Consider the following 124,994-nt stretch of genomic DNA (forward strand, 5'->3'; position numbering starts at 1 on the left):
TCATGGATGATCGGAAGAGCGTCAACTTAAAATTTCAGGCACTATCGGTCGACAAATGAAGGGTTTGACTGTTTGGTCTAATTCCTGTCAATCGACAAATGAAGGGCTTCAGTCTCATCCCTCACACTACTCGTTAACAAATGAAGGATTTGATCATTCAAATTAATTCCTGACACTGTTAATTAACAAATGAAGAACTTGATCATTTAGTTCAATTATTGACATCGTCAACGATCTCAAAAGACGTAAAATCGACCTATGTGGTGGTCGCAAAAGCTAAAAGACATAAGATCAATCTATGTGATGGTCACAAAAATGTAAAAAACGTAAGACCGCAGCAGTCACAAAAATATAAAAAGTGTAAAACCAACATGACGACGACAAATATTTTAAAAGAAAAAAAAATTATTATATACATGATAAAATACAAAAATTGTTCAAATAAATTTAAAAGAGTTTATTATTTGTAACGAAGTTTATTAAAATAAAAGGTTAAAACAATACCACTAAAATCAAAGTGGATATTGTTTAAGTTTAGCCCTAGAATTCAAAATTTGAGTGTATAAATGATAGAAGAGAAGTTTTCATTTATTTTTTTACTTGTAATGATTTGTAATACATTTGGAGAGAAGACCTTCAACTTTTTTCACCTAAATCAGAAAAAAAAATTATTTATTTTTATTTCTAATGTAACTTTAAGTGAGATATATATTATATACTTCATTCAGTCATCTTATTTCATTGTATATTATTTTATTTTCTCATTTATGATCATAATAACTAGCTTTTTTCTCGACATATTAATTAAAATTAAATATATAATTGAAAAAAAAAATATTTCCTTAAAATTTTAAAAATGATAGATGAAAAGGAGAAATGCTTTATTTAAAATTGACAATTAAGTAAAAGTTAGAGAAAGTATCTTACTCACATGCATGGTATTCCTTTCAAATATCTCCCAAATGCAAAAGTTCTTTAGGAAGGAATGAAAATCAGAACTACAATTTCACTATATAAGAAAAAAAAAAGAATAGAATTAATGTAAAGTGTTCTTGAGCATAATTGGCAACATTTTTTTAACTGTGTAGTTGATCCTCAAATTTACTTTTCCAAATTTCATCATTCAAAGAAAAAGTGATACGTGCATATCCACATAATAATGATATGTAGGTTCCTTGGGACAGTTATTGGGTTTGAGTTAAACTTGACAGATGAGAGGGTGTCCTAAACTTCTCACATTGGGAGACATTTCAACAGCATAATGGCACATGCCAGTAACATTCAAGAAGTTAGTGAGGAGGACAATGTCAACTACTTCTTTATGACCAACCCTACAAATAAATACTCAATGGTCTAATAAAGTGAATTTTTAAACCATTCTATATTCATACAAATTATTTATGGTGGTAATGACGTCTCAAAGTGGAATTTACTAAAGGGTTCGGATTTTTTTTTCTTTTTTTAGTAATAGAAAAAAAGTATTTCATATCACTTTTTACTCTCTTTTTTCTTCTGTAATAGCATCTTTATTCAAATAATCAAACACATTTATGCACACCAAGATTCAAGGTTCACTCAAGTTTGAAAACTAACCCCAACCTAACTGCTTTGACTAGACTAACATATCCAATAAAAACAACAGAAAGAAACAAGACAAATTAGAAAGAAGCATGGGAAAAGAGATTAATGAAAATATATGTAAGTTTATGGATATATACATAATCATATGATTTCTTACACTATTTTGCTTTACTATTTTTTTTTAATATGATTCTTAATATACATTTGAAATTTATAAATGGTTTCACTACATTGTTCTAACTTAAGTTCATTGAAATAACATCACAAAAATTAATCACCGCATCGAAATATTGTCCGCTTTAAAATTTGGAGTTTCATCACAATTTTTTTCTTTAAAAGGTACATCATATTCTTTCAAGTTCACATCTAAAGAACTGTTTGAAGAACTAGTTTCTTCATTTATGATATGTTCTAATAACCTTTATGAGTTTATTGTTATTGGGATGTGCAATATCAAAGATAGGGTATGCACGAAACCTAACATGAATGGTGAAGATTTTATTTTTGTGTATGGGTTCTTTATCAAAGAGTACAATGTTTTCTTTCCTTTATCTCTTTTTGAGTGTAGGATGTTGACAACTATGAATGTGGCACCCAATCAACATCACACAAACAACTGGACTTTTCTCAAAGTTTTTCAAATTTTGTGCAAATATTTCCAAATTGTTTCGTCCATAAATAAATTTATGTACTTTTATTAGTTAAAACATAGTTCAGAGGTCAATTGAGTATCTTTGAATGGTGCTCAACATGGTCCCTTTTTTTCTATTCATACTTCCTCCTTTAAAAGCAAATTTTTTTACCCTGATCATACTCCTCGCTTCCCACCACTTTATTGGCAAAGATCTAATAAATTTAAATTAAGGGTCAAGTACCTTATGAGGAGTGAGTAGACATTGAGATCCTTAAACTATTACCTAGCCCACTAAGCAACAAAACTCTTCTCAACATGTCTTTTGCTAAGGAGGCCAAATCTTTCATTTTGAGTAATATGTTCTTTTATTCATTATTGGTTTGTGTAATCCCTTGGTTGAACTAACTCGGTTTTCACGTGCAAATATTATGGAGAAGGATTTTGATTAAAAAAAACTTTGCGGTAAGATTGGGGCTCCTGCTATCACAAAAAATATATTGGCCGATTCTAAAAGCCAACAAAAAAGAAAAAGGTTGAGACGGCTACAACTAGAGAGGGGTCATCAATTGGTTCCGCCGACAACACAGTGTATCGACCAATGTTCTGATTGTTCCAATATCGGTCAAACACCATCTCTTTTTTCTCTGCGAGGTTTTCATACCTTGTCGTCCTCCTCCTCCCAAAAATAAGCAAATATTGTTGAACTTGCTAATCCGAAGCAAGGAATGTCCACTAACCTGAGTAAACCATGTATCCACCTCAATGTCGAACTCAAATTTGCTATGACATATTAACATTAACGTGAACCAAGTTCGAATTGATGGTGCGACGCTTCTTAAGGTTGTAGGTCTAGTAGGGTGTTTTGACTCTGCCAAGATTATGATGGCAATATGTATGGTCATACTGCACTATTGGAAGGTGGAAAATGCCGATCTTGCTATGGTCGGGCTTAAAGGTTATGCTGAAGGCTTTAAAAAGGTGATATGTCAGGCTTTATTCTTCACTCCCTTTATTGGAGTATAAAATTTGACTTAGGAAAGGATGTCATCTATCAAAAAATTTACTTGCTCTTTCGCTAGTGAGAATGGATCGGAAATGTTCATTCCCCATGTGGTAAATGGCCAGGAAGTGACTATTGAATAAAACTATTATGGAGGGAAAGAAGAAGGTCAATCTTCTAACATTTTCAATAAATAAATAAGAACCCCTTTAATGAATGAGCCAGTAGTACTCAACTTTCAAAACCCTCGTTGCCATGCATTCGGCTCCCAAGTGCATCCTGCGTATTCCTCGATGCAACTCCACCAAGACGTATTAGGCCTAATCTTCATCTAAGTATTTGAGCAATGGGGAAGAAAATCCCGCTGGAAGAGTTTTCCATTGTACATTATGTAGGATGAGGCTTATCGTACTTTCTTGGCTGATGTTGAATCATCAGGGAAGGCATTGTTGGTCAGATAGTTGATGATCAGGGTCATCCAACTAACATTCCCCAAGTCAATTGGTAACATATCGTCATGATCCCAACTTGGAGTAGTTAATGTTCCTTTTATGAGAGTGTAATGTTGCCCCATTGTCTTAGTACTGTCGAGCTTTGAGAGTACATGTGATGGCATTTTCATGTGTTCTTCTTGAATCAAAGTAGTGAAAGTGATGCGGAAGCAATGGGTGAGTGAAACAAAGCCCTCCTAGGAGTTGTGTTGGCTTTGAAGGTGCATGATGAGTATGGGTTTGAGAGGTTTGGCCAGCTCAAGGGAGAAAGGTGAAAGGATTGAAGTTTATAGCCTAGATTTCTAGGAGAAGTAAAGCTAGTGCACAAAATTGGCAGCATAACAATACTCAATTAAACTTGAAAATACAAGGTGTAGGCTCCTCCTTTTATAGGCTAAGGAGGACCATAATGCAACCCTAATGCTAGCCAAATGAAATGTAAATGTGAAGCACATGGGTGCACATGGCACATGGGTGCACAAATGAGCACATGGGGAGGGGTGTGTCTAGTTTTTATGCTCACCCCCTCCATGGTCTTTCTAGAATGTTCACACAAATATGCTTTCTACACCACTCTAATTACTAAGCACCCCTAATGGGCCTTTTATGTAACAATTACAAAGGTCTTCTCTTCCCAAAACCGTAGCTTTGACCCATGTGTATGTGAAGCTAGACGGTCTAGAAGGAATCCTCATCATGGCCTAGACGCTCCTTATGTAGCCGCTCCTCATCATGGCATAGACGCTCCTCTTCATGGGATAAACGCTCCTTTTTTAGTCTAGACGCTCCTCATCATAGGCTAGACCGTCTAGTCTTGGAGGCTTGGCTTTCATCGTGTGGTGAGCTTGGGCCCTCCTCCATCAACATGAGCACAATCATGGTAGCTTTTGGTACATGAGTGATGTTGAACTTGTCAAAATCTTCGATCAGGTTCTTGGCAATATGATACTATTTTGCAACAAAAGCTCTTTTGCTTGATATTCATCATTTATTTGTTTTGTAACTAACTGAAAATCACTTTAGCACTTACACCTAATTTCCATGCAAGTCTTAGTTCGACGATTAGTCTTTCGTATTCAACTTGGTTATTGGATGTTTCAAAGTTGAACCTAACTATTTGCTCGAGAGTAATGTCATCAAGTTCTTTAGGATCACCACATATTTGCTTCTTCTATTGTTGGAAAACCCATTCATAGTGAGGACCACCATTCGTGTCTTTCTCAAGGTATGAAAGCTTAATGAGAAAATTTGCTAAGAATTGAGTCTTTATTAGTCATCTGCTTTTGTATTTTAGTTCGAACTTAGATAATTTCAGTGACCATGCAATCATTCTTCCAACAAACTCTAATCTTTGTGATACTTGCTTGATAAGATAATTCGTGCGTAGAATAATGTTGAGAAGATAAGAAATAGTATATATTAAATCAAAGAAGTCTACATTATTTTATTTATAAAAAAATAAAATATTAGTTTTTGAAATGTAGTTGTTTGTTTTAGTTTTTATATTTTTATATCTATAAAATGATTATTTCAGTTTTTGTTATATTAATTTATTCCTGATAAACATTTTTTTTTAATTTTATATTTTTTTCCCATTTTGAATTAGTCGTTTGGAAAATATTTGATAAGAAATAAAGATTAATAATAAAATACATTTTAAAGGATTAAAATTAAATAAAAATATTAAAATTAAAAATGTAAAAGTAAATTATAGGGACAGAAAGTCAAAATAAAAATTACTCGGACCAAAAGCAAAATATAATCATATTTCAAAGGCAAAAAACATTTTAAACAAAATCAGATAACGTCGTTTTATTTGTAAACTTGCTAGACTTTGTGCCGTTTTGGATGTCAAACAAACGGCACGTCGTTGCATAGCACCTTAAATTCTTCCTTTTCAATTATTCCCTTTCCACATTCTCTGTTCAGTGCTTCAGAGTTTCACTAAGAAGAAGAATCATGGTGTGGGGACTCTTCCCCGTTGATCCTCTTTCAGGTACCCATTGTCATTGAATGATTAGAAGAAACTTTTATTTTTCTTTCTGCTTCTTTTTTCTAGGATTTATAGGTCTGTGACTGTTTCTGTTAACATACTATTGGTGTGCCAAGACAGTTATTGTATTTTTTATTTTTGAAAATTTGTGTGGCAGGTGAAGATAACTACTATATTTTCAAAACTGGAATTTACAAAGTTGGTCGAAAAGGTACTGTAATTTGTGGTTCCTTGTGATTTATTCCAGAACTGAAGGCTTATGCACATATTTGATGGTTAAACAATTATCTAGACATCTGTGGCTGAAGTGTTTGATTGATTTTCATTGCTAATGCTGAAAAGATATCCTCGAGGGACTCTTTTCTGGCATGGTGAAGTAGCCTACCTTTGATAGAGTGAAGATATTGAAATTGGGTATGAGTGTTTTTTTCAAAGACTGATATGGAAGATGGGCTTACGCTATTAAGATGAGGGCTTGCCTGTGAGTGAATGTTACCTCTAACATGCACACAATAACAAAAAGCTTATCCCACTAGGGTTTCTAATACGCACGCTCATGAAAACCCTTTACAGTTTGATGGGTGGTTATCTGCATGTTTACTTTGGATTATTTTTTAGGAAACAATTACTCTTCTATGTAGACCCTCGAATTTCTATCGTGGTGCTGCAAGAACAAAATTTGCTGAATTTACAATTTGTTTATAGTAACAACGAGGGTGGTAAAGGTCAAATTCCTGGCAACATGATCACATAGACTCTTATACCAAGTCAACCCCCATTTAACCCCAGATTAAATGTTATGCTGATGCCTTTTAATAGTTTTGATCTCCAGTCTGTATCATAAACTATAGCAATACCTGTCGTTGTCCAGATTCAGGAACTATAACAGAACTGTTAGCAAAGGACTGGTGAAGTTGAAGGTAATTAACTGTAATAAAAGCAAGTATAACAACGGAACAATAACAACAAAATCTTATTCCAATAAGTGAGGAGGTCTGTTGTCATTCGGCTCAATTAAAGACCAAGGTTTTAGAGATGTTATTTATCATAAGATCCTTCCTGACAACATCTTCAAATGTTCATCTTGCTCTCCCTCTCCTCTTCACAGGACTAAAATTCATGCAACTGAAATAAAGTAAACTAAATTTTAAAGCTAAAACTGTTTTGTCCATATAGAGCAAAGTGAGATGCTGGTGGCTTTTCAGAATGGATTGTTATGACAATTTGCTTCCTTTTATTTTTCATTCACAATTTTTAAGTTTCTCTTCTAATGATTTTTATGTTTTATTGAATTTTTGGATATCATAATGATGCTTTGTATGAACTTGCTACTAACTTCTTACAGGTTGTGATGTGATAATCACTAAAGATAAAGGTGTTTCTCGGGTTCATGCAGAAATAATTGTTAATAAAATGAACCTGGTAAATCCTTTACCAAATGAATGTTCTCATTTGTCACCCAGTATACATATTAGAGATTGCTCCAAGTATGGGACATTTATTAGCAAGAATGTTGGGCCCAAGAAAAAAGTTCATGAGCTACCAAACAAGCAAACGCCACTAGAGGATGGCGACCTTGTTTCTTTTGGCACTGGTAGTGCTACCTACAAGTATGTCTATCCCTTCAACTTGATTCTATTTCTTTTGTGTCATTCACTTTTAATTTTGAAATGCTATTGCAGTACCTTTCTATATTTGAGTTTGTATGTATATGTACATTCAATCTCATAACATTTGTCTTTCATCTTATGTCTGCTTAAAAGCTTTACAATTTAATTTGACAGGTTTTGCCATGTACCCCTCGTTTTTTTCATCTGTTGCTCAAATAAAGTGGATCTTCAAGAGAAAATTTCATCAATTGGTCAGTGGTGGAAAGAACATCTGAAGGTTCTTCAGTTCTTATAATTCATGAATGCATGCTGTGTAATTGCTTTAAAATACATTTACTTACAATTAGTAACGAAATAAACACCGAGCTGGTGGAAATTTGTGCTAGAAGCAGTATTATTGTGTGATAACTTAAGAGACCATTGGTTTGAAAGGCCACTATTAATGTACCTTTTATTTTATCCCATTCTAATTGTGCAGTTTTGATATTATGAAATGCCTAAATTTTGGTAGTTTCAACTTTCAACTAACATTAGCTATCATTTTGAGAAAAATAGAGTTTGCATATCTTTGATGGTAACCTGGTATTATGTAAATTTAAATTATAACAAGTTCAGAAAAATCTTTATCTTGCTACATAAGCAGTATTAGACTCAATTTGTTCAGAAAAATTTCACACTATGTTGTGACTTGAGTTATAAATTTAATGTTTTTCTCTCCAAACTGGAAGAATAATTATTTTTTGGAAGCACTAGACTGTTGTTTTCATGTGAATGCTGAATATTGACCAACTTATACATTCAATGTAGGTGCTAGTTTTACTCATACCTTAGGTGAAGGGTGCACACATGTGCTGGTAGATCAACTCATGCCGTTGAAGAAGGATCTTGTTGATGCTGTTGTGGCAAAAAAATCTTGTGTTCTCCAAAATTGGCTTGAGGTATATAAGCGTTTAGGTTTGCATATTTGTTCTTAACTTTTCATTAATATTTTACATTCAAGTGATCGTGTGCATTCACAGTTTGATGGCATGAAGGTTAGTTTCTTACATACTTGTCATATTTGAATTTTTTGTTTTATTGTTTTAATATTTCTTAACATGTCCTTTTAAAATCTTTTAAGATTTACATAGCATTGTTCAACAATAGAATAGGTTATGTAAAAGGAGAGCTGATGTAATGGATAATGCTGGAAGATTCTTTTATAGATTACACAGCAATAATATATTTAGATGTCAGTTACCTTCTTAAATTGTCAGGATGATTTACTAAAATTCAATTCAAAATTAAGTTACAACCATAAGTTCATAATCATAATTTTTCATGTAGCTTGTGGACCTTTATCTTGACATAAGAGTCTCATGATCTAGTCTACTTAAAAGGTTAGATTAGTGCACTGAGAGTACATTTTACATGTTCACTAGTTATTGTGTTTGTTAGAAGCATATACCCTGAACTGTATGCCAGAATTTGTATTCCGAGTGCTGGCCTATGATAATGGTATTAATTGTTGCTTATAGGCAAAACCATAGAATTGATCAAATTCATTTATCATAACAAATCATCAAGCATAAACATTAATTATAGTCTTGAAGTGTGAGATTCGATTGAATGATTTAGTCTGCAACCAGTAGAGGAATTTTTCTCGTGTTTGAAGTTTAACCTGTGACTGTTTGTTCCATTCCTTGTAGTTTTTTGCAGAAAAGAATATCAGCACCGAAATTCCTAGCTGTCATTCGTAAGTATTGCTTTGACTTTGGAGTTTGGTTATGCTAGCTTTATATTCCATGTTCTTGACCCCAGATAAGCTAACTAAAGAAGCTTACTTTTTCTTCTCTATTCCCTATTCTTTCTCAAGCAGATATATTCCAACAGTGTCAGTGGACGGAGAATCTATTAAAATTGCTGACCCCAGGTCGCGTGAAGATTGCATGAAAGGATACACATTTTTGTTGGAATCTGAGCATTTGGTACTTGTTATTCAAAGTCTTTTATGCTCACTCTAAACCCAACTTAAGTATTATAGTACTAGCTAGTTTTGAGATTTCCCTTTTTAAATAAATATGCTGATACATTTTCTGCACTTTATTCTTGGAACTTTTTTTAATGTTCATATATAAATATGCAGTGTTTTTGAAACTATAAGATGGAAACATCTTGATATTTTTGAAGCATAGCTCGTCTTGACAATATTATTATCTTAATTCTTCTTCCTGCTTGCAGTATAAATTTCGGGATCAGCTAAAATCTTTATTGGAGGTGGCTGGTGCAAAAGTTGTTTCCGCTGGAGATTTTTGTTCAAATAGTCAAGTATGTATTTCATTTCTTTCTTTTCCATTTATGAATTTTTGTGTGTAAGTGATATAGTTTTGATTAAGGAATTAATGGTAGACATAAAATTAAAATTGAGGTTTTGGTACATGTTGAAATCAAAGGGGTATATGAATAATACGGAGTTGTACTGCAATTTTAGAAAAGAACAGGATAGAATTGATGTAGGGGGGAAAATTGATGTCATTACAGGTTCTGAGTTAACTATATCAGTTCAATATCACAAAATGATGGGTAATTAATGAAGATAACACACATAGAATATAAGCTAGGTGGTTAAAATGCATAAATACATCATGGGTTATTTGTGACTGCAAATTGCATATGAAGCTCAAAGGGAAGTTTTATGGTTTAACTATAATAGTATACAACAAGCTATATTCTATATGGTAGTAAATGTGGAATTTTAAAGGAACAACAAAAGGAAAAAAAAAGTGAAGAGTTGTAAAAATGAGAGTGTTAAGATATAGGGCTACGCAAGAAATACATGAATTGTAGTGAAGATTATAGAAAATCGGTTAAGGTGGTTTAGACACATGAAAAAAAACCCATTATTGGCACTAGTGAGGGGAGTAGTTTGTATGACTTTTACCCTGTGAATAGAGGTAAAAAAACAAAAAGGAAATTTTAGAAAATTATTAAAATGGATTTCATGGTGATTTATATCTGAGAATTTGATTTTTAACCAAGTTTGATGAAATTGTATGATCCACACACTTGACTTCATCTAGTTGAATAAGTCTATTGTTGTTGTGACTATCTCCGCTTCTCTATTATTATCCAGAGTTAGAAAGATAGTCATCGTTGAATAGCAAAAGAGTTCAAGTTCTTAGTCAGCAACTCTGATTTCTCTGTTTTAGACACTAGACTTATTCTCAGGCAGATTATCTCTGGATAAAAGTTATGTACTTCAGTATTGGGATTCTCACTTGTTTCTTGTAGGCTTCAAATTACGGAGAGGATAATCGTGTGGTTTGTGTCATCCCAGAAGGACCAGCATGCAAGACTAATCTTTTTGATAAACTGAGTTCCTTGCTTAGAGTTAGTGAGATGGATATACTTTGTGCTGCTTTCAGTGGACAGCTAGATCTGTCTACCTTTAAATCACCATGCAGTAAGTATTCTCTATATCTCAAGTAATTATTTGCACGGTCCAAAACTTTGTTTTTCTCTCCATAAATAAAGAACCCAAATCAGTAAATATTTCAAAATTACTACTGCTTTTCTTCGCTTTCTTATACCTGTGTTTGCTGCTGCTGAGTGTAAAATTGTGAGACTCGAATTCCACTAAAGGGGGATGAAATTGAAAAAAAGGAGGGTGAAATTGACTACAAGAAAGACATTGCTGTTCAATTGGCTTACAAATTAATTTTGGTTTGGTGGTACTAATAATAAGTTTTGTTATCTGTATGCTGTTTTATGCATACAGAAGATTCAATGTTTCACAGAAGGCAACTTCCATTTATTTATTGCATTATTGTCTAGGGTGAAATGTCTAGATTATCAAACTAATGATTCTGTTATCGCTTCTTCATGATTTATTTATAAGTGTGACTTGGGTCTAAGAAAGGGGGGAGGGGGAGAAATAGCGTTATGGCATTGCCAACTTTTAAAGAAATAGCCCATTTCAATTTGCATCTTCCATCTGGCATCTCTGCTAGGTTTTTTATTAATCAAAGTCTCTTATTCATGAAACCAAGTAACAAAAATTAACACATTTGTAGTATTGACATGGGCACTTGGAAATATAAGAACCATCTTGATTTCTTAATTGGTTGATCACCTCAACATGTGCACACACTTACATATTATTACATTTTATTGAAGAACCATGGCACAATCCGAAATTAAATTTCTAATTACAGGGAATAAATCAACTAACTAAATACGAGATTATACAATATAATCCCTAATTGTAGGGATGTAAATTAGCTTATCAGTAAATCAGCATGTTATCTCAAATAAATTTGTACTTCAGTTTACAATAACAAGCTCTGTGTTGTTGCAGTACTTGTTTCGTCTTCATGCTCTACAGATGAGACAATTGTAGCAGATTCAGATACTGAAGTTGAAACAGCCACATCAGCGCGCTCAACTGAGGCATTAAGCAACGACAATAATGTAAAATGTGGAAAAACAGAAGAAATATATGATGATTCTTGCACTTTGGATAAGAGAAAACATGATAGTATAGAGGCATCCTCAGATGATGTTTTAACCAGATTGCATGACATTAAACGTGCAAAAACAGAAACATCCTTGGATGGTGCTTCTGTCAGATCACATGCTACCAGCTTCAGTAACGATAATGTTGGTGTCAAAGTAAAGAAAGACAAGGTTGATGATAATGAAACTGGAAATTCAGATGTTGTTTATAGCCAACATTTAATTGTTCGAGATACAAACATACGGAGTAGCGTAAGCACTGCACCAGACAGCAGTTTTCCAAATTTTAAATGTTTCAGAAAGGTATGTAGTTTTGATACCATATCTTGCTTAAAAACGTGCTTATAGCAGAAAATTGAAACCAAACATATTTTGGTTTTTGTAATTGAATTTTATCTTGACATCTAAATACCTACAAATCTTGTTGCTTTATGGAATGTCAAATATTAAATTTTAACATATATTATTAATGTCATGGTTCATGAAACCTGTGCCTACCCTGACCAGTTTTCTTTTAAATGGAATTTCAGGCACACACTCAATCTGGTAATAGCTTTGACAATCTTGTTCCATTTGCAAAATATCCATACAAGTGAGAATAATACTAAATCTGATATTATTTTGAACAAAAAATTCGCTAGTCTATGCTTCATTAGGTTATTTAATATTTCATTTTTTTCTTCCACAGGGATTCTGACTGCGGGGATGACGAAATGTCTGAGTTAGTGAAGGAGGAAAAAAGGCGAAAGAAAATGGAAGCTGTCGCAGATGACCTATTTAATAATGAGAAGGTGAGTCTAATACTCTTCCCATACCCCCAAGAGAGAGAGAGAGATATGGTCCATACTTAATCTTATTGAGTAATCTACCTTAATGTTTTACATGTCCTGTTCTAGACAAGGAAACGAGGCACAGGTGGTTCACGAGGCACTGTTGGTTCTCTTCGTAGCATTCTTTCTTCATGAAGGTAATGATGAAACTTTTAACCAGTAATGTGACAAGGGTCTGATGTGATAAATGCTGGAAGTATAACACCACTTGGCATTACACAGATACAAGAATAAAGATATTTATTTTGCATTGCCGAGCAAGAACATAAAAGAAAGATTGGTGCACTATTTAGCTAGGTCATTTATCCATTTTGATTGAGTATTCTATCAGTTGCTTTTAGGCCTTATGCAAGAAATAGATTGAATGTAAATATATGTACGGTTGAATACATGAAATTAAATTAATGATTCATAATTTATTTGGTCTTTTGCTTTTTCCAGATGTGTAGTACTTGGTTAAATAATAATAGAGGATTGTTAGCAATACTCTTTAATACTTTCTTTCTAACACTCCTAATATATTATGTTACTGTGCCTTTTTTTCCTCTGATGTGGGCATGGTGAAATGCTATAGCAGGGATGTACGGTTGAATACATGAAATTAAATTAATGATTCATAATTTATTTGGTCTTTTGCTTTTTCCAGATGTGTAGTACTTGGTTAAATAATAATAGAGGATTGTTAGCAATACTCTTTAATACTTTCTTTCTAACACTCCTAATATATTATGTTACTGTGCCTTTTTTTCCTCTGATGTGGGCATGGTGAAATGCTATAGCAGGGATGTCTCCAAAGAAGTGGCATCAAAGATTCTGCACACTTGATGTTCAATTGTCTGCGTTTTGATTGAGAATAGAGAGAGGTTATTGGCCGTCTATGGTGACACTCTTCCTCTTATCTTTGAGAGGCCTCTTGAAGGATCTATCTAGTTTCCCTTGTTAGCATTATGAAGTAAACCAAGAGTTCATATTTCAGATGAGTGAGATGACCATGTCTTTCTCTTGGATAGTGAATACCTGTGGTGTGTTGATATAAATCACATTTTTCTAATTAAACTTTGTATGGTAATCCTAAACACTGTGTAAATCATATTTATCTCATTGCTGTGTCACAGCATGTTGTTGCACCTTTCCTATTTTTTTTGGTGCCTGCTTATAGGAGAAGTGAGATTAGAAGAACTGCATCTAGTTAAACGTGAAAAAAAAAGTGAGAATAATAATTCTGCGAGTTTAACCATGAGGATTGTATTTGTTGAATTTGATTGAAATTTATTTATGTTGTAAAGCTTTTTCGCAGTTATTCATTCATAAATTATCATATAAGTTATATATATATTTTATTCGTTTTGGTAATCACTACTTTGGTTGATAAAAAAATGCTAATCGAACAATAACGCAATCTATACTAATAAGACTAAATAATAGCATAGGTCTATAATATAAGCGTCTTTTTCATTAATTCCCTTTTGACCAAGTTTTGCAGCCTTAAGCTATTCACTATTAATATTTATAACGCGTTATTGTTTTAGTAGTGCTTTTGGATTAACTAAAGTTTGGATTTTAAAACATAGTGCAGAATTGTGTTAGTCATTGTTCAAAAAAATCTTCTTTGAGCCAAGGAGATGAAAACCATTTGAGTATAAGATTAACTATGCATCCTAAAACTGACCAGACCTTATAAATCAGCGTTATCAATTTACGTTTTATTTTAATTTTACAAAGACAAACAAAAAAAAATATCCAAAAAATTGTAAGCAATCGTGTCATGTGGGTCCAGATTCAATGAATAAAAGTTTAACGATTTTTGGTACTAAAAATATAGAATATCAACGTATACTATAGATATAATGTGTAAGTGAAGTGGGTGAAAACCCAGAATAAAAATACAAGAACAGTATCTCGAAGTGGTGGTGGAAACAAAAATCCACCAAAAGAGAAATCCCAATGAAAGAACACAAAAGAAATAAAACAAATTAAATAGTAATAATAAAAATCACAGCCTAAACCTGAATTTACAACTACTGCTCTGAATTCTAATAGAACTATTAGCAGTAAGGTTGTCCACCACAATGTTGCACCTAATCCTGAACTTGATTGTGAACAGTTTCAACTTCCCAAGCTTGATCCTCACAGGCTGGTTCACCTTCAAATTGAGGGGCACATTTCCAGTTTCCTGCAGCTGCTGCTGAAGGCTACTTTGCAGGCCAGTAGCATCTTGTGTTTGGCCAGTGAGAGGGATGCTAAGCACTGTGGTGTTGCGGTGACCTTGGTAGAACTTTGGTAAAGACCCTTCACATAGTTTTGTGTCCTCGTACCAAGAACTTATGTGGCTGCCACCTTCATAGTATATTCCAATCTTCTTGTTAGGGTTTCTGGCAGTGATTGTCAAGTTGAAAGTGGCAGATAAACTGTTGTTGTCAGAGGTATCAAACTGTGTGACTCTGAGCTCATCCACTGAGTACTTTGGAACCTTTGGTCTGAACACAAGGTATAATATCCCAACTGTGATGGCAATGGCCACAATCAGAATCAGCAATATGCTTATCAACCAACAGAAAAACCTGCAGCAGCAGCTTCTTCTTTTCTTTGGTGGCCTTGAATGCATCACAGGAATGGTGTGCTGTGGAGGATGTTGTTGTTGTTGTTGCACTCCTCTCTCTGGATCACCTGCATCAGATTTAGACATGCTTCTTGGCACCAAGGGTGCTGAAGGCTGGTTTGGTGCCTCAACATCATGGACAGGGTGAATTTTCTGAGGGTCTGCAGCCATCTTGATCTGGTTTAGGACAATCTCACAATGAAGTTGTGCTTGAGGTTGGTTTGGTTGGTTTCTTTTACCTTCTGTTTGGAATAAATATGTATATATATATATATACACACACAAACAGAAGCAAAGGTTGACACAAACACGTTTTGAGCAAGTCATGGATTATAAAGAACAGTTTGAATCCTTGAAGCTTCCCATTGATGACTCCAATGGCCAAAAGTGTGACTTCATATTTATCTTTTAGAGTGAACTTTGTTCTCATTCACATCACACATAAATCAATTTTAACACTGTTCAAACCAATAACTTCTTTCTTATATCATGTTAAGGTTAATGTTCAATGTTTGTGTCCTTATAGAAATAAGAAATAAAGCCGCCGAAGGTTCTTTCTTTAACTTCTTGGTTTCTCATTTGCATGACGTAACCGTGTTATTATGCTTTCTACACCATTTTCCTTTGTAGGTCAATTCTCCGTGACATCAAAATTCTACCAAACACTTCAACCTAAACGGCTACACCAAAAAATTTGAGGGTATAAAGAAAAACAAATATGAAAATGATGCAACAGAAAAAATTATAATAATTATTTGCAATCTATGGATCACATTGTTTTCTCTTACGATCTTTTATATCTTCTACTTAATTTATATGCATTTTATTATTTTGAAATAACAAGGTGCTTATAATATATTATTAAGTGTGATTAGGTTGGTAATTTTAAAAACTACCACACGTCTAATAAATATCTTTTCGTCTTAGAATTTTCTTCTATGGAAAGAGAAAGGGATTAAAGTTCCATTAGAATCTTTTAAAAGTTATTATGTTTTAAGAGATAGCTGTTTGAAAAAATAAATAGCGTGTTAAATCAGGCACATAATAAAAAATTGAACTCTAATAAGAACGTTGATTTACTAAAATATTACATATTATTAGCAATACTGAAATTTTTTCAACAAATTTCAGCTATATGAGAATATTTGTCAAACGAAAGGAAAGTCTCTGGGAATTAGTATGGACAAACACGTGGAGATGCGATATTAAAATATTAATATAACTACTACTAAGTTTTTTTTTTTTAAAAATGTGTTTTTCTAATTTTTTTAATAATATTGACATTTATATAATTAATTTTTAGTTCTACTTTAATCACGTTTGTTTTACAGAATGCTGGTAGTACTTATAATATAATTTGGTTCGTTAATTACAGTATTATGTTTTGTTACGTATTTTTTGTATCTTAAACATTTAAAAACAATGTTTTATGAATAATTAAAAAATAACCAAAAGGATTAGTTAATAGGGTTTTTAGTTATTTTATTGTTTATTCCAGATTTAAAGAAGTGCAAATTTTAAATTGAAGGCACTAAATTATTATGCCAAACCATTCCTTATTTAATTATAAGGCATTTTTTAATTTTATTTTACAGTTTGAAACGGAACATGATAATTAATAATCTTTTATTCCATTACCCAATAATTTGTATCATCTTTCTGTTAAAATATCGCCCAAACAATTCAGCCACCTTAATAGCTTGGTGAGTAGGTTAGCAAACCCACATCAATATAATAAATATTAAATGTCACACAAAATTAGTATTATAATCTTCTTTGATGACTTGTACGATAATAATTCTTTAGCATATAAACTATTTTATCATAACGAATAAATGTCACAACTAATCCACAATAATCTAAATATTTAAATGAAACAAAAATTCATTTACAACATATAAATAGGTTCACCCCTAGGTAGCACAGAACACTCACACGGAGATACTAATATACGTAAAATCTGTAAAATCTCTAAAATGTAGGACACGAATTTATATATTATATAAATTGACAATAAAGATTTATGTGCACAAGTATGTTCCAGAATACTTTTTGGAGCAGAAAGATGTTTTTCATGACTGGTTCACAAAGATTTGTTTCTTATTCTTATAATCATAATAACAATTTATACAATAAAGTTTGAATTTTAGAAAATTAATGTATTTTTTCTTTTTTTAAATTGTGTTAGAACCGTACTAGAATTGTCAGAAATCTAACAAATACTCTTTGAATTGGACACTTCACGGATACATGTCCTACAGGTGTCATACGAGTATCGGACACCGACATGCCATTTAATAAGAGTGTTTGAGCTTCATAGGATTCACCTTATAAATCAATTTTATAAGAAGAAGATGTATTAGAAATCCAACGTAAATTAAGAAAAAATTAGTTTTGTAATATTTAATATTTACAATTAACAAATTATAGTTTTGTTTTAGGGTCTTCCTTGACTTTAACGAAAAGCTAAAAAAAATATCCTTCTAAAAGTCTTAAGTCTCTAGAATATATCTTTTTTTGCTTACAAGTAAAACGTTTCCTTGGGTAATTTTAACAACAAAAGTTGTTTTGCCCTAGATACGCGTCTGTTGAAAAGACCAAGTCAAAGCCATGCCTTTAAATTTTAATTACTATTATTATTAAAAAGTTGATACGAAATCAATGTACATACAGTTCAATATTACATCATTATTATCACTGGAAAGAAAATCTCTGCAACTCTTTGTAATTTACAGAACTCTACTTTTTATTTTTTTGTTAATGAAATAAAATACTTGAAGTTAAATAATTAGTTAATAGTTTGAATTGAAATGTGCAATGGATGATGACATTAGAAGGCAAGGAAAAGCAACACAAAGGGGAAGAAAAGATTTTTTATGAGTAAAATATAGTTTTGTATTATCATTGGTTCAACTAAGTTCTAAATCTTTGAAACATTGATTTAAGTTTATGTAACAAATGAATAGAGTTTGAGCAGTCACTTTTAATTATGGTTGATACACAAATGGTGTTTGTAATCTTCCCTCTGTGTATTTGAAGAAACGAAGAGCATGATATAATGCTGCCATAACACAAGTTCAGGAGCAATCACACAAATTGTTCATAAACAGAAGAGAGATCAACTTGAATTGGCCTTGATGAATCAAGTAAAAATAGTTGCGAGTATGCAACTCAAAACATCAGAAATGTCAACCTCGTTGAACATCTAAGATACAACACAAAAAGGTGGAATTCATGCATTATCATCATCACACACACACACCCTTATCAGAACCAAGCCTGCCACGTCCAATGCCACTGCTGTGTTCGTGATCACAGTCTGTTCTTTTGCTATTCAAATTCTTCTTCTTCTTGATATCAGAGGACACTTTACATTCCAAACTTTTCTGTCCCTCTTCTCTTGAGCTCAATCTTGAAGTCCAGCTATCTGTTGAGTCAGCAGAGTTTGGTTCCCATGAAGAGCAAGAAATGGCCCCCCAGTGATGTTGGCCACTGCTGCTCACAGTGAAGCTGTTGCTTCCTGAAGACTCTTGGTCATCCATGTCAACTACCGCACTACCCCTCTTCACCGTCACATACTTGTGCAAACTCGGTTCCATCACATCATCACCAACATCTACCTCAGATTCCACAAAAGGGTCCTTGGAACCTTGCACTTTCTTTCCGTAGTACCCATTCCTGAAAGATTGTTGAGTGGATGGACTTTTTCTGTCCTCAGAGAAGGCACCGGAGAAATTGGAGCTGGTGGTGTAGCTGAGATCGCCAACAGCTTCAATGATAGAGCAAGCCTTGGTTAGACAAGCTGGGAGAGATGTAGAAGAAGGTTGTTGTGGTGTGTTCTTTTGATGGAAGTTCTGGATGTCCTCAAGCAGTAGGGAGGCATAGGAATGTGTAGGATTCACATTCACCACAGATTCAGGATTGATGTCTAGGTCTCTAGATCTTCTAGAAGATCTGCTTCTTGTTAAACCTTGGGGTTTAAGGTTGTCAACCCCTGATGACGCCACCGTTGTCTTCACCACAGCACTGTCTAAAGACACGTCCTCATGGTGCTCCTTTGTCTTGCAATTCACAGTCACACCCTTCTCCAGTGCAACTCTGCCATTTGGTTTCTGCAGTGGGAATGGCAAAACATCATCTTAATACCATAGTAACTAGAAAATTACCGAAACCAGGCCAATTTTTGAATCTTCCATAGTTAAATTAATAAATAGGAAAGGTAATAATGATTACAATTTACAACTAATCATGAAAACAAATCAACATTCCTCATTTAACCCAATGGCATAAAAGCTCAATCACAACAATAACACAATTCTTTCCAGATACCAAGTGATTACCTGCATGGCTTCTGCTTCAGTTTTGGGCTTGTTTTGTTGTACCTTGCTGTTATTATCAACCTCACTAAGAGGGTTTCTTCTGTAAGGAGATTGTTCTGCTTTCCTTGAGGAGTTATTACGGCTAAGAGAGGGTTGTTGGTGCTGCTGATTCTCACTCAACACTCTAGCACTTGCCACATTCCCATTAACTCTTGCAGGAGACTGAGTACGTGGTGATGCGGCACCCCTTGAGCCAACATCTCCAACATTTCTCTTAACAGTGATCCTCTTGGTGCCAGATTCTCCACCACAATTGTTACTCTTATCCATAGCCAAAGAGGAAACAGTGGGGGGAACGGACACCATTTTCCCAGGCCTAGAACTTGCATTGTTGTTGCTTGCATTTGCAGAAGTGTCAGATGATCTTCTACCAGGAGACCTACTCAATCTTCTTTCTTTGCCAGTGGATTGGTCTCTTTCCCTACTTGGGGTTCTTCTCCTTCCCTGAGAACGCCTGGGGGACTGGCGGTGGCGGCGGCTCTCCGCTGCCACATCGTTCTCCTCACTGCCACTGCCCTTGGCTCTCCTTTGGTCATCCTCAGCAGAAGGTGTGTCATTGTCACAGTTATCAAAATCAAAACTTCTCTTAGAGCCTGAGTACTTTCTACAAGAGCTGCTTCTGCTGAGCCTCCCACACTGGATCAGAATTGCATCCACCTCTTCTTTGGTGCAGCTTGAAGTCCTCACTCCCAAACCAACGTTTGGAGTGGAAGGCGCAAACTTGTTAACCATTGATTCTTCATTGCTGGAGGAGGCCCCATCACCTTGTTGTGGTGCTGGTGACTGAACAACAAAAGGTGGGGATTTGGAGGTTGTTGTTCTTTCCCTATCATCATGGCTCTTCCTGTGTTTGATGATGAATACCTCTTTCCTCACTTCACCTTCATCTTGTGGTGCTGCTTCAGGGTCATGTTTCTCTTGCAGTGTCTTCTTCTTGAGGCTCACCTCCGGGTCAGTGGGTTTGGACAAGGTGACACTGACACAGTTCTCAGAATGAGAAACTGTGTTGGATGAAGTAGAGGAGGACCCATTCTTCTTGCTCAAACATGTACCCATAGGGGCTAGAGAAAGAGTGGTAAATGACAAAGAGAGTGAGATAGAATTCGAAGAAACAAAGGAACAGGGGCACCCCAATAAGAGAGAAAAAGGAGTTTAAGAAGATTTGAATTTCAATTAGAACAACAAAGGTTGTGGCTCGTGGAAAGTGAACGTTCTCCAAGAATCATTTTTTATTAACTTTAATACTAAGGGGAAAATGAAAGATAGAGGAAAAAAATTCAAATTTGTTGTGACCCAGATGACCCCACTGAGACAAAACCTTCAATTTGTTAGCTTTTTCTGAAATAACTAAATAATTTGCAAAACAATTTGGATCTTTGGTACATATGCCAGATGGGTATCTCCAACGTAACATGTTGTGTTTGTCTTCTCTCTCAGGATTCAAATTCGCATGATAACGGATTAATAAAGGAACAGTGTAAACCTAGAAAGTTGCCAGTTTTTTTTGTATTAAACGGTTAAAAAATGAGCAACGGCTATATTCGTTTGGATTATTGTTGGTATTTGGGCCTTCAACAAGAATGTTCACACTCACTCACATGTTCATATGCATCTTCTTCTATTCATTTTATATACCACTGCTGTTTCAAAATACTCTCAATTTTTACCAAATTTTTTTAATTTAGTATACATTTTAATTGAAATGTAGTAACTATGGCTTTAAATAAACGCTTCATCATAATTGTTAGGGATTATTAATGAGTAATTAATAAGCATGTGGAACTTTGTTCACTAACACACGCAAAAGAAAAACTTGATTCAGCATTGGTTTCAACATTATTGAAATGAAGTTAAAGTTTGGAAAAGAAGGTCATAAACTGATATTAGTGGCAGTGGAAAAGTTTGATGAACTATTTTTTCTTGAATTGAGATGTCAAGTACCAATAAAAGGCTATCACATTCCTTTAATAAAAAGTAAAATCTATTATAAATATAATAAATAAATTATTGCTACATAATATACTCATAATTGCAGCTCTCTACTACTTTATCTCCCAGTCTTTCCCAAAGTGATACCACTTATGGTTTGGATATGATTGCAGGATAAAGAAAAGAAAATTTAATTATAAAAAATAAAATTTAAACTGCCCTTTTTTTCCTTATTTTTTATTCAATTTAAATTTCAAAATTAGAATAAATAATATATTTTTACACTGTAACTTATTATAATAGAAATAAAATTATTTATATCACTGTACAAAAAAGGAATATCTTACTTGTTAACTACTTTTTAGATAATTTTACTTTATTTAATAAAATAATTAAAAATTACTATATAATTTTTTATTTGAAAACAATCATCATCATTATTTTAATATTATTTTTTATAAAATTATATACACACATAAATATACAATAATAATTAAATAATAAAATTAAAATTTAATTCTTTAGTTATTAATTTTGTATTTTTATAATATGTTCTTTATATTTTATATATTAATTAAATTAAAAAGTGATCAATTACTTTGTATATAGTTTATTTAAAGTTTATATAAATGCTTTATATACACTTTCTCAAAGGTTTTGGTGACTTTGACAAAAATTGGGTTAAAATTAAAATTTATCATTAGTGGCCTTGGAATTCGAAGTTGTTATTTTTTTTTTCTTCCCTTTTGTGGAAAGTATTGAGTCCCATAAATGGTGTGTAAATTGGAGAATTCAATCAAAGTGAAGAAGACAATAAAAAGTAGCCTCTGACCTCATAAACTAAGTTTCTAGAGGTTTAAATTTTAACACTTCTAGAATTTAGTTGTAAAAAGTGTTAACTTTTTTAGTTTTTTAAAATTAGTTTTTTAACTGTATCATAATACAAGAGAAATTTCTCTGTGGAACATCATTCACATTTCAAAAAACTACAAAAATGGAATAAGTTTAGTGAGCATAAAGGGAAGAGCAAATCAGCTTTTTGTCAGACAAAAATCAACTGGGTTTTGCATTCAGTAACTCATGAATGTTAACCTGTACCCATATAATTTTAAATGACTATTTTACTTCAAATGTGGAGAACAATATTTTTTATTTTGAAGTATTTTTATATTTATACCATTTATGGTGGCTTGCACTGGTCAGAAGTAGTGGTTAGTGTAACTGATGGGTGATGATGATTGGTGAGCATTGTGGTTGTGTAATTTCATATGTACTCATAGTCTTCACTCGGTAGCATAGCCATAAATGCAGTTCCAGCTAGGTAGACCAGACTAAGTTTCATTACAAAGTAAGTCTCAAATAGATGTTAGTATGCATTGATCGTTTTGTTTAGATATATTTTTCTAATGTATATTTTAGTGTGTTTACATTCATATATTATAGATATTTACCCATTGCATTATATGATTAAAACTAGTGAAGGTGAAATTGTAAAATATTGTTTCATACAAACATTAAACGTGGTCTACATATTATTATACATAGAATGAGTTGCCTCAACAACTCTTTACTCATATATTAAGAATTACACGCACATATATTAATCTTGTAAACAATTAACTTTATTTATACTTCTTATTTTCAAAATATAATAATATGTTCTAAATTATTTAAAATATATTTTTAGATAAAAAATGTCTTTCTAAATATGCAAACACTATTACATTCTAAATTAACATTTCAAAGGTATTTTCACATAAAAAAAATACATTACAGATTATAAAATTCAAAATGTGTTTATTACATTTTATATTATCATATTAAAAAATACGTTCTAAAATACACAATGGCAACTTTGCCATTTCATCCCTCAAGAGGGTGGGGTTTAAATTCATGAGGGTGTAAAATGTAAAACCCAATCAACTCCTTTAATTTCTAATGTTTTTTTATTGGGCTTCAGACTAACCCAGTTAAATTTTAAAAGCAATTTAATAGGGAAAAATAAAATGAGTTATGGGCCATGTGTTGGCTTCATCCGATTATTTCTTTATGCATCTTTCTGACGAAAACGATTTTTTATTTTTACAATTTTCCGAAAAGGTTTTCCATGTGTATTAAGAAGCTTTAGCATAAAACGTTCTGAAAACATCCTTGTAAAATATATTTCAAAGTGAGAATTCTGGATATCATCTACAGTACATAATCTAGAATAACGTTTACAAAATATTTGGTCCGAAAACACTAAAATTTGAAACCTTTTAGAATGTCCTTTCTATAAAGTTTTTAGAAACCTTCAAAAATCTTGTTCCGAAATAACCTTACGGAAAAGTTCTTATCAAGCAGTCTTCTGAAAGTGCTGACATAACAGCCCAATTAGTCCCAAAGATGATGTGAAAGAGGAGATTAAAACCGCTTAAGCATCTAATAAGTCAATTAAAGAAACTTCTCCAACTCAATACTCTATCCATGACTTGGACAGAATTGGAACACTAACTAGAAAAAGAACTTGAATACAACTAATAAAAGCTTTAAGAAACTACTAGAATAATAGTGAGGTCTATCATATACAAGATTTCCTTTAGTTTATAGCTCAAAAACTATGAAGGTTAACTCAAATCAATGTCCATATGTTAAATTTATGTTGAGTATTCTCCAAGTTATTAACATATACTCGTCAAAGCAATTCTGCAATCAAGAAATTCGAAAACAAGTTTTCCCAATTCTGAAAACCTTCCCAAAAAAAAAAACTTTGACTGCGTTTAAACCTAGAACTGGCATTTGCAAAATTTCCTCCGAAAATCTTGGTTACGGAATTTTAACTTCTTTTTATAATAACCATGGTTTAGAAGACAGAAAGCATCTACACATATAATGTCTGATAACATCCATAGATAATACCTAAAGAGGAGTTAATCCGTTTCCAGCCCCACCAACCGCTCTACAAAACAACCAACAGAGCATAACAAATCAAACCCCAGTGGATCCAAACCCACCTTCACCTCTCAAAGTTTCGTCCAAATCTTCAACCTCGGTAACACTCGGAGTCACAATCTTCTCAATGATGAGTTGCGCAACCCTGTCTCCAACCTTCACTTCAAAATCAACATCCGAATGGTTGAACAGTATCACACCAACCGGGCCCCTGTAATCCGCGTCAATCACCCCAGCACCCACGTCGATCGAGTGCTTCCATGCCAACCCGGATCGTGGAGCTGTAATCAAACACAGTTTAACTCAAACCGAAAAGATAAAGGCTATAAAAATTGTAAAAGGCCTTAAACGGAGAGAAAGTTACCAACGCGCGCGTAGGTCCCTTCTGGAATCGCGATGCTGATGTCAGTGGCTACCAGAGCCTTTCCTCTGGCCGGCACCTTCGTCTCCACGGCGCTATCAAAATGTCATCTCATAATCTTTCAATGACTAGTTAATTAAAATAGTGAAAGAGAGAGCGTAGTTTAAAGGTATACCTAGAGAGATCGTAACCGGCGGAGAGAGGGGAAGCCCTGGAGGGCAAAACGGCCTTGTCGGAGAGCTTTTTGACGCGTAGAAAGGGAGGGGTCGAGGAAACGTCGTCGTTTTGGTGGAGTTTTGGGATTTTGGGCGATGGCTGGCAGGAGCCGTTGGTGGCGTGAGTCTCTGGTTGAGGTTGAGCCATTATAGAAACAAGGCGATGACTTTGAACGGTTAGAATTGATGAAGGAGGTTGAAATGGAGGGTAGGGTTTATATAGAAGAGGAGGAAGAGGAAGAGGAAGGGAAAAGGCGCCCAATGTTCTAATAACACCAAATTTTCCCGCCATTTTTTTGTTTTTGGTGGGGTTTGAATGGTCAAGAAGCAGAATGTACTTATAGGGCAGTGTCAGATGCACTGAAGAGACCTTTACTCTTCGTTACTATTATTAAATTGCCTTACCTGCATACTTAATTATATTTATATTTATTTTCACCTCCCATTTATTTAATTTATAGATGTAGACTCTCTGTGTGGTCGTCTACAGAGTAACTCGTGTGAACAACTTTACAGAAAAGAAAAGGACTGAAAATAATAAGTTAAATTTCACGTCTTCTTGGGCATCCTCATAAAAGTATCAAAGTTGTGATGGAAGTAGAAATTTGGGATTTAGTTGTTGGTAGTGCAAATTGTAGAAACATCAAGATTATGATAAAGAATGTGAGTTCTGAAAAATCAAACAGTGGTATGTTGTATTTTGTTTGTGAAAGGTGGAGCAACTATCCATAGCCAACACCCTATGCAATTAGTATCCGGAAGGAGGAGCAACCATGGAATCTGGTTGTATGTTTGGATGGATTATGGAAATTGGAAGATGAAGTGCAGAGATTTAATCTCTTGGCTTGTTGTTGTCTGATGGTATTTGTATTTACACTATATAAATATTGGTGTTTAAGAAGTAAACACCAATTGAGGTTTGCCTGTTATGATAGCTGGAGTCAATAATTAAGTATCCAATTAATACTTTTGAGAAATGGAATGGCTTAGGTGATGTTGGTTGAATTTTAAGGTTAGAACAAAATCTAAGACAAACATTGAGTCGACTTCCTAATCAATCAGGAGATGGACTCCAAAGGTGCAATTTTCTTTTTCATTTTTCAGCGAATCAACTAGAAGAATTTTGTAACGAAACAATTCCAATGTTTTGCATTGGTAGTTTCTAATGTGCCAAAAACTTGGGTTAAGCGACTCAAGAATCTCAGATAGCTTCACTATATAAAGTAAATTCAATAACTATGAAAGAATATCCAAGCATTCTAGACATTGATGCAGAGTAAATCCAACAACTATGAGAGAATATCCAACCATTCAAGTCCATAAACAGGATATTGAAATCTAAGATTTAGGTTTCAGACAGTGATTCCAATCTAAGATTGTGGGTTTGTATGTGGTTTTGATCAAAGCTTTAGGGTTCAATCCAACTTTCTTCCAAGAGTTTACAGAATAGGGAGTCAATCTGTGTTGAATATTATGAAATTGACCCATTGGTTGTTTAGTGTATTCTAACCTTTACAAAAACTTGAATAACACCATGAACAGTCGTATCAAACAATGAGATGGCTAAGGTACACAGGCGAAATTACTATAGATCCACATAAGAAGGATACTGAAAGCCTTCTAAATTTGAGGGTACAAGAGAACTTTACTGTGTTGAAGTTAAAAATATATTTGATGATGGCTATGCTGAACCAGATAACTCAACCATGAAAAACCTTAGGAGTACAGTTGATGTGTTATTCAAAACAAAAAGTAAATGAAGTGAAAGGATGCTATATAGCATTTGGCAGCTATGCAAGTGAAATCAATTTTTGTGTTGCATCCTCCCACTCTCTGAACCAGCAAAGGGGTCGATCACAACATTTATTACAGCTGGTTTCCGAGCAGAGAACGATTCTGAAAGAGCAAACTTGAGTTCATCCGGCGTTCCAACAAGATACCCCTTTCCGCCAAAAGCTTCTATCAAAGCATGGTACCCTGCATTAGGGACAAAATCTGTGGGGGCAGGATCACCTTTGTGAGGTCCGTCTATCTCCTCTGGGCGTCTGCGGTCACCACCATATACACCACCATTGTTGAAAACAATCACAACCACAGGAAGCTGGTACCGAACCAATGTCTGGATAAAAGATAAGGCATCACATGGCATTCTTGTATTCCGAAAAATTAATTGCCGCAGTAACAACAAAGAAAGTAAAAACATATGTACATTCATATTAATTGAGAGAACTTGCATATACATATCATAATAACAACAATTTAAAAACTGTAGAAAAAATGGTTGGAACAAAAATTGAGTTTCTTAACTATTTAAACAAGAAATCCATTTAGATAGACTAAAATCCACAAGCATTATCATTTCAAACTTGAAGAAACTTATTTTCCTGGTTCATGATAAAAGATATAAAACTTCTCCAATCTTCGTGAAAAGATAACCAAAAACAGAAAAAATTCAGAATTACAACAAACAAGAACAGCAAAACCTAGTTTAGAAATTCTCCAAAGAAGCCAAAACGTATACCTCACACTTAGAACTCACGTACTTTCTCATCCATTTTGCTTTTTACTCTCTCATCCTCAAAGAAAATGAGCACTTGGATACTATTGTTTAGCCCAATGTAGGCTGAACCACTATTCTAATGACAGGGACAAGAAGGGTAATAAATTCCTCACAAATAACAAATCTAATCACACCTTCAGGAACACCATCCTAAAATCTATTCCAACAGATGGCAAATATGTTATGTCAATTCCAGGACTAGGTTCAGTTTGCATAGGACAGTAAAAGGAATATAAATGACAATGTCTCTCTCACGCACACATACACACTTAGTACACAAGAACAGATAAGTAATTACTATGCTTAACTAACACACAAGGCATGATGAATAAAAAATGTACCTCAACTTCAATGGCACTAAACCCAAATCCAGAATCCCCTTCAACGGCAACCACAAGCCGGTCCGGAGAAGCAACAGCGGCGGCAATGCAGTAACCAAGACCAACCCCCATGGTCCCCCACGTGCCTGCATCCAATCTTGTCCGGGGCTCGGTCTGAACTAACACAGACCTTCCTACATCCATGGTATTTGCCCCTTCAGAAACCACTATAGGAGCAGGACTTCCCAAACCCGCGATAGCATCGCGTATAATCCTCATAGGCGTCAAGAAATTAAACGGCACAACATCCTTTCCCAATTGAACCTCCATCTTTGCCACATTCTCCTTCGCCTTGTTGGAAATCGCTTGCACCCACGGATGCGTGCTCCCCAAGCAAAACGGGTCATCTTTAATCTCCTTATTCAAAACCTCAATCACGTGCTTAGCATCACCCACCAAACCCAAGTGAGGTTTTCTCAGCTCAATCTCCTCCTCACTCACATCAACCAAGATAAACTTCACATCCTTCGACCACTTCGGTGGCTCACCGAAGTGTAGAAGCCAATTCAACCTCGCTCCAACCACAAGCGCCACGTCACACTTCCCAATCGCGAGTGACCTAGCAGCGGTGGCAGCAAGCGAGTGAGTATCCGGCAACAACCCCTTCCCCATCGGAGTGGGGAGAAACGGAATCCCCGTCGCCTCCACCAGCTTCGTAAGGGCGTTCTCTGCACGCGCGTACGCCGCTCCTTTTCCAAACACAATCAACGGCCTCTCTGCACGTCTAAGCAGAGAAACAGCTTCTTCGATCTTCGAATTGGAAATAGAATAAGGTTCGGGTTTCGCGCGGTTTTTTTCTACTTCAGTTAAGAGTTTTTCCGCTTCGGATTCTGATACTTTTTGATGTAAGACATCGGTGGGGAGATCTAAGTAGCACCCACCAGGCCGGCCTGATTGGGCCCATTCCAAAACTTGGGCCACACAGGCCGGGATTTCGGAGATGTGGGAGGCTCTGACGGAGAGTTTGGAGAAGGGTTTGGTAGCTTCAATCTGGTTGAGTTCCTGAAAGTCGCCGCGGCCGACGTCGTTCTGGTTGCAGGAGCCGGAGATCAAGACGGTGGGCCAGGTGTTGACGGAGGCATTAGAGAGGCCGGCGAGTCCGTGAACGCATCCGGGGCCGGAGACGGTGAGGAAAACGCCGGGGCTCGCTGTGAGGTAGCCGTAGGCGGAGGCGGCGTAGCCCGCGGACTGCTCATTGTGGAAGGCGATGAAGCGGACGCCAAGGGCAACGGCGCGGTTGGCCAGCGACGTCACCGGAATTCCCACCACGCCGAACATGTGGCGCACGCCGAAGCGGACCAACGACTTCGCGGCGAGAACGTTGCCGTCGATCTCCATCGGTGGTGAATTGAGTGGTTCTGTTATTGGAGCTGGTCTGTGACTTACGTGGAAAGCAATTCGACTCTGAAATGTTATGCGAATTGCGATTTGGTTAACGTGCGGATCTGAATTTATACACGGTTCGAAATTTGAAACCTTGTTGAATTTCTTACACACTTGCTTTGTCACCACCCAACCATGACTTCATTCAGATAATTGATCACCCAGAGGATGTAATTATAATATAATTATCGGTAAAATAATGGTATTAATTATTTTGAATATATATATATATATATATATATATATTAGTAATAATTATTATTATTATTTCACTTATTTCTTATGCAGATATATAAATTTAGGAGGATAAAAGAAAAAAAAAAATGTGAGGCATAATTGTATTAAGTGAGAAGAAGCTAAAGGTTTTGAAGAAGCAAAATTGTTCTTTGCCAGTTCCAGTTCTCCAATCATTTGGCATGACTGCGGAGATTGGTACAACTGGTGTAACTTCATCTTCTCCTCATTTTGAATTTTATATTTAAGAACCCTAAATAGTATTTTATTTATCAAAATTATGAAATTACTGCCTTTCAAAGCTTGTAGGAATATAATAACAATTTATTTTAATTTAAATTACAATAAAACTAAATTTCATAACATGGTATTGAAAACTATATAGATTATCTGAATTTACACATTTGTAAATCAAAATGATAAGACCATTGAGTCGTTTGTGAGTGTTTTTTAAAATGATAATCAAGTATTCGGTTTTAGAAAGGATATGAGATGAGAGTGAACTTTGAGTGATGCATGTGAAATGTGAAATTCAATAATAATTTGAGTTTGTATATATAACTAGTAGTGTTAATAACTTTTGATAAAGAGTTAATATTAAGATACGTTAAAAATAAGGTTGATAGAAATGAAATAAGAAATTTGATGGCCAATATATTAAGATATTAAAATTTTAAAACTCAACTATTTATTAATTTGTTATTATTTTGTATATATTTTAGGTTTTTTAGTTTATGGTTTAGGTTCAGTGTGTAGGTTTACATTTTATGTTTTATTATTTAGGGTTTGTGTAGAGTTTTTACCTCTGAAATTAGGGTTAGTTGTGATATTTTTTACTAGGGTTTATATTTTACCGGTTTAGGATTTTAATATTATTTTTTAAAATTATTTTTTCAATTAAAAAATAATTTAATCGTTCTCAATTTTATAAAATTTATAAAAGAAATTATTCCATTTAAAAAAAATATCACTAAAGTCATGCTATATATATATATATATATATATATATCATTTAACATAAATTGAAGTTGTGTATAAATATGCCGACTTCTTAAAAAAAATGCACAGAAATCATGTTATATCTCTACTATATCTTCCAAAAAAATTCAAAATCGTATTTTTCATCATAATAAAAATATTTTCTACCCATTATGTGAATTTCAAGAAAAAATTACATCATTTTTGTGCTTTTGCCTTATGATCGCTAAAATAGTGCATATAGTTAGTAATTAATAATTCAGAAAAAAAAATAGAATTAGAATATTACATTTCAAATCCTAGTTACAATGTTAAGTAGGATTAAACAATAATAACTGATATCTTTATCCAGCAAAATCATCTCTGGACTCTTTCTTCCTACACCATAAAGAAATTATATAAACCTATAAGGCCCAATAAGTTTTACCAACAACTATATTTGAGATTTGAGTAATTTTATAAATCATCAAGCCCACAAATGTTTTGCTCTCTTTTATGTGAATATATAAACCAAGAAAATTATATGAATTCAAAATATCATATCAGAAATCTAAAATTTATTATTTAATTTTTTTTATTTATTAATATATAAATTATTTTATATAACACAACGAATGTTTATATTATTAAAATTAAAATTGTCAAATATTACCTTCTGGTCAGCTTTATTCATGGCACCTTTGGAATGTTGTTTGACCATTGAAAGGTACTGAAGCGGTGAGCCACCGCATAGACCCTCCACCAGTTACAACCTCAGCCACCCACTACCTACATGCAACCATAACATGCTTTTTCAACAAAACTCCTATTGTTGAAATTATTATTTTAATACAAACTTTATAAATATAATTTTATTAAAACTAAAGATTTTAAAACTCACATTTACAAGAAACATTATAATATATTATTACTTCCATAATTAGCAGTCTCTCTTTCATTTCCTAAAACTCTTTTATAGCATCTTTTATTATCGTTTCAAAAATATATTTACATATTTAAAGACAAAGACATGACATAACCTTTAGTAAATACTCGTGCTCTCAAATAACACTAAATATTTAATTTAAAATATTTTAGTAAAAAAGGTCAAATCAAATGAAGAAAATAAGTTTAACATCATTTCATAATAGCATGGATGCTTCTCTTTCAAATTGGAGAATATTCAAACTTGTCTAAAATTAAAAACATTTTTTAAATTATCTAAATGTTTAAAAAAACATCAAAATCAAATAATAATTTTGATGAAATATCATCTTATCAACTCACATAACTCACGTAAATTATGAAAATTTCAACATTTCAACTTAGACTTAGAATTTTTGATGACTTAATAAGGTGATGTAGGATAGACCCTTTTGAGTCATATTTAACCATGTGTGAAACCATTTGAATGGTCTAATTGAATATATGTTTTGATTAGTCTAATACTGTTAATTTGAACTTTATACTTTGAATTACACTTTTCTTGTATAACCAAATGTAGTTATTTTGGTACTTTCATGATAATGCCTAAGTTAATTAAATCTAAGCATAGTTTGTTTTATTTCCTTGATCTTGCGAATTGGAATATAAATTTGAGTGAGGTTTATCTTGAACAATAATTATATTGGTTAACTAGGGGATGGTAGTACTTTTGAGCCAAAAGTGTTATATGTAATAATAAGGAATAAGAAATTGTTTTCACTTGTCAATTTTGTAATTTAGAGTAACTCATATTTGTATAATTAACTCATCATAATTTTTTTTTAACGAATTACAATCAAAATGAGATGTTTTATTTCTAATCAATTCCACTAATTGGATAGAATCTCACTAAACAAATTTTCCTAAAATATTATAATAAATATTAAAATTTACAATATTTAATAAAAAAAATTAGAATTAAGCTCAAAAACAAAGAAAGAAAGGTTGAGAAAAAATGTTAGAAAGAGATATTTGTAAGAATAAGAATAAAAATAAGAATTTGATAGAAGGAAAAGAAATAACAAGAAAAAAAATGTAGTCATAGGTTCACAAACTTCACAATTAAGTTTCATTTTATAAAAATTATTTTATTTTTAACTTCATAACTATACAATAAAAAAAAAAAATACAAACTATTTATCCATTATAAACAATAATACATATATTTTTTTATTTAAATAAACGTATAAATATTATTTGTTAACAACACACAGCAGATATGTTCATATTATAGTATATGTTTGCACTAGTATTGTATAAAAGTTATTAAATATTTTATAAAAATGACCAATTATATAAAAGTATATTATCTTTTTCACACAAAAAAAATAAATTATTTAAGTGTCATGATTTTGTTGGTTTTGGGGCAGATGAATAACACCTCAGCGGCATGTGCCAAAAACCCTTCCCCACTAAAAGACAAAAACTCACAAGTTCCCATATCAACCAAACCCAATCGCAGTCACCACATATCCCAAATTATCTACAACTCTATTTTTTTTCAAAGATAAATTAATTAATAGATAATTTTTATATGATTTAATTACTATTTTATTCCTTAATTATATATGTATATTCTAAATTTATTATATAATTTTGACATAAATAGAATCATAGTTTATGTAAAATGAATGAGCTATAATAAATTTAAAAAATAAAAATAAATTATAACAAAAATGATACAAATTTTAAAAATAAAAATTATAATAAATAAAAAATAAACAAATTAATAACATTACAAAAAATTAAAAAACTATGAAACACCACCAACCTTGTGCATGAAGACTGCGGTGGTGGTGAAGAGTGACATGGGACCAACAGCGGCGACAACAATACCGACAGAGCAAGGCAAAGAAAAAACCCAAACAGTGCCAATGAAACAGTGGTGACCTCCTAGCAATGACAGAAAATAAAGAAATAGGATAAACAAAAAAAAATACAAAAACTAATGGTAAAGAAGAAGTAGAGATCTGGAACAACTCACCAATGGCACGAAAACAATGCAGGTTGTGTGGATACAAGAAGAGAGGAAGCACCTAGCAGAAGAACAAAAAAGAAACGAAGTGCCAAGAAAAGTATGAAAGCGTGCGTGACGCACTTTTGTGTTAAGATAAAAAATGATTTAAAAATGCGTCTAAGGGGTAAAGTCACATTTTTAAACAAAGCTTTTTGTTTTAAGAATGTGGCTATTAGGTAAAATCACATTCTTAAATAAAGCGTTTTGTTTAAGAACATGACTTTACCTAATAGCCACATTCTTAAAACAAAGCGTTTTAAATGCGGCTATATCAAATAGTTGAATTCATAAATGAAGTTAATTTCAAAAATACCATCGCGTTTTGAATGGCAATGTGTAAAAACACTTTAAATAAATGGTCATTGTTTTTATATTTTGCACTAGTGGTTGGAACACTCTCCCACAACCTTTTGTGATGGTCATCTCATGTGGCATGAATATCGTCCACTTCATTATCAACATCAAAGATTGAAATATTTGTGAAGAACGATAAAATTTCATTGTTATTAAGTATTGAATTATCGTTCTCATGAATATTGTGTTTGATTTTTTCTTGAAGAACCACTGACATTTTTGTTAACGGGATTTGTGACATTAAACTAGCTTGAGATTCTATTATGAATAACTCTTTATTATATTTGACATTTTCAAGATCAGCTAATGTAAAATCCAAATACTATTATTACTACCAATCCACTTAATAGGTACACTAAAATTTGTGTAATCAATCACACATATTCTTCAATTACACCAAAGTAAGACATTGATGATATAATAGGATGTTTATCTTAGAAAAAAAATATTGATTAAGCCTCCACCATTACTCACTATTTTGCATAGTATTTTCATTCATATTCAAATTTGGTATAAAATGAATATTAGTGTTTATTATGATTTCGTTCATATTTTTCTTTTTTTAATTGACGTTAGACGTTCAATAATTATGTTTTGATTTTAGCTTAATAGTTTTGTACTAAATAAATATATTCAATATAAATAGGACACAACTTTATGTAGCAGTGGAGCTTAATTTAAGCTTACTTTTAAACATTGTATATTAGCAACAAAAGAAATTCAAATTCATTCATTGGTTTGATTCAAATTTAAAATTACAATCTGGTTCGAGTATAAATTCGAAAGTAAGACTCAAATAAATAAAAAAAATATAAAACAACTCAACCTCCCCATTTTTAGAAATAATAATTTTTTATGTTGCATACGTTTATATTATCCAGTTTTATATTATTATCCAGTTTAAATCTGTAATTTTTAGTTTAATATTGCTATTTTTAGTTTTCTTTCATATATATTATTAGATGATTCAATGACTTAATCCAAATCAGTTCCAATATTATCATATTAGTTTGATTCATAATAAGGTTTTAAAAAATTATTTAATTCAAAGAAATCAGTATCAAAGTTAGATCTAACAATGTCTTAAACTTAGACTAATTTGTCCGTAAAAACATCCACAATTTTAGCTTCTTATATTTTTGTATGCATTATTGCATTTTTACTATTTTATAAAATTTACAAGTAAGTATTTTTTTTTTGCTACCAAAGTATGCGTAATTCGAGGACCAAACACTTGTAAGGTGTTTGTCCAAATATACCTTTAAGAAAAATTCTTCAGTTTAGTTTTAGAAGTCAAAACTCATAAAAAAATTAAAGGGAGTTAATTTTTTTTTCCCATTTTTCTTGTTTTCTCTGTTTTTTTTTCCCATGTATAACTAAAACCCTATAATTTAGGTTTAACGAACACGACTCGAATTCCTACATAGTTTGTGTTGTCTTCTAACATAATTTGAATTTTATTAATTTGGGTTTTTACAGTTATGGAAGTTAGGCAAACAAAATGAAAAGTTAGGTACTAATGGTTTGTCGAAGATTCACGTGTAGCCAAAATTATAACATCATATGTATAAGAGTTCTTAACCAAGTGTAAAAAATTTAAATTTTAAATATAATAGCAAATTAAACATATTTAAACCAATTATATAAGTTTTATTTTATAAAAATGATATACAATTCACTCGGTGTCCCATCTTACAGGAGAAATAGAAGAAAATTATGTTTTTGTTTGTACGAGAATAGGAGAAATAGTAAATAAATAAATGTAATAAATTTTTTCTCAAATTAAAAAAAAAAATACTTTACTAACTTAACAAGAAAACCAAGATTCCTTGGAAGTTTTTACGAATGTGGAATATAAGTATTATAGATACGTAACAGAAAAGAAATCTTGTCATAAATAATAATTCCCTCTTTCAGATTCTCTCTTACTTTAAATATGAGAAATCGAGTTTTGAATATTTATTGTTATGAAAACATGTTCAGCCAATAACACAATTGCATGAAAAATAATGAGTGAAATGAAAAGTAGATTACTGTGATAAGAAATATGAAGATTCCCTGAAAAATTGAATAATAGTTTAGCATAATGTAGTAATAGAGATAAGATGGGTTGTCAGAATCACTCACCCAACTAACCTAAATGCAAAATGAAATAAAAATAAAGATGTAAATTAGTAATAATAATTTGGATAATGTCATCATTGTCATGATCCAAAAGTATAGAGAGGGCCCCACTTTCACGGTTATTGTGAGATTTGAGGAACAGGTCAAGTGTTGTCATTGTCTTACGAGGGTAGGGCTCAGCTCAGCCATTCTATCTACACGCCGCTCCATCACACTCTCACTCTCTCTTTCACAACCTTCACCTTACTCTCTGGTATTCTTCTTCTTCTTCTTCTTCATCATCATCATCATCATCGGCATCTCATCTTTCCTTTCGCCATCTCCTTGTCCTGTGATCATGTACCATTCTTCAGTTTGAGTCTTGTGATGTTTGGAAATGAAGGATCTGAAAAGTTTTTGAGTTGTGGTTGATATGTTGTTATTTTGAGTGATTATGAAAGTAAAATCTAAGGGCCCACGTCTCACCCATCTTAATTAAATTCGAAAAGGATGCTAGTTTTTCAGATTTGAAATGAAAAATAAAGGCTTCTTAGTTTTAGTTAATGTTTTGTTGACGTGGGTAGGGTTGTGCTGTGTTGATTGATTTGGTTTCTCGGGTACTGGATTTTGTTTTGGTGAGCTTTTATGTATTGACATCCAATCCATGAGCCTTTGGTGATCTAAAAAAGAAATCTGAAGAAAGGGGGAGGTGAGAGTGTGGTTCAATTTTTGATGTCCATCTGGGGATTGGATCTGTGAATTTTGCATGTTTCACTGTTTCTGTTTTGTTTTTAAACATTTTTGACATACTTATGACTTGTAAGGTGATTTTTTTTTCTCTAACATGTCTCAACTTTCCCGTTTGAGATTCTTCAATGGATATATGAAGATAAGTAAATCAAATGCTTTCTATGATTTGAGCCAACTATTTGTTAATTGGACAAGAGGGTTATTCTGTTCTTGGAAGATGGATCCTGGATCTAATCGAAGTAATGGATTCTGTGACTCCAGAACTAGTTTCTATAGAATCTCCCCATTTGCATGTACTTTGTTCTTGTACAATTCTTTGCAGAGTGCAATTTTCATCACTTATTCTGTCATAAATCTGTGCATAGATAGATTTGAGACTAATTAATTTGCAAAATCGGAAATTCTAAGATGTTCTATCTGGTTATTAGACAGCTAAAATGCAAGGAGGATTGAGATCATTTTTGTCCCACGGGAATGTCATAAAAAATGCTGTTCTGCAACGGGTTCGCATGGTGAACCCCCTGTTACAGCCAATCGCCTCCTCACGGTTTGAATCTGTTACACCTGCTCGCATTGAGGAACATGGTTTTGAGAGCACAACAATTGCAGACATCATGAAAGATAAAGGCAAGGGTGCAGATGGCTCCTGGCTTTGGTGCACCACAGATGATACTGTTTACAATGCTGTTAAATCGGTAATGTGTATTTCATTTTATTACTATTGTTTTTGGAATAAATCTAGGAGTTTACAATGTATTGATGTATGTTCTTACATTGACATCCATTGCAGATGACCCAAAACAATGTTGGAGCTCTGGTTGTGGTGAAACCTGATGAGAATAAGGCAATTGCGGGGATTATAACGGAAAGAGGTACCCAATTAGGATGTAAATTCTTTTTATTTTACTTTTTTGGTGTACTAAGTACTTTATTGGTGTAATGGATAATTTAGTTTTATGTGTGGATGAAATTGTTTGGAAATACAAAGTAGTAAACTTAAATGTTCTATATTATAGAAACAAAGAAAGAGGAGGGGAAACTGCTTCTTTATGCTCTTTCATCTCCTTCTTCTTATCCGTGCCATCTAAGATCTTAAAATTCTATTTAGTTTTGGGGCAAGATTTTTGGTAAGTATAGTTTCTATATTCTACATGTTTTATATGTTAAGCCATTGAGCATCATATACATAATTGCTTAACTGAACAAGAAAAATGAGATTGGCATGCTTGACACACTTGGGGGCGCCCTGTAATTTCGAAAAGGATGACAAGAAAATGGGTTGTATTCACTCGATGGTGCTTTTGGCTTTCAAGATTCTGTATCTTGTGTTGTAAGTAGTAAATACCTGCATGTGTAAGAATGTTATGATTTGTGTTGGAGAAGGAAAATGTCTAATTGGCTGACTAACTAGCTAATGATCCAGTTGCATAATGTAGTGGAGGAAAATAGAATGGTCTTTTTATCAATATATTTTCATGCAGTTAAATGGTCTTAATTATCTACAGCACTGTCTGTTTGTCCCTTGGTCATTTATGTTAACTATTTGGTCTTTTGTTATGCAGATTACCTGAGAAAGATCATCGTGCAGGGAAGATCTTCCAAGTCTACTAAGGTTGGAGATATTATGACTGAGGAGGTATGTATATTATTGTACTTCTTGTGTTCACTATTCTGCCAGCTTGCAGAAAGAGCTTTTGAGAAATAAACAACTATTTTTCCAAAATTAAGCTTTACCAAACGCACAGTTATTCTATAGTGAAACTGCAATTTGTGCTATGCTATGTGTTTAGAGAATTAAAATGTTCCCCTAGTTAGTGGTGCTCCCACTCATGATAACTAAACTAAAATTCTAATGTTGTGACTGCAGAACAAGCTTATCACAGTCACCCCTAATACCAGAGTTCTACAGGCTATGCAACTGATGACTGGTATGTATGAGCTTTGATTTGAAACATTAAAACTTGTGAGATAGTTACTATTATAATCACAGTTTGTAACTGGATATTATAAAAGGAAAAATAAAATAAAAATTCACATTGTTACAATTATCATCATTATGATTTGAAACCAAGTTAGATTACATAAGCTTGTAACTCATGTATGTTTCTGATCTTATTCTGCATTTTGTTACAGATAACAGAATCAGGCACATTCCTGTCATTGATGAAAAGGGGATGATTGGCATGGTGTCCATTGGAGATGTAGTTCGTGCTGTGGTGCGTGAGCACCGTCAAGAGGTTGAACGTTTGAGTGCTTTCATACAAGGGGGTTATTAGATGATGATGAAAATCCCTGAAGAGCACTCAAGCTAATTTGGGTTAAGTAATAAGCCTGAGTGCTTGTAAATATGTTATGGCCACGGTGCCTTCTTGTTTGCTTCCCTGTAATTTCAGTTTTATGAACATTAGCCCCAATGGTGTAGCAGCATGTTAATAATAACAACTGGACGCAGTTTGAATTTGTTTTCAACTTTTGAAAGCATGTTTCACTGCTTACTGCATGGATCTTCTAATCTGCACTATGCAGATGGTAACTTTTGTTGCCTTATCATGGATGCCCCAGTTAAATATGTTACTTTTATACATAATATTATCAAACAAGTGTTTCAAAATGATTAAGAAAAAAAAGAGAGAAATTATTATTTTGTTAGTTTCTTTTCTTTATTTATCTCAGCATTTGCTTTCAAAGACTATTATGTATTGACAGTATAATCTACTCTCGTCTAAGTACATGTTATGTAATATGATAACTTTTTTATCAGTCATTTTAAAAAGTTATTTTTTATGTAAACAAAAAAATAACTTTTTAATTCATAACTATTAAGCTTTTACGAATAAAAAACTATTAATTTTTTTTTAATTTATACATTTAATATTAAATAAAAACGTTTTATGTCGCCATTTATTGATGTGTTGTGTCATTGAGTTTAAATTTGATATAAGATTCCTCTTTCTGGAACCGGTTATGAGATCATAGCTTGAGTGGAATAAATCATCATAAAGTAACATTTATTTGTAATTTCATTTCATTAAATTACATAAACTCACTTATATATGGTCTACTGGGCATGATAAAGGAGATAAGATATGGTAAGATATCATGTATTTTATTAATCAATTATTTGGTAAGTCAATAAGATATGATGAAGACAAATTCTACTTTCATATCTTATTCCAGTACCTATTTATTTTTCTTTCATTAACCTACAACAAATCACTGTCAAAGCTTACATAACACATAAAGTTAGAACCAATAACGTGCGTGGCTTGTAGAATGGTTATAGACAAGTGAAGCTTCTGCGTCAAGAACCCATCACTGCGTGCTCATCTTCACTTCTTGTAGTTTATTATGGTACATAATCGCTTCTCATTGAGTAGGTTTTATTATTTTTAAGATTGGAAAATTTTGTTAAAACCTATTTTTTAATTCTAGAGAAGATCGTTGAATTTTGTTTTAATAATACTATTATAAGTTAGTTGACATTACTATAATTATTTGTGTCAATAACAGTGATAATTTATAAAATTGATTAAGAATGCAAAACTCAATGTATATACATTGCTCCAACTTTAAACAGTAAAGGAAGTGTTCTTTTGCCTTTGTCTCACCCAATACCTATCTCTTTTGGTGGGATTTGTTTGCTTTCCAAGGAATTTTGTGAAGGGGGAAATGGGAAATGGATGGCCATAATGTATTTACGGGTTTTGGCCTTACAAAAATGACACAAAATAATTTACTTACAAATTATTATGGACATGTTTTGTATTTGTTGTGAGAAGAGAGTCCTCCTCCAACACTATTATCATATCCCTTCTTCGTAGTGGAATACACTTTTCCTATCATGTCATGTCTTCGGTGCTGTTTGGTTTGATACAGAAAATTTGAACAAAAGGGCTTCATGGAATCCACTTCTTCTTTTGGTTCATTCTCCTTTTATGAGTATGCTAGTCCAAGCAAAGTAGTCCTATGGCTGGCATCTATCTTCTCTGGCATCATCTTGTGTGTTATTGTAAGTAAACTCAGATTGTTCATTATTTGTGTTGTGTGTGTGAGCTTTATGTTGCCTTTTAAGAGTTGATAAGATGTCTTTGCAAACTGGAAAAAAGGGTATTGGAAACTTATGGGTTTCTTACGTGGACTGCGTGGTTGTGCAATTTTTTTAAGATGAAGCTATTGGGTGAAGGCTTTGTATTGAATGTGGGATAAATCTTTGGAATGTTCTTGGAGTGGAACTGCAGTTGTGTGTACTCTGGTTTCGGAAAAATTATATCTTTTAATTACTCTATTGGCTTCCTCGTTTTGAATTGATATGGTCCATTCTTTACTTATTTTCCTTCAAGAGTAAAAATTCCTTCAAAATGCACAGAAAAGTTCCATGCCTTACTATCTCAGAAAAAAGATGGTATGTCATGATTCATATAGGGTGATTTGGCATTGGATACGCTTTTAGATGTATATTTATGAATGGAGTTTCAGCTTGTTCTATCTTCAATTTGTTCTTTTTCTGAAACATATGTTAAGTTTTATCTGAAGGGGGGTAATTCTAAAAATGACTAGTTGTAGTGAAGAACTTTTTGTTGGCAATTTTAAAGCCTGATCTATTTGTTCCTTCTTGAAGGCTTATACATCAACTGCTATTTTGAGTTCTTTGTTGTTCAAGGGATATGGAAAATTGAGCAGTGCAGAGAAAATTGAATGGAATAACAGGTGAAGTACCTTTGCATAATCTTTCCTCTCTGCATATTAATTAACTATATTTTTTGTGTAAGTATGAACATAATTTGTAATGCAGGGGATTCTCTACGTTTCATGCTCTTTTTGTATCATCTGCATCTTTCTACCTCGTCATCTTATCAGATGTCTTCATTGCGAAATCACACGACGACATAGTTATTAATAAATCATCAAGGTTATCAGATACAGTATTGGGGGTAAGTTGAAGATATAAGCAAAATTTGGTTGTTAGTCTCTTAACAAAATTTGACTTGTTGTCATCCATTTGTATGATTTGTCGGTCTCATGGAAATCTTATTAGCAACATTTTTGTTAAGATTCTGTCTGTCATGCTATTTGTAATTTATTTATTGCTGTTAACTCGTTCTGCTTTGTTTTTCATCATACTTCCCTGCACAGATTTCTATTGGTTATTTTCTAACAGATCTGGCTATGGTTCTTTGGAATTTTCCAGCTTTAGGGGGTCTTGAATATGTAAGTACTTATAGGCTTTCTTGTTATTATTATTAACATTAACAATATTATCAATGCATTATCTGACACAATATTTTACTTTTATCTTTTTATCATCTTTTACTTTCATGTTATGTTGAATTCAATAATATGTAACTGGTAAATCTTCTTCCTCAATCAACATTTAGGTTCTACACCACGGGCTATCCATAGGTTCCATTACACTATCCCTGATAAGTGGTCAAGTTCATATCTACATACTAATGGTTCTTTTCTCTGAGAGCACTACTCCTTTTGTAAATCTTAGATGGTAAATCTGTTGTTCATAATTTCATCAACCTTCATGTACTTTTTCTCAACATTACTTAATAACATTAATTTTATATGTAGGTACTTGGATATTGCTGGCCTTAAGAGTTCCAAACTTTACATTTGGAATGGCATTGCATTGTTCTTCGGGTGGTTGGTACTACTACTGTCTAATATACTCATTATAGTCTTGGTCTAACTATAATTCCTCTGAAATGAAGTTTGGAAAATGGTCTGAAGGATTTACTTATGAACATGTATAGTTTTATTTGGTGCTTTCATTTTTGTAATTTTCTCTCTTATTTTTTACAAAATGAAAAGGTAATATTCCATGTACCATGTATGTGGCTGAAGCTTGCTTTATTTGGAAAAAAAGAATCACAAGTGGATGGATTACTTGAGGTTTAGCAGTCTTGGACCATAGCAAAAATCAGTAAATTAGTAGGTTAATTATACTGTCTTGAACATGGTAATGATAATATATATAGGTACGTCTGTGTCATCCAACTAAAACATGGATCTTAAAATGCTGAAGCTATTTGTTTTTCAACAGCAGATGCAGAAATTTAGTCCTTACAATAAATGTTAGCAGGGGTGTCAAACGTTGTTGTGACTTTCGATGTTTGTTGGTTGCAGTGGTTGTTATGGAACTACTTTTATTGGTAGTTCCAGGTACATACCAGTTAGACCTGAATGAGCTTTTTGTGCAGAGTGATTTCAACCACTTGAAATTTCTATCCTTAACTGTTATCTACTCTGTGGTAGGTTGCAAGGATTTTCCTGTTCATGTTCCTTTTTTACCATATATGGACCCGTTTGGCTGAGGTTAGCATGTGCTGTGACCCTGTTACATAAGTAGTCAAATTTTCCCTCTTTATTGCACTGAATCAAAACTCTCTTTTGTTAATTTCAGGTGAAGGAGGTCTTTCTTTTCGGCTTTTACACCTTGATTATGGTGCCTTCTGTGTTGGCAGTGTTGAACATATTTTGGTTCTGGAAAATTGCAAAGGGCATGGTTAAAACTCTCACTAAAGCAAAGCACAAGGGAGCATGACAAATACTCTTAACATAGCATCTTGGCCAGTAATTGTTTTATAGTACAGTTACAATCAACATTTTTATTTTAACTTGAAATTGTAAGCTTCACTTCAAGTGTATATTTGAAATTTGAAATACTCAATTGAAATTCTTTTAGTGGCAAAACCTGATCTCAATCATTTTCTTAGTATGCTATTATGTATGAAAATTAAGATTCCATTTGAATATGCTATTATGTATGAAAATTAAGAATCTAGATACAAGATATACAAATATTTTTTAAGTTTTAGAGAGTTAAAATGCAAATAAAAATTTATCAAAGTGAATGTTGCATTGAAAGAAAGAAATTTTTTTCAGAAGTTCTTAAGACAAGATCTACACAAAATAAAATGAAAACTTTGTATAGTATGAGTGTGCATTGGAGATAACCTGATATAATTACCAAAGGAATGACATTTTATTATGTTTAGTATTACTCTGTATTTATAATTAGAACTTCACTTAAAAATTCACATTAATTAAATTTTCACTTTTATTATCTATATAACAATAATAGGAGGATGTTCTAATTGCTTCTAAAATTGCCATCAACGGTTACTCTTTTTTTTTTCAAAATTATTCCCAATTATTATATCTTCCACATGTATGAAATAGCTCAACTTTTATTTAAAAAAATTATCCTTTGTTTTATATTTTAACTAAATAAAAGTAACATGATATCAAAATATTTTGTGGACGTGGTTTTAAAAAATTATTAAAATAAAAAATTAATATTAAATCATAATTAATTTAAATAAAATATTACGTAGATAAATGAGAGTGAAAACGTAAATAATTAAAATAAAAATGGGGATATTTTTGACACTCATTAAAAAAATAATCACTTGACAAATTAATATTATTAATATTTTAATCAATTTACTTTTACATTTGAACTTAAAATAATAATACTTATATTATTAAATTAGCTTATTAAAAAAATGTCAACAAATTTTTACCTTTAACGTCTCCAGCACAAAAACAACATTTTGAGATATAAATCACATCAGAAAGCATCACGGAATCTAATTTTGGTTTTGGTACACGGCACTAAGGAGAATTTTAGCATTACTGAGTTTGGAAGAAAAATGATAGTTTTACAAATTATTTGAAGTTCTATACAACTCTTATAAGTTTAGAAATAAATAAATATATATATATATAATAAAAAATAAATTTGTAATTAAATAATATAAAAAAATATTAAGAGTTATAATATAATTTTATAAAAATTTAGAATTGGGAATGTGTACTTACTTTTTAATTATAGATGAGTATCAACTTTGCTTAGGCTCTGATCTCAGCACCTGTCAGAAAATTAATAGAAATGAAAAAAAAAAAACAAAAGAGAATTTTCTATTTCTTTTCTAAGGAGAGGACAAGTGGACACGGCAATGACAGAAAAAAAAACCAGGCACAAATCGTGTTTGTTTGTAACTTCTAAGGACATTTGTGTCTCTGTTAAAGACCCTCAACTACCAATCAAATTTTATGGTGTAAGACTGTTAGGTATTCTAGGAGAATGTTACGGATAACTGATAATTTGTGGTTGTTGCATGCATGTTAGGTTTCACAAACGTGTTTTCTTTCTATATACTGCACAACCTTTGGCCTTGGTTTCCCAAATTAGATTTTTGCTTTCTCTCTTTTTCCTTCTCCGATGCCTTTGCCTCTATTTCCTCCTTTCCTCTTTTACTTTGTATTTTTTTCATTTTATTTTTAGTTGCAGTAAATGCACACGTTCCCTCTTTCTACAAAAGTTGCTATCATGCAAATGAGTCTAGTATGGGTTATGGTGACGCTTGATTTTGAGTATGGTGAGTCGTGATTACTGTGCCAGGTAGTGTTTGTTTAGGGTGGATAAACGTTTGAGGTTTTTGTTTTGGCGTGTTCAAGATGTGGAGTAGATGGTGGTGTGCTGGTGGTGGAGGATCACTTTTGAGGCAAAGGGCGTCTTTTGTTTTCAGTGGAAGCCATGGTTGTGTGGGGAAGCTTCACCCTTTTGATCCTTTGAGCGGTTTTGGAGGGGAATGTGGTGGAAGGAGAGGAGGGGTGGCGTTTGTGTTGAAGCAGATGAAGAGGGGTGTGTGTTCCACAACTTCAGTTTCATGCCTTGCTGGTGATTCATGTGGGAATGGGAGTGCTAATAATAATAATAATAATAGTAATAAAAGTAATGGTGATAATGGGGATGGAACAAAAGGGTCTCCGACTTCCCGTGAGGCTAAGAAGCTTATGAGATGGACGAGTGTGGAATCGTTCAAGGAGAAGCTTGTTATGGAGGGGAAGGAGATTATTCCCTATTCTCAGTTTCTTGAAAAGTGTGAGAAAATGGGAGTTGCAAGTAATGCTGAGGAGGCTGCAGCATTTACCCAGTCTCTTGATGATACTTCACACATTCTCCTCTTCAGAAACAAGGTCTTTCTGCATCCTGATAAGGTGAGTTCTATCTGTCATGATTCTATATCAGTATCATTCGGTGTTTCATAATTGTTTATCAGAAAGAAAAAAAATTGATTTGTTACTGCAGGGCTCTCTTAAAACATGATAAGATCAAGATTTGTTCCCATCTGTTTAATGCCAGGAGATACCATTCATCATGGTCCCCTACTTTTTAGGCTTTGTTTGGAAGTTTAGAATATTTTGCATTGCTACATTAATACCTTGCAATTCCTGTTTCTGGTGGTTCATGGCTTGTGAGTATTGTCGCCTTTGGATTGCAAATTAATAGATTAAATTAATAGATTGTCTAGTATAAAATGGATCGTGATTGCTGTAAGTTTAAAATATGAATAAACGTAAATTGAACTCATAAAATACAATAATGTTCACATATAAATCTTATTATATAATGACTCTCACACAATCATATAATCAAGAAGGAATAGACACTTACCTTGATCCATGAGTGATCCTAATTGAGCAATTACTTTATCTCCTTTTGTCCCAATCCATCTCTTAGCAATTCCGTTCTTGTCACACACTTTCGTGATGGTTAACAGTGAAACAACTATTATTTGCATAGACAGAATCCTATAGCCTTTAGTTCTCAATCTTCATTGGACGTAGGTTTTCATTAGGTATTTCATCAGATATATATTTCTCACGTTAACCAATGAGTCATTTATTCTATTATTATTATTATTATTAAATCATATTTGAGCCCAAAACTCAAACTCTAAGTCATGTGAGTCACTTTATAGAAATTAATTTACATAATTTCTTACAGTTAATCACAAAACTTCACCCTTTCTAGTCCTCCCATTATCCGAATTTGGACCATTATCCGAATTTGGAGAGAAAAGCCATATATGTTGGCCACTAGACAGGGCCAAACATCATAAAACTCAAAATTGAGAAGAAAACTTGCATGGAAGATTTACTGAAATTGAACTCAAATCTTGAAGACTAACTACCTTTTTATTGCATGGTGAATAGCAGGTGCTGGATCCGGTTAAAAGAGCAGTTCCAGTGTCACTAATAGGTGATGATGATGAGGTAAAGAAGGAGGAGGAGCTAAAGAAGCTGGGAGAGAAGAAGAGAGAAATTGACGAGTTGGCACGCATGCAGGTGAGGAAAATCCAGTGGTGTGGACTTGGATTTTTTGTGTTTACTTTTGGACTATTCTTCAGGCTAACATTCTGGGAATTCTCATGGGATGTGATGGAACCTATCACATATTTCACTGCTGCCTCATTCTTCGTGATAGGCTATGGCTACTCCATGTTCACTTCTAGAGACCCCACTTACCAAGACTTGATCAAGAGACTCTTTTACACAAGACAGAAAATCCTTTGCAAGAACTACAATTTTGATGCTGTCAGATTCAAGGAGCTCCAATGCATGTGCCAGAAACCTTTCAATGCCAAAGCCATTTCTAGTAATGGCAGAGGGGGGGAACACGATTTGGAGGATGTTTTGCGCAAAGATTAACCAACTAACATTTCTTTTTATATACCATAACGTTTCTTTCCATTAACCCTTATGAAACAAAATAAGATAAATGTTTCATTCTTCATTTCTATCTTGCATAAACTTTATTTTCAACCCTTACTACTTAATAATAATAATAATAAGTAAATTTAGTTCCTTTCTCAATTATTTTATCCACTTTCAATTTTTTTGTCATCTAAACTCTTGTCCTTTGTTCGGATTATGTAGCAATGAAGAAAGTTAAAAGTGTATGAAAAAATTGATGAAATTTGTGAATGATAGGATGATGAGTGTAATTGAAATAATTTATCTAATTTATTCAATTACAACAATGAAATGACTAATTAAAATTAATTTGTGCATCAATTAAAAGTTATTTTTTTTAAAAAAAACTAAGTGAAAGAGTTTTTATAAATTAGTTTATACAAAATAATTTGAAGCCACGGATATTTATCCTTTTTATAGAAGTGCTTATGATTATAAATTTATTCAAACAAGTTCATTAATTTAAACAAATGTTTCAGTTAATTAACCTTTGTGAATTTACATACGAAAAGGATTACATGATACATACTCTTTCATTTTGTTCACAATACATCCTAATTTATGAGTCGTGTTGTTTTCAAAAGTGAAGCAATTTTTTAAATAATTTAAAACTACAAGTAATTAATTCAGATGAGATTTTGAATATTAGTAATGTCAATTAAAACGAATATATTGTTTTGCCAATGAATTAAGATCCCATTGGAAATGAATGTATTATTATGAATTGGTTTTTTCAAAGCTCACTGAATCTTAATTGATATTAAAAATTACTTGATACTTATTTCAGAAATTTGAAAAATAAACAATGGGTTCGTCAATCTTAATTGATTCGCCAGATAAAAATAAATATGATGTATAGAATGAATATGTAATAATAATATTATCGAAATTCAAAAACTTTAAATTCGTTAATTAAATATCTTAAAATCAAAATGAGAATGAGGAAATAAATATCTTAAAAGCAAAATGATAATGAGAAAAGAAAAAATTAATATTTGCGGTGAACGTGGATCGAACACGTGACCTTCAGATCTTCAGTCTGACGCTCTCCCAACTGAGCTATCCCCGCAATTTAATAATAAACTTTAATACATTTTAACTGTTTTGAGTGTAATGTCAAAAATACGTTTGGTGCTTTTGCTTCTCACACCTTCATGATTACTATCTGCAGTCCATGCTAACAGTTAAACAATTAAAATACTTTTCCTCGTTGAAACATGCTCTGCCATCACACCACTATCATTACATTCACTAATTTATCTTATTTTTCCACTGTACTTATGTTCTTCACTGTACTTTTGAGATGATGAATAGAAGAAGGAGAAAGATAGAATAAAATGTTGGATTTTGTGGAAAATTTGATTTTGTTCTCAAAATGTTTAAACTAAAATAAACTATTGTCTTTTTCTGATAACAATTGTGAAAAAATTATTTTGAAAATTTTGTTTTAAAAAACATGTCATATGTTTGATATGTTTTAGGAAGTTTGTTTAGAAAGATTTGTGGATGAGATAATCCAGAAGAAGTCACAGTTGAAATATACATGAATGGTAAAATAGTCACAGGGCTTTTAAAAACTACAAAGGTGCAATTAGTGATTATAGGGGTGCCAGAAGCAAAAGTCTATTTTGAAAACCAATTAAGATAATTGCTTATGCACTCCATAATTTTTATAATAACTATTTTATTCTTTTTTAAAGTGGCTTTCAACTAACTTATGGATTATTTTTCTAGAACACATTAAGAATTCATGAAATACATAGTTCTTTTTTTAAAAAAAAATAAGATTTTCGGAAAACATAAAACATATTCCAAAATAAGTTTTTTGGAATAGGATTTCTAAAATAAATTTTTTGGAAATGCGTTTTTCAAAATGAATTTCCAGAAAGTTTTTTTTAACAAGATTTTTTTCCATTGTTCTCCTTTTCTTCTTCTTCTACATCATACAACAGTGATGATGCAGAAGTGGCAGAGAGTAGTGGGGTGCAGTGAAGGAGAAGCAATCAAACAAGGAAATTAGGTCATTTCACCCATGGCTGCATCTTCCTGCACCTCTATATCTTCTTGTGCCACCCCATAAATTTTTTATATTCCAAAAATACTCTTTTCAATATTCTGTATTACATAATCCAAAAGTCTTTTTTTAGATTCAGAATTAGCTTCCAAATTAAGTAATCCAGAAGTCTTTTGTGATTAGCTTTCAAATTACATAATCCAAAAATATTTTCTATACATAAGATTAGCTTCTGAATATATAATTCGGAAGCCTTTTTTTTAGATGTGTTATTAGCTTCCAGATTACATAATCTGGAAGTTTTTTCTAAATATGAAATTGACTTCCGAATTATGTAATCCGAAATATATCCAGATTACATAATCCATAGGCTTATTATTTCAAATCCAAGGGGTGAAAAAAAGGATAAAATAGTATTTTCATATTTAGTATGGGGTGGTATAAGAGGTATGGAGGTGTAGGAAGAAAGAGTCTTCACCCATTAGTAGGGTTGCAGTTTAAAAAACAGGGGAGGGGTGCAGGAAGTAATTTCCAAGAAGGGCCTGTTAAGGCAAGACACCGAACGAAGAGCCGAACTGTTTCGTTTTTTGAAATTTGTTTCTTTTCTTTTTCTTTTCGTGGCTGACTTTTGACTTCACATCTAAGCATTAGCAAAGGTAGCAAGCGAAAAACAGGAAAAGCGAAACGCAAAAGCGGTAGTTGAAATTTTGGATGTGGAATTGTCGCGTTCAAATTGGAGGGAGCGGCGAAGGGAGAGAGAGAGAGAGAGGAAAAAAGGATTAGCATAACCGTCTAAGCAGGAGCAGAATCGCGTTCCGATGGAGGCGGTGGCAGAGGGTCTATGGGGGCTCGCGGAGTACCACGAGAAGAGAGGAGAAATTGGGAAAGCAGTGAAGTGCCTCGAAGCCATATGCCAAAGCGAAGTGTCGTTTTTCCCAATTGTTGAGGTCAAGACTCGTCTTCGCATTGCCACACTTCTCCTCCACCATTCTCACAACGTGAACCACGCCAAGTCCCACCTCGAACGTTCCGTTAGTCTTCTTCTTCTTCTTCTTCTTCTCGCTGCTAATAGTTTCCACTACAAATTCTTTGCTTATGGTTTTGTTTTGGTTCTTTTTTGCAGCAATTGCTTTTGAAGTCTATTCCGTCTTGCTTCGAAATAAAGTGCAGAGCGTATAGCTTGCTCAGCCAGTGTTACCATCTCGTCGGAGCTATTCCACCGCAGAAACAGGTCTTGCACAAGGGACTTGAGCTCACTGCATCTGTTGGATACGAGTATGTGTTCCCTTTCTGAGATCTTTCAGCATTTTAATTTTAGGTTTCGGTTTAGGTTATCTGAAACTAGTGGTTTGCGCTTTGGACTTTGGACTTTGGACTTTGGAGAATGAAACGTAGTTGTAGCTTCAATGTTTATTATTAGCTTGCTTGCTTCTGAAAGTCAATGGTTTTTATCACTGCACTTTATTGTCTGATGTTATGCTTCACAATTTGACGATGCCTATCTGTTGTTGCCATTGGATCTGTTTAGACAAACTTCTTCTAGGAGAGAAAAATAGGAAGAAAAAAAAGATGAAATGTGCTTTCTCCATAAACTAAAATTAGCTTTTATGGATATGTATAGTGATGTAGACTATGCTCGGTTTAAATTATGTTGGATTGCATAGGAATGGCAACAGGAAAGGTGCGGGTTTGATTATAACTGTCCCGAAATATAAACTCATCCCCGTCCCCCGAACCGGTATTTAATTTGTGTCTCTATTGGATAACAGTATATCCGAATCCATCCATATATTTATTAAATATTATTTTTACAAAAAATAAGAATCGTAATAAAAAAATCATATTTTGAAGAATTTAATGTGAAAGGACACATATTTTCTTTTTTTCAATGTTAAATAATAAGGAAAAAATTATAATTACATAAATTTCAAGAAAGAGAACCAAATGAACTAATAATGTTCTAGTAATTTAAAAGGAAGACAAGATATATAATATATATACCCATCTCCATTCCCGTATCCCATTTGAAAAGCTGGTTATTTCCCATACTCATACCTATGACCGATCAATTCGGATATTCTCATCAAGATTGAGTTTATTTGTCATCCCTAATATTGCATGTTCTTGGGTGGAAACTTTGTGACTTCAAGAAGTAAAAAAAAAAATGTAGTTGCAAGATCTCCTACCAAGGCAAAATTTCGAGCTATGGCACAAGGGGTGAATGAACTGTTATGGTTGAATTTTTTTTGGATGAAGTGGAATGTGAAGAACTTATGATTCTCTTTTGAGATAATAATAGGCAATTTGTATTGCTCACAATTCAGTCTATGATAATACCAAACACAGAGATAGACTGACACATCATCAAAGAAAAAATGGATAATGGTCTTATAACTGGTTCCTACATCCCATTAGGGCTTCAACTAGCATATTTGTTTCGGAGGGACATTTTACGAAGCGGTTTGATGATCTTAATGCAAGCTGCAAATGATAAATATTTATTTACCAGATTGAGGGGGAGTGTTGAGGAAATACTATTAATTATTGGGACTATTTATATATGGTAGGGATGGGATGAGTTATTATTAATTATCATATTTATTTCAATAATTGATTTCTAGAGTTGGTAGTCTCTTGTATAGTTGACATTAAGAATCCCAATCAGAATTTCTTCCCTATTTTAATCTCTTCCCTTTCCTTTTTCAAGTCTGACTAACACTGCTACTACAATTACTGTCGCAACTACTGCTAAGTATTCATAGTTTCTAGTTTATTTCCTTGAAGGATTTCAATGAAGTTGTGGTCTTGCAACTTCAATTCACAGCTTGCAAATGCTTTATCTATTGAAGGGGATTACCAGGGTTCAATCTCTGCCTTAGAGTGTGGATATGTCTGTGCTACTGAAGTATGCTTGCCGGAGTTGCAGGTATGTTGTCTTACGTGAAGAGACATGTTATTTGATTCCTTCTCTTCATTTGCCATCAATTCATTGGTGAATTTCTACCTCTAATCGATAGAACCTTCCCGAAGCTTGTTGTCTTTCACATCTATTGTGTGTGTCAACAAATAACTCTCTACTATGCTAAAATAAAGGCACTCCATTTGTTGCGAGTTTAATATAATATCGCCCATCAGCTCTGTCTGTAATTTCTTGTTTTATAACAATGGAGCAGATGTTTTTTGCCACTTCAATATTGCATGTCCGACTCATGCAATGGGATGATGATAATTTGGTTGAGCAAGCTGTTAATAAATGCAATGAGATTTGGGAGTCAATTGATCCAGATAAAGTGAGTGCAAATGTTCTTTAGCTTCTGACTTTTCTAGTTTTCTTTGTGTAGACACTGTGTGTTTTTAACTGAAATGTGATTCTTTTTACCTTTGCTCTAATTTATTTTCTCTCTTGCATCCTAACACTTCTCAGCGACGACAATGCCCTGGCTTACTATTTTATAACGAATTACTGCACATATTCTACCGATTGCGACTATGTGATTACAAGAATGCTGCACCCCATGTAGACAATCTGGATGCTGCAATGAAGTTTGATATGCAGCAAACACAGCACATACAGGAGCTAGTGAAGGAGCTTGATGTTCTAGATCAAAGTCTCTCCAGATCTGACCTTCACTACAGGGATAGGACAGCATTATCTAGAAAGCAAACAATGATTAAGGAGCAACTGAGTAGCATGACTGGGTTGAATTTAATTGGGCAGGAAACACTGCAACCAGTGTATTTTGGGAATGTCAGAAGAACCATTGGAGATAAGCTTCAGTTAGCACCTCCTCCCATTGATGGTGAATGGCTTCCTAAAAGTGCTGTTTATGCATTAGTTGATCTAATTGTTGTTGTATTTGGGCGCCCAAAAGGACTTTTTAAGGAATGTGCAAAACGCATACAGTCTGGGATGCATATAATACAAGGTTGTTCACCTGCTTTTTTAGTGAGTTTGTGTGTTTTTTCATCTTCATTTGGGTTTGTTCCAATTTATTGCTTTCCTGAAAGTACAACTGCTACTTATTTTAACTACAAAATAATGATTTCTCATGTGAAATCAATTTGTAGTTTGCTGTCCAAATAGCCCTGTGATAATTGTTGACGTTGTCTGATTTATGCCCTTTTACTTGCAGTTCCACCATCTTCCAGTCTTCAACTATTCTATATGACCAATTACAACCATAAAGTGTTTTTTTTTATAGTTTTCTTTGTTAGGCTTTAATGTGAAATGTATTAGGATGCGTCAACTGATTAGAAGCATTACTCTGTTAAATTATTTGTTCTGATTCCACGATTGATGAGTTAAGTTGTTTCTGTTACTCAAATGGATTTCCATGTTAGTCGCTGCTGTTATGGCCTGCTTTGGAGACTGAAGTTGTAGCCACTTTGGAATTATTTTCGTTATGAAAATAACATTTCTTCTGCTGTAATAGTGTCTCATATTGTAAATAATGTATTTTACAAATTTCTATTGTAATGATTATTAGTTGTCAAACATATTAGGTTTTATTTTGGGGTGATACTGAAGTATTTAGGTTTATATGTTAAAATGGGCATCATATTTAAAATCATTCAATTATATTTAGTTATTCATATTTTGAAGTTCTTCCCTGCAGATGAGTTAGTGAAGCTTGGAATTACGGATGGTGTTCGAGGTGAGATTTGTTATTCCTCCTAGCTTGTCCGCTTTAAGATGCTTATGCTTCCATGCAATCAAGAATTCCTAATGTAATTTTGTTGGACCTTTTTTTACCAGAAGTGGATTTACAACACTCTTCTATTTGGATGGCTGGTGTGTACTTAATGCTACTAGTTCAGTTTCTTGAAAACAAAGTGGCTATAGAGCTCACACGAGCAGAATTTGTTGAAGCACAGGAGGTTGGTTATCTTCCTATGATATATTTTGTCAGCACCAAGGATGAGAAGACATGATAGTTTGCATTTATTCCATACAATTTCAAAATCGCTATTAATAAATAATAATCCACCTTATTAGCTGTCTTGCTTCTGCTGATATTTTTCTTGTTCCTGTAGATTTATAAAGTAGCATTCCATTACATTCCGGAATTGATATAGTTAATTAATACCGCTTCAATTTTTCAGGCTTTGGTACAGATGAAAAATTGGTTCATGCGGTTTCCAACCATATTGCAGGCATGTGAATGCATCATTGAGATGCTTAGAGGTCAATATGCTCATTCAGTTGGCTGTTACAACGAAGCTGCTTTTCATTATATTGAAGCAGTGAAGGTATACATATATATGTATGCATATGACATCTCTATAATATAGATGCGATCTTTTAGTAGTGAACAAGATGTAGTCACTGCAGTTTTGATAATTTTGACACGTTTATGCTGATTTGGCATGCTAGATACATATTTATGTTTTTGTCTGTAGAGCTTGTTATAAATTGTTGGTGGGGTGGGGATAACTTCATGGTATCCAAGCAATGACTACATATTTCTGTGTAGCTTACAGACAGCAAATCAATGCAAGCTATGTGCCAAGTTTATGCAGCTGTCTCTTACATCTGCATCGGTGATGCTGAATCTTCTTCACAGGTGGAGAAATTCCTCTAACACAAATTAAATTGGTTCTACATATTTTTTTTAAGTAGTTTAATTCCAGGAGATTTTCTTTTATTGAATGATATTTTTTCCTCAGGCACTCGATTTGATCGGGCCAGTTTATGGAGTAATGGATTCTTTTGTTGGAGTTAGAGAAAAGACAGGTGTTCTTTTTGCTTATGGTCTTTTATTGATGAAGCAACAGGATCTACAAGAAGCAAGGTAAGTTTTTAGATAACTGGTGGAATAACCTGCACAGGTGTTGAGTCTACAATCTAGTGTTCTTTAATGTATTTGTCTGTTATTTTTTAATTTAAAATTTGTGTTAGTAGATGTGTATATGAAAATATCTCAACACCTTAGAACTTGTAGATTACAAAAAAAAATTAGCAATGGATAAATATTTAATTTAGCCTATTTTACTTAGGCATCCACATTGGAAAAATGCACTTTACCTGCATTTATTTTATTCATTATTATACTTTTCTTATTTAGTATATAAGATCCCCGGTTGAACCATTGACTAGATTACTTCATTGCGTCAGTTTTTAAAACATGGATACTGACAATGGAAAGAGTTACTGTGCGTTCTGTTGGGTTTCATTCATATAAGAAGACCAGTGCTACACCTTAGTTGGTGGATGTTTCTTTAAATTATTATGTCATGTAATGTAACAGATTTGACTATTAAATGGACCTTAAAATTAAGTAATCTCCAGAATGGAATCTCACTTGCAACTGATCTCTTACCTCCATCAACATATATAAATTCTAGTTCTTCCTTTGTCTAAGTTGCAAATTTGTTGCAGAAATCGTCTGGCAAGGGGATTGCAGCTCACACATACATATTTGGGGAACCTTCAACTTGTTTCACAGTATTTGACAATCCTTGGGAGTTTGGCCCTTGCATTACGTGACACCGTACAAGCCAGGGAGATATTGAGATCTTCTTTGACTTTAGCAAAGAAACTTTATGATATTCCTACTCAGATTTGGGTGCTATCTGTTTTGACTGGTACTTATCTATCTTATGTAAGACTACCTAGTTTGCGAATGCAACAAATCTATTATGACTTTAAGTGCTCCCTAGTTGCACACTTTGTAGATGAGTACTTAGATTGCCACCTGAGTGTCATGCCTTTCTTGCTTATCTATTGTGCTCATTTTTGGTTTGAACTTTTTGATGATAAACCTTGCGTAAGAGTGGCTGGTATGTAAGTGGGATGATATAATTTAAATTGTATGATTTCCGGCATGGTGTCTTGGCTTTATTCTGTATATTTAATTGGAGGTTGCAGGTTCAAATCCTAGAATAAGCTGTGCTCATCTTATCTTTCCCAAACCCATGCACTGGGTGCTCTCTCCCACTTTCTATTTATATATTTATCACTTTCTGTTTATATATTTATCGTATCATATCTCCCCCTCTCTCTCTATATATATGTATGTATATGTGTTTGTATATATATATTTGCTTGAAGATTATGCATGTATACTTATGGTTTCAGTTTTCACAATGGTCATCCTTAATTGTACGTAACTCAATGTTTCTTAATAGATTTATTCTATTTTAAAAAAATGTTTAAATATACTTCCTGGTTATTTCAGCCTTATATAAAGAATTAGGTGAAAGGGGAAACGAAATGGAGAATGTGGAGTATCAGACAAAAAAATCAGAAGATTTGCAGAGGAGACTTGCTGATGCACATGCATCCATTTATCATTTTGAAATAGTAAGTTCATATCGACAAAGAATCCGTATGCAGTTTGTCTTTTTTATTTACGTTATTTATTGTTTGTTTCACCACTTTGATCAACACATTGACAAAATAAGACTTCAAGTTCACCAATTAAACGATTTATTGTTTGTTTCACCACTTTGATCAACAGATTGACAAAATAAGACTTCAAGTTCACCAATTAAACGATTTGGACATCAAGCGTGCAATGGCAGGTCCACCTCTGGGAGTCAATCTTGATATTCCAGAATCTATTGGTCTGTCCGCAGCCGTGCCGGCTCCTTCATCGTCAAGGCTTGTTGATATTGACACCAGAAGACGTGGAAAACGGAGACTTTAGTGTGTTCCTTGTGCCGGCAAAACCATTATATTTTTTGTTAATTAGTCGCAAGCTATTGGTCCAAGGTCCAAGTGGGTTGAAGAGTTCAGCAGATAGGGTTTCCAGCAAGGTTTTTTTGATGCGCGTCACTGTAAAAGATTATGTACAGTTAATTAGAATGTTATTCATAAGTTATAGATGGAATAGATATTAGAAGTTACCAATTAACATTTAGAATAGGTGTTTATTTCTATTTTATTCTTTTGTATCCAAAGAGAGAAAAAAAAAGGTTGAATAGGTGTTTTAAGTCAGTATGTTTTCTTATTAGAAGATGTCATATGTAAATTAATTGCAATGGTTTTAGTGAAATATAATTTCATGTACACCACATTTAGATGAAATGTTTTGTTCTTTGTCAAAATTAATCATATCATTCATGGTTATGACTTATCTATTGTTTACAAAAAGAACTTCATTTTTTTCTTGGTCTTTTTGCTGTTCTTGTTCATGGGTATTCAGTACAGAATGTCAGAATCTTAAATGTGTGTATTTGATTGTTAGAATGTTGCAAAAATTGACTTCAGTTATCCACTCAGTCCTTCCAAATTATATGGTGACACTGCTTCTGACCTGCTATGCACTTTTGTGGGTTGTGGGAATACTACCTTGCTGTGGAGTATCGGTTGACAATATTCTGTTGTTAAAATGAAGTAATAATCATTATTGATAACAAAAACCAAGGTCACTGGACATCTGAATTATGAAAGTTGTCTCTTATAAAATGTTTAAAAAAGGGAGACTAAAAGTTACAGGGGATGTAACCCAATAAACTGAACACTGCAGTGAGATTATAAGATTGTGCAAGTTTTCAGAAATCAAAGTTGTCTATACAAAAATGTATGAATGTTATATGCATTCAATAAACAAAATTTTATATTGAGATCAATTAAATTATAATAAATAAGAACTTCGATCCAATTATTGATGACAGATTTAAAGAGAGTCCCGGATCATGATGATACTTTAACTTATGTTCATAAGAGTGCATAATAGTTGTTTAAAGTAATAATTTTTTTAGTTATTTATGCATTACTATATACTTCAGTATTAAACCTTAATTATACTTATTTTATGTAATTTATATGTTTAATTCATTTAAAAAAAGATTATTTAAAAGTTGACACTCAATTGTAAATTTTATAAATTACTAAGTGTCATACTGAATAGTCAACAATTTCTTTCATATTAAAAGTGAAATTATTTAAATCTATTAATTGCTAAGATTGCACCCTTTGACATCATCATGTGTCTAAAGTGCAGTTGATTAGTTGGAGGAACAATGCCTACAAAAGTCTGCAATAAAAAAAATTAGGTATGGTTAAACATTTTAATTCTCGTCCACTTACTTCCGCTTTATATAATATAATATGTAATTCGTGTAAGTTAAAGAATGGGTTTGGGTGAGATGACAAACAATCCACATAAAATTTATTTCTTTTTCTTCTCTGTGATGGAATTCATGGTTCTTATTGTCTAATTGCTCAAAAATTAATATATTAAAAAAAAGATACTTATAAATGTTTAAGAAATAACATACTCAATTTTTGGTTCAATCCAATTATTAGAGAACAAGCATGAAACATGCTTAAAGTGTTATAATTGAAAAACTAAAATATTATTGAGATTATATAAATAATAAAATTTGTTTAATTTTACATGTAAAATGAATTTATTTGATAATTTAAGTATCAATCATATTATATGTTTTTGCTAGTTATTTATAATTTATCTCTTGAATTTTTTAAAGTGAAAATATAAGGTTTTTTTTTTTATAATGATATTCGGACGAAGACATTTAAATAATAACATATATTTATCTTAATTCACTATTGAATATTTAAAGTTGTTGCAATATAAGAAAATTAAAATGTTTGAGTATATATTTTTTCAAATGCATGTATGAGATATATTACTAAAGGTCATTAAACATGTTTTGTATGTCAAGAAGACATTACATGTCAATTTTTGAAACATATACAAGGAATATAATATATCTTGGTTAGTGAAAATTTATTAAAAGTTATCATCCTGCAAGTTGAGAATTTTTTGAAATTTTTTAATGGACATGACAATGTGTTATTGATAATTAAATTTAGGAAAAGATAAATGGTAAAAGTGTTTTCAAAAAGTTTTGAGAAAAAATTAATTGAGATAAATATATGGGAAAAGAAGTTTGTATTTTATAATCTCTTATATTGACACAAGTTATAAGTCAGACATTGTATAAATGTAATGTATTTAGACAAAAATGTGTGATAACTTAATTGTTTGTTTGGATTTGACTGAAATGAAGATATGAGAGGAGTTGATATCAAAAGAAGTAAGTACAAACACATATTTTCCTTCAACATGTTACGATTTGTCCAATAAAGAGAAAATAAGTTGTTGTCAGTGTCTAAAGTGTGTGAAGGTACCACAACGATACTTTTCAAATGGTAATAACCTTATACTTATGTATGATTTTAAGTTAGTTGCTTAAAGTCTTATGATTGTCAATATTGATACAACAACTATAACATGTTGCTATTTGTTGGATCTTAGCCTAAAATGTTAGACATATATAACTTGTCTATGGTGATCTGTGTTTCGACAAGAAAAAGTCTTCACCAATGTTAGTGATAATGCATGTAGATTGTGTATAGAAGAAATATTTCATTGTTATTGTATATGATTATTTGTTCCATGATATGATGAGAGCAATTAATCTGAAGTGTTATTTTTAAGGTTCACAACATGAAAATATCTTTGTGCAATAACTATGTAAAATTGTTGTCTTGAGGACTAAAAAATATGCACTAAAATGTCTGAAATGTTAATTGAGAACATACCACTAAAACTAAAAGTTTTCCACATGAGAGTGTAGCAACAAAAACACCACGATTCAATTGTAATTTGATCAACCTAACCAACACCACTTAATTGATGTCACCTTTAACAATCTCATCCTCAGTAATTGTCTTATTGGGATTCTTGATGCCACTTACAATAATTTTCCCACCAACAAATGTTTCCTAGAGAATTGAACTCATGACATTGGCTCTGATACTGATTGTTAGATTAGCCACTTAATATTAGTCTAAAATTATAGCTTGTAGTCAGAATGCAATATTTTCTACTTAAGAGCGTAGAAACTCAAGAGCCCAATATCCTATTGTTGTTTGACTCACTAGACCTATGCAACATGTAACATAATAATTGATGTCACTTGGAACATGACAATGATAAATTTTATTCTTGATATTTGAGATTAGCCACATTTAACCAATCTCCAAGTTAATTTTTATTTTTGTCTTACTCACCCCATTATATAGATTACCAACCTCCGTCACTTTTAAGTTTGAGTAAAACATCTTTTTGATATCTACGTAGAACGAAGTTGAGTGGGAGAAGAGACATTTCAAACCTTGAAAAGCTAAGTGATGATTAAAATAAAGACTTGATTAATTAAAAGTATGAAAAGTCCATGAAGGTAAAAAAATCTCTGTTATTTTGTTAAGGTTTTAGAATAAATCTTTGAAATTTAATAAAGATTAAAAAAATCTTCTTTATTTTGCTGAGATTTTAGAATAAACCTTTACAATTTAACTAAGTTTAAAAAAACCTATGTTATTTTGTTGGGATTTTAAAATAAACCTTTGAAATTTAACGAAGGTTAAAAAATCCTCCATTATTTTCTCGAGGTTTTTGAATAACATTTGAAACTTAACAAAGGTTAAAAAAAACCTCCGTTAATTAAATCAATTCCTAGGATTATTTCAACCTCCGCTAAATAACTTTTGTTAATACCCTTTTTTCTTGTTGTGAATGTCTTTCTGCATATTATTCAAATGAAATAAAATATTTCAACATTTTTTTATCTCTATTGTTATTGCTAACTTCTTTTGCTTACAAATAAATTCTGAACATGGATCTAGTGACCACAATTATACTATCATTTCTCTAACATTAGACATATCTATGCTAGAACCATTTTAATTTAAAGTAAAACAACAACTATAAAAATAAAAATAATAACATTAATAAATATATAAATAAATAAATAAATAAAAGTACATAGATATGACTTGGACTCAAATACCTAATTATATACATTTTTTTGAGCAATTACATCTAGTTGTTTAATTCTTCATTGTCATTTTTCTCTATTACTCTTGGTTATAATATTACAAACTTAACACTAGTGCAAAAAAAAAAAACTTTCTATGACGGTTCTACAAGATATTTTATGACAATTCTGATGGCGATATAGATTCAGACGACATAAAAATTCTGCATTTTCTATATCGATTAAAAAAATATCATAATAAGTTGACTTACTAACTGTTGTTTATAAACCATGATAAAATGCGCACAGCTTTCTTGATATATTGGTTGATTTTTAACATCAAATTTCCCTCTATATTCTTACAACACTCAATTATAAATGTTATAGTGTTTATCTAGATTATTGTACACTCAATCGTAAAGCATGAAAACAAAATATTGGGTGCTAAAATTTAAAAATATTAACAAGACGCTTAAATAAAAATTAAAAAATACAATATATATAGTCGGCTAAGTATACTCTTTAAAATATTAATTTTAAAAAGTAAATGAATGAAGATTGGTTAAGTGTGACATTTTCGAGTCTAGGTTAATGAATTGTTTAGTCAATCATTTGTTCGATGTATATAACTATGCACATAGTTGATATTTTATTATAAAGTTTGCTTTTGACTAATTTTAAATGTTTATTCTTCGAAAGACGAGATATAGACATTTTAACAATATTATAAACTCAACAATTTATAATAAACAAAATAGTTTTAAATATTAAATTAATCTTAAACTTTGACCAATATTTCAATTTTCTGACTTAGCAAAAATAACATTTACAGGATAAAATATTACAACTCTCACAAAAATTAAAGAAAAATGAACACGCTTCTTGACCGATGTTTCTTCGGTCATTTCAACGAAAAAAGAGTACAGTACAATTAAATTTGACTTGGGTCAATGATGGTTCTTAGTATTTTATTGAATTAAAAAACGACTCAATATAAATATATACAAGACACTGTTAATTTATTTTAATAAAAAATGATATAAAATTAACGAATACAAAATCGTTTTTAAATAATTTAATAATAATAATAGTGGAACCAGCCTTCTGTCTACGAATTTTATGATTTGATTAGGAACATAGTTTCATTAAACATTTTTATAAGAAAAAACTTTTAAAAAATTGAGTGACCTTGATATTCCCAGGTTAATTTAAATCCCGTTATTATATTTAATAAGAGATTTAGTGATTATTCATCATGGATGTAATGATTATAATACTGTTGAGAATTTTAAAGAGAAATTTTAGACTTTGATTAAGGAAATGGTATAACTTATCTATCAAGTGTTTATAATTGTTAATAAAGAAGTAGTTAGTATTGAAAATTCTTCATCTACCTCATCCACTGAAAAATTGGTTTTAATTTTTCTAAAAACTTTAAATAACTTTATTAATGAAGTATAATACAATTTTTTTAAATAATCTCATTGTAACCGACATCTCTATATCTTCCTTCCAACCGCATATATCATTTTCAATCGCAATATTTTCATTCTTCTTCCGCCACAATCTTTGAGAGAACAGTTTCATAATTTGACATGTTTTAATTTACTTTATAAAATAAAATGCACACTTATCTGAGTGTTTGAGTCTTTTGTAATATTCACACTTATACGAGTGTTTGAGTCTCCTGTAGTTAAAAGTTTTTTCCATACAACATCGCAAAAATCCTATCAAGAAAATAACTATTGTTGCATTCGCAATGGGTTCAAACTGGACTATTATTGCAACCTAAAATAAATTGTGAACTCTTAAAATCAAAAGTTTATTGTATAGTGCAATTTTTTTTTTGTTTTGTACTCCATTTTTACATCTCATTGATTTTTTTTTCCTAGATTTTAGGACTTCCGGATTGTACAACCCAGTATAAAAAAAATAAGCAAATGAAAACACAACCACCACCAAGAAAAACACTACGTAACTTACCTACACCACCAATCACTACAAATAACCACCACTTAAAAAGAAGAAGAAAATATCACACTCTCTACTATAAAAGATATTGTTGAAAAAGTATAGAGATACCAGGAGAATTTATCATCATATTTACAGTATCATGTCATCCTTGGAAATCTTTAAAAAATCTATAAAATAAATAATATTATTATAAAACTAAAATCATTCCTTTTTGAGAGTAAAAAAAGTGATTTCAAAATTTTGAAAAACGTAACAGCTATAAAAATTCATTCATTTAAACGAATTAAATATATATTTGAATCTTAATTCTTCTTATATAATTCGAGCAAATTGATCGCATCCATCTATTTGACATTATTATAAGAGAAATCAAATAGGTAGTGTAAAAATTAAAATTCAATGGCATCTAAAATAATTGAGATCATAATATTTTTTCTATTGATAAAAATTAATTTAAAATTTGCGGTGAACGTGGATCGAACACGTGACCTTCAGATCTTCAGTCTGACGCTCTCCCAACTGAGCTATCCCCGCAATTTGTTATTAAATTTTAATAATTTTAAGTATTTTGAGTGTAATGTCAAAAATACGTTTGGTGCTTTTACTTCTCATACCTTTATGATTACTATCTGCAGTCCATGCTAACAGTTAAAAAATTAAAATACCATGCTCTGCCATCACACCACTATCATTACATTCACTACTTTATTTATCTTCTTTTTCCACTGTACTTATGTTCTTCACTGCACTTTTGAGATAAATAATAGAAGAAGGAGAAAGATAGAATAAAATGTTGGATTACTGGGATAATCAACATACATCTATACGTCAAGAATAATTTAAATACAATTTTTTTTAATGTACTAAAATGTCTATTATGATCTTAACCATATAGTAATATCATCTTTCTAACTCCGTACATTTAATAATACACTTTTCTGATTCTTTGTAGTGGTGTAATGCACTAATATATAAATATTATATAACTATGAAAAGTTCGTATTTTGCTCAACTTGTTTTAAATCTAGTTTGATATTAGTTTTATTATCCCAATTCCTTTTTTTTTATTGGCTTTGGATCTCTGTGTATAGTTCTTTTAGTAAGATTGAGAAACTTTATTTGATTTGTTGAAAGCTTCTTCTGGAGAACAGTAGTTTTTGCTCTTGGTATTGTGTAACTGAATACAAAAATTGAATTAATTAATCAAAGAAAAGCATATTCAAATTGACCAAAATATGCTGATAGAAAACAATACTTTAGACTGCTCTCCTTTCTTTATCTATCGGCTTGGATGAACTTGTCCCACTTTAACTTTGTGGTATTAATTAAGGATTATTTTTAAACCTTAATTAGCATTTAATTGATATAAAAGGGATAGTCTTAAGTATATTATGCTAAGTATTTGATAATTCAAATGAAAGGAACAAATTAATTTGTAATTTTTTTAACTAACATAGTTCTTGATATTTTAAGTAACATGCCACTCAAAGATAGGTTTCTTAGACGGTATGACATATGCAGTAAGAAACAAAGTTATGTGAAATAGGAAGATAAATAAATAATAGTTGAGTGTGGAGTATGGATTGGACACGTAGACGATTTGAATGAGAAATAAAACAAATAAATAGGTTACTACAAGAGCTAGATTGTATACAATTGAGTAAGGATGAGAATGATGAATGACAATGGAAGGTCTCATGAGACACATGCGTACATGGTAAAATCAACTTATAACAACCTTTTGAATGCTTAAGTGGAGATGAAAAGTCTTTATATATAAGTATTTTAGAAAGATTAAAGTCCTCTCATGTGCTCACTTATTGACATGAAGAGTGTTAAAGAACAAAAGAGAAACCAAATATATGTTAGCCACCCGAGGAATACTTCTTGATGACATATTGTATGTAATGTGTGGTCAAGAGGATGAATCTATTAGTCACTTATTAGTAATGTGAGGTTTAAAATTTGAATGTATATAGGTTGGATCATTTATTATTTTTTTTATCAGCAAAGAATGAAATTAAATTAAGAGGGATACAAAAGGGGTATCCCAACCCTTTTACATACACCAAACCACATTAAGAATCTCAAAGAATAAAGAGATGAACAAACACTCCAGATGTGCATAAGCTAGACATCCTATTCTAGCTAGCACCGTGTATTAGAATGTTATAAGCATTGCAAACTGCAGCTACAAAACCATCAAAATACACCAAAATATTGATTATCTCCACCACCTCATTGACATTCCTTCTACCCATTGCAGTGGCACGATTGTAGCACTTGTCACAGAATTAATCACTTCAATGCAGCATCTTCCATTCACTCCTTTTTTGTTGGATCATTCATGATTCAATTTATTTCATTTATTTTATGTTGATAATTTTTTTTCTCAGATTCAATTTAATTAAAAAATGAGTTTTCTTTAGATATTTTCATGACCATTTTTCTCATATTAATGTTCACTTATTTATTTTATTTTTGAATAAATTTATTTCTTCCAAACACATTGGAACAAACTAATGGTCAAGAAAATCCTATCTATTTTTAGTAAAATAAAGTAATGCAGATTAAAGTTGACGAGTTTTTTCTCTCTCTCTCTTTCACAATGATGCTGCTAATTTTATTCAATTGAAAACAATAAGTGCAGAAAGATGCACTGAACCACTATCAAGATCAACTAATGTAGATTATTGGTGTTTTCTTGTTTTTTTAGCCAAATCAGGTCAATTTGCGTCCGTCTCACTCACCAATGAATTATTAATTCGCATGAATTTTTTTATATCTCAAGCCTATTAAAAAAAGCAAACCAATGAAAAAAAAATTTAGCAAGGTGGATTAAAAGAATAAGTTGCCAAAGTTGATGGTTTGAAACAACGTGCATTGGTCTAACCCTTGACTTGGTATGTTTCATAATTTTTATTTCATATCGTATACTAAAATATGCATAGATTATATGAATGCTGATAATTATATATATATATATATATATATATATATATATATATATATAACCATTTACAAAGCTTCTTTGATTGGTGTATATATAGGTAAACGTGATTCAAGTCCATATTTAATTGGATTCTATTTCATTAATGCAGTTTTATTTCATTTCATTAATGCAGTTTTATTTTGAATTTAATTTAGTTGTTTTTTACTAAGTAATTGAGATATTTTTTAGGATTAAATTGCTATTTTTTGGGAGAGAAAATGACTAATGATGGTTCAACATGAAGATACACGTGTTTGAAGATTCCAATAGAAAATTTTCATTCTTTTCTTTTATGTTTTATTTTTTCTTACTGTTGGAGTATTTTTGTTTACAAATTATTATTTTCTCATTTTTTTATCATGTACCTATGAACACCTATGTTTTATGCTCTTTTTAATTAGCCAACCTTAAGTCCATACAAAGACACTTAAACTGTCTATTTATTTTTAATACATAATGACTTGTTACTTATTTAACTTTCCTTATTTTTAAAAAATATTATAGTTTCTAAAAATTAAAGAACAAGATATATAATAAATAAATAAGTAAATTTGAATATTAATCTTTTTTACATACCTCACCCGATCCTTAAAGTGCTTTGACACGAAGTGATTGATGACAGTAAAAGAGTATTTGGTCGATGTACGACAGGGTGAATACGAAGAACAATGTAACATCATTAAAAGTACAATCGAGTTGAATTGTGGGATAATTAAAGACAAATTGTAAGATTGTTAATTTATGCATACCTACCACTTCATGTGGCCACTTGCAAAATTTTTCTTTTGTTCTTTAATCACCTTCTTCACTCACACAGAAAGCTCCTTTTTTTGTAAGCAGAAGTTGCAGATAGATCTTCAAGTCAACCCATCTTAGATAATTCGTGGGCATCTTTACCAATGAACTATGAACTAATATATATATATATATATATATATATATATATATATATATGTTTATAAGTGCTTCATTTCTATACAACTTGCAACTCTTACTCATACTTCATTCAACCCAGCAAATAAAGCCACTTGCATCACGCGTTCCTATATAAGGTCACACTCTCCTTGGCATTTGAAACACACACCAACTATTCAACTATCTTGTTTAACTCTTCTTGCTCCATTTTGCTGAGCTTCATTCTTGTTTGCTAATAATGACGATGAGCAATGGAAATAATGGTGTGAGGGTTGAACGAAGGGCACTTGAAGCGCCCAAAAATTTGATGGAGGTAATCTTCATATTGGCAGAAGCGATAATGTTGCTCTGTTACACCGAGAGAAGGCACATCTTCAACTTGCCCAGAGCCATCGCTCACGCTGTGTTGGACAAGGTGGTTTCCTAGTTCTTATATCTATCCATTTATGTTGGGGTTCTTTAAAAAGTTTGTTCTTGTTCAAAGAGGTTTTGCTTGTGAATATGTAGGGTAAGAAAACAATTGGAAGTGAATGCTGTGAAAGAAGTGACTGTGTGGAAGTGAAAGGCCCCCAGATCTTGAAGGAGTTATATGAGTTGAAGAGAATGCTGACATGTGCCATGCTTTTCAGCAGCAAACGTTCTGTTGCGTTTCTATTTGCTGCGGGATTCGAGGAGGAGGATATCCTCTATAGGAAAAGAACATCTAGGGTACGTTAGTTAATTAGTATAAATTTTGTTGATGAATTTGTGTTTGGCCATTTGAACTGAAAATGAAGTTTGCATGTCAGATTCTGAAGCCTGCTTTCACGGTTATACGTGATAAAGAATCAAAGAGTTTGCTTGTGTTCATCCGTGGAACGCGTAGCATAAAAGACACTCTCACAGATGCACTCTGTGCTCCAGTCTCTTTCGATCACTTCATTTGCAGTGATCATGAGAGGCATAACATAGTTTCTGGACATGCACACCGTGGTATGGTTGCTGCAGCTGATTGGATTAGAAAACGCTGCATTCCTGTACTACTTGAAGCTCATCATCGATACCCCCACTTCAAAATCAAGGTACTTAATAATGTTACTTAACTTGTTTTATTAATTAAAACTATGCATTTTTTGTTTTTTATAATAATAATATTTCCATATAGATTGTTGGGCACTCCCTAGGTGGTGGAACTGCTGCACTATTGACTTATAAGCTTCGAGAAATTCAACAGTTGTCTTCAACAACTTGTGTCACATTTGGCCCAGGTATACATGTTCAGTGGAGTAACTAATTGACTAGGTTTTGTATCAGAATAAAATTATTACATGATGTTTAATATTAACCTGATGTTAATTGTTTCATAATTGTAATTTATTTTGCAGCTGCCTGTATGACGTTGGAGTTAGCTGAATTCGGGAAACCCTTTATCACTTCTATAATAAATGGTTCTGACATAGTGCCAACACTTTCAGCTTCTTCTGTTCATGATTTCATTGCTGAGGTAACAACCTACATATTTTTGCCAAATATTTATTTGTTTTGTTACAGGTTAATTTCTCATGATGATGTGCCTTAGAAAATGTTTCATTCTTTCCACTAGTAAGCTTTCATGATTAGGTATTGATACTATAATTTACAGGGTCGGATTAAGGATAAAAACATCCTAAGCGCAGTTGGAACTCACTTATCTTTTGCGAAAGCCATTGCAGAACATGCAGTAAACAGTTGCACCGAGGTAGCTTCAAGCTCTCTTCTTCATATTATATATTTGAGATTGAAATCTCAGAGCGTGTTCTATAAGTATCTAGTCTCCTATTAGTTATTCACTAGACACTAACAAGAGTTTACAATTAACTGATTCAATGATCTTAACAACTATAGTATCTGAGTGGCAAGTTTTTATAACTAAACATGTCTCCTTTTTGCATAGTTCATTATATACATCTATTAATTATCTTATACAATATTGATCTTTTTCTATGTTTGAAGGTTGTGAAGAAGCATAAACACTCGTTGTTACCGTGGTCTCAACGTGACACATTGTCAGATAACTTGGTTCAAGCTTCTGGATTATCTGAGACAAGTTTTGAACCTCTTTTAAGTGAAGAACACTTACTCATAGAATCTATTGATGATGATGATGAATATAATTCTTCAAGGGAAGGATCTGATAATGATGACTCAGATGACGACAATGAAGATGAAGACCAATTGTTGAATCCAGTGGGGAACCTTAAACAGGAAAATCACGCTAACATTTATGCTAGTGTTTGTCCGGTCACAACTTCAACTAGGCGACGTCTTTATCCACCAGGCAGGATCATGCATATGATCCCTTCACATATGTCTGAAAATTCGAACTCAAACCATAGTGATGCTGATGAAAAACATGTCTGCTTATTATATCAAACGCCTACAGAGCTGTATGGAAAACTCAGATTTTCAAGAGGCATGGTATTGGATCATCCCACAACCAAGTATCTGAAGAAGTTGCAACAATTAATCAATAAACTAGAGAAAGAGTAACTCAAATATCGTGGAGGATGGCCAATTAAAGAAAAGTAAATGAAAAAGTAATTGGTACTAATTTGCTTTTCTTGATTCTAATTCTCTAGTTTGTTTATTATGAGTATATATTAGAATTATGATTGTTGAATAGGTAACATGTTGTAAGAATTTTTTAGGAGTTTGTTATTCCTCAAGTCTTTAAATGTTAATTTCTGCTAAAGAATACGAGTTGTATTTGTTTCTTTAAGCTCTATTTATAGAGCCATCCAATAAAGTTTTCATGTTCCTCTAACATAATGGCCGAAGTTGATGTGTTGCCGCATTTAAAACTCGGTCTTTTAGTGAAAATCCTCATCCATTATTTTTCCCAAGCAAAAATTGGTTCCTGAAATATTTATATTTGGGGTATCTAATAGTGAGAATTTTTGGACAATATTGAAATTGTTCATGGTTAGTAAAAGTGTTAACATTCAATCTATTAGCTTCTATTGAAATATTTGTTTTATTTATTGAAAAAATACTTTAACAAACATAGATAAATACATATAATAGAGGTAAATAATTGTGGTTGAAAAAAACACATTAATGTTTAAATGATAAATGAATAAAAAAAATGTTTATAATTATGAAACCTATGATATTTTAGAAAAGTTCTGAAACTTATGATATTTTACGGAGATTTTGAAACTTATAATATTTCATAAAGGTTTTGAAACCCATGATATTTTAAGGAGTTTCTAAAACTTATGATATTTTATTGAGGTTTTGAACCCATGATATTTCACAGAGGTTCTAAAATCCATGGTAATCTAGAGAGATTTTAAACCCGTGATATTTTAGAGAAGTTTTGATAACTATAATATTTTACTAAAGTTTTGAAACATGAGATGCAGCAAATTATAGAAATGTTGAGTTCATAAATGTTATAAGAGAGGCTAACCATGATCTCTTAAGGGCAATGGAAAACCATGGAAGAAACATTTTCGTATGCGGTTATTCATCGCAAAGAGAATATATTCCAACTCATACATACTCTTTTTGGAAATAAAAATAACCTGTTGCACTGGTGGCACATTTAAGACCTTTCTCTGATCTGAATCAGAGACTCGGTGTTGTTATGCAAATATAAAGAAAAATTTAAAGGTTTAAGGTGCATTCATCTTCATTAGTTTTTCTAGTGTTTGATGTATGAAATACAATAATAGTCTATTAACATTGATGAAACGAGTGCAGACGCTGGATGAAGTTGTGCATCTCAAGTGTAGAAAAGTAGAAAATGATGAACTAAGAAACCTGTAACGATATTTATTGAAACTCACCATGAGCTGATTAAATATGGAGTGAAATGAGCAAAAGAAACCGTTGATACCTTTGCAATTGTGGGTGTTCTCATCATAACTGTAATGTTCGTTGCAGTCTTCACTGTCCCATGGGTTAACATCAAGACACTGGTGTGCCCATTTTTATAAATGAAAAGGAATTTAATATCTTTACTGTATTTGATATAATCTCTCTTCGCTTCTATCATTGCAGTATTGATATACCTCGACATTTAGACATCGTGTTATGCTAAAATAGAATTCCTAGGAAGATTGTCCACCAAGAAAATGTTACGCATTAGTTCTTTTTCTTATCTCCAATATCTATGATGATTGCCTTCTGTGCTGCATTTGTATAGTTTTACAAAAGTTAAGGGTATGTGGGAGCCACTTGGCAACCGTCGCTGAATTTGCAAGTGTTTTGTTTATTTTACTTCTATCATCACAAGTTAGACTTCTACTTTAGATTTTTCCAGTTTACAACATTAAATCCAATCAGCACTGTCTTGTTGACTTTCGACGGTCGTTGATGGAAGTTAATGTTATAAATGGAGAAAATAGGAGTTTAAGTGATGATGGTAGAAGTAAATAAAGCGACGGACTATAAAGTGGATCTGATACAACCTAGATTTTTGTTTAGAGTAATTATATATGGACAATCACATTTTTTTATAAACCACATTACAACTTTTAATATTATTATTTTAATACTTTTTCATATTATTTAATTACAAATTTATTTTTTATTATATATATTTATTTCTAAACCTATCACATCAGGGTTGTATACAACTCTTTGAGTTGTCACACTATCATTTTCCTTTTGTTTAATTATACAAAGTGGAACACAAGATGCAATCATCTTGGACACTAGAGACAAGGAAAGGAACCCAAGACCTAACATTTTCTTAGTGGCAATCTTTGTAGGAATTCTATTTTAACATCGTAATATCTAAATGTCGACGTATATCAATACTATCAACAATACAACTATTTGGTAAAGTGTTGACAAAATACAACTACCAACAATGGAAAATTCTCATCTAAAATCTTCATTGGGTTAAGATTTGTTCTCCTCTTGAGAATGGAGGTTTGAAGATTATTAACCTTCATCATGAAAATAACGCGTATCTTCTTAAGTTTGTTTGGAACTTTGCTTATAGCAACAAACCTTGGTCTTTTCTCTTGAAAGCCAGAGTTCTTAAATCAAAATATAAGCTTAGAATGATTTATAGATCCTCATCTATTTTGCCTGGAATTAAGCGGTTTTTTGACACTATTCTTGACCATACTTCTTGAACTGTTGGTACATGTACTTTTATTAGTTTCTGAAATGATAAATGGTGTTCTACTACTTTTTAAGCAAAATTGCAGGATTATCTAATGGTCTAGCATTCCAGATACAATCTCTCAGTTTTGGACTAGTTGTGATTGCAATATTATTCCTTTGTCTTTACAACAGATGTGTCATTTTTTTATTCATATCATAATTAGAGAGGAACATAATATTCCTAATTGGATTCAATATGAGTTTGGTCGTTTCACTCTTAAATCGGCTAGGACTTTTTCTTGGAACCAGGAGTTCCCTATGGTTGGGGTAAATTCATTTGGTCTTCATATATTCCGTCTTCCAAAACTCCAGTACTCTGGAAAAATTTTCATGGACGGCTTCTTACAAATCATCATATTGAGAATAAAGATTTGCATATATGTTTTATGTGTACACTGTCTGAAAAGCACGAAAAATCATTCAACATTTATTTTTTGAATGTTCTAATGCTTTGCATATTTGGAGTTGGGTTAAACAAATTTTTCTTACTTCTCATTTCTCTAGTAAGGATAATCTTCTTTCTTTTATTAAGAGTGATAGTAATCCTTTCGTTAAATTGATTAAGCTTGTTGTGATAATTTTTTCTATTTGGATGATATGGCGTATGAGAAATTATACTAGATTTTAGGATAAAATTGATGTTTATAGGGCTATTTCGATAATTAAAGAGTTAATTTGTCTAGTGGGAAATTCGTCTAAAACTTCAAGGTATGTAATCCTCTTTCTGTTATATGGGAGTTCCCTCCACCACGCTGAGTTAAAATTAACACATATGGAACTGGTAGGGAATATCCTGCTACTTGTGGAGGTATTTTCCCGTGTGAGTATAAAGGAGTTTAATAATGTTTTCTCTGTGTTTATTGAAGTTCAGACTGTTATGATTGCTGAGTTTTATAAAGTTATACTTGCTATGGAGGAAACTCAAAAGATGGGGCTTACTACTGTTTGACTTGAATGTGATTCAACCTTGGTTTGTGTTCGGTTTACTGCTAGGACTAATGTTCTATGGATGTTTCCTAATCGATGAAATACTTGTCTTAATTACTGTGGAAAAATCAGGTTTAGGGTTACTCATATTTTTCGTAAAAGGATTGTGTGTGCTGATAAGTTGATTAACTTAAAGATTTATTCATAGAGAATCATTTCATTAGTATAATAAGCTTCCATCTAGTCTATTTTTAGAATTAGAATTATTTATGAATAGGTATAGTCTACTTATGTATCGTTTTTGTTAACATGAATTTTTGGTTTAGTTCTTCTATATTTTATATATATATATATATTAATAATACTTTTTTTTTCATATGATAACAGATAATTGTTGTTACTTGAGGTGTCAGCCTATCTAAGATGTCAAGTTGCATAATGATACATAAAATAAAAGTTTTTATATTAAGACATTTGATTAAATGGATTACACTTTTTTTTCCCATAAATGAAAAAAAATAAAAAATGAATTTTAAATTTAGAGGATTAAAGATAAATATATTTAGTTTTTTTTTTAAACTTTACATAAAATTTAGATAAATGAGAGCCATAGTTTTTAAATTTTCCAAAAGACAAAACTTATCTTGAAATTAATTGAGAGACTACAATACATTTAATTTTTTTTATTAAATCGAATTTAGGTAAAACTAAAACCATATTTTTCCTATTAAAAAACATAATTTTCCTATTGAAAAACACAAATTTCAAATTCTCTCCATGTTTTTCAGAATTTAAAGTGAAGAAACCTAGAACAATTGTTGTCCTTGTTTCATTTTCCATTTTATTCGGTGGAGGGAATGAATGATGTGTGCATTAACTTCATACCAAAAATCAACACTTTCGATTCCTTATGTTTTTCAAATTCCTACAGGAATGCCTCTCCTTCTTTTTTCATGTAACATTCTTCTATTCGAATCCCATTAGGGTTTTTTCTGAACTTCCCGAATTAGTCAAACTCTAGAAAGTTCCGACGTTTGCTTTAGACCCATTTGCAGAAGGAAAAGAAAACACAAAAAGCTTCGAACTTGACAGAAAATGCTTGCTGCTGCTGCTTCAGCTTCTCGAAACCTTATTCAACGCGATGCCAGCGTCGGTGCTTGCAGTGGCAGTGGCAATCGAGTTCGCTCTCTTTTTACAGTTTCTGTGATCGGCACAGTCTACCCAATTCGCACTAAAACATGTTACAGTCATGGTTATGGAATCGGTTTCAATGTCCCAAAACAGAGAGCGTGCCCAGGTTTGCTTTTTGCTGTAAAGGGGTTCCTCTCGGATTCATCAAATTCTAATTCTCCACATGGCAGAGTTCCCAGACCTTACCTACCACACCCTGTTAGTTCAATTACCTACTTTTTTCTTTGGGGCAAAACTTAGGTGCAGTTTCTTAGACGCTTTTGCTGCTGTTTTTCAATTATGCTTGAAGTTTCACCTCATATGCATACTAAAGGTTTGCCTTAATGATCAACATTGCTATCGAAGTGAAACTTCGATTTTGATTGGAGAGCAGCACCAAAAGTATCCAAAAGATGCATATAAGTTTTGTCGTTTTCCCTCTTGGTTCTCTTGAACAAATGCTTGTGATTAGTTCAAATTGAATGACTTTGATGCTGATCGTGGTTGTGGAATTGTGTGGATTAGATTTCAAGTGTGGATGGGCGAGCATTGTTCTCAACTTCAACTAAAGATGATGGAAACCAAAGCCAAAAACCTACTTCTTCGACCATTGCTAAACCCCCACCATCACTTCCTGATGGGCAAGTTGCTGATGTGAAGATCATACGCACACTTGCCAGTTACCTTTGGATGAAGGATAATCTTGAATTTCGGGTTCGGATTATTGCTGCATTGGGCTTACTTGTCGGGGCTAAGGTTAGTGACCAGGTTGCATACTATTCATGGTTTTATGCTAAGGCTAACTTGCTTATGGTGATTGGTGACCCTGGCTTTTTGTTGGAACTTTGTGTTCAGGTTTTGAATGTTCAGGTCCCGTTCTTGTTCAAGCTTGCAGTTGATTCGTTGACGACTGCCTCGGGGAATGCTGCTGCTCTTGCTTCGAGTTCAAGTGGGATTGCTCTTTTTGCAACCCCAGTGGCGGTGTTGGTTGGATATGGGATTGCGCGTTCTGGAGCTGCTGCTTTCAATGGTATTTATGTACTGGTTTTATCTACCTTCTAAACCCGGTCTTATCTATGAGGGTGACATTTATAAGTCTAAATTCTAACGTCTAGGATTCTCAAACTAAACAATTTTTAAGTCATGATTTATGCTGGTTGGACTTGGAGCTATATTTATGTCAGAGAAGTAACTAGATTAGGAGCGACGATAAAATATATCCTTATGAGCTGAAATGAGTAATGGAAGACAGTGCTTCAAATTTCAAAATTAATATTTAAATATATTATTAACATTTCGTTACCTTTAGCAGTGTGTCATTGCTCGTTGGAGACATGTGCTAGGTGCCATAGTTCCTTTTTTCACATGCTTTAGAGGGTTGAATTGGTCAACTTTATCAAAAAGCCAAAATAATTTTTTTGCTATATTTTTTTATTAACAATTTTAAAGGAAATAAAGGAAAATACTTATTGTGAGTTTTAAAAATTTTCATTTTTAGTTGATATTCAGATTATATATATACATAATATTGATATACCTGCTTTAACAGTTTGACCAATGACTCAACGGCTGAACCAGTAGTCTAATGTCTCAATGCCCTAACTGCCTCAATGATTGGTCTTAGTTTAATGATATTGGTCTGAATCCGTGCTTGAGAGCTGAAATTATCTTTTACACACTCATTACTCTTTATTGTTACTGCTAGTGGGGTTGACTATGAAATTAATTTATATTGGCTGGGCTCAGGGTGGCTCAATGATAATTTGTTCAACAAAAAATTAGCTCATTTTGTTGGCTTGAGCTCAACTCACTATGAGCTCACAAGTAATTCAAGCTTAATGAACCAATAAAATTTGTATCGACACATTACAAGTTCATTCTGAGCATATGAAAGTACACTCTATGCTCATTTATTAGACAGGCCAAAATAAACCCAGTTCACGAATTAATGAGTTTTGCATTTTGACCTGTTAGCAAGGCAAGTCTCAAATAGCTCTAGAGCCAGCTTGAGTCATTACCAGCCCTAGCTTCTGATGCTCTCCATCAGGGATATCTGCATGATTTGGTTCCTTTATCTATTTTTCTTTGAAAAAAATGGCTTGCATTTTCATTATTTATTCTGTTAAATTTTATTCATTGGATGCAACTACTTGTGACAGAACTGCGGACTGCTATATTTTCTAAGGTTGCACTGCGAACTATTCGATTAGTATCAAGGAAGGTATGCATACCGTTTCTTGGTTTCAATACATCAAATAAGGATATAAGTAATTTTAGGATATCTGTTTGTATTTTGTATTGATAGAATACATTTATTTAGGATTTGATTTATCTAAAATGATTAAGCGAGAAAATAACAGTGCATCCCTGCTTGTTTTAGAGTGGTTAATTTTGTGAGGTACATTAATTTAAATCATGGTAGATACACCCGTCACACTTTTTCATTCTAGGGGAGGCATATCCAGAGGTTTAAGTTTTAGATTTAATTCCTCTTTTAATCAGCTTCAATCCGTCTTTGTGAAAATCACACTTTATGTGTTATATGATGTTAAAAATACTCAAATCACACTTGTATCTGACTCTTGTAGGTCTTCTCTCATTTGCATGACCTTGACCTTCGGTATCATCTAAGGTATGTGTTGTAATATAATTACTAGGATTTACTCCTACTCTTAGGCAGATTTATAATTGGGCTAACTTATTTGATTTGTGCTGTTCGTATTCCCTTAATTTAGGTTAGATGGAGTTTATATATATGGTATGTGATCACACTTTTTTAAGAGAGCACCTGATCCTTCACAGGTTTTGCTTGTGCCTAAATCCTAGCTGCCTTCATTTTGTCCATAGTACCCTAGCCACCTTCATTGTGTCCATAGTACCTTAGCCACCTTCATTGCTGCCAGTCCTGGATTGCATTAATTTCCCAATAGTCCAGCCACCATTTCCAGTGGCCAGGTTCTTCCTCCTTTGCCGTGAATTGCTATCAGTTGCCAGCCATCATCCACCCTTGGAAAGTGCTTTGATCAGACCAGAGCACCACAACTGTATTTGCAATGTCTAGATTGGACAGGTCCCTAAACATCTCCACGAGAGCCATCCACAGACTACCTTCCAGACCATGGTTTGGGATGCTGCCCCTGCAAACCTTGTCACTGACATTCTCTCTTCCTGTGCCAGGGGTCAGTTGGCCTCATCTTTGAGCAATTTTGCTGTTTGAAGCAGTCTGTCATGGGTTGTTTAATCTTTTTTCTGATTAATGCCTTGCCTTGGACGTTCCTCTGCTGCCTGACACGTATTTGCCATTTCTGAAGAGAGAATAATTGGTTCAACTCTTGGCTTACATTGATGTTCCCATATTGCTGGGCTTATATAATCTCGATTTACGAAACTGTTGATCTATGTGTGATATATCTTTAGGATATCATGTGATATTTATCTTTAGGATGTCATGGATACTTATCTTTAGGATATCATGTGATATTTATCTTTAGGTTGTCATGAATCATGGATACTTACCTTTAGGATATTGTGGGATATTTGTTTCCCTCTTTTATGTTATTTAGTTCTTTAATTTTGACCTTATTGATATTAACTTCATAATAAACAAGATTTTTTGAAGGTTTGATTAAAAATGAATTATAATTTCACCTTGGAATGCATTGGGAGTTTTTGGTCTCTTTTCTAATAGGCTTTCATGAGTTTTTTGTAAATAGTTTCCAAAGGAGCATTTTTCCTTGATCTCTGATTACTTTTCTGGTTATATTAGTTTCTTCTTAGCTCCCTCCCTTCCCAAAGAAATTCATGAATATTATTAGTTAAGACCTGATTGTTATAAAGTGGCCTGTATATGATTTGGACTTTCTACACCAAAAAAGTACTATGTTTGGAATTTTCAAAGGGTTTGTGGTTGAAGCAGAACTAGGTCAACCATTCAATAGGGTTGGAGTAATTAGCATCTTCTCTTGTAATTCATGATTGATGGCTGATTTTCTGCTCTTGTGAACACCTATCAGTCATTATTTAGGACCGCAAGAAAAAGTTCTGTCTGGAGTCTGCTTGTGGGAGTTGTGTTTATTCACACATTTAAGAACAGCAACATTTATTGTGGTAACTGATTTAAGTATGAACTATTATTAACTAAACCATCGAAGTCACAAAATATTTACCTCTATTTGTGATTGTCTTCTGTTTTTTTAGTGTTTGTCTATTGTTTAATCGAGTACCACCTTCATTTAGTTATTGTTATTTCCAGCCGAGAAACTGGTGCATTAAGTAGAACAATTGATCGTGGTAGTCGTGGAATAAGTTTCATTCTCTCCTCTATGGTGTTCAATGTAGTACCTACCATGTTAGAGGTACGCCTCAGTTGTTCCCCTTGTTGCTTAGCTCAATGATGTATTCTCCCAATGTTGCTCACTATTAAGCATAGAAAATATTTAGCAGGAACCATATTTTTACTTGTGGCTTCCTGTTTTATTTGAGGTTTCTTTAATGATCTTCGAAAATTATTTTGTCATCCCAACTCTTGCTTCGAGTTTCTTAACAACTTCAGCAGATTTAACATGTGTCCATCCAGATATCTATGGTAGCAGGTATACTGGCCTACAAATTTGGAGCTCCCTTTGCGCTGATTACTTCCTTATCGGTTGCTGCTTATGTTATTTTCACACTGTCTATCACACAGGTATGATGCCTTGGACCAATCTAATCATGTAATATAGTTAAGCTTGGAAAAGTTTGGTACTCTCTTGAATTGCTTTTTGGTCTTGTTATATATGTTAATGACATTGTGGCAACCTTGTACACTTTGATGTACTAATACTTCAATTTATTTTACGTATTCAATACCAATACTCTCGGATACTTCACCAGTACATTTAATGAAGTATCCAAACCCATGAAGAACAAATACTTTTATCATGACAATGATTTATAATTTTTTATTTTTTAAATGTTTTAGAAATGTGATTTTAAGTTGGATCTGCACAATTTTAATTACATATTTATTACAGTGTTATCGATATCAAATAACGAAAAATATTAAGAACCCCATAAATCATTTATGAAAATATGTTGGAAGCCATAATGAATTATGATGGAAGCATCGTGGACAAAAAAATACAATATATACATATGGACAATTTAATAAAAATGTAGAAATATAATTGTAGTGCAAAAATAATGAAAGACAACCATAATAATAATATCATGTCTAGAAATTCAAATAACAATAGAATCAAATCAAAACACCCAAAAAAAGGTGGGTGGCGTTGAATGAAAAGGAATTTGAAAGAAAAAAGAAGACTTGCATTCAACTGAACTGCACAATAACGAAGGAGGTTGTTGAGTAGGGTGACCTATGTTTACATTTTGTTGTAATTTTTGGTATAGGCTGGGTTGTACGGCCCAACTCCTTTTTTAATAGAGAAAACACACTTGGACTAACTAGGTTTCTAACCTTCTAGGAAAATAAAAAAGAAAAGGGAGAAGATTAGGGTTTCATCGTCGTGGATTTGGTCACAAGGACCCAAGGCTTATCCTTCATTTTGCATGCGCAAAGTGTTGCCACTTTGCAACTTCTGCCGCATTCGTTTCACAACTCCACTCCATGACACTCAAATCGGCCGCGAAGGGTTGCCATGGAATACCTGCACCGTCACCTCCATTTTGTGATGAGAAGCCGATTTTTGATAACATTGATTTATTATACTTGAAGATTTTTTTATATATTTTTAAATATGCATGTCACATGTAGTATGGACTTATTTTTTAAATAAGCATATTGTCATACCGAACATGTATCATATCCGATACAAAATATCGTATATGTGCATGATAGCTTGTACCTCATTTTTACTTTTAGCCACTTGAGTTTTGTAGGTTTAATAATGGTCATTAATCTTTGTTTACAAAATTATCACTTATCTTTTTTGTTTTGTTCCTCCTAGGTTTTGGATAAGATGGATGGTATTGGTTTTATAAATTAATGATGGAAAAACTTGAAAGGAGCATTGTACACTAAGTGTATGAAATCTACTTAAAATGATGAGCCTTATGCTCCAACAATTAGCACTTGATAATTTCTTGGATAGAACTTTGCCATAAAAGTTTAGCCCCTTTTATGAGTATGAAAATCACATACCTTGTGCTTGGATAGGAAATTTTACAATTTCAAGAAATTAAAATACATTGAATTTGAATTGCTTTTATTTCAAATTGTTTAATTTCTTTAAAGTTTTGTTTTGATAAGACAATTCAAATTTATTGAATTTTTGTTTTCTTGTTTAGATAATATTATTGACATTGATCCAAAAGAATTCCTACCAAATGGCATTATTTATGTTGTTAGATATAATTGCGAATGTAATGGGCTTAGCCCATACTTTTTGTATGATTCTATATAAACATAACCCTATGTTCACTAGGGTGTGTGCGTGTGCATGTGTGTGTTTTTTCTGCTGGCGTTGTTGCTTTGTCACCATGCTACGGTCGTCGTTTGGATCGTCTTGGCTAGGCAACCACTTGCCACAAGAATTTGCGATGATCAAAGTTTGCACGTGCTTTCATGTGCCTCCTATCTGTTGTGCACTGCGCCTCTTTCGGTCGTGCGTGGTGGCGCGTCCGACATTCCTTTTGGCCTTGTCCTATTGATCGAAGCCTTTTGGATTTTTAGGGTTTTTCTCTCTCCTCTAAGGTTCTTCTCTCTCATGTTTATCTATGACCTCTTCTACTATCACTGTGCCTCACCCGTACGTCTATACTAATTATGTCAATGTCCATCTATCCATTACCAAATTAGATGACACTAATTATGATACTTGGGTTTCAGACATTAAACTATGGCTTACGACTCAGGGTTATGTTAATCACTTTACCCAGAGTACGGCCAATATTTTTGAGAATGAGGTTTCTCGTTGGTTAAAAATTTAATGCCCAATTAGGCATTGTTCTCAAGTCTACTATTCACTCCTCTTTAAAACAAGTATTTCGTGCTTATGAGACATGTTCAAAGATTTGGGAACGTTCCAAATTATTGTATACCATAAAATTCATGCTCTTGTTCATGATTTTAATGAGTTATTGCTTCCTACTTCCACTCTTTCTCAAGAACTTGAGTAAAAGTCCAAGTTTTTAATATTATTGGCTTTACATGGACTTCTTGATGTCTACTCTCATGTTCGTGATCGATTTTGGGATTCCATGTTGTGCCCAATTTTACTTCCACTTATTAAACCCTTTTGTGTGTGCCAGGTAAACCACGTGTTAATATACCTGCTTCCACTGATGACTCTTTTGCTTTAGTATCTCAGATTTTAAAATGGCGTCACAAGTATGAACATTATCACAAGCTAGGCCACAATATTGACGGGTGTTATGTCCTACATGTCGTCTAACTCAATCTGTTACAGTTGTCCAAAATGCTCCCTCGCAATCGTCTACTATGGGCCCTACATCTAATACCTCGTAACAGTTTTCTATTTTCAATTAATTTCTCAATATGTATGAGGATCATTAGATCTTAAGTTCCACTATTGTTGCACACACATGTACATCTTTTGTTGGCATCATTCAGTCTAGTTCTCCTGGCCGTTTGGTTCTAGACTTGGGTGCCACAGATCAAATTACTGGTAACAAGTCGTTTTTCTCTTCCCTATCTACTAGTGGTTATTTACCTATAGTTATCATGGCCAATGGATCTAGGGTCTCATCACATGATGTTGGTACTATTAATCTTTTTCATTCTTTATCTATTGATGATATTTTTTATCTCCTTGAGTCTCCATTTAAGCTATTATCTATTAGTCGTCTCACCCATTCCCTGATTGTGTTATTTCATTTCCCAAAGATTTTGTTTGTTTACAAGATCGAAATTCGAGATGGATGATTGACACCAGATGTGAGTCACATGGTCTTTATCACTTTCGGACCTTTACCCATGTTGGCACGACTATAGATTCTCCATCACTTATTCATGTTTAGGGTTTGGTTTGGAAAATTTAGTAATGTTGTTCAACAATTTGGTAAGACTAGAAGTGAGGCAAACCGTTAAGTTTTTAACCATCACTCGAGTGTTGGGTGTATCTATCCGGTAGTATATGTTGATGACATTGTTCTTATAGGCAGTGACCACCATGACATCTCACAGGTAAAGCAACAGCTATGTCACCACTTTCAAACCAAAGATCTTGGCAAACTCTTATATTTCTTGGGGATTGAGATAACACAATTCAACAATGATATTATTATCTCTTAAAGGAAATATGCATTGGATATTTTGGAGGAAACTTGGTTAATGAAGAAAAAAAATTTGTTGCACACCCATGGATTCTAATGCTAAACTCCTACCTAGTCAGGGGAGTCTCTCTCAGATCCCGAGAAGTATAGAAGATTAGTTGAAAAATTGAACTATCTTACCGTTACTCGTTTTGACATTTCCTTTGCAGTCAATATGGTGAGTTAGTTTCTTAATTCTCCACGCGCAGATCATTGGAATACAAACATTTGTATATTGAAGTACATAAAAGGTTCTCCTAGGAAAGGTTTTCTATATGATCACAGTAACCAAACTAAAGTTGTGAGTTATTCAGATGTTGATTGGGCATGATATCCTTCTGATAGAAAATCCACTTTCGAATATTGTGTCTCCTTTGGTGATAAGTTGATGTCTTTGACAAACAAGAAACAAAATGTTGAGATCTAGTGCAAAAGAAAAATATAGAGCTATGACCTCAACTAATTGTGAACTTATTTGGCTTAAACAACTACTTAAAAAGTTGTAATTTGGAAAGGTCAATCAAATGACTCTTATATGTGACAATCAGGTTGCTCTAATATTAACTCTAATCTAGTCTTTCATGAAAGGACCAAACATATGTGATTTTATTTGAGAAAAGATTGTATCTGGAGATATCAAGACTGAGTTTGTTAATTCAAATGATCAATTACCGAAGATTGATTTTGCCGATAAAAAAAATCTAAGGATTTTATTTGTAACAACCTGGGCACATAAAATACACTAGCTTGAAGGGAAGTGTTAGATATAACTGCCAACGTAATGGGCTTAGCCCATACTTTTTGTATTATTAATCTCTATATAAACATAACCCTACGTGTTCATTATACTCAAAGGATTTATCCTATAGTTCTTTTCCATTAATTTAATAGATGCCAATAGCAAAAATTGTTGCAAACATTGTCAAAAAATAGCTACTACAAACTTTAGATCATAAAATATGGCTTATATCCACCGAAAAATAGCACCAATATTGGTTGAGAAAATCCAAACAAACATCAAGAAAAAGGTATTCTTGACCTTCATTGGCGAATTAATAATTCCAACAAGGACAACTTCAAAATATCTCCTTTTTAACGTTGACTAAAACTTCGACTTACATGAGCCAAAAAATAGTTTCATTAGCATCGATAAAAATCCAATCTTTCATCAGAAAAAAGAAATAGTTCTACAATATTGGTTGAGAAATAGTCCTAGCCAATGTTTTGATGGATGTTAGTCCAACACAATCCTTATCGACTTCAACTAAAAATAATATTTGTTGAGTTAACCAAGAAGGTTGTGTATCAACATCATTTGAAAAATACGGTTGATATTGACAAAGAAAAGTGTAACTAATGTCAGTTGAGAAATAATACTAACCTTTATCGACAAAAAACTATGAGAAACTTTAACATGAAAGAAACACGACATTATTTGAAAAACGATCTGATGATGTCCTTGATCAAAGCCGAGTTGAAAGTGTTCTGACTAAGGTTTAAAGAGAAAATGTGAAGAGTAAGGGACATGGATTTGGGAGAGAAAGGTGTACTAAAGATTTTTAGTTTTTACTGATTTGGTGGAATTTGAAATTCTTTAATGTTAAGTTATCAAATTACTAAAAAATTTCTAAAATTTCAAATTCTTTTTAAATTATACATGCAAACAACATATTTTGTCATAAAACATTTCAAATATTCTATAAAAATGAATTAGCTCTTAAAAATTATCCATCCAAATGCATTAATAAAACACATTTAGTAATTTGCAGTTTTCTTGTGTGAAATGCAGTTTCAGTTCTCAGTAACAAATAGTTTGCTTTTCATTGGCCAACTTATGTCTTGGTGGATAGATGGATTTGAATACGATGCAGTGAATTTGTTTAAAAATTAATTGATTACAGTATTCATTAACTCATGTTTTCTGGTTTTCTCAGTGGAGGACTAAGTTCAGGAAAGCCATGAATAGGGCTGATAATGATGCTAGTACAAGGGTTATTGATTCACTTATTAATTATGAGGTGAGCATTTTAGTCATTGATGCCATTTTTTTTAATGTTATCTTCGTTTTAGTGTTTTTATTATCACTTTTTCTTTTCTTGTTTTACAGACTGTCAAATATTTTAATAATGAAGTTTATGAAGCTGATAATTATGACAAGTACCTGAAGAGTAAGTGATTAATTTTCCTTGTTAAATTGGGTGTGCAAAATGGCACTAGTTATTTTGTATATTATAAATGCTCATATATTGTTCTTTGCCTATTTATATGAACATTATTTCATAGGTTTGTATAGGCATCTCTCACTTAAGCTAGTAATGAGCATCAACCTTTAATTTCACACTGTTGCCTTTAATCTCACTTAAGAGAGCATCTAAACTTGCTTAAGTGAGCTTTTGAGTTCCAAGATTAGGTGCTTATTGATTTCATTAACTTAAGCAAGCCTTTATATTTTGCTAACATGCCTTCGCCGACATTGCTCATGTGGGAGATCATCTAGACACTCAAGTGAGCCTTCTAAAGAAAAGTTTCTTAATGTGTTTGCTTGACTCAATTAGATGTTTCACTAAAAGTGAGGCTTTATGTTCCTTAGGGTTTAGATGTGCTACCACGAGTGGCAGACAATAGTGGTGGTGATGCGATGTTGAGAGGTGCGTGAGGGTGTGCTAGAGCCGCGATCTTTGCAGTGTGGTGGTTTCCTGACCAAGACGATCTAAACGGCAATGTCATCAGTCCAAAAGGCAGTGGTGGCGGTAGGAAAAAAAAATCATCGATGAATAGTGGATTCACCAAGAAGTCAAGGATTTTACCTTAGTTCTAGATACCATGTGAAAATAAAGTGAAAAAGAAGAAGTATAAGATTAATCGCTTGGGAATAATGAACCAATAGGATTGTGTATTTATAGATAGGAAACACACAAAAAGTATGGGCTAAAGCCTTTACATCAAACAAGATCATCCAAAAATATCTAGTCTCAAGCTTGAGATGTCCAATTCTCAATATAAGGGGGTGTGTGGTAGAGATCCCATATCGATTAGAGATATGGTGAAATTAAAGTGGATACAAATCTCATCTTGCAAGCTGATTTTGTGAGATGAGTTCGGCCTAAAACTCATTTTCTAAGATGATATCAATTGGACCTATGGATCATTTCTTATTAAACCGTTATTGGATCACCCATAAATATTTAGTTCCATATTTGAGGTGTTCGGTCCTTGGCGGGATGGGGTATGTTAGATGTCCCACATTGACTAGAGATACGGTCAAATTATAGTATATAAGTTAGTGCAAAACTCACTTTACGAGTTAGTTTAGTAGTGTTGTGTTGAGCCTTAATCCACTTTCTAAGAGGTGGTGTTCTTAATTGCCCCAACATCTATCTTATTCCTTTTCTAGGAGGGGGTATGTTAGATGTCCCACATTGACTAGAGATACGATCAAATTATAGTATATAAGTTAGTGCAAAACTCACTTTACGAGTTAGTTTAGTAGTGTTGTGTTGAGCGTTAATCCACTTTCTAAGAGGTGGAGTTCATAATTGCCCCAACATCTATCTTATTTCTTTTCTCCTTTGTGAATGAGGATTTGTTATTCCATTGTATGCTTTCTTCTGGACTCTAATCTTTTAATATCTTATTCTTTCGACAAAATGGAAAATATTGGCAGCTTCTCTAGTTTCATTTGTGCTTCTCTTATTCTTTTTTATCATTGTCTAGGATATGAAGATGCTGCTCTGAAAACCCAACGAAGTCTTGCTTTGTTGAACTTAGGTCAAAATATTATATTTAGTACTGCTCTTTCATCCGCAATGGTGCTGTGCTCTCATGGGATCACGGATGGAACGATGACTATTGGTGATTTGGTAAAACTTTTGTCAAATATAGTTCTAGTTTGACGGTTGGGTAGCTTTGCTCCATTGAAGCTTTTATTTGTTCTTTAATGATTATGTTTGCTTTCATAGACAAAGGACTCCTTATCCCCCAATCTCTTTGTAATTATCTTCTCGCTGCCATAATGAATATCTTCTTTTCTTTAATTAATCTAACTTCAATATGCAGGTAATGGTGAATGGACTTCTCTTCCAACTATCTCTTCCACTTAATTTCCTTGGTAGTGTTTATCGTGAGACTATACAGAGTTTAGTTGACATGAAATCCATGTTTCAGTTACTTGAGGTATCTTCCCTGTGAAATTTTAGTAAATTATCTTGAAGCTAATTTGAAATGTGTTGTTGATTATGAAATTTCTTTCTTTCACCTCGTATGTACCAACATGAGTTCAAGATACAGATTATTGCTAGAATTTGTTGGCTTCATGAATAATTATGTAAATTTCTTCTTATTGGAGATAGTATTGTGTTTTCCTAATTGCTAGGTGGTTGTTTATTTCTTTCTTTTGATCAGTTTTCTGGATTCTTGTGAACATGGTGTAATTGCAAAAGAAACATCTTCTGTGTTATTTTGTTCTTAACGTCTGTATTTGTTCTTAAAATATATGCTGTTTAGTTATGTGATCATTCTTACTAGATCTAGAACTTTCTGACTTTGTGATACTGCTTATTTTCTTTTTCTATAATTAAATTATTATTATTACAGGAAAGAGCAGAAATCAGGGATAAAGAAAATGCACAGCCTCTTAGATTTAATGGGGGGAGTATCCAATTTGAGAATGTACATTTTAGGTGCGTGATTGCCTCTTTACTAGATTGTGTTTTACCATTTGTGTAGATTGAATTCCGGCTAATATATGTGGTAATATTAGTAGAGAGAGATTGATGTAGTAGAAAATTAGGAAGCCAAATTTGTGTCGGATGCAGTGATACTTAAGAATTTTGACTTATATTCAAGTGATTGTATGTTGATGCTTTCTATCTCCAGTTACCTCACAGAAAGAAAGATACTAGATGGAATATCGTTTGTTTTGCCAGCTGGTAAAAGTGTTGCAATTGTTGGGACTAGTGGAAGTGGTAAGGTTCATCATACTAATTCTTTATTTTGTAAAATTATTTTACATGCTAAGCTGTTCTTAGAAATTTTTTCCTGCTGCCTATTGCTGGAGATTGCCAATGGTATGGAATTTCCTGATTTATTTTTGCTTTTTATCAATCATTTGCAAATGGTTTTCATATAGTTAATTGAGAATGGATGCAGGTGGCAGCTATCTGCTACCATTCTCCACTCACTAATTGACGTCAATGTGTTTCATTTTTTGCAATGTGAAGTGCTACCGTACTAGCAGCTTCTGTTACCACAGAATTCAATCCTAGATAGTGGAGTGGGCAAAGTGGGTGATCCAGTGGGGTAGATGTGTGCTGACAGTGGAATGACCGCTATTCTATTCTTCTACATACATTTATAAAAGCTCAAAAAGGGAAAATAGATCAAAATTCATGCACTAATAATCATTAATAATAATATCAGTAATAATTCATGTACATAAACAAAACATAAAGTATATCGTAGTTCATAGTTGCCAATAGTTGATAGCAGTAGTAGGCAAAGCCGGTAAAATTGTTTTGGCCTTATGGGTCGGCCCAAATAGCCAATAAAATGTTATAAAAGCTCAAAAAGGGAAAATAGATCAAAATTCATGCACTAATAATCACTAATAATTCATGTACATAAACAAAACATAAAGTAGATCATAGTTCCCAATAGTTGATAGTAGTAACTTGGAGTGTAACTTATATATTTGTTGTGAAACTTCGGTTAATGTCTATTGGTTTTAAGATAACTTCTAACATGATATGAAAGCCTATATGTCATCTTGGTAATGTGCCTATTCTAATAGGCTCACCTCTTCCAAGCATGCATCTATGGAGGGAGGTTGATATTACACATATTTTTATAGGTTTCACTTGGATTAGGATTTAAATTGACAATTATGATGACAACTCAGTGAGGATCGCCACTGGACACGAACTTAGAACTTAACTAAGTGGTTAAGTAAGTGTGAAGGTTCTCTTCAAAGAGGAAAAGGCAAAATGCACACACTCTAATTGATGATGAATCGTGGAAACGAAAAGAAGCTACAAGTAAAGACAATGAATAAAAGGAATTGAACAAGACAAGATAAAGGATGAAGACACTTAGATGGATGAAAAGTATTTGATGAAGGTGGAAGCATAGAGGTAGTCACGCCACTTGGAGGAGTGATCCAAGAGAAGTGAAGAGGAGTAGCCACTTGAAGCCATCCAAGATAAGACTCAAAGGAAATTTTAGAACACTCATAAGTTCACTCACGCAGAGTTTGTTTACTCTATTCAATGTGATTTACAAGAGGGGTGACCACCTATTTATAGTGATAGTTGCCATGTGATTAAGGCATGGAGGAAATTTTTGAAATTCAAAATAAGGTAGCTTAACTCCTAAAAATGTGCCACTAATTGTGGATCTAGAAGGGGTCACACTTTACACATTTAAGCATGTGCTTAATGTAAAAAGTGTGACTATGTGGGCTGCACATGTGATGCATTCTAGAAGCTAGGGTTTCACCGTGCTATGGGCCATGAACAAACCCAATTTATTTTATTTAACACCTCTTTTAAAAGATTAAAAGAAAGAATAGTTGGTAGCTTGGCCCATGCTCTGGTGTTTTGCTCTTGATGATGAATGGTGGGCCCTTCTGACCTAGCCCGAGATGCTTGACCTAGCTTTGAATATTGTTTTTTGCTCCTGATCATCTTGTAAGGTTGGGCTAGTTTAAATGGTGATGCTCCATTCATGGTTACATCAGAGGTTGTTGGGAAGTTCCACATTGCCTACTTCAATTCCTGGATTGCAGCTTATAAATATATGTTTGCTTAATGCCAATTGATTTGAAGATTAAATTTGACAAGTCATACTCTTTAAATTGTGAGGACCTTATAAATTTTAAATTTGTTATCATAGAATTTTTTAAGGATATAATGCTTTATATGCATTTGGTTGCAACAATAATTATAATTTTCTCTTCTACATTTATTATCCTTAGGACTTAGTCCATGTATGCTATACCTTTCCCACCAACAGTGATGGGTGTATAGTTTTTTTGGAATTAAGTAGCCATTGGATTTAGAAAGGGTTGATCTGCTTCTGCAGGAAGTTTTGGATCCATTTGCCCTAATTGCTACCTTTTTCAGGTGGCCTTCTTCATGGCATGTAGCCATTTCCTTTCTGAACCAGTTGAATCCCGTGTTCTGCGGTTCCTCTCAAGCATAGGTTTGTTTGCTCCTGCGGAAACCATCATCGTTCTAAATTTTGTGGGGCAGAAGCTTGCTAGGAAAATGTGTTTTAATGGATTTTGTTAGGATCCAATTTGAATATATGGAAGCTGAGTTATATAGGAAGTATAGGAATCTGGTGCAGGGTTAAGGCCTTGAGTTCTCTAGTACAATGACATAGCTTTTGTGGTGTGGTTCTCCCAAGGTTATTATAAAAGCCTTTTTTGTGTCGTTTTGTGAATAATGGACATTGCTATTGCATTTGATGGTCACCAACTAGGAAGCAGTTGGGAGATTGTGTGTTAAAACCCATTCATGCACTGCATCTCTCCATATGATTTTTCATCTGGTAGTTGGTATGTGTCTGACCATTTCAACTATCATCAGTTGTTGTAGTTTTAGTATGTGATCTCTATTTGTTTATTATCGATAATTCATTGCTTCTTGTTTTGAAGTTTTGGCTTTTGGTTTACTTAATTACAACCATGGCTATAAGTTAGTTGGGAGAGAAGTTGTGTTTTTTGCCTAGCCAACCTCATTTGACCACACTCTTCTCTTTATAATGGCCTTTCCTATGATATTGAAGTCTAGTATTCTTTAGTTCTTATGCTTTATACCTACTCCTAAAACATGAAATGCCTCAGTAGTCAAATTTAAATATGGTGCCTGTTGCATTTTCTGGCTTTTGAATATTCTCTGGTCTGTAATAATTGTTACGAAGTGAACTTTAAGCCTAACTCAACCCCATAAAACTGGCTCATAAGGTTGAGGTTTGCACCCACTTATATACAATGAAATGTTCTTATCTCTAGTCGATGTGGGATCTCCATCACACCCCCTCACGCCGAGAGTGATAGATAGAAGCTCGTGTGTGGGATAACATATTATGGGTGGTGGCCTGATAAACCCAACAAATACTCGCTAGGATAGGATCGAAATGGCTCTGATACCATGTTACGAAGTGGACTTTAAGCCTAACTCAACCCCATAAAACCGGCTCATGAGATTGAGTTAGGCTTAAAGTCCACTTCGTAATATGGTATCAGAGCCATTTCGAGTCTATCCTAGCGAGTGTTTGTGTTGGGCCTATCGTGCCACCCGTTATCGGGCCGCTATCGGACCACCCATAATATATAGTCTCACGCACGAGTTGGCAGTCTCGGCATGAGGGGGGTGTGTTGGAGATCCCACATCGGCTAGAGATTAGAGCCTTTCATTGTATATAAGTGGGTGCAAACATCAACCTCATGAGCCGGTTTTATGGGGTTGAGTTAGGCTTAAAGTTCACTTAATAATACATGTTCATTTCTAACATGCTTCAAATTTGTATTTCTGGACAGGAAAATCAACCATTCTTAGATTGCTATTCAGGTTCTTTGATCCTAATTCTGGAAGTGTAAGATATGAATTTGATACTGTAGTGAGTTTAAGCTATATTGCCATGATATATATTATATACAGTTTCATCCTGTCTCATTTGTACCGTGAGATGCATGATTTTTAACACCTATATAGTTCTAAAGATGTGTGTATAGGCTTCAATAATAAATGAACTATATAAATTGAGGTTAATCTGGTTAGTTACTTATCTATGGGTAGTTGACAAGTAATCAAGCTAAATGTTTTGGTTCTAATAGATGGATTTATATTCCATTATAATATATAGAATACTAATCCAAGTTTAGCATGCTTTAGTTTACAAATCAATGATCTTTTGCATGGAACTTATGTTAGAAAAACAGCATAACCTGGATGCAGATGTTGCATCTATCTACTAGGACTTATGCATGAAATTTCTCATCAGACTCTTGCCATTTTTGTGGGTAAAACTTTTGTTTGCTTTGTGAATTTCTAGCCAGTAATAGGATACTACTGATCACTTCTTGTAAGCAGGTTCTCTTTATAATTAAGGCTTTTGATAGAGCCCAATGGCAGTTTTTAACCGCCATCCTTGTAACTATGCCACAAATTAGTAACTAGCATAAAGTTTGGGTGTTGTCTTTTATCGTTAAATTACATGGTTTTTCTCATTCTCATTTTTTTCTTTGTACTACAGATAAAGATAGATAATCAAGATATTCGGGACATAACCCTTGAGAGTTTGCGGAAGTCCATTGGTGTTGTTCCACAAGATATTGTAAGTTAAACAAAGCACCTATCTCTAAAACCTCATGTCATGTTGCCCCTGCCCGATGTTGCAGGTTGTGAAAACCTAAATGATTGTGGACAGGTACTTTTTAATGATACTATATTTCACAACATTCACTACGGTCGGCTTTCTGCAACAAAGGAGGAGGTAACTTCTTCTGTAATGTTGTGTCTCTGCTTGCTTCTTCACCTTGCAAAATTCCACTGCTAGGTTCCAAGTTATATTTATTACTGTATGCATGCAGGTCTATGAAGCTGCTCAGCAAGCAGCAATTCATAACACTATCATGAATTTTCCCGATAAATATTCAACTGTTGTCGGAGAGCGAGGGCTAAAGGTTATAGAAATTCCCTCTTTTTTAAAATATATGTTTCTCATTATTGTTCGTCTGTGTAATAACTTGTTCAGGGAATGGAGGTTTATGTGTTGCAAATCTTAGATCACTGAAAGAAACACCCACAATGTATATGTATTGAGAAAATCTGATGTTATTAACTTATAAAAGCACATGAAAATTATTTTAAAACGGAGCTAAATTATTGTTTAAAGAAATTAGAAAAGAAGTTCTTTAAGTGAGAGGAGATGTGTCCTTTGTGGCTAAATTTCCATATATTTATTAAGGTTTTGTTTCAAAAGTCATACCTGATTAGTCTAAACCAAATTGTAGACATCAAGAATTGATATTTTTTAGATTAAATTGTTAAATATAATAAGAGTGTTTACTTAGTTATATTTTGTATGTACATAGTTAGAGTATGTACTTAGTTATATTTTGTTGTATACAATAAAGCCGTTAGTTACTAACAAAAACTATCTCTTTCTGTTGTAGTTAACTATAAATATGCTTGTAAGATTCCTCTTTCACAAGTTAATAAAATGTATGCAGTTTACAAACTTCTCTCTCGTTCAGTTTCTTTTACAAAGATCTGATTATATAAGGTGTAAAAGATCTACCTAGGGATCTTATTATGTTTGTGAGTGTAGTAATGTCTACCTAGGGAAATACAATCCCATGTTCTTACATTATTTTTTCTTCAAATGATAAAAGTTTACAATGAAAAACTCTTAAAAATTTAAGTGAATGGCTTTTCTTAACAGTTAAGTGGTGGTGAGAAGCAACGTATTGCCTTGGCTCGTTCATTCTTAAAAGCACCTGCAATTCTGTGAGTATTCTAATCATATTATCTACTTGACACTTTTTGTTGTGTGTAGCATTGTATTTTTATATTTACCAAGTTCCAGATGAAAATGAATTGTTTTTATGGACTGAAATTATTTTAATGAATTTGTTTACATTCTTCCCAAAGATGGAATCAAATAATTTCTATTAAGTATGTTTATTGAATTACCTTTTCTCAACAAGAAAAAGATTGAACTAAGTAAGGAAATAAAGAATTATTTTATTGATAACAATCACATTAATTATATTCTCATCACCTTTATTTTTTAACAAGGAAACTCTTTAAAATAAGGAAATAAAAATATGTTAAAATGAATAAGAAAATTGTAAATATATTTTTTCTTAATCCCTATAGGGATATTTTTATCCTAATAATTCACTATTTAATCCTCTCCCCCTCAAGTTGGTAAATGATTGTAGATCATTTTCAACTTGCTTTCAAGATTTTGTAATCTACCACCCTAAGGAAGCTCTTTAGGGAAATGTCTGGTACTTGAGGTCCTGTAAGGATATGGGTTGTTGTAACCCCAAGACTTCTATCAATTTCAATGTGTTTATCATGTTGTACTAGATTATAGGCAATTCTCATTGTTGACTTGTTATCTATCTTATTTTAAAGTTATCTAGTATAATTTTCATCCTAAGTCCTTCACACACACACACCCCTTGAGCAAGGGCTCGAAATTCTGTTTCTGCACTAGAATGGGATAGTCTATCCTGTTTTTTACTTGTTCAGGTTTCTCCAAGAAACATGTAGTTCACATAGGTGAGTTTTCTTCTTTCCTGAATAATAGCCCCTTACCTAAACTTGACTTGAAGTACTAAAAAGAATTTTGTCCACTACTTGCATGTGTCTTTCTCTTAGATCATGCATAAACGAGCTTACCACACTAACTGCATAAGTAGTGTTGGTCTTGTGTGTAATGGATAAATGAGTTTTCCTACCAACATCTGATATTAGGCCTTTTCTATGAGAGCTCTATCGGCTTCTAATTTTATGATTTAGTTCAATTGAAACTCCTAACGTTACTTCCCAACTTATCTGTATCTGTGAGATCAGGTAGATACTCTTTTCTTTGGGAGATGAAAATCTTCTTTTTGGAATAAGCAACTTTTATTCCAAGGAAATACTTGAGTTTTGTGTAATTTTATTATTAGATCCTTGTTATTTTCTTAGTGTTTTTTTAGTCCATATACTATCAAGCTATGAATTTCATCGGGACAGAAATCTAAATTAGATATTTTATAAAAGAATTATTAAGAAGTAGACTTCAAGTCTAACTCAATCTTATAAAAGAAGTTTATAAGGGGAGATTTGCACCCACTTATATATTATTAAGTGTCATAATCTGTAGTCGATGTGGGATCTCCAACACTTCCCCTTATGGATCTCTAACAAGAACAAATGCGTAAAAAGCATTGTAATAATAAAATGAATAAAATACGAGCAAATGTGGAAATAGAAAATTGCTTTTTAGACAATAAACTTATTCAAGAAATAAGGGGTACACAAGAATGGGGGAAATTTACTTAGTGTCAAGGACTATCACCAAAACATAATAGAAGTAAATATCCTTCTACTGCATAGCTGTCGAGGAAATTTCCTTTAAGAAACCATATGTGAATATCCAAAGAGGCCAAAATAGATATCCTGACAGGGTATGAGGACGTACTACAAAAAGTAGGAAAATTAGAGAAAGGGTCTTACAAGATGAGTTTCTCCGTAAGTTCTTGTAGAAAAGAACAAAAATATTGATATCAGCTCCTTCATAAGATAAAATTAGTTTATACACAAATTAAAAAAGAAAATTAGAGAAGTTATGGAGAAGCTAATTTCAATTTTTCCTCAATCTTTTTTCCTAAAAAGCTTGTGGAGAAGTTCGTACAAACATATCCAAAGGATATAATCTTATTAGACTCGTTATATTTTGGAGCTCAAATATGTTACATGTGAATATGGGTACAAATCAGGCATTGAAATAGGGTATGGAAGAACTTCTAAAATCTATGATACGGGTACAATAGGATTTTAGATATGAAAATATGAAAACATAAAGATTAAAGTAGTTAAATAATAAGATAATTAAAGGCACAAGTTTATGAAGGCAGTGAAATAGTAATTTGTTCTGTTTAGTAATACATCAAATCACTGGATAATACAACTTGGTGCTTTACATGGACTAATGAGTGATAAGCATCCATGTGTATTCAACAAGTCCTAGTACTCTGAAAATACCACTATTGAAACCCTGAACTAAACCCACTCACTTCCTGCATAACATATGTTGTTGAGTGTTAATTTCATCCCTATGTGCTTGCCATGTCCTAAGTTCACCGTTTTTCTGTTAACAACAGATAGACCTTGCAAGACATGATCAATTTGAAGGGACGCTAGTCCAATTAGTCATTTCCAATGCAGTTGCTTTCAAAGGTTGTTAAGCAACATTGCTTAACAAAATTTACAATTGTGGAGCGAATGATATGACATTGCTTAGACAAGTACCGTTGGTGAGAAAATCTTATTCTTTGAATGAGAGAAATTAGTGGAGATAATTCTTTTGGTATTAATATGGGATAAGACTTACAAAATTAAGTTAAACATTTACTTTCAGCAACCTTAACATTAGAATGAATTTTTGTGCAGAGTGCTTAAATGTATGCGGCATTCTGAGATCCACAAAATTAAGATAAGCAACCATACATTGTGAATGTTGTACATCTACAATGGGATGTTGAAATTGTGACTTGACTTATTTACTTAAAATTTTCCGCTTATAATAGTATCGTGATGTGTTATCTAATTAAAATTATAAATATGGTTATGGTAAATAACCTATAGGTCCCTACTGAGATTTTGTGGTCATGATGCATTTCTAATTTAACAATCTGATATAAATTCTAAATATGATATACTTTGCCACTCTTCAATCATGGGAGATCCCTGTGATTCAGATAAAGTGGGAAGCATCAATGTTTGTCAACATAGAATAAATAAATGTTAGTCTTATTTTAATTGCTTCCCTTTGCCTTTGTCCTGTCTCTCGCTGTTAGGTTGTGTGATGAAGCTACAAGTGCTCTTGACAGCACAACAGAAGCAGATATTTTAAGTGCGTTGAAGTCAGTAGCAAAAAATCGGACTTCCATATTCATTGCTCACAGGCTTACCACTGCAATGCAGTGTGATGAGGTAATCTCTATCTAGTTTTTATGTCCTCAAACAGTACTTAGTTCCTAGATTATGTGTGTCCTAATGTGCACCTGTTATAACAAACTTTGTGTTTACATAGATTGCTCCAGAACATAGTTACTAGTTTTTTTATCTAACAGTAATCATATGTATGTTGAAGTAGGACACATCTTTAAAAGTCAAGACATCATAAAATAAACGCATCTCATAACAGGAGGTTATTTACATTAAAAGCTTTATTTGCCCAATGTTCAGATTATTGTCCTGGAAAATGGGAAGGTGATTGAGCAAGGATCCCATGAAGTACTCTTATCAAAAGCAGGAAGATATGCACAACTGTGGGGACAACAAAATAACTCAATTGATGCACTTGATACAGCCATCAATGTGGGAGCATAAAAAGTAATAGAAGGCTTCGCCCTTCCTCTTGGTGAGAGAAAAAAGACATAATGCAGTGTTAATAGTCCATATACTTCATTACAATTTTGAAGTTTTGTGATACCTAGTCTGTTGTAAGCTTTTCTTATCCTCTAGTACATTTTGTTTTGTTTAGCTAGGCCAATTCTTGCAGCAGGAAATATCAAATGTCATTTCATGGGAATTTCAATTCTTTGTACCAACATATATAAGTTATTGGTATTCAAAGACAACACTTATACACATCAGTCCAAGATGATTGAAGGTTGAATGAGCTTTCTGCTGACAGCAACAATTTGTATTATTGGATTTAGATTATAGATTGTGGAGTATCTATTGTTGCATAAACTAAAGCACTTTCAACTAAATAAAAATGATTTCTTGTAAATCAAGCCCCTGCCTAAACTGTAACAGGACCAGCTTTTGGTGTACTTTCCCAATATGAAAAAGAGGCGTAATTTAATAACCCACATCCATTACCAACCTTTATTTTTTATCTTTTTTTAGCAAAGATTCTTATAAAAGCGTTTTTAGGCTATTATTGTAATAAAAAAATGGTTTTCTGCATATGTAATTTGTGAATTGGGATATGTTTTTTAGTAATGGTGGAATTATAATATAACATCAAATGCAGACTGTGAAATGCGATACATTCTGTCTCTATCAAATTTCTTTTTGTCCAGTAAAACTTTTATGAAATTATAATACCTATTTCAAATATACTTTCTGCCTCATTGAGATTCAAGAATGTGCATCTTATTAAAGGTAGGCTTGATTGCTTTTTATACTTACCTAGTTCTAATTGTGACAATTAGGCAGTGTTCTGATCTGTCTGGTCCATCTATTTTTGTCTATATTGTTATTTCTCTAGTTGTTATTGGCTAAGAGTGCAAGGGTTAAAATAAGAATTTTTCATTTAAAGTATTTTGTGTGGGACTAATGATAGTACATAACAAGTAGTTAAAATGAGTGAGGTACAATACAAAAGGATTTATTTTGTTTTTCTGTCTCCTGTACTTTCTTGTTTCTTCTTTGTCTAGGCTACTTCTCTATGGTAACCATACTTCCTTTGTAAGAATTTCAGTAATGTAGTAATACATACAAAGAATTTCTTTGTGAACATACTGATGTTTGTTTCTTTGAGTTTTACATATTACAAATTGGTACACTCATTGAGTGAAGATAAAATACTAGTATGAAAAAGCTCACATCCAAAATTAAGCTATCTTCATATGATATTTAACCTATTATGGAGATAAGAGAGGTTTGTGATGAAAAGAGATTGTTAGGTAGCAGTACTGTTAAACTGTTTGTATTGGTTAGTGTCTTTCTCTTTCTGTTATATAAACAGTTGATAGTTCCTTCAAAATTCATGGTATGTTGTATTACATTTTATTGTAATTATTCAAATTGACATAAATAGATTATGTTTAACTCACAATAATGGCTAACCATGTATATGGTATTACAAGTATTCTTTATCACACATTTTTTTATCTGTGATATCAAGTATTTATTTGTTTAAAGCAATCAATCTAACAAATAATTTAAATTAAACCAATTAAATTGACTCGTATTGTTAGCCTAATCAAAAGCAACTCAAACCAAACAAATCAAATTCAATGGTAATTGGTTGGAAGTATTTTATTTGTACTTTACTAATCTAATGAACTCAAACAAATGAATGATGCAAGTTTTCATTATTAATATATATATATATATATGTGTGAAAAATTATTGTCAAATCACGTATTGATTTTGTAATTTTTTCTATTCTTTACTTAATGTAAGTGAATATAATAAAATATGTTGTTTATGGTTTTTTAATGATGAGATCATTCCTTTTTTTTACAAAATTATGAATTTTTTTTCAAAAATAAAATTTGTATATGTGCTGGGCTTTTAACCAATGTGTACTTGATCGAGTTAGTTTGCTAAAAAACATTGAAAGTCCAAACAAATGAAAATTAATTGGTCTGAATTTTAAAAAATAATCTGGAATCTAATTTAAACATATTTTTTAGCACCGTTAGAATCCATATCATGCAATGATATTATAAGAAACTCCGAGTCTATTTTAGATGAGTCTTACCACATATCAATTTTTAAGTAGGGGTGGCAAAGCGGTCAGTCCGTCCCGCATTGGCCAGTCCCGCATTTGGTCCACAAAAATATGAGGCGGGTTGGTCCGTCCCGCAAAGTTATTGTGGGTTAGAATTTTCGACCCGTTCCGCATAAGAGCTGGCCTGCAGGTTTGCGGGCCAGTCCGCGTTTCTTTTTTTTTAAATTAAATATTTTTTTTTTTACATTTTATTCTTAAAAAATTGTCAAATTAAACCTATATATTTGTTATTATCAAATTCAATTTTTTTTTCTTCCTTTTCAAACATAGTCAAACATCAAAAAATTAAACATTAAGATAAATATCAAATATCACTATTCTTCCACTTCCAAAACATTAAACATAAACATTAATTAAAAAACATTAAACATAAACATTATTGACATTCTTCCATTTCAATAACATTGGATGTCACCTTAGAAGAACTTTCATCCATTTTTTCATAATTATAATCTTCCCCCTGCACACATTAAAACAATGACATTTTTTTTTTTCTTACGGGTTGAAAAGGTTAGCCCGCCCCGCTTTGTCATCCCTATTTTTAACAACTTATTATAATTTTACAAATTTTGTTATGATAATAAAGTCTTTCAACAACCAACATTTTTTAATTTTTTATTTACACTTTTAAAATTACGCTTAACATAATATTCAATTTTTAATTTTAGTAACCCACTATTTATTTAATAACCTTAATTTCTTTACCCTCTATTTACTCTTGTAAGATATATTAAAAAAAGATAATGATACTTAATATCAATTTCATTTAACACCAATTTTATCCACTTAGCATCTAAAAGAGTTATTATTTTATTATAATATAATATTTTATTTCAAAAAATAATTATTAAATAGTTGTTTTTTATAATATGAAATAAACTTTATTCTTAGAAAAATTAGTTTAATTTAAAATCTTAATATATATTATATTATTAAAGTCGGTTGTTAAATTGGAGTATTATTTTATGTGTCAAAGTATTATCTTATAAGTGTTAAAGTTTGAATGACTAAGTGCAACTAATTTTATTTTCCATCACATAGGTGAAAACAAAGATATGGGACAATTAAGGAGGAAAATAGAGACAACTCACTGTATGGACATAAATGTTCCCCAAATAAACACTACTCTCACAACTGTCTCAGATGTCTTATTGAGATATGTGCATTTTATGGGACTGCTAAAAATCAACATACAATACAAACTTACAAATCTCATTCTAGATGTCTATTTTACACTGTAACATGCACTGCTACCTTCTCTAAACCATTGCATAAGTTGTAGAATTATATATATGAAGTGATTCAAATTTCAATCATTATTTTTAACTGCTCTTTAATCAAACTTATATTTTATATATCATTTGTAAAATGCAAACAGGAGTCAAATACATGTACTGCTTGTTTAATTTTATTGTCTTTACCCTTTTAATAACTCCCAATTTCTGATTTTTTTTTTTAAATTAACTATAAACACCAACATCACTATTCCTCACATGGCATGCTGGTTTTGCAGTCAAACAATAGCAAAGAGGATCTTCAGTGCTTGGCAGAAGCAGAAGCTGCAATTGCAGAAGCCAGGAAACAGCAACATCTCAAGCTTTGGGAAATTTTGAATGAAAAAACTAGTGCTGAAATAGCAAAACTCAGGAAGCAGCAACATCTCAAGTTTTGGGAAATTTTTTATGGAAGAACTGCATCACCAACCATTACTAATGATGTACACACTGAGTCCATGAGAAGACAAAATTGGGAGATATTAAGGCTAAATATTAAGAACTGAAATTTAAGCATAACTCAACTTTATAAAACTGGTTTATGAGATGAGGTTTGTACCCACTGAAGTGATAACTTGTGCGTGGGATAAACTATTATGGATGATCTGATAACGGTCTGATAGCAGATGGTCTGATGATAAGGTCACATTTATTGGAATATGCTCGAAATGACTCTGATACAATATTAAAAAGTAAATTTTAAGTTTAACTGAACCCCATAAAATCGACTTATGAGATAAAATTTACATTCATTTATATACAATTAAATGTGTCGATTTGGGATTAAGAGAGTAGACACTAAGAGAGTATGCAAAGGTAAGATGCCCATAAACCGTTCAAACTCAAGGTTCAGTCTTGCTTTCTGAATCTGGAAACTCCTCAGCATGGTCTACTCTTGTTTTATTTCAATAAAACTAGACCCATTGTGAAGGGAATTCGGAATAAATGTTTGGTGCAAACAAGAACTAAGACACAAGTTTTTAACCATGTACAAGTATTGAATGAGACACAGCGATAATCAGGCTAATCATACTGAACAGATTGACTTGGTGCTTCCACTGAGTTTGGTGGAACGTTCATCTTCATATCTTGCTGATTTATTGAAGAATGAGAAACTGAGTTTTACGAATCTTACCAAAACTTACTCTATAGTTTCCAAATTATTTACTTGCTTATACTTGGTAAACTTAATTTAGTTATAAGTTGAACTCTTCATATTTGGATAAACAATGAATATATTCTGCCTTACCACCATCATATTTTCACACAATTTAAAGTTAATGTTTCATTATACAAATCCAATCATGGTTATATTATTAGGAGAGAGTTAGACGTGATTGGATTAAATAAAATGTGAATTTATTCACCATTTTCTATTTTCTATTCATGTTGAATCAGAATTTAAAGTTAGAAAAAAAAGACAATAATATTTTTTTTCAATTGTTCAATTTCATTAATTAGTTCGTACATACATGTAGACTATGATTTTATGAACTTAAAAAAAAATATAATAAATTTGCTAATAACTTAAATTAACTTGCATATAATTCAATTAAGTTTTTGAAAAATTGGTACAACAACTTCTTATATATAAACTGGTTATAATTTATTAAAAAATATTTATTTAAAAAAAATCATTAAATAAAAATTAAATTTTAAAAAAATAATTAATTATTATATTAATTAAATTAAATATTTTTAGAAACTAAAAAATATTAATATCTAATTAGTTATCAAGATTTTAGATAACAACTTTAAAAATCTAAATAATTAATTAAATATCAATTTAAAAATTATTGGATAATAATAAAAGTTAGTTTTTAAAATAATATTTAATTTAATTAATATAATAATAAATTATTTTTATCTTTAAAATTAGTTATTTCTAATGATTTTCTAGTATCCGAATGCTTACAAATAAATCTTACTCAAATAAATCTAAACATTCCTTAACTATATAATAAAGACACGTGATTAACTAGTAATGTTTAAATGTATTTTAGACCTGAAAAGAGGAAGATAAAATGTCCATTGCTGCCTAACAGCATGAAAACAAACAATGCAGGGTTTAAAATATATGTTCAAAGTAGCAAAAGTGATGATTCCTATTTTATGAGTAGTGAAAGATTGAAGTTATCCCCTACTAATATTTAAACATTGATTATTCAAGTTCCCATAAATGAGTGGATTTGTTAGGAGGAAGGAGTAAGAGAGAAAGTATAATTCTAGTGACTTCCACCTTAGCAAAATAAAATGAGAAGCCATGTCCCATTCATGATCCCATCACCAGCATAATTATTTTTGTTGTCTAGATTCTCCCAAGTTGATTCTGATGATAATAAGAGACTTAACCTTAACCTTTGGAATAAACATAAGCTTTTAGAGAGTCTACAGTAGCAGTGACAAGGACAGCTCAAGAACACTAGTTGAAGGTTTAATATATTATAAAACTAAAACCAAAAAAAGAGTATAATCCAAGTGAATAACTCCCCTTGCCCTTTTACCATATTTATACACCATTGATTGCCCAGCTGCCATCACACTCAACAGGACCACACCACCACAGCTGAAACCCCACACTTTAGTATTTAATGTACTGGCACTTGGACTGAGAGTGGTGTCACCATCCTCAAGTCTCTTCGTGAAAAACGAGGACTCAGGCCCATGTTAGATTCATGGCCTCAGACAAAATCTTCAAAATATTAGAGATGTTTGTGAGTGAAGACGGATCAAAGGTCAGTGGAAAAAACATCATGTGACTCCACAATTCTTTTTGCTTAATGGTGCCCATCAAGGCTTAAACATACACAAGAATATTAATCACTTCAGAAGAAGAGAGAATTATGATTCAAATCTAACAGTCATCAACCCCTCTACTGGCCTAAACCCTTGAATCCTGAGAATGACATGAGAAAAATGACAGTAAAAAACTCTACTGTTCATGGCACATGCAATGTACTCCCCAATAGGCTTTTTATTTATGTTATAGTCTATTATATTTATTGCTTTTCTTTGTCCTTGTTCCCTTATTGTTTGTCCTATGGAATGCAAAACCCTCTCCACCAACCTTGTTGATTGGCTTTTCAAGCTCAGCTTTCTCAGATAAATCTTAGTGATTGAAAAAGCTTTCTGAGACCATGCACCCCACTTGCATATGTACCAGAAATTGTTTCACCATCATCTCTCGAATTCCAGCATGCATATGATGCCAGCCATGCACTCATCATGTGAAGATTCAACATCGCTGACTACGCAGAATTATACAATAAACATCATTCCTGCTCACTTACTTTGGACCACAGTTGATGGAGGGTTTCTGTGAGGAAATGCATAATTAAAGTATTTACAAAACCCTACCACAACAGAAACAAGTGCCACTTTTGCATTACTATTATTCAAAGAACTCAAAAATTTTAACCAATATAAGCTTCCCAGAAATCAAATTATCAAATGGTTTTTCAACACGTGACATGCAACTGATTATAAAATGTTTAAAAAAATGACTCATACGTCCCTGAACAAACATGAAGGACTAGTGGTCCTGCATTTACATCAACACTGAGCATGATTATAATAAATATATATAGGGATTCTAACATATGGACAAAAGAGGATTGGAAGAAAATCCACTTCAGATTTAAGGGGCACTTCATGCCTTTAACACATCACATGCTCATTTATCAAAATATCTGGTATTAAATCAATACATAAAAAAGTAAGAGATTCAGTTCAATTGTACTTGCATTTCTCGATTTCCTCAAGTAACTAGTTTTGTTTTAGTCCAGTTATACACATGCACACCTATATAATAATACCTTGTCTTTTTGGAAATATATAGGAATACCAAGTCTATACATAATTTATCATTTCTTAGTATGAACTCCTGAGTATATGAAAATCCTGAGTTGGGGCTTAAGATGATACTGTACTGTTACATTATCCTCAAAAACACATATCTTCAGAAACTTTGAAGTAAACAAAACAAAAATAAAACATGTCCTTAACAAATAAAACATTATTAAAACTTCTATCATATGTATTACATGAAACCAGTATAATAATATTAGACAATAATATTCCCACTTGCCTATTTTTTATATATACTTTCAAGAAAAATAAATTGAAAGTAAGAGTTGTATTAACAGTGCACGATATTTGAAGAGAAAATTGAAAAACATAAATCTCTGGAATGTCAAACAAAACTAGAACGTTCTAGCTCCAAGTTCCAATCTCTAGCCATAGTGGTAGACCCAGCCTAGTGAACAGTAATGATACACAAAAAGGCAGGGTCTGTGGCGCCGATTGCACGGCTAATATTTAATTAACTCCAGGCACTGCAAAACTGGTCAGAGTACAGAAGATTGATCACTTATGCAATTATTATTACAACAACGTTACTCCAAGAAGAAAATATGAAAAAAGAGTATGACACAAATATAGATTGTCAGTCTATAAACAGCTATGTAACAGCCTCATTCTCATGTAGTAATATCATCAGAGATATAAATTAGTAACTTATAAAATTTGTTCTAATTATGATAGATTATTATAATCTCCTGTCCAGTGTTTACAAGGTTGTTTTTCCTTCATCTTTTATGACAGTTTTTGGGTAAGAGCACTACCTGATAATAACACATAAAAATGAAGTCATTGTAAGCAGAATCATCACAATTAGCCTGTCAGCAAGATAATACTGTTTGCATTCAAAAGCCTCCTCCTATGAGAAAAATGCATGAAAAAGACTAGTGTTATCGTGTGACCAATGCAATGTTTAAGTATTTCGAAGACCAATATGAATGAATGCTCAAAGGATGTAATACTGAATGATAATGCACTAACCTGTAATACATCCAATACCTGTTTTCCAGTGTTAAAAACAAATGAAGTAAAATCTATAATATAATCTAATGGTGTATAGTGTACTACTTTTGACATAATTTATAAAATAAATAAACTGATTATAAGTTGTTAATATGTCAAAATTCTAAACATGGTTGCTCCATAAAAAACTTATGCTGTTATCATTTTCTATTTTCTCAACTAAACAGGGTACAGAATTTAGTCCTACTCTTTCTGTTCTAAAAGGTTTGTTTGCAATCAAAATTTACAATTACATTTGTGTGCGTGCATGGTACCGAATTATAACATAAATCACTGAATTTAATTGAGTTCTGTTTAATTAGAGTGGATATATAAAAGTGAAGAGTTTGGTTTAATTAGATTGCATGCATATATATGTTGCATATGCAAGATAGATTAGAAGCAAAGGATGTCAATTTCTCAAATAAAAAATCACTTTATAGACAGTTTAACTACATTATAAAAAAAATAGCACAATAATTCTTACCATTTAATTGTTTTGTAATATAGTGACTGCCATTTTATACATAAAGAATAATAACTTTTTGCATCAAAAAAGTATTACACAAATATATAACAGATGAGGTTTCTATTCCCTTAATTTGAGGTATATAAGGTGTAGTTATAATATTCTTTACTTTTTTTGCTATCTTTAGATCTTAAAATGGATCTATACCTGCAAAAAAAATATGTGGATTAAGCTTGCAATATGAACTAACCATTTCCAAAAGTAATATGGATTATATACATATGATATGAACTTCCATAAAATGATTAGTCAAATGCATGCAACAATTGTCAGAAAAAAAAAATCAAAATAAGGTAATAGAGCTGCTAAACATTTGCTAGAAAAGAAATTACTAACAAAATAAATTTACACATTAGTAAAGTGATTATTTTACAATGAGAAATTCCATTAAGATTTAGAATGAGAGTTAAAAACACTTTCAGAGCAAGATTCTGGCAAGTGAAAATGTATATTCACAGATACTTAAATTAAGAATGTTAGGAGAAAGAAGAGAATAGATAACATTATAAACAGTTAGAGGGAGCTCCCTTCAGTCCAAGCACAGACAAGAAAAGGAAGAAATTTACCTCCTGCATCATTCAGACATTCACAATAGCATATCATGATGTCAGATCTATTGTGTTTGAATGAATGAGTCAGCAGCTAATTCAAACCCCTCACCCATCCATGAGTGGACTGAAGGAAGCTCTCTTCAACCATTTCTAATAATAGTTGCATCATAACTATTGATCTAAAAGCAACTTCAATTGCATATGTACAAGATAAAACTTAACAAAAATATTAAAATGTTGTAGTATACACAAGGTCTATCAATGCAAAATCAAAATGAGATAACTTTTAACCACAAATTTGCAGAATATATTTAGGCTTCTAAACACTATGGATGATGAGTTAGATCTTTACTAAATAAGTGAAATTAATCACACTTGTCACTGACAAGAAACAATAAAATGATATTTACAAAATACAATTAGACTTTGAAACAGAATTAACAGTGTTAATAAAATCTTTAAAAGCTAACTTAGGTGACAATTTGAACAAGTAATCTAATCAATTTAATCAAATAAGGCTTTTTCGTCAGTAGACACTACATGCAATCTTTAACCACAGCATCATTCACATGTAATAATATAAGATGCTTCAGATGTATTTCATAAATAGTTTTGGCTTGTGTATTGTAAACCTTACTTGTTGAAGGTAAAGTCAGAACACTTCACAAGAAAACGAAATATTCTGCATAGAATCCTGATCCTTCTCATTTGAATATATGTTTATAAATTAGGAATTACAAATTTACAGCACTATCAGATGACAGAGAAAGTGCTGTATTTCTTTTGAATCAGCATCAATTTTACAACTTCCATTAAATGACTTCCAAAATATTGAAAAAATATATTGTACCAAAGAACCCTAACCCTAAGCCTTAAAGAAACAAAGAACAAAATCTGGACATAAAACATTTTCAGAAATTTTTAGGATCAATTTCTTTCAAAATGATAGAATAGTGGGTACCCTTGTTTCTAACTTATCCATGCACAGGTGAAGCATCAGCTTATACATATTATGAATGTGACCAATTAAGCAAAAACCAGAGCTTCTTTTCTCTATTTGAACACGAATGCAATGTTATATTCATAAGCACAAAAATTAAAAGGTCAACTTGTGTGGTATAATGCAGATAACATGCAGATACAAACAAATAAACCAACTATACTGCATCTTACACTTACACCTTACCATTCTCATAAAGCTCTACAATCTGAAGCTTTAACTTAAGGAAGATATGAGAAGCACTGCTAAAAAAATGGGAAGCAATAGGGATGAAGAAAACAGAATTAGAAGACCTAATGAGTTGTACAAGCAAATTAAAAAGGTAAATTAAAGAGTGAAAAACTCATAAAACAGAAAAGAAGAAGAGAGATTTAAAGGGTCAGAAGCAGAAATCAGTGAAGAGAAGAGAAGTGAAGGTGTGTGAAAGAAGTAGCAGAAGGAGAGAGAAAAGGATGGGAAGTGTCACTGTCTTCATTATAGTCAGAGAAAGGAAAGCGATTGAAGATCTCATAACCACACATACAAATCTGGCAAAGCACTGTTTCCAAAAGAAAAGAAAACAAAGGTAAGCAAAAATCATCTTTATCTTTTCCCAGCAAGGGAATTCTTTTGCAGGAGACTTTTGCAAACATAATAAGATAGATATAGAGAAGCAGAAGTAGAGCGTTTTTCTTTCTTGTTTCTTCTTCCTTTGTGATAACAAAGTCATCAACCTCATCCTCTTCTTATACACACACCCTCTTTCTTTCCCTCCCTGAAAACTGATAGAGACTCTTACCACACACACATAAAATCCAACCTACCTGTACTGTTTAAGTACTGTAAAGAAAGAGATAAATAAATAAAAAGAATAGTGGGAGGAAAGGTGGGGTTCTCCTTGCCCCTTTAGCTCATTCTCTCTCATCTTTTGTGCCACTCAACTCTGCTGCACTCTTTTCTATTAGACCAATCCAACACAAAGTATTATTATCATATTTTCAAACTTGTATCAGAATGCAAGAGTTTTATATTTTCATTTTCATTTTTTTACTTCTAGTTAAAATTTTAAAAGACATCTTTAAGTCTGAGACTATGATTTTGTTTAAAATTTCTTCATATCACTTCAATGAATATGTTTTAGTAAGAGTTTTTTTAAGATTCAAGTTTTAAACTCTCGAAATCCTTTTATATTTTAATTTCCTTTTTCAAATCATTTACTATTATATTAATTATATCAATGAAGATGTGAACATTAGCTTTAGAAATGTTCTTAAGTGGTGAAATGTTTTAAAAACATATAACTATCAAAAATCTTAATCATGTTGCTTATGAAATAAAAATCAATTTTTAAAAATCAAAATAATTAATTATAATAGTAATTAAATTATAAACTATTTTAAAAACTAAACAAAATTTAAATTTTTAAATTAATTTTTATTATTATTAAATAGTTTTTAAATTAATATCTAATTAACCACAAAAGTTTTAAAGAACAAATTTAGAAATAGTTAAAAAAAAATTTCGAAACTTACATTTCAAGTAAGTCTAAATCATCATACTCAAAGACTAAAAAATGAGGTTGTGATAGATTGTTTAAAGCTTGTTTGAAATTTATTAACTTATAAAAAAAAACTTATATGTGATTTATCCTTTGTTATTTTTGGCTTACTGGACTAAACTTTCAAAATAATTAATAAAAAAAATTAGAACTTGCATAAAACAGTTAATTTTAAATACTTAATTAAATCATTTACTCAAAAATAATCTTAATCAGAAATCTCACTGATAGCATGCATAGGGCTATTCATTTTTATTACCAAACAAACTACAAAGTAAATTAACCAAGTTTTATTAGATTTTCTCTTACACTGTTTTTTATTTTTACATTAATCTTTTTAATTATTCAAAAATGCTGTATTAATCATCTTAAAATAATACATTGTTAGAAAACTTCAAAAAAAAAATACTTGCAATCTGAATAAAGTTGAAGTGCAAATTTAGTTTTAGGAATTTAAAAAATGGTATGATATTATTTGAGTGTTGAATAATATAATATGGTGTGATGTGCAACTTTTTTTAGTCTACTTTTTTGTACATACACAAAGTGGTTGTACATAGGGAGTGATGCATTTGATTTGAAGTCAGTAATTAATCTGGCGGAGAAAAAAATGAAACAAGAGAGTACATAGAATTGTCCAATTTAAAATAAGATGAGTCACCAACCTGCCATGGATGAACAGTTCTTCTCTCTCACTCCACTGAACCACAGATTAACATGTATCACAGCTTTTCTTCACAATTCAGATTTTCAACCACACGTTTAAAGCTCATCTTTCATAAGGAATCAAATTTAAAGTTACATTTACCCTCTTTGCTTCTGTCTAACTACTGTTTATAAAGGAAAACTCAGTAACTGTTTTCTGTATATATGCTCATTTCTAAGAAAAATGGAGAAAGAAAGAAATATTTGTTTTTTGTAAGAGTTTGGTTATTAAACAATAGTTTTTAAAGGATTGAAAATAAAAGAGGAATGGATTTGTTTATTTCAGTTCGTACATATTATGATAATAAATAGTACAATTGTTTTTATTTTTTTCTCCTAAATAAAATTATTAAATAAAAACTAATTTTTAAATATTAAAATAATTAATTACAATAATAATTAAATTAGAGATATTTTAAAAATTAAAAAAAATAATTTTTAAATTAGTTTTTATTATTATTAAATAGTTTTTAAATTAATATCTAATTAGTAATCAAGATTTTAACTATCAATTAATTATATTTTAAATTTGGTAGTCAAAATTTGGATTGTTAATTAAATACCAATTTAAAAATCATTTAACAATAATAAAAACTAATTTAGAAATAAAAAATTATTTAGTCTCTAATCTAGTTAATAGCAACTAATTATTTTGTCTCTAAAATTGGTTTATATTTTATGATTGTATTGTAGTGTGTTTCAGGTTAGAGTGTTGAAAATTGATTTTATTATAACTTATAATAATTTAAAAAATGTAAATAATAGTAAGAGCATTATAAAATGTTATTTTAGAAAAAATAATGCTCTAATATTTGATATTGAAAATACAAATAAATTTAAGAGGTGAATTGCATGGGTTAGAAATAATTAATATTTTTGAAATGCATATATTATATTAATCTAAAATAAAATAAAAAATATAATTAAATAATTAATCAAATTATATAATATTTATTATTTTTATTTTTATAATGTTACATTCATAAAAATATGTATTAAATACGTTTTTTGAAATAATTATAACAAAAGTAGTTTATTCATATTTAATTAAATGACAAAAGTCAAAATTCTGACTTACAAAGTATAAGTTAGTGACATGGAAAATTTTAAAAAAATGATGAATGTTACTTATCATTACACATTGTTTACACATTATAAATAGGAAGAACAATTATTAGTGTTTCATCAAGACTTATACCAAGACCTGTTTTAGATCCAATTTTTTTACAAAATAATCCATTATTTTTGGGTTTATTGATTTTATAATGAAAAACTTTACTGATTTATTACCTTCTTCAATATCTAACCATTAGGTAGGATTCTTTTTATTTTTGTAAGACCACTTATTTGAAACTTATACAATACTACACCTTAGAACTTTCGTATCTTGAGAAAGGAAAATGTTAATTTTTAGAACTATAAGAATGAATTTAAAAATAAATATATATATATATATATATATATAATAAATAATAAATTTATAATTAAATAATATAAAAAATATTAAAATTATAATATATTTATATAAAAATTGTGAGTTGTAAATATATTATTATTTCTTTAAAAAACTTTCCGGGTACTTGGCATCAATACACTGTTATTTTTTTGGTAAATAGATTTTAGATGATAAATTTAAGGGAAAAGTTTAGAAAATAAGATGGTTGGAAAAATTAATAGAAAGTGAAAGAAAATGAATTTTTTTTATGAAAAATTGTACATGATGTAGTGAATATGGTTCATTTTTTTTTAATTGATAAAAAGATAAAATTATAATTTTATCTTATAATAAAAATTAATTAAAAATTAAATGTAAATTCATTTCTCAACTTTTCCAATAAAGGGTTTGAGATTGGATAACTGGACAATTTATTTAACTTGCAATCCAATAAATTATGAATTTTAAAATTGTTAGATCATTTAAGATGTGGGTTTTTTTTTTTCAAAATTCCTTTTAATCTTAAAAGATTGATATATATAATTTGAATTTCCTTCTACTACTGGTAAGTTCCCCTTTATAATTACTTTATGAAATACTTTGAAAATTAGTCTTCACTTTCCATTTGTGTGGTTTGGAATTTTGCTTTGGTTTTGTTTGAGTTTAAATTTGAGTTATTCTTTTGTTTGATTGGTGCATGGGGTTGTGTTTATTGAGGTTGTTGGATGAATGGACATCTTTTGGATGATTAGAGGAAAAAATGTATCATTTTTTCGTTTGCTTGAATCAAACTATTCATAAGCAGGCTTAGGTAAATAAAATAGGAACAAAATAAAATATTATTTTAATAATTTAACTGTTGAAGTTTTTAAGTTCTTCAAAGTTAGATTTTTAGGTTATGAGTTAAGTTAACTTTAAGTAGAAACTTTTTTTTCATCCTTTATCTCAGTAAATTTTTTTATTAAATAATAATTAATTTTTTTTTAATTATTTAATCACTATATGAATTAAATTACATACTATTTTAAAATAGATCCTCGAAAATACACTATATTAACTTTTTTTAGTATGTGATAAACGACTTTTAAGATATAGTCTACTTATGAAAAAAAAAATATTAATGTTCTATACTTATAACATTTTCCAAAATACAAGAACAAAATTAGTCTACAAGATCAATAACTAAAACTAGTTTCATTTAAAAGTACAGAAGTTTAAAAAAAAACTTAAAAATTATAAATGAGTTCGTGAAGAGCTTTGACCTTAGAGATAAATGTAACTTGAAATATAAAACATTACTTAAATTGAATATTTTTAAAATTTGAAAAAATATTATATGGAAATGTTAGCTATTTCCATTTTGGATACATTAAAATTATTTATTTTAATAAAAACAAAGTTTGGTAGTTTATGATTATTTATTGAATATAACTTTCCTTTTAACTCCATTTACAGTTTCTTTACATAATTTTTTTTTATGCTAATGAAATTAACTATCCCTAACTAAACTTGCAAAAATAAAAACCGACTTTGATCTTTGACAGTAATGAATTATCCATATTGAATAATTTAATTCTCACAATTATCCCAAATATTAATTTCTAAGACTCTGACCTATAAAAATTGACCTCAAACCTAGGTTAGTAGGATACCCCTACAATATTAAACTATACCAAAACATTGAAAATACATTATTGTCGTACTTAGGTTAATTATTTGTGTGACTTTTGATTTGGCTAACTCAATCAAAAGTATATGCGGGGAGACCTGGTTCCTGGATTCCTTATCCACGCATGTGATTAACTAATCTTAATCTTAATTTGACAATCATTTTATTCCAAAATGCCAACACATGATGTGTTTCTTCGTCTTTCTGCCAAAGACACAAATCTATATTTCTTCAAATTATTTATTGTTTATGAGAAGATTATGTGTTAATTATTATGATAATCCGACAGAAAAAGGGTAACTATATGGTACCCATTTGTTTTTGTCTGTACAATATCAGACCACAACTTGCAATGCTTACCATCTAACTGTCTGTCATGTGCAGAATAAGTTTACAAAAACAAAAGTCATTGAATATGTATAACAACTCTCAAGTGTTTAACATTATGGGTATTTTCGATTTAAATAAAATGTAAAAGTAGATTTCTTGTTCTCTTGTGTGTATTGAGTTAGGGGCTGAGGAACAAACCCAACATCTAATAAGACAATGACTAAGATTGTAACTCATATGAACCATGCAGCCCATTCTACCAAGCAAAACCAAAATAGGCTTAATTAATCTATTCACACCCCTAAATAAATTATATAATAACAAATTAAGAGGTTTTCGTAGTTAAACACCACCTAAAGTAGGGTTGCTTGTTGTTACTCCTTCATACGTATTTACTTTTTCACTATAATAAAATTATTAAATAAAAATTAATTATTTATTATATTATTTAAGTTAAATACTACTTTATAAACTAAAAATTATTAATTTCTAAAATAATTTATATTATTAATAAAAATTAAAAATAATTTTAATATCTAACATTAACTATTAAGAATTTTATCTACTAATTACTTTAAATTTTAAATTAATCACTATAAAATTAATTTATAATCTAAAATAGTCAATAACTAAAATCTTAATAGTTAATATTAAATATTAATTTAAAAATTAGTTTATAATTTTCTATTAATAATAAAAATTATTTTAAATATCAATAATTTCTTAATTTATAAAATAATATCAATTTAATAAATAACTTTTATTTTTAAAATTCTTTTTTATTTGGTAATTTTCTTATACTACCTAACAAATGAGATGAACAACACCATCTATATCTCTCTCACTAGGAGATTCCAACAACCAAGTGCTAAATACACCACTACTTTCACTAAATATCTAAATTACTAAATTGCTCATGTGCACTCATTAACAGGTCCTAATTAATTTGTTTTATGTAAATTAATTTATTGAAAATTTATATGTTTGTATATAAATCAAGTAGATCATTTTTAGAAAAGCATCTAGATGAAAATTTCAATAAAAAACATCTCTCATTCGAGCACTTATTTTTCATAAATCAGTTTAGATATTTGTTCACACTCTTTGCCCACAAACTAGTGTGATAATAGTATATACACATTCACCAATACATCCTTGAAAAGTGTAATGATTCAATATTCTCATTTATTATAATTTTAGTCTTTTAAGAAAAATAAGTTATTACTGTTTTTATTAAAATATTGTTGTTTTATTGTAATTCGTCTTCAAATCCCACTTTTTCTTAATAAAATAATATATTTAATAACAAAATAAAACTATTTTGATAAAAATACATGTATATAAAAAAGTATAAAACCACAGTGTTGGTGAGACAAAGAGAATAATACTTTGGATTCAGTGGATACAAAAAATTATACTAAAAAGAGTCCATAAGATTCTATGATTAAGAAAAGATTAGAAATATTTGTGGAAACAATATTATTATAAAAAGAAGACAAAAGAAGAACACATTCTTCTCTTACTGCATTGGAAGCATGAGCCATGGTGATATTAGGTTGTTTGTGGGGGGGTTTGAGGTTGCAATGGAGCATGACATTTGGAAATGTCGCAGAGAAAGAAAAAAGCAGTGTCGACAGAATCTTAATTACATAGGTATGGTATTTGAAGCAGCACGAGTTGTCGTGAAATGAAATGACAGTGTTAAGTTGTAGTCGGTGGGTGAATTAATGGTGTGGGGTTGGAAATTGATAACAAAGAACAAAAAAGATGGTTGAATGGTTAATTACCCTTTATGATGAACCATATTTTAAGCCTGCCATGGAGGATTCTGTATTCAACATTCAACATTCAACATTCAACATGAACATTCAATGATGTTGAGCAGAGAAGCATAGAAGGAAGCTGAAAAGGTTAAGAGAAAAAGAAGCTTGCAAGTTAAAAACACCTTTCTTCTTTTACTACTTTCAGAGTTTCATCTCAGAAGTGATTCTGTTAACAACACTTAACTGATGTGAAAGAGTAAATGGAAATGAGAAATTATATGAAAAGTATTTATGATGGTTAAAAACTACTTTTTCTTGATATAAAATTATCTATTATTTTAAAAAAAATTTAAAATTAATCTTAAAGCAATTATAAGAGTTACTTTATTTTAATCATTCATCTTTATAAAATAGTTTTCATGAATACTCAATGTTAATCATTAGATCTAAAACAAGTTTGTGAGTATTAGAGTAATTTAAGATATTTATTTTTATATTTTATCTTGATGTTTCATCCTTTTCTCATTTTAAGAAAAATATTACTTTTCTTCACCCTTCATTTTTTAATACAATGCTTCTGATAAATAACTCATAAGAAAAAAAAATGAAAGTGTAAGAATAAGAATTAAATTTATTAGAATGGGATTTTCTATATTTATACATCAAAGAGAAATATGTTGGGCAATTAAAATATCTTGCTAACGTCTTCAGTAAGACGTGAAGTGGGCTTTTTTGCTTTTTGTTTTCTATTTTTTGTACAATGGTCATTTGACATTCGTTTCTGTACTTCTGTAATTTCTTTTTGCACCTCTGTTGCAATATAATGATAAAAATAAATTTTCAAAATTATTATGTTTTTCCAAAAATGCAATCTAAAATGTATCAAGAATACTTTCAAAATATTAATCATTTTAAAGTATTCCACAATAAAATTTATCATTATAAAATAATATTTCTAGAATAATTTAAACCAAATTGCCAAATGTTGAAACAATAGATATGACAGATCCATGGCATTGAAAAAATCATTTTATACTTACGTTATAAGTTCCCTCGTTACCATTTTTGGAGGTGCAGGAAGTAATTATGGAAGTGCATTATCTTTTCTTCTCCAATTAGAGTTTAAATGTTGAGTGGGTTCGAAGCCCATTGGGCTCATTTATAGCCATGTCACAATATTAGGAACACATTGAGCTTTAGTAAATATTAAGGGTTTTGTAACTGCACCTCCATATAATCTGAAAATCTACTTTTATCCTTTTTAAAATTATATTTTAGATTGTACTGAAATATATTTTGTGTATTCTTAATTGTATATTCTCAAGTAAAAATATGTATTTGATTTTTTTAACTCTATTTATATTTTATTTGCATTAATTTCAAACATAATTAATTTATTTTAAAGATTTTTTTGGAATTTTATAATAAATACTTTATTTAATGATTTCTTTTAAGAGAAAAAATATAAAGCAAGAGAAAACATTTCATAATAATGACAATATCTTACATATTAATAATCAAAAAATTTGTGTAATATCAATTGTTAAATTTAAAAATATAAAACCTAAGCATTAAAAGATGATTCATGTCGCTTTTCCCGTATAACTCCTTAACATTTGGTATAAATGACCCCCTCATTTATGATGTCTCCGACTAGCTGCAATGCATTGAGTTTCGTCCCATGCTACAGTACATTCTACCACATGTTCATAGTTGATTATGCATTGTAGAATGTTGACGATCCTCTTGAATATACCTTGCATTCATTGAACCAATGCATTAAGCACTTGAAAAATAAAAACAAAAAATCATGATAAAATAATAATGGAAATAATTCACTAAACAAGCATGCTCATGTTTTGACAAGGATCTTGTTTGGCTATCCTTTATGTGCTTGATGACACGACAATATATATGATCGTGAAGAAGTGTGTAAGGATGTGACATCTATCTAAACCAGTGCATGTATTCGACTGCAAATGCTAATGGATGTGAAATTAGTGTCACACCGGTAACAACTGATCAATAAAGTGTGATCATCGATCATCAATGACAACAAATACACCTCCATTGAAAGGTAGGGGAAGCCGAGAAATCGACTGCTCATACCCAAATTAACACAAAACACCCTTGGGCAAATGAAATTGTGAGCATGTTCCAAACAAGGTATAATCCCAAGAACATGGTTATTACCTCAAACGATAGACTAGGTCGATGGTCATCTTAGGATATAGAGCATCGCAACATGGGTAAGACTATCGATTTGCACGTGCACAACACCAAGTGCACAAATATGACACTCAACAACATAATGACATGTTTGAGGGAGGATTTCCTTATATGCAACATTAAAAATGTGTTGCTTAAAAAAGACAGACAACATGTAAATAAGTGTTTCCTTAACCAATGTCAACATTTTACAAAATGTTGTCTAAAAATAGGCAACACTGAAAATGTGTTGCCTAAACATTAGACAAAAAATGTTGCCTAAGTTTTTCCGAAAAACATTGCATATTCTATCAATATAAAACAACGGTTGCAAAAAAGTGTTGCCTAAACCTAAGCCCACAACTATATATTCCGCACAAGTGTTGCCAAACTATTGCCTAAAGTTAAGGAAACACTTTTTCTACTTTAGAAAACAGTTTTTGGTTGTTGTCTAAGGTAAAAAATGGTGTAGTGATAATTTCCCAACAACAGGGAGATCGAGCAATGCAGACACATCACTCAAAGTGATGCTCACCAACAAGTTTGTGTCAGAGTGTTAGCTCTTAAGAAAGGCTAGTATAAGACCTTTATCAGCGATGTCATAACTAAGGTTGTATAGTGGCAATAATTCAATGTTAAGCACTATGGACTCAATTTAAGGATGATGGATCCCAAACTTATTGAGCTTGGGCCTGTTGGAGACCAACTTTAGTTCATATCGATCATTCTTGTCCCATTGTCTACATACCACGTGGTCGGCATAACTCTACAACAACGAAGTATCAATATATCTCTTAGGAAATCCTACTCCAATTTTCTCATCCTATCTTTTAGTAGATGGTGGCAACACATCACCATCAATGACAACAACAATAGCTTGTTTCTATCCTTTTTACAAACCGACGCTGCCAATCTCTGTCTAACTTATGATTTTGATGATGATCCACTTCTCATCTTGACTATATCTCTAGAAAAATAACAAACAATCAATCAATAATTTTTTAAAAATTAATATATACATTTCTAATTATACAATATAAAATCTATTTATAGATTCATAAATACATTTTAAATTGTACAATTTAAAAATTCACAATCTAAAAATCATTTTATTTTATACAATATTTCATAAGTTCAAATTCAAAAATCAAATTCCACCCAGAAACATAAAATAAAAAATACACCATAAATACTCACATTTTCAATTAAAATACAATAACGACGCTCAATAAACTTCTAATAACCTCTCTTACTCACAAACAAAGGAAGAAAAATCTAAAAAAAGTGCATACAAAGGGTCAAGCAGGATTTAATGGGAAGTAGAAAAGAAAGTTATTTAAATATAAATATAAAAAAGGCAAATTTTATGTTTTCACAATAAATATATAAATATGACGATGCAATTGAATTTTACGAGATACAAACTTCAAAACCCAAATATTAACACCGTAATGAACAAAATTATATGCATCCAAATGACTTAATATATATATTTTTAATATATACACAAAAAAGTTAATAAATAAAAATCAATCTTAAAAATTAAAATAATTAGTTATATTGATTAAATTAGATATTATTTTATAAATTAAAAAAAATTGATATTTAAAATAATATTTATTATTAATAAAAATTTATAAAAAAAAATTCAAATTAACATTAATTATCAAAATTTTAATTACTAACTACTGTATATTTTAAAGTAGTATCTATTAATATTTTAAAATCTAAAATATTAATAATTAAAATTTTATAACTAATTTAGATACCATAAATTTATATTATATTATGTAAAAAAATTGAGATGAAAAATTTATTTAAAGTAATAAGAATTATTTTAATAAAAGTTAATCACTAAGGAAATTGGTAGATAATAATAATGAAAATATACACATTTATGCCATTAAAACTTGTTTTGCGCCGACGAAGTCAACACAATACAAAATAATATATATATATATATATAGTTTTAGTTTAAGGAGACAAATATTCTTCATATGATACAATAATAGGATTATTATGAATATCAAACTTCTTTTTGACTTTTTTTAAAGTATTAAATCAATTGAATGTCTAAAATTTGAATTATACATATTTTCTTTATATTAATTTTTTTTTAAAGTTGAGGAATTGAATTTGTGCTATATAATTATTTTTCTCTGTACCGCAGTTGCTTTTATTATGCCTTTCACGAAATACTTTTTTTAAGCATATTTAAACTTGTCAACGGTAATCACTCGTTAAGAAAAATGTACTTAAAGACATTTATTAAGAAAATAAAAATAGAATTATTAAAGAGCATTTATCATATAAATTAATTCAGTATTTATTTAAACAATTAAATAATTAATATATTTCTATATTAAATATTAAATGTTTGTCAATCAATTCCCTTAAATATATTTTTCTATACACCCAAAATAGAGATGATGGGCATTCTCAGGTTATTAATAATAATTTGTTGTTCTTCTCTCTCTGATTTTTATTTATCAGTCTTTAACTCCAATAAAGTGTTTTACTTCTTTGCCTATATCATTGTATCAACAAATGCAGATACATGTGTTTAAGATATTGGAAAAACAAATTTAAAAAATCATTAAAACATCATTTATTTAATATTAATTATTTTTGTTGAGATACTTTTTTATATTAAAAATTCATTAAGATATTACCAAAGAAATGTAGAAATTATTTAATACTTGTCTTTTTAAAATTATTAAAAATATTTAATTATATAGTATTTTTTTTTCTGATTGTGTTTGAGATATTATGAAATACTAAATGTAGACACTTCTTTCAAAATGAGATTCAAATTTTAAATTAATCTATTTCATTACATTTGTCCTCTCTAATGATATAAAGAGTGATTTTTTACTCAAACAAATTATATACTAACCATTCATCTTTTATACAAAACAATTCTTTCTCTGTCGGGTTAAACTAAAACACCAGGAATTAGTCTCACAATCTTTTTCAAATAGTGAAAATTTCTTTAAAAATGCAAAGAAAAGTAATATAATACCATATTATATTACCAAGCTATAAAAAAGATCAAATATATTTTTAATCTTTCTTAAATTGTTTACTTTTTAAATTTCTCTAAATTTGAAACGTACTATTTTTATTTCTCTGTCTGATTTAAACATTTTATTAAAAGAGAATTTAGTTCTAGATAACGGTTAAAACATTTAAAAATTTAAAAATTTAAAAGTCCAAAACTAAATATTATTTTAAAAAGAAACTGAACTTCATATATTTGTAATAGAGAAAAACCATATTTGACTTGTAAAAAAAAAAAAAAAAGCAATGTCTCTCCATGCATTATAGTGAATATTACTTCATAAACTCATACCCACATTTCCTCCTAAATCTTGATTCTTCCCCCAATTTCTCACCTTCCATTCTTCATACATTTTCTTCACACACTCTCTCTCCCTTTCTATCTCTCTTTCTATCAAGAGAATTCCTTATCAAAGGTTAACCCTTTTTTCTGTAAACTTGTCATCTCCTTTAAATTTTAAACACCAAACTTATCAGATAATTTTTTTGAAGATTTTATCTTGAATCCTCCACCCCAATTGCCAACTAACTAGTCCATTGACTAGAACATCTGGTTAGTTATTTTGAAGCCATGTTTTCTCTCTATCTGTGTATTTTCTTTTTCAACTAACCTTTTGTATCGTTAGCATGTGATGTGTCACACAAAAAATAACGTTGAAGATTCTTTTTTTCTTTTCTGGTCCAAAGGAATTCTGAGAAATTTTTCTGACATTCTTGGCATGGCCTCTGCATAAGTGTTTGTGTGGTTCAACAATAGAAAATTCTGAGTGAATTTGGGTTTGATTTTGGTCAAACGAATGAGATCTTGATGAGGGTCAGAACTACTTTGTTTGTGCTACTCTTGTTGACATTCCTCCTTTGTGTATCACTTTCAAGTGCTCAACTCCCACCTGATGTTGTTGTCTCAGCTCGTTCATTAGATGTTCATCTTCAAGATTTGGCCTTTAAGGCTCTTTTCCGTCCAAGAACTGGGGTGTCTTATGATGCTCAAGTCCCCACCAACCTGACAGGGATAAAAGTTTCAGCAATGAGGCTTAAGAGTGGTAGTTTGAGGACCAGGGGTGTTCTTAGCTACAAAGAATTTGAGATCCCCGTTGGGGTTGTGGAGAACCCTTATGTGGAAAGGCTTGTCTTGGTGTACCAGAACTTGGGAAATTGGTCTGATACCTTTTACCCTCTACCTGGTTATTCATATTTGACTCCTGTTTTGGGCCTCTTGGCCTATAATGGTGAGAATTTGTCTGCTTCAGTTTCACATGAATTGGATATAAAGGCCTCTGATAAACCAGTTTTGGTTCATTTCCCTAATGTTAAACCAGTACCAATGGGGGTGTTGGTCAAGTGTGTGTATTTTGATTTACATGGTTCTGTGCACTTTGACATCCTATTACCTGGAAATGTGTGTTCAACAGTGCAACAAGGGCACTTCTCCATAGTTGCAGGATCAAAGACCCCATCACCAGCACCTTATGGTTTTGGGAAAGTTCAATTTGGTGAGAAGAATCAGAAAAAATTGAAGTCTGTGCTGTGGATTGGTGGGATTTTGTTGCTGATGATTATTTTGGGACTATTGGTTGTTGGAGTGAGAAGACACAAAAAAGGGTCAAGGGTACAAAAATTGGATTGTGTAGCCGAAAACAATGAAATCTTGGACGTGACTTCTATTGGTGACATCAAAGTACCACTTGCATTTGGGACTCGAACACGACCAGTGATAGAACATGAGTACTTTGCTTAGATTCAGGGCATTTTTGTTTTTTCTCTTCGAATTAGACAATTTATTCGGCATTAGTTCAAATTGATCTCTTAAAATGTTCGGTTAATTCTTGTGGTGTCAATGCTGTTGAAATGTACAATTATATCTTTCATATTGATCTTTTATGCTAGTTTATGCATGAAGTTTGAATTAAACCTTTTTTATTGACCTTCTAGGCACTGAAATGAGTAGTTGCTTATTATTTTAGTAAACAAATTTGACATTTGTGATGCTAGTGAAATACAGTTATTTTCATTTTCAGATGTTCAGTTCATTCTTGATGGTTTCAATTCATTTGATTTATTAGCTTAAATTGAAATGTACCTTTTTTTTTTTATCTCTAATATATAAAGTTTTTAGTATTCTTCATCTCTAATATATTATGTTAGATCTAATGGCACCACCACCAACAAAAAAAAAAGACTGAAATATTATATGAGATTCACACTGAAATGTTAGTGTAAATTGTTTTGTTGGATAAACAACGAGTTATTTTATATTTATATACTTTAGAATATAAATATAATTATTTTTTTTATATGAGTATACTACTTTACTATACACACATGCTTTGTTAATTTGTTAATATGAGAATGTCTCGCTGAAAATAAAAATAATAAATTTTATTAATTAAATTTACTTATATATAGAATTGAGAATGAGTTTTCTATTATTGAATAGTCTTGAAATTTTCGCTTAATACTTCTTAAATTGGTATGTTAAAATGTTCTTAGTGAGAGTGTGGAATGTATATATAAAAGGTTATCTAATAATCAAGTTACTTGATATTTAAAGTAATAAGCATTGAAAACGAGATCATGTGATGTTCACTCATTCATAGAGGTGGACAAGAGCATTGTTCATACCAAACCCGAATTATCTAGTCTTTTTTAGGTTAATATCTAACTATTCAGATTGATTGAATAATTTAATTAGTCTTTATACGTTGTTAAGGTTCATTATGATTTTGGTAAAATGTTTTAGGTATATGATTAATATTGAGATGCACGATATGATAAATGTATGACTTATGAATCATAGATGGATTGCTCATATACATTTATGTGTGTGTATGCAAATGAGGTTTGACCCTAAATAAGTGGTAATAAACATAACATTCACGCTAATAAAGAAATGTTGACTTCATTGTTGTCTAGCCGCGTAGACAACAAAACTTTAGATAGTGAGAAGCTGAAGGAGATTTATATTTAACTTGGTAGCATGTGCACATTTGATTTGGTAGCATATACTTTGTGTCACCCTGACATAAGGAACATAAGCCAGTTAAGGTTTAGTGGGTTTATAATATATCACATGTTAACCTTTAGTGAGACTTGCTTATTATTGTTTTAGAGTCTTTTGGATGAGGCGTTGCATTTAGTAAGTAACTAAATTTGATTTCACTAACATTCATATACATCAACATCAACTTCTTTTATGTATGATGAAAAAATAAATACAATTAAAATATGCTTTGTTTTTGTTAACTCACCCTTAGCTTGTTTTTGTGTTAACTACTATGAACATAATAATGCTGAAACAAACTTTATTGTAGGTAGTGGTGGAAGTGGACTGATTTATAAAAGATCTATTTTTTATACAATTTTTTTTATTATATATATATATTTAAAGAATTTTTTCGAGTTTTGTAATTGTATGACTATATGTAATATGTGTCGTTTATGATTGGCATGATAAACGATGAATCAATAATTTTTTTTATGGATTAAGTCACTAGTAAATATAAAGTTACCATTCAATAAGCTTTTAAAGGGAGAAACAACTTGTAAAATCACAACCGAAATTCACAAATTTTAGTGATATATATATATGTATATAGAAAAGCTAATAATATTGCATCTTTGGGAAAAAAGTGTTCTTTTACAGTAAAAAGTTTAAATGTCACTGGCCCAAACATTTTTCAAAGTCTCATAAGAATAAATGGCCAACTGCCTATACGAATCCATGCAACACAGTCAATTTACTCTTATGAAAAAAATGGAAAAGAAATTTTAAGTGTTGTACGTCTTATTGTTAAGTTTTATAAGTTGTAATTTTAAAAATTAAATTGATACAGAATCAAAGATGATTTTGGTATAATATTAAAGAAATAACTTATATTCTTTACTCATTCATAAACTAAATAGTTTTTTTCCCGTTCTGTAGAAAGATTAAATTGGCATTCTCACATATTAAAAACCTAATTAAACAATTACCCGTTTTATAGTTAATTTTATAGCCACTAGTTAATATATCCTAAATTTAAACTTTGTTGTCATCACCGTATATAAAAAACAATTAAGTTTCTAAATGACCACACATAAAAATAAGAAAACAGTTACAAATATTCACTGATAGAACATATAAAACGGTTCAGGAACCTGTTTAATTTATTTGAAAAATATAAAATTATATTGAAAGAATTTAAAGTAGACTATAATATATTTAAAAATAGGTTAAAGTTTTATAATGGTAGTACTAAAGAGTAAATTTTTTGAAAAGAAAGAGTAATGCCCCATAATAAGTCACATAACTGTGACCTATCAAAGTTATGTCCCTGACCCTGGCCCAACATGCACGTTCTATTCATTCATTTTCTGCTGCAGAACATCTCAGAGTCCTTAGAAATTAGAATCCAATGGCACCTTCTATTGTATGGCCTCACTGGAACATCATATTATTAACATTAAATTCTTAAAATATGTATGTATATTATTAAAATTATATATATATATATATATATGTATGTATATACTGATTCCCAAAGACTATAAAGTGTGAATAAAAAGAGAATTGTAGTGGTAGGTCAGTAGGGTTGGTTGGAGTAAGACAAGAAATGGGTAGAAGGTTGAATATAAACAAATGGCGTAACATTAATGGTATGATATTTCAAACAAATGCATACAACTTCATTTTAGTAATCAATTAATAATAGCAATTAAGCTGTCAACTTACTGGCAGCTCTTTCTCCTTTTTACCCTTCCCACCTTCACTACATTTTCTGAAAGACAAATTATTTTTAAATTTACTAAAAATCTAGGAGGTTCAGACACTCTTGTTAACGTGTTTGTGTAGACACTCGTATTGGACATACGACATTCGTGGAACATGTATTAAAGTGTTTAATTCAAAAAATATTGGTTGAATTTCTGATAATTAACACAATTTTAATACAATTTAAAAAAATACATTAATTTTTTAAAAATTTAAAATTATTGTATAAATTTTTATTATGATTATAAAAATAAGGAACAAATCCTTTTGAATCAGCAATGAACAACATTTTTCTGTTTAAAAAAAAAATCTAAAATATATTTGTGTATATAAATATTTATTGTTAATTTATTTAATTTATAATTATATAATATATGTATAGTTCTGTGTTTTCGTGTCTTACATTTTAGAAATTAAAAGTATGTCTATGTTAAAATCCTATCATAGCTAATAATTAAAATTTGTGATTAAATATTATAAAAAAATAAAATACTAATTATATTAATATTATCATTTTTTATATTTTAATATAGTTTTATATTAAAAGTATGATAGTTCTATATCACTTGTGAAAAAAATAGTTTATATATACACCTTTTTCTTATTGGTAT

At 31.5% G+C, this 124,994-nt stretch overlaps 12 protein-coding genes, 1 long non-coding RNA gene and 2 other non-coding genes across 21 annotated transcripts; 8 read left to right on the top strand and 7 right to left on the bottom strand.

Annotated features, from left to right (window-relative positions):
• Positions 1 to 5,525: 5,525 nt before the first annotated feature.
• Positions 5,526 to 13,745, top strand: LOC137825614 (nibrin homolog). Of its 2 annotated transcripts, none has more exons than XM_068631325.1 (14): positions 5,526 to 5,702; positions 5,857 to 5,910; positions 7,045 to 7,309; positions 7,484 to 7,560; positions 8,117 to 8,247; positions 8,998 to 9,044; positions 9,168 to 9,276; positions 9,530 to 9,616; positions 10,580 to 10,751; positions 11,646 to 12,106; positions 12,334 to 12,395; positions 12,492 to 12,594; positions 12,700 to 12,770; positions 13,416 to 13,745. In XM_068631325.1, exons 1-13 carry the CDS (start codon positions 5,666 to 5,668, stop codon positions 12,766 to 12,768), a joined length of 1,674 nt encoding a protein of 557 aa, XP_068487426.1. In that variant the 5' UTR covers positions 5,526 to 5,665; the 3' UTR covers positions 12,769 to 12,770; positions 13,416 to 13,745. The 2 variants fall into 2 exon arrangements, with proteins under 2 accessions (XP_068487426.1, XP_068487427.1); XM_068631326.1 differs by having other exon boundaries at positions 5,557 to 5,702; positions 13,413 to 13,745.
• Positions 13,746 to 14,452: 707 nt separating this feature from the next.
• Positions 14,453 to 15,636, bottom strand: LOC137825615 (NDR1/HIN1-like protein 6). The gene has a single exon (XM_068631327.1). It carries the CDS (start codon positions 15,557 to 15,559, stop codon positions 14,627 to 14,629), a length of 933 nt encoding a protein of 310 aa, XP_068487428.1. The 5' UTR covers positions 15,560 to 15,636; the 3' UTR covers positions 14,453 to 14,626.
• A 2,672-nt stretch (positions 15,637 to 18,308) lies between these two features.
• Positions 18,309 to 20,969, bottom strand: LOC137823602 (uncharacterized protein At1g65710-like). Its single transcript, XM_068628807.1, has 2 exons — positions 19,573 to 20,969; positions 18,309 to 19,344 (listed from the first exon to the last, which is right to left on the bottom strand). Exons 1-2 carry the CDS (start codon positions 20,665 to 20,667, stop codon positions 18,481 to 18,483), a joined length of 1,959 nt encoding a protein of 652 aa, XP_068484908.1. The 5' UTR covers positions 20,668 to 20,969; the 3' UTR covers positions 18,309 to 18,480.
• Positions 20,970 to 24,345: 3,376 nt separating this feature from the next.
• Positions 24,346 to 25,354, bottom strand: LOC137823604 (deoxyuridine 5'-triphosphate nucleotidohydrolase). Its single transcript, XM_068628809.1, has 3 exons — positions 25,008 to 25,354; positions 24,836 to 24,927; positions 24,346 to 24,752 (listed from the first exon to the last, which is right to left on the bottom strand). Exons 1-3 carry the CDS (start codon positions 25,337 to 25,339, stop codon positions 24,508 to 24,510), a joined length of 669 nt encoding a protein of 222 aa, XP_068484910.1. The 5' UTR covers positions 25,340 to 25,354; the 3' UTR covers positions 24,346 to 24,507.
• Positions 25,355 to 26,607: 1,253 nt separating this feature from the next.
• On the bottom strand, positions 26,608 to 29,708 carry LOC137823603 (2-hydroxyacyl-CoA lyase). The gene is made up of 2 exons (XM_068628808.1): positions 27,949 to 29,708; positions 26,608 to 27,166 (listed from the first exon to the last, which is right to left on the bottom strand). The coding sequence occupies exons 1-2, from the start codon at positions 29,323 to 29,325 to the stop codon at positions 26,852 to 26,854; spliced, it is 1,692 nt and encodes a 563-aa protein (XP_068484909.1). The 5' UTR covers positions 29,326 to 29,708; the 3' UTR covers positions 26,608 to 26,851.
• A 6,381-nt stretch (positions 29,709 to 36,089) lies between these two features.
• Positions 36,090 to 39,238, top strand: LOC137823605 (CBS domain-containing protein CBSX3, mitochondrial). 3 transcript variants are annotated; one of them, XM_068628810.1, is made up of 6 exons: positions 36,090 to 36,293; positions 37,198 to 37,464; positions 37,560 to 37,641; positions 38,332 to 38,405; positions 38,637 to 38,697; positions 38,903 to 39,238. In XM_068628810.1, the coding sequence occupies exons 1-6, from the start codon at positions 36,123 to 36,125 to the stop codon at positions 39,043 to 39,045; spliced, it is 798 nt and encodes a 265-aa protein (XP_068484911.1). In that variant the 5' UTR covers positions 36,090 to 36,122; the 3' UTR covers positions 39,046 to 39,238. The 3 variants fall into 3 exon arrangements, with proteins under 3 accessions (XP_068484911.1, XP_068484913.1, XP_068484912.1); XM_068628812.1 differs by having other exon boundaries at positions 36,212 to 36,379; XM_068628811.1 differs by lacking the exon at positions 36,090 to 36,293 and adding an exon at positions 36,548 to 36,728.
• An 869-nt stretch (positions 39,239 to 40,107) lies between these two features.
• LOC137826102 (uncharacterized) lies at positions 40,108 to 43,468 on the top strand. 2 transcript variants are annotated; one of them, XM_068631956.1, is made up of 8 exons: positions 40,108 to 40,778; positions 41,388 to 41,476; positions 41,562 to 41,700; positions 41,903 to 41,977; positions 42,145 to 42,266; positions 42,347 to 42,422; positions 43,031 to 43,090; positions 43,179 to 43,468. In XM_068631956.1, exons 1-8 carry the CDS (start codon positions 40,668 to 40,670, stop codon positions 43,317 to 43,319), a joined length of 813 nt encoding a protein of 270 aa, XP_068488057.1. In that variant the 5' UTR covers positions 40,108 to 40,667; the 3' UTR covers positions 43,320 to 43,468. The 2 variants fall into 2 exon arrangements, with proteins under 2 accessions (XP_068488057.1, XP_068488058.1); XM_068631957.1 differs by having other exon boundaries at positions 40,321 to 40,778; positions 42,347 to 42,418.
• A 1,330-nt stretch (positions 43,469 to 44,798) lies between these two features.
• On the top strand, positions 44,799 to 47,364 carry LOC137826957 (calcium uniporter protein 6, mitochondrial-like). 2 transcript variants are annotated; one of them, XM_068633118.1, is made up of 2 exons: positions 44,799 to 45,781; positions 46,781 to 47,364. In XM_068633118.1, the coding sequence occupies exons 1-2, from the start codon at positions 45,239 to 45,241 to the stop codon at positions 47,273 to 47,275; spliced, it is 1,038 nt and encodes a 345-aa protein (XP_068489219.1). In that variant the 5' UTR covers positions 44,799 to 45,238; the 3' UTR covers positions 47,276 to 47,364. The 2 variants fall into 2 exon arrangements, with proteins under 2 accessions (XP_068489219.1, XP_068489220.1); XM_068633119.1 differs by having other exon boundaries at positions 44,812 to 45,781; positions 46,784 to 47,364.
• Positions 47,365 to 48,316: 952 nt separating this feature from the next.
• On the bottom strand, positions 48,317 to 48,389 carry TRNAF-GAA (transfer RNA phenylalanine (anticodon GAA)). The gene has a single exon. It is a non-coding gene; the product is annotated as a tRNA-Phe (tRNA).
• A 1,522-nt stretch (positions 48,390 to 49,911) lies between these two features.
• Positions 49,912 to 57,363, top strand: LOC137824454 (sister chromatid cohesion protein SCC4). Its single transcript, XM_068630103.1, has 13 exons — positions 49,912 to 50,365; positions 50,458 to 50,609; positions 52,119 to 52,260; positions 52,508 to 52,624; positions 52,759 to 53,260; positions 53,951 to 53,989; positions 54,091 to 54,212; positions 54,438 to 54,584; positions 54,809 to 54,898; positions 55,002 to 55,126; positions 55,714 to 55,919; positions 56,513 to 56,637; positions 56,795 to 57,363. The coding sequence occupies exons 1-13, from the start codon at positions 50,153 to 50,155 to the stop codon at positions 56,981 to 56,983; spliced, it is 2,169 nt and encodes a 722-aa protein (XP_068486204.1). The 5' UTR covers positions 49,912 to 50,152; the 3' UTR covers positions 56,984 to 57,363.
• Positions 57,364 to 63,502: 6,139 nt separating this feature from the next.
• Positions 63,503 to 63,575, bottom strand: TRNAF-GAA (transfer RNA phenylalanine (anticodon GAA)). Its single transcript has one exon. It is a non-coding gene; the product is annotated as a tRNA-Phe (tRNA).
• Positions 63,576 to 67,045: 3,470 nt separating this feature from the next.
• Positions 67,046 to 69,730, top strand: LOC137824355 (uncharacterized). Its single transcript, XM_068629984.1, has 7 exons — positions 67,046 to 67,363; positions 67,456 to 67,656; positions 67,737 to 68,009; positions 68,093 to 68,195; positions 68,313 to 68,431; positions 68,570 to 68,665; positions 68,920 to 69,730. The coding sequence occupies exons 1-7, from the start codon at positions 67,187 to 67,189 to the stop codon at positions 69,454 to 69,456; spliced, it is 1,506 nt and encodes a 501-aa protein (XP_068486085.1). The 5' UTR covers positions 67,046 to 67,186; the 3' UTR covers positions 69,457 to 69,730.
• Positions 69,731 to 73,707: 3,977 nt separating this feature from the next.
• On the top strand, positions 73,708 to 96,922 carry LOC137823399 (ABC transporter B family member 25, mitochondrial). 2 transcript variants are annotated; one of them, XM_068628514.1, is made up of 21 exons: positions 73,708 to 74,403; positions 74,710 to 74,940; positions 75,040 to 75,214; positions 76,344 to 76,405; positions 76,773 to 76,816; positions 78,437 to 78,539; positions 78,761 to 78,868; positions 84,393 to 84,476; positions 84,566 to 84,626; positions 86,173 to 86,318; positions 86,515 to 86,631; positions 87,052 to 87,137; positions 87,334 to 87,422; positions 90,998 to 91,053; positions 91,714 to 91,794; positions 91,888 to 91,953; positions 92,051 to 92,143; positions 92,905 to 92,969; positions 96,038 to 96,173; positions 96,429 to 96,603; positions 96,727 to 96,922. In XM_068628514.1, the coding sequence occupies exons 1-20, from the start codon at positions 74,110 to 74,112 to the stop codon at positions 96,570 to 96,572; spliced, it is 2,241 nt and encodes a 746-aa protein (XP_068484615.1). In that variant the 5' UTR covers positions 73,708 to 74,109; the 3' UTR covers positions 96,573 to 96,603; positions 96,727 to 96,922. The 2 variants fall into 2 exon arrangements, with proteins under 2 accessions (XP_068484615.1, XP_068484614.1); XM_068628513.1 differs by having other exon boundaries at positions 96,429 to 96,922.
• Positions 96,923 to 103,986: 7,064 nt separating this feature from the next.
• LOC137823400 (uncharacterized) lies at positions 103,987 to 105,007 on the bottom strand. The gene is made up of 2 exons (XR_011083121.1): positions 104,609 to 105,007; positions 103,987 to 104,328 (listed from the first exon to the last, which is right to left on the bottom strand). It is a non-coding gene; the product is annotated as an uncharacterized lncRNA (long non-coding RNA).
• Positions 105,008 to 119,949: 14,942 nt separating this feature from the next.
• Positions 119,950 to 121,544, top strand: LOC137824467 (uncharacterized). Its single transcript, XM_068630117.1, has 2 exons — positions 119,950 to 120,186; positions 120,321 to 121,544. Exon 2 carries the CDS (start codon positions 120,442 to 120,444, stop codon positions 121,369 to 121,371), a length of 930 nt encoding a protein of 309 aa, XP_068486218.1. The 5' UTR covers positions 119,950 to 120,186; positions 120,321 to 120,441; the 3' UTR covers positions 121,372 to 121,544.
• Positions 121,545 to 124,994: the final 3,450 nt, after the last annotated feature.

Source organism: Phaseolus vulgaris, chromosome 8, assembly GCF_000499845.2.
Source record: "Phaseolus vulgaris cultivar G19833 chromosome 8, P. vulgaris v2.0, whole genome shotgun sequence".
NCBI classification, from domain to species: Eukaryota; Viridiplantae; Streptophyta; class Magnoliopsida; order Fabales; family Fabaceae; genus Phaseolus; species Phaseolus vulgaris.

Excerpts from the sequence above, each read along its gene's own strand:
- LOC137825614 (XM_068631325.1), top strand. The coding sequence starts at position 5,666 with ATGGTGTGGGGACTCTTCCCCGTTGATCCTCTTTCAG. Across the intron at positions 8,248-8,997 it reads TTCTCCAAAATTGGCTTGAG|TTTTTTGCAGAAAAGAATAT; the intron begins GTATATAAGCGT and ends CATTCCTTGTAG. Across the intron at positions 12,595-12,699 it reads ACCTATTTAATAATGAGAAG|ACAAGGAAACGAGGCACAGG; the intron begins GTGAGTCTAATA and ends GTCCTGTTCTAG.
- LOC137825615 (XM_068631327.1), bottom strand. The coding sequence starts at position 15,559 with ATGACTTGCTCAAAACGTGTTTGTGTCAACCTTTGCTTCTGTTTGTGT.
- LOC137823602 (XM_068628807.1), bottom strand. The coding sequence starts at position 20,667 with ATGGGTACATGTTTGAGCAAGAAGAATGGGTCCTCCTCTACTTCATCC. Across the intron at positions 19,345-19,572 it reads CTGAAGCAGAAGCCATGCAG|AAACCAAATGGCAGAGTTGC; the intron begins GTAATCACTTGG and ends TTCCCACTGCAG.
- LOC137823604 (XM_068628809.1), bottom strand. The coding sequence starts at position 25,339 with ATGGCGGGAAAATTTGGTGTTATTAGAACATTGGGCGCCTTTTCCCTT. Across the intron at positions 24,928-25,007 it reads GCCGGTTACGATCTCTCTAG|CGCCGTGGAGACGAAGGTGC; the intron begins GTATACCTTTAA and ends ACATTTTGATAG. Across the intron at positions 24,753-24,835 it reads AGGGACCTACGCGCGCGTTG|CTCCACGATCCGGGTTGGCA; the intron begins GTAACTTTCTCT and ends GTTTGATTACAG.
- LOC137823603 (XM_068628808.1), bottom strand. The coding sequence starts at position 29,325 with ATGGAGATCGACGGCAACGTTCTCGCCGCGAAGTCGTTGGTCCGCTTC. Across the intron at positions 27,167-27,948 it reads TTAGTGCCATTGAAGTTGAG|ACATTGGTTCGGTACCAGCT; the intron begins GTACATTTTTTA and ends TCTTTTATCCAG.
- LOC137823605 (XM_068628810.1), top strand. The coding sequence starts at position 36,123 with ATGATCCAAAAGTATAGAGAGGGCCCCACTTTCACGGTTATTGTGAGA. Across the intron at positions 36,294-37,197 it reads AACCTTCACCTTACTCTCTG|ACAGCTAAAATGCAAGGAGG; the intron begins GTATTCTTCTTC and ends TCTGGTTATTAG. Across the intron at positions 37,465-37,559 it reads TTTACAATGCTGTTAAATCG|ATGACCCAAAACAATGTTGG; the intron begins GTAATGTGTATT and ends CATCCATTGCAG.
- LOC137826102 (XM_068631956.1), top strand. The coding sequence starts at position 40,668 with ATGGAATCCACTTCTTCTTTTGGTTCATTCTCCTTTTATGAGTATGCT. Across the intron at positions 40,779-41,387 it reads GCATCATCTTGTGTGTTATT|GCTTATACATCAACTGCTAT; the intron begins GTAAGTAAACTC and ends TCCTTCTTGAAG. Across the intron at positions 41,978-42,144 it reads CTTTAGGGGGTCTTGAATAT|GTTCTACACCACGGGCTATC; the intron begins GTAAGTACTTAT and ends ATCAACATTTAG.
- LOC137826957 (XM_068633118.1), top strand. The coding sequence starts at position 45,239 with ATGTGGAGTAGATGGTGGTGTGCTGGTGGTGGAGGATCACTTTTGAGG. Across the intron at positions 45,782-46,780 it reads TCTTTCTGCATCCTGATAAG|CAGGTGCTGGATCCGGTTAA; the intron begins GTGAGTTCTATC and ends CATGGTGAATAG.
- LOC137824454 (XM_068630103.1), top strand. The coding sequence starts at position 50,153 with ATGGAGGCGGTGGCAGAGGGTCTATGGGGGCTCGCGGAGTACCACGAG. Across the intron at positions 54,213-54,437 it reads AATTTGTTGAAGCACAGGAG|GCTTTGGTACAGATGAAAAA; the intron begins GTTGGTTATCTT and ends TCAATTTTTCAG. Across the intron at positions 56,638-56,794 it reads CCATTTATCATTTTGAAATA|ATTGACAAAATAAGACTTCA; the intron begins GTAAGTTCATAT and ends TTTGATCAACAG.
- LOC137824355 (XM_068629984.1), top strand. The coding sequence starts at position 67,187 with ATGACGATGAGCAATGGAAATAATGGTGTGAGGGTTGAACGAAGGGCA. Across the intron at positions 68,010-68,092 it reads ACCCCCACTTCAAAATCAAG|ATTGTTGGGCACTCCCTAGG; the intron begins GTACTTAATAAT and ends ATTTCCATATAG. Across the intron at positions 68,432-68,569 it reads TTCATGATTTCATTGCTGAG|GGTCGGATTAAGGATAAAAA; the intron begins GTAACAACCTAC and ends TATAATTTACAG.
- LOC137823399 (XM_068628513.1), top strand. The coding sequence starts at position 74,110 with ATGCTTGCTGCTGCTGCTTCAGCTTCTCGAAACCTTATTCAACGCGAT. Across the intron at positions 74,941-75,039 it reads GCTTACTTGTCGGGGCTAAG|GTTTTGAATGTTCAGGTCCC; the intron begins GTTAGTGACCAG and ends CTTTGTGTTCAG. Across the intron at positions 78,540-78,760 it reads TAGTACCTACCATGTTAGAG|ATATCTATGGTAGCAGGTAT; the intron begins GTACGCCTCAGT and ends GTGTCCATCCAG.
- LOC137824467 (XM_068630117.1), top strand. The coding sequence starts at position 120,442 with ATGAGGGTCAGAACTACTTTGTTTGTGCTACTCTTGTTGACATTCCTC.